A 144,179-nucleotide genomic window follows, 5' to 3' on the forward strand; every position below is an offset into this window, starting at 1 on the left:
TCGACTTTCTCGTGATGTTTCAGGCTGATTGATGAATGGTTAGCATCATTAGTTGAAAGAAGAAGGCGACAACACAGCTCTCAGTATTCTATAATCCTACTGAATTTGATATGATATTTAGGGCTAGTCTGTTACAACACTCTCTAGATTCTTCACCATGATAGGCATTTTTCGTCCACTGATGACTATTTGGATAATAACTAGTGGGCCGCAACAATTCAACCTGATAGCTCAACCAAGATGAGACTCTGTTGTCTTGGCAGACATTCTCTGGGTATCCGTTGAGATATTACGATCCTCTGCCATCTTCCAACCCCACACATCTATGTACACACGCCAAGCATCCAGATTGTAGATGATGAGGTGCTGTACATGTAATGGTGGGGGCCAGATGATAGGAGAAAAACTGTGGAACGCAGGAAATGACAAATAGCAACCCCTATCTCTTCTTCTATCTCTTTTATTTACCGAGTCTTGGTTGCGATGTGCCATATTCACCAACTAGTACTGGACTTCTTCACTCCTGCTGTCTACATCTCTTTACTTGGTCGCAGCAATTACCACTATGCGCCGATTATTACAGTTATCGCTTTTCTCATACTCGTAGGATAGCTTTTATATTTCGACAATTTGGTTGACTTCTAACAGAGGGCGAACCCATGATGCGATGATAACGAGGCTTGTTGCTCATGTGACCCATATTTGGACAAAAACCATTAGTCGACTACGGTCTTAAAATACATTCACTGTGTTAGGCCTAGTTTACAGCCATAGTGTGGATAACGCTGTGGTCGATAGGCAAAACTAGTGCGTTCCTAAATGTATAAAACAGGGGACGTAGTATTAAGTAGTGAGAATTCACGTGAGAGCAAGCCTACGCATGACATGGGCGAAGAAAGCTACTACCGGAAAATCGGCGTATAGAGAGAAGGAGCTGGTATGATGAGCACTGCCTCACGGATCGTCAAATGTACAAATTGTTAGTAGTAGGTTTCAGTCCATCTCACCGTAAACTGTTACGCCGAATATATTGATATCAGCAAATAATGAAATATGCATTATCTGGAATATAAGCAGTAAAGAAGACTTAGGATCACTGATATTGTTCATGAGCTAAGTGGCCAAGCAAGTCCTATAAATTTTCCTGCTATCCATAATATTCATTAATGAATTATATAGCATTCCTTTTTTTGATTGTGCGGCTTAGAGGAATTCTCGTGTGAGCTGTATTGGATTCAGCGTGTACACACATCTTGTTCTTCCTCTAATTCTTGTAGATGTTATGGTCAATGAAAGATAAGACAGCCAGCCAATACTTAGAAATCAAACAGATAAAGTTCATTAGACTAGTTTTCTGAGCAACACAAAGTATTTGATATAATGAGAACAGTGACTAGCAACAAGTTTTTAATTCTCACTATCTTGCTATGGAACATCGTAAGTATAGCAAACCTATGAGCTAAACTTTCACAAGTGTACAAGCAAACAGAGTTAACAACAGACACATAAAGATAGAAGATTATTTCGTGTTATCTATATTCCAGTTGTATCAAAGAGAACACCTGATTAGCGCATGAATCAGCGACAAGACTGCGCTAACATCATTTTGATTTATTATTATTATAAATAAATCTGGAGAACAAAAGAATGACTCAAAGGGAAGGACAAAACAAATATTATATGAAATTGACATGTCCTGTGCTTTTCGCAAAAGTGAGTCGAGTCTGGTGATGAAGTTATGATGCGTCGTGTGTGTGTATGTAGAGTAAAACCATCATAGAATAGAATACAACAACTTAGTACTATAGCATAACGACGTTTTTCTAGTAACCATACTCCAACTACAGAAAGCAACGACTTATATCCGACGATTAGGAACCATCATGCGGATTGCATGACTAGCATACTCATTAGATATTTCACCATCAATCAATACTTATATGAGATGAAGAGGGGAAGTGTTCATCATAGAATTCATCCATGTGAGAGGCTTAAAACGATACAAGGGAGAGAACATGTCTGCTGGACCTCATCTTATGTGAAAATGTGATTAATTTGGTCGCTGGCCGCGAACAGCTTCCAAGTAAAAAACGCTCAAGTGACCTAATAGAGAATTAGGTATCCTACTAAGAGAGAAAAAGGTGTTAGTATGGATCCCATTCATGATCGTATTTAGTCATCATTAGTCGAAAGAAATAACCACTGAATCACAAAGGAACAACTTTGTGTATCTAGCTCAAATCTAGATGAAACATCTAAGAAAGCATCAAGTACTCATGTCGAATATGATCGGAGTCTGTCACTATCTTAATCATCCCCCGATGACCTATTATCGCTCGGTCCGCTGGAACCGCGCGGGCAATTAATATGCCTCTCTAACTCCGTCTCTCATGAGTCGTTCTACACTAGCACATTGCCTTAGCGAAAGGCAAAATGATGGTATGTGTGTCTGTTGCTAGAAAAGAGTTTTCCATTTCTATAAGTCTAATACTGTCAAGCACAGGTGGCATAGTTTAATGCAGATCCGATTGACACACCTTATAATTAACTATTGACTAGTGCCCTCCCCATCGGAGATGGAATGTTAACTGAAAATTATTGTATTGGTAAGGTGTTGCATGGTTATCCTTTGACATAATTCTAATTCTGCATTCGCAACAACTTCATTGTTAAAATTTGTATATGCAATTGATGGATGATTCATCACAGAAAAGTTCAAGCATTCTAACACCATTTAGCGTCACAATATAAACAGTAAACGTTGATAGATTAGAGACTTTTCTGTGAGGTATACGGACCAAAAGATGATTCCTGATGATAATTTGCATTGAAGGGAGAAAGAGGACCATAAGGCTTATCGTTGGCAGGAGTTACAATTATTAAAACATCACCAGTAAATGAAAAGAAATATATATGAATGCCTGAAGAACAATAAAAGATTAAGATCACATAAATCGTTTCATCACGATCTATCAGAGGTACGCTATCTTAAAGTCCACGCTAGTGGCTTCATTTCGAAATGAAAACATTTAATTCTCTTGTTCAATGCATTGTACGAGGCCTCAGAAGAGAGTAGTGAATGAAGGCTCAGAGATCACGCCTGGGACGGTAGGGGAAAGTCCACGTAGTGTGAACATATACGTGCATCGACCGACAATACTCCCAGACTTTGTCAACGTTAACTATCCTAAATCGTCTATTCTATCAACAACACTGTACTTTCTACAGTCTGTTATGATCTAGGTGCTCTCTCTCAGATTGTTCTCTGGACACATCTCCTCCACATCACGTCACTCCCTATCTCGTCCCTATTTATGCTCAACACGTTGACCATTATCTTCATAAGATCCCCTCCATGGGGCGATCACTCTCATACTCATCCAATCATGATATTTACCTCTTGCCTGTGAATTGAGATGTCTTTGTACTAAATTCTAATTGCGAGCCTATCCATATGGGAGGTAGGCTCATGTTTCGAATTTGGTTCTAGTGCATACCAAATGTGAGTCTCAGTCCTAGAGATCCAGGAAAATGCCTGATCCGCTGTCCAAATAGTGATTGAGTTTACATGGATTAAATATCGTAGTGATAAAGTTAGTATCTACGATAATCTTGTGATTTCCAATCTAGATATACACACAACATTAATATGAAGAATTTAATTGTCTCTCATCACTACTAATGGTAATATAAGTGCTACCAGACTTGTTTCATTATAATGATGTTAATTGGTACATGTATATGTAAGCAAGAATATAACAGATTAGCAAGTTACAACGTTTGCTTATGAGATATAGATAAAGATCGAATGAACTGGCTCAGTCTAAGAAGAAACTTAGAATCATACATTGACGAGGATGCAGGGAGAGTGTGCTCGCTGCTGGCATTCCACGACACATGATGGCATAGAAATGCATGGCAGTAAGATGTCCATAGAGAGCTGAGAAGCGATTGCGATTCAAGCGTTGGTTCCATCACAAAAATATCGAGGCAGGAATAGAAGTAAATGTGTATACCTATAGTAAGTAGTGAACTCTTTAATGTGAAGAGGCCTAGTGGATCTTATGCCAATTTAAAAGAGGCTTGTTCTGACTTTCCCACGTGGGAATTGTCGTTGTACCGATGGCGATTGGTCTAATTTGATTAGTCTTATAACATTTGACGAGTTTATCAGGTAAGACCAGCTTGAAATGATCAAGTGTTTGTCATAAAGCACTAGATTCTCTACTCACCTCAGCATCGTGTAATCGTACTTCTATGCAATCAGCGCGAATTCAGCGTTGACACCAAAGCAACACCCAGTCTGCATTACCAGCAGCACCGTCCCAGAATAGTGGGACCTGTCATATTCTGATCATCCTTGGCGCTTAGCAACTTAGCCGCGTTCATCATGTTTTCTATGACCACGATGGAAGTTTGGTTTGCACCATAATGCTGTCCACCCACAGGAAGCCACGATTGCTCTTGAATTATGCACTTCATGTCCCTGCAGTTTACTTGAGTGTCAGATGAAGTGAAGAAAAACCCTTTTTTCCTTTTCAGCAAATTGACCTCTAACTTGACGTACTAGGTTTTGTTCCAGAGCCGTAATTTAGAGTAATCAGCATGAAACCGCTCAGACTGAATACGTACTTAATGGCGTATAGTCCCTCCTCGGTTGTACTGACTGCACCTCCTCAGCATATTTTATCTAGTGACACTCCAGCATTGCGCATTTTTCTTCCGCTTCTTTGTTACCTCGAGTTCTCTTTCCTCTGTGGTCTTCTCATTTATTACAACTCAAACAGAGTGTTCCTGGTATTCCGGCCAAACTTTTCTTTGTCAAGGAAGATCCTTTAGAGCAACGGGGGTAGACACAGTCAAGAAATTAATAGTACCTTACAAACATTTCCCTACACATCACTGCAGTGATGAGACAGGGAGAAACCAACTTAGATTGTTAGCTCTGTGCGCTGTGAACAAATTTGTTACCTCACCACCGCATGCTCTTCTCTTACGTAACTCGCTGTAATATCCGCAGATCTTCAGTGGAAGGTAACTAGAATATCGGTCATTCACCAAAGCCAACGATTGTAGTCCGTTGTTCTACCTTCGTTGAAATAGTGTTATGCTATCTTCTCGAGAATGTGACATTTTTGTGCATCTCTCTCTAAAGGTTCACAGATACTCGTTCACGTGCGAGACGGAACATTGAAGGTTTGTTGTTATTTCATGTCCTATAAGAGGAAGAGCTCACTGCATCATCTGTAGAAGTGTCACTTACCTGATCTCTGATAAAAATCTCAATAAGGACACTACACTTCGTATCACACTTTTCGTGTCATTAAATTAGCAGAAGTTATGTGTCTTTCATTCTCATGTCCTACCCCCTATTTGCACGCAATAACAAGCGTTAATATCATCGAACAGTTTAAAAGGTTCTTAGGCTAAGAAGAGTGCCTGTAGGTGCACTAGGCTCACTGGGGAGGTCATGGTCATTCGGCCGCTGAGAAAGTTTGTGAACATTTCACTATATATATAACCTGTTTTGAAAAACACTACATTGACACCTTTCTATAGATGGAATTAGCTAATGAACCATTGCTCCTTCCTTTTACTTCGTCTCTCTGTTAGCATCTGTCTCTTGCTCATTCCTCTCTCTCTCCTCTCTCTCTTCTCTTCCTCCTCACTTTTCCCTCGACTCTTTGCCTCTCCTCTTCTCCTGCCTTCTCTTTCGCTCGTCTCTCTCTCTTGAGCTATTAGAGAAGAGTACAAGCCAGCGAGTATGTTAACTAGTTCGTGTCGTAGATCAAAGACATTTACCTTGCATGATCGATGGTGGATTTGTTCCAGGAGAGATCGCCCACTGCATCATAAGTACAATCAGTAGATATAGCTTAATATACACCAGCGCTTCTTAGTGAAGATCGGTTGCCTGGCATTTCGTTCTTAGACCTGCACCAAATGTGAACCAATCTCTATGTAGGAGGTGTAAGACCTAGTTATTCACAGGGCAAGTATAGTTGTCTCACTGCATTCCTTGGCCCATATGATGCCATAAGGCCGCTTATACAGTGCATATCTGTATTGGCTAGGTGAGACGTCTTTTCCCGGGGTGGATAGTACCCTACTGAGATACGAGATAATCCGATGACTGCAAAGTCTGGCTACCTATCACTGGTTTCCAGATTCAGGCCTTGGTATCCATCTTTTTTGATGTTCTTCGGTTTCTCCATCTGTCAAACTGGATGTCGCCACTCAGTGAGGCTGCCACATGACTCGCAGGCAGACTGGTTTAGAACGATATTATAACACAGCAAGGGATGCCAGGTCAGTGCGATGAGCACAGATTAATGTCCTCTATCAATTTCTGCAATCAAAGTAGCTAGATGCAGGAGGTAGACCGTGTATATACACGCCGGCAGTTCAAGTTCTTAGTCTCACCGCTACGATTGCTATCTTTCTTGTAAGTGCTGCGCTGTCATTAGTACTTTGGGCTTTAACGGGTAAATGAACTGACTGACAGCGAAACAACCTGGTAGGTAACGATGATTGGGTTCAGCTGGCGCAACGCTTTGGAGCAGGAGTCACGTTCAAAGCAGAGAGCCTGTGGTGACGAGGGCAAAGGTAGAAGCTACAGCTTTCAGGGTTGGAACATTGTAAACGACACCATTATAAATCACTTCAAACTCCACTCTACTTTATCAACTGAGGGACACATCACTCCTCTTTGAGACGGCCCCAACAGCCTTGAAAACACGTTCAAGGCTAGGAAGATAAGAAAGTGAACTTCAGACTAATTAGGGTGTGTTATAGATATAATTTTTTCTTAGAATCAGGAGCCGCAGGCCATACTACTAGTGTCTTGCTATCGGATGATTCAGATGTAATCTGAAAGTCGAGGGGATCATTACTGGGATAGAATTATCCACACACTAATACTGATCAATACCCTGGTTACCTTACACATAGAAAGAGCATAGAACTGTGGACACACAGAGGGGGGAAGGGCCATAGGGCCATGTGCGGGGCATGGCATCTCAGGAGTTCAGCAGCTCATAGGAAGCAGTTTAGTGAAGACATGCGAAATTAATACCCTCTATGTATTTGGTCTCCTAGAGGGTGACCCCTTTAATCTCGAATCTCTGAAAGTTTATGACTGTTAAGCACTTGAAATCTCGAGGAATATAAAATTAAATACTAATTATTAAAGTCAACTGGTTTGTAGGATAACTCCTATTACAGCTTAAAGTCCTGGGGATTAGATCTTACAACAGGTGTGTCCCTTTATTTTGGTTCGATGCTGTCCTTCTATTAATACGCTTTTGTTTGTGTGTAAAACACTCAAATTAAATTCTGACTAAATAGTGTAAGCCTTTTCATAAATTCGTATCCATTCTGCCTTTTAGTAATTATTAAAGTATAAGATAATTCAATGCAAAAATATCTTACAATCAAGTTCTGTAATGATTTACCAAAACAAATTGACAAGGAAAAAGCGGTGACTATAAGTTCCTGGTGCGGCCATAAGTCACTAATGAATGTATAGCCAAAGGTAAACAGAGGAAGTTACTGCTGTATCAGGTAGAAGACAAGCTCAGGGCTGCTATCTGTAGAGCAACGCCTAGTGTAAATTGAAAAGGTGGAGGCGGCAGGCAGTAGCGAAGAGGTTATGGCTTAGCCTGAGGCCACTGGCTGCGGATTCTACAGGTATTCAGGAGGAGGATATAAGTTGGCGTGGAGCAGAACTCCCTGGATGCTTCGCCAGCTGGCTCACTTCCTCGTGAGCGACTGGAGTTGTGTTAGCTATCCGACAAGGGGCTTGACCGATTAAACAGGCTTGGTGAATAATTCGTGTTCTCCATTTCCATTTTGTTTTGAGATCATGCTTAAATCAAACTTTACTGCAGGGATCAATTTCTACTGAGTTAAGTGATATTTTAAATCTCCCACTGCTGTTTTTTAAAGATGAGTCTTGATTAATAGAAAAGTCAGTGTTCTCATAAGCATAAATAAAATACACTTCTTCGATTTATATTCTTCGGCGGGTGTTACGTTTTATATTAAGCTTGGGCTGGGGTCCGTGCAGGTTGATGCGTGGGATTAGTAGGTTTTGAGTGAGCCTATAAAATGTCAAAATACCATCCTATTACAGGAAGCGGATTCTGCATGCATTTTGTTGTCGGAATCAATTTAATAGCTAGAGCTCAAATCAAACAGAGCAAGAACTAAACGTGTCTGGCCGCAGTTTCTATGGAGTCAGGCTGAGTATTACTTTGCTATGTTGGAGCTTGTCGAATTTTAGCAAGTAATGTGAAGAAGATGATTGAGATGGATCAGGATTATAGAAGAATAGCGCAGATCAGGGAGCTAGATAACTATCAGCGACTCAAAACATGCATGGCCAAGTCACAGATTGGGATATTCGACTATTTAACGCTCTTGCATGCAATGAACTTTTTGGTTAAGACAGATATCTTATACCATATCTTACGTACGTTTTCTAAGTACTTAAAATAGATTATGCAAATGTGAGCCCATTATCTCTTTCTTTTGAATTAGCAAGAAAAATTAGTTTTCTGCCTCCTTTCATGACTCATGTATCCTGTTGCCTAGATATTGTCCTTCCTCATCAACTCATGCAAACCTTGCTCAGTTTCCTTTTGGAATTTTAGATTATACCTGTATTTACACCTGTTTGTATAGATACATGTACACATTATAGGTTATACAGTTTATGTCTTGAGTGTCACATAAAGGCTCATGGTTTCAAGGCTTTGTTGCTAGACTTAAGACACTGTTGGAAGGTAATAGAAGCTCTAAGAAGTGCAGCCTGGCAGGAGAAATTCGGTCATAGAGGGCATGCCCGTGAAGGGAGACAATGTACCCCAGTTCCTCCCTGACCCTGCATCCTTGCATCATGAGGTCAATTGGAGTCTTCCACCATATGTCACTACCAGGGAATATTGTGCCTCTACAGGCACAAAGCAATAAGGTCGAGTGGCTATATACGGCTGGAACCATTTATCAAAATAAGTCTTTTCCCCCTTTAAGTCAATTTGCCTCCTGTATTTTGTCACATTTTTGGAAAGTTGACTAATCCAAGGTAAATTCATTTAAGTGAATTACTGAATAACTGAGGGGTCTATGCAAGGAGTATTCTCCTTTCAGTTAATATTCCTACTCAGATAGATTCATTTTTTTAAAAATCGATTACAAAGAGGGAAAATAAGAGGAGTCCTGAGAGGACAATCGGTGAAAACTTCTTGCAGCAAATATAAAACAATTTGTTTATGTATGTCTGGATCCTTATGGAGATGCAGCCCTGCCCTCCAGAGAACAACAGAAGAGATGCATTTGGCCAAAGAAGTAGAGGCAATATCTCATTTGAAAATATCTCAGTTTAAAAAAAATTGTTTTACTTTTAAAAATCATGTGTATGTGTCTATTCACATGAGTTTAAGTGCCCATGGAGGCTGAAAGAGGTACCAGAGACAGCCCTGGAGCCGGGTGGGTTCTTGGAACCAACCTTGAGCCCTCTACAGGATCCACACTAGCTCTTAGCCTCTGAGCCATCTCTCCAGCCCCCGTACCTTAGTTCTTGAAAGCTCGTGGACATCTAATACTGTAATCAAATTAAGCACTATTTAGATCGAAGGAGATTAAACCATCCAAACTTTAAAACTGTACTTACTTGTATCCAAGGTAGTGCATGTAAACATTCAGCCATCAGGAGTGCATTACTTTTCGTGTTTGATATTATGACTGGAAAAACCTATGTTGTCATGCACACACACAAAAATATTTAAAACTAAAAAAAAAAAAAACAACTTTAAACTTTTTGTTAAGTGGGGTAGGCAGGTGTTTCCGGTCCTGCCACCTGCGCTCATTCTTATCAAACACACAGAGGAACTAACTTCCCTCCGTGAGTGCTGCAGACACAAAAATCTCAGTCTGAAGTCAGTGTGCCAAGAGCATCTTCCATTTGCTTTTTGACACGTGCCTTCTTTAGAGGGCTCCGAACCCATCTTCTGCTCCGCAGAGCACAATACCAAAGACTAGATGATTTCTAATGAAAAGGGATTTCTTTCAGCTCAGGTTGTAGTCCAGGGTTAAAGACTGTGATGATGACCTTGTTAGCACAGTCTCGGGGTGATAGGGGTGACAGGGGATGATGCCATGATAGGGGTTTGTGTGAGAGGCAGTGATAGATAAAGATAGACATGATGATGGAACAACAACTTCACCTGGAGACCCGTCTCCCCCATTCCTCATTCAGTCACTGTGAGGAAAGTGAATCCCCCTTACAGACCTACTCACCCTTCTCAGGAGCCTACCACCTCCATATCTTCACACTAGGTAATGAAGCCTTAACATGGGTTTAGGTAGGTACAAGCCACAGTCAAACCACAGAGGGTTTCTTGAGGAACTCTATGTCCTTTCAGAATCCCTCACCCCATACCATAATTCTTCCTTGGTTGTTTCCAAGTCTCCTGAGTGGTTTTAGAGAGCACGAAGACTCCCAGGGGGCGAGGCTGCCCCTGTCCCATTCATCGAGAGCTAGAGTGAGGTACTAGGCATGGCCTGGTTCTTGGTCACCAGTCCACATCTTTCCTGGTAATATCCTCTGTAGACCCTCTGGTTTCTCTAGACACCTTATACCTCTCAGTCTTGTCTGGGGCCCCTCTTTCATGGGCCTTTGAGGAAGGCTTTGGAGAGGTGCCTCCTGCTGGAGAGCATCATAGCCCTTCTCCTCTCCTGCAGCTCTGTGGTGGGTGCCTCTTTGAGGCTTCCCCTCCGGGACCTTCCTGGAGGTCAAGGCCCCAGCCTCCCTCCATTGCTGTTTCATTCCTGTGGCTTACCTAAGGATGCATGTCTCTGCTCCAGCTCCTGCTGGACTCGTGACTTGGGAACAACCCCTCCTGCTCAGCTCCTGCAGAACTACCCTCTTCTGTCTCTCACTCGCCTTCCTTGCCTACAGTACAGTGCTTGTTTCCAACCCTCCTGAAAGGTGGGAAACCATGACACTCACCCACAGACCCTCTTACTACCCAGATCTGCTGTTTATGTCCCATATCCTTTACATAGCCACGGAAAAGATGAGTTTAATTTTTTTAAATAAAAATTACATGTTTTAAAATTTAATAAAAAGATTAATTTAAAACTAATTTTGCTATGAAAGCATATGACGTCTTTAAAACAAAAGTGCCAATATTAATACTAAAATAAAGGCAACCACGGCCTGTGTTCTTTGTTTTGGGAAAGTCAACTGAGACCACATAGAATAACCGTATCATCGAAGCACCTTTCAGCACTATGTGGCAGATTTAAATGTCTGTTTTCCAACTGAGAGTTCTGTTTCTCTTGATGCATAATTTTTATTTCAGCCAATTTTGAAAACCTGGAAATGTGTATTCAAAAAAAAATCTCTCTGACGCTATTGCTGTCTGATGCCTGCTTGATAAGGTGCCTTTCAAATCCTGCACCCACTTCTTTCATGTGTCACACACAGCACAAGAAAGAATAGAGTAGGAACAAAAGCAAGGAGTGTGCGCTGTCTATGTAATTATCAACCTTTCCAATTATTTTTGGCCAAATCAATAATTCATGAAAATTACCATTTGTCAAGACCTTAGTTAAAACCCATCCCTTGAGGAATGTGGTCCCCGGGAGAAATGATAGAACAAAGGAAATCCCAGAGACATGGTGAAATATCCTCCACCTGGTCTCCAGCTAAACCAAGCCCCGACTCCATGCAGCTGAGGCCCCAGTATGTTAAGAAAGCATCCATCCTCCCAGGTGCCCTGCAAAGCACTGGTTCAGATTTCTTGACGCATGTTCTTCGCAACAATGGATATTACTGGGTAAGGTACAGGTAAGGGGGGCCTGTGGTCCAAAAGGCTTAGACTACAGAGGTAGTAAACAACACTTAGTGGGGGCCCTTTCTGCAAAGTCATCTCAGAGATGATGATATGCTAATGTGTATCACAAATATTCCAGAAAGGATACCATTTCCCAGATGTATTTCTATCAAAGATTGATTGATTGTCTTATGGAAGGATTCCCAGGATCATGGTCACATTTGGGGACACACTGGCCTCATCTAATATCGCAAACAACAAGAGAAGAACTGATTATCCAAAAAGAGACTCTTGCTAGGAGCAAGTTCCGGTGCCAGTCATGATGGCCAGCCCTCCCTGACCACCACCCCGTTGTCTCTCACACTTTCCTTCCTTTCTTTCCAGTCACAGAACTAAGAACACTTCTGACAACTAAGCTCTAAGTAAACCTTTTATTTCCTATGATTTTCAGTCTGGAGCAACTACCTGCTTACCTCCATTGCAAATGTCTACAGAGCCCTCCCTAAATTCCCAGCGACTCACACTTCACTGGGGTCCACTTTCCAGACCTCATAGCTTAATATCAAATCTGGTTTTAGTCATCATCTCATCTTGAGATTGAAAATAATTTCGCCTACAGCATGAGATTAAGAAGAACTGTGTATGATTTAGACAGTGGTGGAAATAGTGAAATGTCATTTTAGATTCCTGTGCCCTGAGTGACAGCTTGTAGCCCCAGCCATGGGCTAGAGTCTGAGAGTGACTTTACTCAGATATTTCCTTGGCCATTGTCTGCTGTCCAATTATTCCACTTCCCTGTCCCCTTCGCATGTCCCCAAGTCAGGGGACATGCAGGCCCAGCTGCAAATACAGATGCTAAAACCGACTAGCAAATACGCCAGGCTAACTATGAAAGGTTTGGTTCTGCTGTAGTGCATGCGGAGCTTTGGACTTCTTGTTCCTCACCTGCTGTGTCTCCTCTATCACAAAACTTTACTTATTCTTCTTTGTAGGCTAGCTTAGATTTTTTATCCTTCTGTTTTACTCTTTGGTAACATTTTCATTACGTGACTTCATGGCCGGCACCAAAGGAACACTTAATAATGTGCAGTTGACTTTCAACTTTTCCAATTTACCCAGCACCCATATGCTTTTACGGTTTTTCTTTGTTATCTCTGAGTCTAAGAACAAGAAACCAGGCACTTAAGTTGGAGGTCTGAAGATTTTGGACCTGAAATTTTTGTGTCCTTGTTTTCGTTTTTTGTTTTGTTTTGTTTTGTTTTGTTTTGAACTATACATATATCTGATGTTTTGAGACCAAGTAGCTTTAGGTTCCGAAAAGGGCTGGGTCAGACTCCTAGTCTCCTAATAATGTTGGGACTAAAGTCAGTTCAGAGTGAAATAGCTTCTATTCATGAATAAGAGACGTTTCAGAACCTGCACTGGGGAGATGTGCATATACAAGCCAAAGCAGGTGGATTTGCTGCATGAGAATAATCAACTGAATCGCAAAAGCACAGAGTTTTGTTTATAGCAAACCATCAAACAAAACCTAGTGTGTTAAGCCCCTCACAGAGTCAACAATCTGTTATTTTAGTGGTGAATTTTCTCCTTTTGTTTGTCCTAGGCTCTCTAGAGTTAGGTGACCTGGCCACTATTCAAGTTAGATCAGCAGCCTAGGGGGAGGAGAGCAGGTCCAGACGGACAGGTGAGAGTAGGTATATCCTGACTGGCCTCAGCTGGTGAACATAAGCAGCTCCAGCTGGGGTCATTGATTAGACCATCACAGGGATATCTGGTGCAATTAAGGGAGACATGATGCTCTAACAGCCCAGCGACTGTTGAAAACAATACCATCACCAACTCCAGAGTGCATCAGCACGTGTAGTTAGTTACATGCTCCCAGGCAGAGATGAAACCAGTGCCTCAGACCAAGTTTTCTGGTCTCTTGCTCACCTCTGCTTATCATAAAGGAAAACTGGGCCTCAGCAGCTCAGGCTGTATCCTTCTAATATGGAAAGACTCGGGAAATGGCGGGTCTTTCTTCAGCCCTTTTTTTGACATACTTGTATCATTTACACCAACCCACCCTAGACAGGAAAAAGAACTATCATGCCTACAGCCCAGGAGTGAGGCCAGCTTTATTTGAGGTTTGGAAGAAGTGTTTGCCCTGGAGAAAGTCTGGGTGCTGCTGTAAGAAGATGCTCACCGGAAGCCTTGTAGTAGCTTCTCCATGCAAATAGTGGGAAAGACCTTCCCATGTGTTTCACATGGGCCAAGGCAAAACTGATCTGGGAAAGTACTAGAACCCATGTGACCTGGCTTGATCTCACTGCACAAACTAGATCAGTAGGACACTGCTACTCAAAGCATGCTACTCCATCTGAGAGGAAACTCTCATTGCAATTCACAAATCTTAAGTGGGTTCTACTATGATTTGAAGTTTTATCAACTCCAGAGTTCATGGGCTAGAAAAACACTCCCCCCTAAAGTCATGTGCTAATGACACTTCAAGGTAGAGCCTTTGGTAGGTGACTACATCATAAGGACATTGACTGAATGGATGGTTATCAAGGGAGTAGGTTGGTTATCAAAGACAGAGCACATTATAAAAGACAGTTTGGCAGTTTCTCATGAGCTCTTCACCAAATGATTCCTTGTCCAGCCTAGCCTAGGGATTTGACAGAGACTCTTCACCAGTGAATAAGACTTTCACGAAAGGGTTCCTCCCTTGGACCTCCCAGTCTCTGGGACTTTGGGCAACCAAAACTTCTCTTACATATTACCCAGACTCAGGTATTCAGTTAGAGCAAGAGAACAGAGCATCCATGTGAATAAATGAACATAAATTTGTTCACAGCCCACACAGCCCAACAATGCCTAAAGTTGGGTTTCCCCTGGCTTCTCATACTGCAGGTGAGGAGGGAAATTTTGTAAGGTCCTCAGTAATTTCTTGACTGTAGTCTTCCCGTTTGCTCTAAAGGATGATTTCTGGAAATCAAGTCCTAATGCAAGTTTTTAAAGGTAGAAATGACAGAGGCAGAACTCTTGGGTGAAAGAACCCAGAAAAAAAGGAATGCAGCTTCATCACTCTATGCTTAGGAGTGAGGTGTAAACCAGAGGGAGAGAAAAGAGACGTCAGGACAAAGCAGGAGGCTGATAGAGAAAAATTTCTGCTTCTGGGAAACTTTCTGAAGTTTATAGGTCATAGAAATGTTTTCTTAAAGCGGAAAAAAAAACCCAGCAAATAAGAAAGGTTCTGGTTATGGATCATCATCGGTAGATATTTATTGACTGCCTTGGAGCCATTATGCTTACTGCTGTCACTCAAAATACAGTGCCCCCACCTGAATTCCTGTGAGACTTGCTTTGAAATCTATGACCTCTCCACCCTCCTTCCATTTCCAGTAAATAACTGGATGTCACATTTGTTGTCTGTAATAAGGATGACCACTCCATTGGCATACTCCCCTGTCTTGACGAGGTAAAAGGAAAAGCTCACTACAAAGGCAAAAGCAGCCATGTCTCCCATTGACACCTTCCTTCCCCAGGCCAATCAGGTAGTTTATTCCAACTGATACATGGACTCTTCACAACACAGTACTGCCCTTCTGGTCCCTTAGCTTTTCTTTCTCTCATTGAAACACCCCTGACCCCATCTTCCAGCTCTTCTCTTGATTCATTGGCTCATTCAGCACACCTCTCCAGGGCACATCCTTGCATCAAGTAATATGTTGATCTTCTAGGTGTGCCAGTGAGCAGTGATTATGATTTCCTAGAGGTAATTGTGGTAATGTATTGTGTCCTCCAATATACCATGTCTCCCAATAAAGTTTACCTGAGTATCAGAGGATAAAGCCAGCCACTATATTAACATAGAAGTCAGGTAATGGTAGCACATACCTTTAATCCTATCACTTGGCAGGCAAGGATTTGTCTGGATCTCTGTGAGTTCAAGGCCACAATGGAGAACAGAGCCAGGCATAGGGATACATGCTTTTAATCCAAGCACTAATCATAGAGGTCTGGAGGTCTGTACAGACAGATAGAAAGTGATAGAGCTGGGCAGGAAGAGGAAGTGATGTAGCTGGGCTGAGAGAGCAAATGAGAAAACAGAACAGAAAGACATATAATTGTGGGTATACAAGAGTAGGTCTCTTTGGAAGCTGCGGAGTTGGTGAGGTAAGGTTAGCTGTGGCTTTCCCTATTTCCCTGATCTCTCAGGTTTTCACCCCTATATCTGGCTCCGTGTTTTTTATTTAATAAGTTCGTTTAGAAATTCGTCTAGGGGCTGGAGAGATGGCTCAGAGGTTAAGAGCACTGACTGCTCTTCCAGAGGATCTGGGTTCAATACCCAGCACCCACATGGCAGCTCACAACTGTCTGTAACTACAGTTTCAGGGGACCTGACACCCTTGCACAGGCATATACACAGGCAAAAGATCAATGCACATAAAGATAAGTAATTTTTTAAAAAAACAACAAAACAAACAAACAAATCATCTACAGGTACTTATAGTAAGTAGGTGGCCAGAAGACAGAGGTGCCAGACCTCTGTGAAGCTATGGTTCCTTCTGAGATTCTGAACCAGGGGCTTTCATCAAGCCAGAGGCAATCTTGAAGATGACTTTTGAGTTGGATTCTGCAGGATAGATTAGAAGTGAACACCATATGCCCTGAGAAAACGAGAAAAAAAGACCATCCAGGACAGAATGTGGAACATACAATCTGGTAGTTTGTTGAGTAGTACAATGTTACATTCTGATGATCATGGGTATTTTGTCTTGTTAAGAGTGCAGGCTCATCAAACCCATGTTTCCCGACAGGTGGGACACAATCTCTTTGCACTGTCTCTTGTTCCTGCTTCAGAGCTTGACCAGAGCTCCTGAGCTCGCTGACTTCTATGTTGGTTGGTCCAGCAGGGTGTGCTGACCCCAGCTGTCCTAGATGGGGATATGGATGGAGGCAAACAAGGGGCGGCAGCGGAGAGCCGTAAGGATTTTTGCTTACCTATGCTTGCTTTCTGGGGAAGGGGAGGTTAAAAAAAAAAGTCTGCAGCAATGCTATCTGTGTTATCTGTTGTCTGTTTATTTACACACACACACACACACACACACACACACACACACACACACACACACACACACACTACTCCACACCACATACTTCTTTTTCTGATTCCTTCCCTAGGAGGTCAACTTGGGCCAGCTTTGTCCAAACACCAAGGTGTAGAGCTTTGCTATGCAACTGTTCCTTCTAGCTATGATCCCCTCTCTACTATGATCTTTCTGACTTTTGCAGATGTAAAGTTAGTTTCTCAGAGGCAACTACTCCAGGAGTCCTGTGATAGACTTGGGCACTGTCACTGCCGCTTCTATGTAAGCAAATCTTGTGTTGCTAAAGCATCCATGAATTATCTGTATTTGATTGTGGGTGTCTGACTCCTGTTGAGACCCTATAGGGATAGGGGTGTAGCTGGAGAGTTTTCTCTCCTCATCCCACCAAGCCCCGGCAGTCCCTTAGCCCGCTTATAAAATAAACATACAGACGCTTATATTATTTAAACTGCTTGGCCATTAGCTCAGGCCTATCATTGTCTAGCTCTTACTCTTATATTCAGCCCATTTCTATTCATCTATACTTTGCCACATGGCTCTTGGCTTACTGGTACCTTATATCGTCCTTGTCCTGGCGGCGGCTTCAGGCAGTCTCCTCCTTCCCTTCCTGTTCCCTTAATTCTCCTCTCTGTTAGTCCCGCCTATACTTCCTGTCTGGCTACTGGCCAATCAGTGTTTTATTTATTGACATATTTGCCATACAGAACACCCCACAGCATAGGGGCCTTCCTCCTCTGAAACAACATTGTCATCTAAGCTGCCACTTCAGTAGTGACAAGCTACGTGTGGGTACCGAGCATCTGAAATGTGGCTCCAATTAAGGTGTGTAAGAAGAGGAAAATACAGACTACCTCCAAAGACTTGGATTAAAATAAAAAGAAGAAGAAAGAAGGGTTGCTAGTTCATTTCCTGCTGTTCAAACAGTCCTACAAACTGGGCCAATAGATGTTTATTCATCTTACGATCCTGGATGCTGGGAAGTCTGGGGGTTTGGGGCCGCATCAGTAATACTCAGAGGGATACACAGGTATAAAATCACCTCATGGTGAGCTACAGGTGAACTTGGAGCCCAGCGCTTGCTTTCTAGATGAGAAAACAGATGTTCTGGTGACTGTGTGACTATTTGCTTTTAGAACAATTTTAAATGGCCTCTGTTTTTGTTGTCTTCCTTCTCCAAACCAGACTGAAAAGCACGGAGGAAAGTTTCAAAATATATTAAACCTTAAGTCAGTATTAAACTTCAAAGTGGTTTGTCAATATCCAATTTTCAGACATAATAGGAGATGGAAACTTGGCAGGGTGTGCTGCTCATCCTGGGCAAAGGCCAGCGTTTCCCGGCCCTAGGATCTAACCAGCTCTTCATTGGTTGTAGAATCAACTGTGCTTGGTAGTTTATGAACACAAGACTATACCCATCAGTGAGTTCTTAGCCAGCAGGCCAGACATGATCCACTTCTATCCAGGCAAACATACAATCGGTAGGACCCTGGGGAGACTGAAAGACAACTCCCTAACTTCTACTTCCTTGGTCAAATAGGGTACAGTCAGGAGGAGGAGAGAACATCTGAATGTCAAGACTGGGCAGCCAGGATTCCAAAGTGAGGTGTCTGCTAAGCCCGTTAGCATGCCAGTTGGGGGGTAGGGGTGGGGCAGGAAAATGTCGACCACACACAGGGATTGGGATAAAGTGACCAGGGCACAGCCTTTTTGAGGAGGCAGCCAGAAATAAGGAAGCAATAAAATTAGAACAAAAACGAAATATTTGGGGGCTGAAGAGATGGCTCAGCAGTTAAGAGCCCTGGCTGTTCTTCTAGAGGACCTGGGTGAGATTCCCAGCACCCATATCTAGGTTCACAACTGTTAAGTAACTCCAGTTCAAAGAGATCCACCACCAACCCAGCTGGCACCAGGCACCCAGGTAGTGCATAGACATACATGCAGGCTAAACAGCCATACACATAAAACAAAAATAAATGAATAAAATTGAAAAACAAAACCCCCACGAAGTGGCCTCAAAGAAAACAATCAAACTTCCAGCATCTGCAGATTCTACTGGCCACCTCCCCAGGAGCCAGCAAAGGGCAGATTTTGCCCCTTTGTGACCTGCTCTGGGGCCACAGGAAGGACATCTAGGGTCAGGGGAAATAACAGGAAGAGGAAACCACTGTTTATGAAAGGACTCTTAACCCCAGAACAGTTCAAATACATCCTCACATACATGCAAAGTATTCAACTTTACCAACAACTTGGGTATATGGGTTTGGAATCGGACCTACATTTTCTAAAATCTTAATTTCTACTTTTGATTTATTTATTGATCTACTTCCTAGGGGGTTCCTTTCTAGGTCCTGCATGACGTGACTCTTAATCCTTTTTAAGTAAGTCCAAGGGAAAAAGCAACAGAAGACTTGTCAAGAGCCCTCTCCGTGGATAGAGAGGTAGAAATCAAATCTATGCTCAAGAATTCTCTTTGCCCAGACAAATCGGGGTGTGGCCTGCCTTGGCCGCCAGGAACTCCTGAAAACAAAACTTCAGAAGTCTCTGGGATGAAAAGGAGGGAATGGGAAGGGTGGGTTGGAGAAGGGTAGGGATGCCGCCGATGCTGGGGCAAGAGAAAGCAAGAAACTGGGATCTGGGGAGTGTCAAGGCCCAGAAGGTCTAAGCTGAGCTGGAAAGGCTTAGGAACCCCTAATCCGGTGAGGGGCTGACAGGGTGAGCAATCAAGCACAGGCCCTAGCTGTCAGTCTGACAGCGGCCCAGAGACCTGGGGGTGGGTGGGGGGACTGTGGGGAAGGGGCGTCATCTCTGTCGCCACCACCCTCTCCAGTGTGTTGGGCTGTGCCTCGCCACCGCTTTTTTTTTCTTCTTCTTATTTCGGTCCCACCCCTCTGGCCCCTCTAGCCCGGCCCCTGCGCCTCTGCTCGGCACCCCGGCGCGGATCCCTGGGTTGGTCTGGCCTGGGCTGTTGACGTCACCACCAAGTTTGCTGTCCTTCGCGTCCCACGTGTGGCGGTAGCGGCCAAGGAGGCTGCGGGGAGCGTCTAGGAGCACAGTGGCAGCGACCGATGACAGGTCCCAAGCAGAGGGTCCACTCCAGGTGGCTCCCAGCTGGGGCCCCAGAGGAGTGGGTAGACTTCCGGAGCGCCCCAAGAGGCCAGAAGGCTCGAGTTCCACTCAGACAGAGGGACTAAGGGGGACCTTGCTCTGTGCTGAGACGATTTGAGCCAGGAGCGCGCTCCTGGGAGGGCCAGGACAGCAGAGCAGCCAGCGGCTGGGAAAAGGGTCACTCGCTTTGTCCGGAGCGCACACAGCTCTGCGGTCCGGGAGCCCCGCGTCCCCTCCACAGGGACCGAGCCAAGGATGCACGGTCGCTGAGCCCAGATCCGCACCGAGTGGCCGCTCAGAACCCTGCTGAGCCCAGCGCCTTCGCCACCACCGCCGCAGAGACTGCCTTGTCCGGCGACTCTTGGGGGCCCGGGGCGCCGAGCTCTGCCCACCTAGGCTCAGGACCGACTCGGGGCGCACTTCAGACCCGAGACGATGGTGTCTTAAGCACGGCCCCGAACCCCTTCCTGTCCCTTCGTCCGGAGCCCGGGATCCCGAGAAGGGCTCTCGGCTTCTGGTCCCTGCTCCAGCTCTGGCAGCCTCCCCGCGGGACAGCTCTCCCGCACGCAGGGGCGCTCGGGCGATGTGGCCGCAGGGCAGGGCGCGGGATGGCAGGGCTCCCTGCGCAGTCCCGGCCTAGCATGGCCCGCTCTTCGCCAGTCGCCTCCGGCTAGGATGGCCCCCTCGGGCCCCGCCGGCGCCCAGCCCAGCCCGGCTGAGCCACTGTCGCGCAGCATCTTCAGGAAGTTCTTGCTGATGCTCTGCTCGCTACTCACTTCCCTCTACGTCTTCTACTGCTTGGCTGAGCGCTGCCAGCCCGGGTCAGGCCCCGTCGCGGGGGTCCCGGGGCGCGGCGTCCCTGCAGGACCGAGGGAGCTGGCGGCGTGGCCCGCGGGGGCGCAAAGGAAGCGCCTCCTGCAGCTGCGGCAGCGGCGGAGGCGCGGGCGGCCCGGGCCAGGCGACAGCGGCGACCAGGACGAGCAGAGCCCCGGGCTGGCCGCGGCTCCAGGAGGCTCCGGGGCGGGAAGCAGCGTGGTGGAGGCCCAGTCGGGGACCCTGGCCCTTCTCTTGGACGAGGGCAGCAAGCAGCTGCCGCAGGCCATCATCATCGGCGTGAAGAAGGGCGGCACGAGGGCGCTGCTGGAGTTCCTGCGCGTGCACCCCGACGTGCGCGCCGTGGGCGCCGAGCCCCACTTCTTCGACCGCAGCTACCACAAGGGCCTCGCCTGGTACCGGTGAGCGCGGGGACCCCCACGGGTGTTTCTGAGCGCAGGCCGCGCAGAGGGCGAAACTTGGGAGGGGGTGGCAAAGGAGAAACAGTAGCTGTCCCCAACTAGGGCTTTCATTCTTCCCTTCTCCTCTTTTGGAGAGGGGCAGATTGAAAGAGGAAAGGAGGTTGTCTTGATTTTAATGCTAAGGACTCCCTTTCCCCCCAAACAGCCTGAAGTCACCCTTGTATTTAGATAAAGGAAAAGAAAAAGAGTTTCCTTTAAAATTAGAAACCTGTTCGTCATTATGAGGTTATCTCACCAAAGGAAGCTTGTTTCTATTCCTTTATCTTTGGGGTAATTCCCTGTGGTTAACACGGTATTTGCTCTGGCATTTATTTGCCTTGACCCTTTGCCAGATAGTTGTCCAAGGTGGTAAGTCATATAGAGACTTAGTAAAGGTGTCAAGTGCCGGGGAGTCCATGTAGTTTGGATAATCTATGTCCCAGCAAGTGCCAGCAGCCAGTCGCTGGATTTTAAAGGACATTTCCTTGGTAATACCATTGACCTGACAGAAACTTTTCTAAAGAGCTCTGAACAATTATCTTTACAAATAAGATAGCTAATTTTAAAAGGGAAAAGAGGTTTTTTTTTTTTTTTTTTTTTTTTTTTTTTTTTTTTTTTTTTTAAAGAAAGGAAAGAATCATGGAAAAAAACATGGAAGTAAATCTCACTTACAAGGTAAGCTTATTTGCCAGTGTCGAATTCAGATTACCTATAATATAAGAGTTAGCCAAACTCTAATAAATTCTAGCGTGGCCTGGATTTGGTTTGTGGAAAAAAAAAAAATACTGATTCCCACCCCCCTTCCAAGTTCAAGGAAAAATCATATGGTTAGAATTTTCCCATTTTATAAAGTTCAGCCTGTTCATAAAATATTCATTCTCATTATAACTGAAACAATATTAGAAAAGTTATGACACAATTGAGATACACCGAAGGAACCATTCATAAAACAGAGACGGACATGATGTGACGAGTGTATTCACGTGTAGGGTCAAGAACATGTTCAGATTGATTTCAGGAGCTGAATTTATAGTTTGGTCTTAAAAAAAATCTGATTCAAACATTAAACACTTCTAAAAACAGTAACTTTCCATTCATTGGAAAGAAAAACAATCAGCCTTCCCCGATACAGAATATATATCATTTAAAATCATCAGCCACTTAAAAACCTCCCCCTCCCCGTGTTTCCGTCATTTACGGTGTTCCCTCTGGGAAGCGCTTATAAACTGACCTGTTGAATCTGGACAACAGGTCCTTCTTCTCAACACAAAGGCGGTTCTGTGCTATTCCTCAAGGACACAAGAAAGAAGTGATTAAACACCCTAAAACTCTTATCTATAGCCGACCGAATTGAATTCGGCCTCGTACAGAGCTGGGAGGGACACATTTCAAACCATCAGTCAGAAACATCTAGGCCAGCCGTGGGCTCTGAGGAACTATTAAATATGGTGAAATATTTAGTGCTAACCCCCTTTATTTTCGTTTTGCTCTATAAACCTTATTTTCACAAGGTAGGATTGTTTCTTCTTATTCCAACATCGTCTATTTGAGGGCACAGTATACCTATAGACCTGGATCTGATTTTCTGTGAAACTTTCTGAAATCATGTAAAAGCAGGAAGGTTTCAGGGTAACTAGAAACACAACTACTTTTTTTTTTTAAGGCAGGGATAAAAATAAAAATAAAAAGTCATAAACTTGGAGGCCGCCCTGACCTTTGGAAACTGGATGCATGCTATGAAGGAAATCTCCTTGGGTTGTTTACCCCGGCAGAGGAGTTCTATAAAGCAATTTATGGTGGTTACAAAAATAACTGCACAGTAGACTTCATGGTTTGGTGAATTTAATTTTCCAAGTGTTGGAACAATGTCTTTGTTTTAACATTCACAGTGAGTTTTTTTTTTTTATTGAATGCATAAATTTAAGCTCACTGAATTATATGAAAAACTCCTTTAAAAAAAAAAAACCACCTGTGGAGCCTGGATTATGGGATTATTTAATGAAATTTCCCCCACACTTCTTTTTCATCTTGACTCTGAAACTGGGGTTTGATGTTTGTGAGAAAGACTGAAGACTTAACTCTCTCTGTGAGAAAACCCCACACAGAATGCCTTGAAGCTACTGTGTATTTGGAATACTTATATTTACCTAATATTCAAAACAAGGATCTGGGCAGACCTTCCTACATTGCCCCAAATTTGCAATAGTGAATTTCTACCACACATGTAAGACCACACACACACACACACACACACACACACACACACACAGAGAGAGAGAGAGAGAGAGAGAGAGAGAGAGAGAGAGAGAGAGAGAGAGAGAGAAACAAAAAACAAACTTTCTATTGAAAATTTGAAGAAAATTAGGGAAGAGAAAAATATGGGTAGTATTTTTAGATGCTTGTTGACATGAGGGAAATTAAAAAAAAAATGTCTAGCCTCTGCTTCTTTCTTCCCTCCCTCCACCCCACCCTCTTTTCCTTCCCCCACCCCCCTTTCTTCTTTCTTTTAACTGTTTGTCCCAACAACAGTTTGCTGTAGCACTGCCCCCTACTGTCCTCATAAAGGGAGAAAACGCTTGCTTTTAGGAAGTTTGAAAAAATCTTTTGGAGAAGGAGTTTGAGAGTTAGAAACTCCTGTTGCTGTCACTTCTATCTATTTCCACCACCGAGAAGAAAACACAATATGAGCTATGTTTCCAGAGTAGAGTATAAATCCTTCTCTGAAAAACTCTATAGTAAAATGAACATGAATGTGTTATTCAGCATCTAAACAGGATGTTCTTCTCACTGATTTAGAGTATTTGATGTCTCAACAAGTTTCCTGCCAATGTTGGTGTGTGTGTGGAGACTTGTTCCTAATCACTCAGGACACTCCGGTGGAGGTTTCTGGGTACGAAACTCCACCCTGTGGGCTTTGAAAATCATTCTTCATGACTTCGTTTGGCAGGACATGCTATCAAGACAACAAATACCTGTAGCTTTTGTGTCACGTGATAGCAGTCATGGGAAGTGAATAGTATCCATTTCCATTGCCTGAGTGGTGTGGTCACAAAGGAAAGTGGAAATAGTTTCACTCTCTCTTCAAAATGTGGAGAGCTTTACTAGAAGTCCAGAACAGTGGCCTTTGTTGTAGTTCAAGGGCAGGTGAGCTTTAACTGCATGAGAAGGGCCCTCTTCCTGCTTGTTTATTACCCCTGGAGAGGTAATCCACTTTTCCTACAGAGACAAAGGACATCTATTTGTAAACCATCTAAAGAAACTACACATGTTCATATTCATGCATGTATACACTCCTCCTTTAGTGTCTGTGGGGCATTGGTCCCATCCCCCTGTAAGCATCAAACTTCTCAGATGCTCAAGTCCCTCTTATGAAATGGTACAGTATTTGCACATAACTTAAAGCATCCTCCTCTGCACTTTAAATCATGTGTGCATTATTTATAATGCGTGATACAATGTAAATTTTATGTAAAGAGCTGCTACAGTATTGTCTAGGGAATAATAACAGAACAAAGTTAGGACATGTTCAACACAGATGTAATTTTTTTCTGCATGTTTTCATACGCAGTTGGCTGACTCTCTGGATGTACAACCTGTGAATACAGAGGGTCTGCCGTGCATCTGTCTCTCCTCTATCCATCCACATATCCACATAAACACATATGCTTGTACATGGCCCCTGTAACACTCCATAGCTTTATTTGGCCCATGATAGATAGCTTTCATTATGCTGTCTTTGGTGCTAGCATGTTCCACATGTTAACTCCCTTCATTAGCAAGTCTGGACCATTTCATCAGAGAAGAATATCACATTATAGCATACAGTAAAGATAAAATTCCTCAGCTTGGAGTTTTGGAATTAGTGTTCTCCTGACTTCATCAAAATGTGAAAATTTTAACCTTTCATGATCGTGGCCTTATTTTTCAAGGCCACTAGAGAGTCAACTTGAGCAGAGGAACTTCTGGCTTCTGGAAGAATTCTGCATTTTGTGGCAGCTGGGAGCAGCTGCAGAGTACCTCCAGGAACCATTCCCACCCTCTGCACAGCCATCCCCTTCTGCACAAAGAGTTTGAAATTTAAGCCAAAGGAGGTGCAGATCCTGGCCACCCATGCAAGGTCATATGGCCTGAAGTCCAGAAACTATGTCCTTGAGTAAGCAAAGAACAAGGGCTGAGGAGGACTCTGAGGCCAGAGGAACCATGCCTGTGGAGGAAAACGAAGCTATTTCTTCCATGGATATAGTTCCCAGGAGCTCTGAGTGACTGGATACGACCCACCTGCTGTCATTGTCTGAATTCTGGGTTCTACCCCTGGAGATGTCAATGGTAATTTAACCAACAGTGTGCGTGCGCATGCGTGTGCGTGCATGTGCGTGCGTGTGCGTGTGTATGTGTATGTGTATGTGTGTGGTATACATGTATATGTGTGTAGAAGTTGATATGTAAAGATGGGGAAGGGATAGAATTTGTATGAAGAACTTCAATAAATGGTTAGGGAATGACTTAGATGCGCCGGGTATAGAGGAGGCACTGATTATCCTGGAGATGAAATACCTTAAGTCTGCACTTCTTTGTGTATGCACCCTTTTATAATCTGAGGGGTGCAATGTGCTGACACACTTTGTATGAGAATGCAAAGACAGTCCCTGGGTGGAAATCCTCCACAGCATTGAGAGCTCCTGCCCCACCTTCCCTTAAAAGAAAACACTCTGGCCTAAATATTTGTCTCATATAAATAAACCGGTTGATTGGCCAGGGAAGAATAAGTGCCAAGTCTGTATTTTAGAGGGGTCATGGGAATAAAGTAAGCCTGTGCAATTAATGACAACAGGGCCTAACCTTACATAGACCAGATGTTCCCATCATGAAGAATGTTGGTCACAAAGCAAACAAACCTCCTTGATATAAACAACTATAAGAACTGGTCATCTCTCTATGGGACACATTTGAACAACTGTAAATTGTGGTCCCCATCAGTTCTATTGCTGGGTCCAGGCAGGAACCCTGTGTGAGTAGCTCTTTTCCTGAGGGGGAAACACCTTCCACCCCCACCTCATAGAGGTATGGCCAATAAAGAGAACTGGTTTTGCCAGGCACAGTACCCGACCTTGTAACCCCAGCGCTTTGGAGGCTGAACGGGGAAGACCACATGTTTGAAACTAGCCCGGCTCCCTAATGAGGCACTACATCAAAAAACCCCGGAGACAAAACTCAATAATCGAGTGTAGCTTCTTGGTCTGTGTTTCCCAATAGTATTAAACCATGAATGTCTGGGGATTTTGTTATCCTTAAGCAATGCGTTAAAATCGTGGAAGTAAAGTTTCTTACCAGATATGTGCCTTTCATGCATACACAAAGGAGCAAGACTGGACGGAAGCAACACTTGCCCTCTGCTCTTCTCCTTAATCAGATGTTCAACACTTCAGGTTGCGTGTTCATTTGATACAGTTTAAAAATCTCTGTGGGCTACATGCATACAACTACTAAGAAAACATATGTGAAGCCAAACTTTGCAAACTAAGCCGGTGCTCGGTTCTCTCCTAATTCCTGCTTCCAACGATACAACCCTTGAATAGTTGGCATTTCTCGGGTGCCTAACACACAAGATCGCCCTAGGGTCACTTGAGTTCTGTACTGCAGAACACAGTTTTAGCCGGTCTCGGGAGTTGTCAGATGATGGCAGATGGGTGGCAGGAAAGGGGGAGTGTTTATTAATAATGCAGTTAAGTACTTGCCATTAGGAATGCAAGAGAGATTCTTTGAAAGGGTATAAACAAAATTCCTTCTCGCCTGAGAGCAGCCTAGTTTGAATGTGATGTGTAGCGCCACCTAGTGATCAAATGAGCAGTCGGTAAATCTCCCTGCCAGAGCTCTAAGGGAAGGTTGTGATCAGGTTGTGTTTGTAGTCTTGTAGAAGAGAAAATTGAGGTGGGGAGGGGGGAGGAAGAGAAGGGGAGAGGGGAGAGAGGGAGGGGGAGGGGGCAAGAGAATAACGAACTATGTAACACTTATATAACAGGTACCATTCACCTAGGACAGCTGCTACATTTTGCCTCTTATAGGTAGGGACAGTTCCCTTATTTTCGGCAGGCAGTTTATTCTTTGGAGAGAAATAAAGGAGACTTGACTTGACAATAAACCTGAAAAGCAAGATACAAATGATTAGAGGATTTATATTAGAAATGTGTATGAGGAAGGAATGCCATATGCCCCAGATTACTTTTGTTAGTGCGTTTTTGCCTCTGTTTCTGAAAGCTGGCTTCAGATGAAAATGCTTCCAGATGACTTTATTCCAGAAGGCTTATTCCTTCCCCTGTGTGGTGCCGGCTCTGGAGGAGGGTCCTGTGGTTCTTAACAGAAAAAGAGGCATACAGAAGCCAGCTTAACCCTTGGAGTACCTGCCTTGTGCTCATCCAATGCAGGACAACGCGTGGGACAGCACAGGAGTCAGAGATGCGTTCCTGTGCCTAAGGGTAGGTGGAGTCAGGTTCAAACAGTGGAAGAGGGAGGCATAGGAACGTTATTACTGGAAAACCGGCAGAAGAGACTTTAACCAAGTATCTCAGTGGCTGAGGTCAACACGCCCTTTGGCTAAGTTCTTGTCCATTTACCTGATACTACTCACAGAACATAACTTTCATCTGTGGGGTATTTTCCCCTGCATCCAGAACCCCTGTAAACATGACACCCCAAGAAAACCCAAATTGAGCAGCACTCTACAGCACACTGGTTCAGCCTAGAACAGAAGAATAAGTGTTTTGGGAATACACTAGGCACGTGTGAATGATATGGGTAGTTGAGTGAGCGGCATTAGGTAGTAGCTTCTATGTACTTGAGGCTTCACTTACCAGTGGTCAACCACAGTCTGAAAATACTAATGCAGAATCCTGGAAACAAAGAAGTCATACATCTTAAATTTCGTGCCTCTCCCCAAAGAGCAGGATGAAATCTCTTGCTTCTCCACAAAGCATGTGAGTCACCCCTCTGTCCAGTGTATTCACATTGTATATAACTGTAGCTGAATGTTTTGGGGCCATTTGTTGCTGGAAGTTTTCCTGTGTCCCGCCAGGTCCACAGCCACTCAGACTCAAGTAAACACACAGAGGCTTATATTAATTAAAAACTGCTCAGCCATTAGCTCAGGCCTACCACTGACTATCTCTTACACTTTAAACTCAGCCCATTTCTGTTCATCTATATGTCGCCATGTGTTCTGTGGCTTTACCTGTGTGCCATTACATGCTGCTCCCTGGACGGTGGCCTGGCGTCTCCTCACTCAACCTTCCTCTTCCCAGGATTCTCCTTGTCTGCTTATCCCACCTATACTTCCTGCCTGGCTACTGGCCAATGAACATTTTATTAAGCCAGTGTACAAAAGCATTATCCCACAGCATATAATACCTACCTGTTACCCACTTAGCAGCCGTCTCCCTTCTCAGTACCTCTCACCAAGTATCCCTATGCTCCGATGATGCAACTAATCCTTATTTTACTTAATAATGAAAGAAGCACAGGAGAAGGTATGCTGGCCACTTGGACAAGATGAAGAAGGGGCACAAAGTGCTTCCCTTAAAGTGAAAAATCCAAACCTCAGTCAAGAAAGAGAATTTCTATTGAATGCGGACTTGTGGAGGTCTATGGCAGAAAGGAATCTTCTATCTGCAGAATTTTGAAGGAAAGAGAAAGCCAGACAAGTTTTGCTGGCATGCCCCAAACTGCCGAAGCTGTGGCCATAACACATAAGTGCTTAGTGGAGCGGTAAAGGCCATTACATTTGTGTGTGAGCACATATAAATGGTTTGCATTTAGTGCTGCGCTATGTCAGGCACTCTCTGGGGTTCTTGGAAGAATTCCAGGGTGAATAGAAGGAGGGGTTATTTTCTGAGGTTTGCATGCTTTGTTTCTTGTTTGGAGATGCCATCTCTTCATGTAGCCCAGGCTGGCTGCCTCAGTTTCCCACGTGCTGGGATTATAGGCGTGTGCTACCACACCCAGTCTAGTTGACCGAGATGAGTGTCTTGGTTTTCCATCAGTGTGTTATACTTGACCTGTACCTGTATAATGATACCCCGCGCCCCCCCACCCAGGTGGTAGTAAAGTTTATGTACTGAGAATTTCTTTGTGCTATTTTGTGTAATTTAAATACCTACAATTATCCTAAAACCCCACATGAAGACAGCAAAGAAATCAAGAAGAGCGCATGGGACAGCCGAGGCAGCTTGTACTCTGTACACATTCTGTGTGTCCCATGCTCCTTTACTTCGGAAGGCCCGAGTGGGCTGGTTGCTTCCCATCCTCACAGCACCTGTTGCTTCCAGGCAGGATGAGCCTCCCCTCCTTTCAGAGGAATGCTCTCTCCTGGCTCGCCCACAGAGACACTATCCTTCCCTTCTTTCTCTTCTAGATGGCAGGTGCAAAGTGAGCAGGGGTGAAAAGTCCCCACCCCGAAACTCCCTCTAGGGACAGAGGAGCCTTTACTCAAGTGACAGGCCTTGAGAAACAGAAAGAGCCAAACTAGGAGTCAGACAAATGAGACACAAGGCTTTTTAAAAATAGTTTTTTTTTTTTTTTAAAAAAGGTCTATTTATTTATGTGTATGGTGTTTGGCATGTGTATTATGTGTATGGCGTATGGGTGTTTTGCCTGCACGTACATCTGTGCACCCCGAGCATGCCTGGTGCCTGTAGACATTAGAAGAGGGTGTTGGATCCTCTGGAACTGGAGTGACACATGGTTGTGAATCGCCATGTGGGTGCTGGGAACCAAGCCCAATTTCTCTGCATGTGAACCAACAAGCGCTCTTACCTGCTGAGCCATCTCTCCAGATCCCCTATTATATTTTCCATTTTTAACTACACACGTAGGAAAAGTAGGTCTCAGAGCTGGGGGAGCAAGTTCTGGGGTACGGATGTGGGCTGTGGGGACAACATGGCTTGGGCTGTCCAGGCCAGCTTACATAGATCACACACTGACTGGGCTCAATGTCTCAGCTATGGTATAGATGCTCCCAGAACACCTGAAGCCATTGCTACATTCCAGATTGGACGAGGTGGAGAGAAGGTCCCATAGCAGAGGGCGGGAGAGCCAAGGATAGGGCGTCCTATAGCTGAGTGGCTTCTCTAGCCTCTCTTCTCTGCCAGCATCATCAGACTTGAAGTCCCTGTCTAGGTGGCATGCCATCAGTTTTGTGCTGTTTTTAACCACACAGTTGCCAATCTGGGCTTCTCATTTATCAGAGTGATGAAAATCTCCCTCCAAACATTTCCCCTTTGATATTTATAACAAGTGTAAAAATAACTTATTTATTTTTGTGTATCATATATATGTATTAAATAAGTAAACCTAAAACTATTTATAAATACTAAAAATTCCACATTCCCCCCCCCCTTTTTTTAAGGAAATCAAAGCCACACCAGCTCCCAGAGCCCCTAGGAAGCCGCAGCGCTTCAGTTCAACGGTTGATTGTTCTGTCTTTAGTGGATCTGTTTTAGGCACCTCTTGTGCCAGGGATGGATATAGATGCTTGTGCAAATAAAATCAATTTTTGTGATTTAATACCACTCTTTACTTTTGGCATTCTTTTCCACTTGCGTGGGGGAAAATGTGCCCTTTAAAACTTTTTTTTTTTTCAAAACAGCAAACAAAATATGTGAGCCTTGTAAGGTGTATTTGACAAAGCCCATTACTCCAGGTGTAAAGTGGGCGAAATCAATTGTGTTGCGCCCTCACTGTGTGCTGAATGAGATGGATGGTAGTCCAATTGACCTTATTAGGATCAATATTTTAGTTACGTCTTGATATTTCCTGCATTCTACATACAAAAAAACAAAAAACAAAAAACAAAAAAACCCAAAAAACCTGTAGGTTTGGAAAAGGAAAGTAACTCACCCAACATGATAGAGTTATGTGACTCAAGGCTGACCCACATCTAGCCCTCCAGCACGCTCTGCCTCCTGGGCACCCCAGGATGCTCCCTGACAGAAATGTCCATATGTATCTCCTGCCTAACTATTCAGTCATCAGGGTCCCAGAGATGCTGGCTACTGAAAGCAGCCCATGTAGTTTTGGTTCAATTTGATTCAGGGACCTATTAGTTATAAAACTGGGCAGAACTATTTGATTCTGATCAGGGACCATTAGTTAACTGGTCAACTAATCCTGTTGAGTATATTCATAATAGTGAGCCATCCAATTGGCTCTTTCTACATCCATTAAAACAATAACAATATTCACTAAACAACCTCTTAAGTGAGCTGAGCGTGGAGCTTCTGAGTCGCTACACACAGAAGCTAAAAGCTAAAACAAGGCAGGAATGTGATGGGAAGGGTTCTTGCACTCCTATGGTAGGACCCAGGTCAGGTGGTAGCTGTGCCCAGTGTCTGGAGTCACCAGATGGCCCCGAGGTCTCCTTTGCAGTATAAGGAGCCCCACCAGGCCTTCTCGTTCTATGGTACTGAGTCTCTGCTCACCTTTGGACTATTTTTTTTTTTATTCTTAAGATACGTTTAGTACCCCAAGTCAGAACACAGCCCACTGTTAACCCAGTACTCTTCCATCATTATTGCCTTCTGGTAATCATGAACATAGAGCCTGTCCACAGTGCCCAGGCCACAGGCACATATGCCCTAACCATTGACAACCGTGCCCCCTCTAAGTATGTGCGACGTGACAGAAACTCTGCTGGGCTGGGACCAGTTGAAGCAGAACCTTCCGTTGTCCCAGTACTGGTTAGTTAACGCCTTGACTTGGATTGAATCTGGTCACTCTTCATCTACCTGGTTTTAGATGCTTTCCTCAGCATTTTGACTCATGTTGGTTTTGGGCCCCTCTAGCCTGCCTGGCCCTTGGATCCTTGTAATTCATTTGTGTTTTATGGTGTTGCCTGCTTGTAAAAGATCAGCAGGAGAAACCTGAGTCCAACCAGGGAAGGCTTTGTTTTGTTTTGTTTTGTTTTTTTACCCTCTTGAGTATTCAGAATAGGAAGCAATCAATCAAATTATGGAAATAAAATTCCTTTGTCATATTCAGCATTCTTACTTGGGTTAGATTTCTTTTCTCACTAGGAAATACCAAAGTGGCCAGGATGAGTTTAATGATAAACTCAAAAATGTTGTGTTTGTTATTGTCATAAATTCTTCCAGATTCTCATTCTCAGTAAGTTTAAGTATTTAATAAAGAGATCCAGATTAAGCCTAGTTCTCTCTCTCTCTCTCTCTCTCTCTCTCTCTCTCTCTCTCTCTCTCTCTCTCTCTCTTCCTCTCTCTCTCTCTCTCTCTCTCTCACACACACACACACACACACACACACACACACGAGAGAGAGAGAGAGAGAGAGAGAGACAGAGAGAGAGAGAGAGAGAGAGAGAGAGAGCTCACAGCAGAACTTGCTTAACTGAAGCCATGTTTGCCCTGACTTCGGGTTTTGAAAAGTTCTGGGAGAGGGAGAGAAATGGTCCCAAAATACTGTGATTTCATGTCACAAACAATGATTTTAAGTAAACAAAAACTCATGCTTATTTTTTCTTTCTTTTCGAAAACTTTCCTGCTGGACTGTCATTATTCTCTCAGTTTCTTTCATCATCAAATGTGGGTTAGCTTCTTTTTTCTCTCTTTAAGAAATAACGTTGGTTTGTTTTTCTTCCTAATGGGGCCTTGCTCTTTCTTCTTGGTGTAGGAGGTCTTGGGATTGCAACAGTATCTGTTTAAAAGGCTTTTCCTGAAGCCAGAGGTTCCCTTAGAATGCCCTGGGAGGGTTTAATGATGGAAAGAAAACAAATTGGATCTGGTTTATATTTGTATGGGGGGAGGTCATAGGGACCTAAGGCTTGCGATGAAAATTCTTGGGATTTTCAGGTGTGTTTGCCCCATGGCAATGGGTGGCAGTAAGAAAGTTAGAGTTGAAGGAATTATTTCTATGCTCCTGCTGGCCTTCGCGGGAAAAGAAGCAGGCTCATGATTTCCATGTCTTTTGACAGGTCAGAAGAACATAGGAATACTCATGCCTGAGTACCCTGGGAGAGAATGTACCTCTTGGAAATCCATGGGCAAATTGAAACTGATCAGCATGTGTGTAGCCACCCCATCTGAGGAAGCTGATGCTGCCTCACAGACTGATCTGTACTGAGGACCGGAGTTAGATAAAGGAAATGTGGTGGGTGATGTGGCACGTGACTCTCAGGAGTGTATAATAAAACCAAACTTCAAAAAAAAAAAAATGGAGGTCTACAGCTATAACGGAATATAACTGAGCAAGTTAGAGTGGGTCCCACGTGCCAGGGAGAGCTGTATCACTTGGACATTTTGTCATTTGCTACCTAAGGCAGTTCATGCAAAATCTTCGGGTGTAAAATCTGACTGTTACAGTCCACGGTGACTTAAAATAAAATTGGAAAACACCAGCTAGCACAATGGGAAGTGTAGCTGAAGGGAGACAGGCAAGAGTGTCCAGGGCCTGGGGGTTGGTACACCATTTTACAATAAAAAAAAAAATAATGATCCCCCTGTCCCTACAACCAGGTCAAGACCCAGAAGTTTGCTTTGTTTTGTTTTACGGGTAAGAGCCCGACAGCTCACACTTCTGGCCACATGGACCATGCAGTGTGGCCCCTGGACGCCTCTCCCTGTCATTAGCTCCTTAACTGTCACTGACAACCTGACACTGCCCGTAGCTGTGGCTTGCAGACTTCGGAGTTAAGGTGATGTCTTTATATGACTGTGGCTCTTCCTTTTGCCCTTACCTCTTGCTACTCTCTGCAGAGCGCCGACCAGGGACATTTGGGGGACGTGTGACCGACGCACAAGGCAGGCCATTAAGCCCTGTCCCCATCCCAATCTGAAGCCAATGCTGTGGCAGCGGTTGCTCCAGCATCCTGCCTTGCGACAGCATGACTGTAGCCCAGGGGAACTGGAGCTGTGAAGAATGGCTCCAGATGAGGCCATTTTGTAGAAATGCAATTATTGGCCCGGCTACAAACATTCTGTCTTGGAAGGGACACGCAAACACCAAAGTAGCTGCCACTTGTTTCTTTATTTTTTAAAGCTCAATCGTCCATTTTGATGTTTCCTAGGCTTTGAACTTGAGCATGTTTGGTTTCCAGCTCTTCTCTGGTCACACCCACTTCTTCCTTCTGCCTTTTGTGTATTTGTGCACCAGTAAGCAGGAACACAGTGAAGGAAGTCTGGCTCATTACCACCAGACCTATGATCTGAGCAACAATCTCCAAGTGTGGATGAGTTTGCCATTCTGTCTGTGTGGTGAAAAGGTCTCAAGTTGGAAATGAAGGCTGGGCAAAGATTTTTCTAGGATCAGCAGGTGATACATTTAAAGAGTTTGGGCTTTATTTTAGACCTGCTCTATCTAACAGGAAAGTAGACATGTCATCCAAACATCCCTAACACAAAGAAATGAGAACCCTTAGGGAGATAGAAATAATAATTATACTGTTTGGTTAGCACACATTGTATATATTGGATTATCACATTATATTTTATAAATAGGCACAATTGCTACATCATTAAAATCATTTTTTAAAGCAATGTCATGGAAACTATCTCTGCAAGTCAAGCATTCTATCCAGTACACCATTTAAATGGCATGGATAAAGAGGAAAGAGAATTTTAACAATATTATAATTAAAAACAGTATGTGTACAATATAGTGCAGTATATAATCACAATAAAACTGACTAATAAGCTAGCTTGCATGCGTTTCACACCGATGCACAGCTCAGTTCTTCCTGGCTGCCCTTTCAAAGGTCCATAATCCCAGGAAACTGACTACTATCATGGTTCCATGCAGCTCTCGGGTAGGATCCTGTGAAAAGGAATGGACTGGCTGGCGGAGGTCTGGCATTGCACACTGCCTCTGGTTTGACTTTGGAAACCCAGTCCTCCTTGCTGGCATGTGGATTCATAGTCACTTAGATGGCTATTGAGGGGTTGGGAGGATGGTGAAGGACTGAGGGTGGGCTAAAGTAATCCAGTGGGTAAGGCTGGTGGGGAAGGGTTTGCTCCATCCTTTGTCTGCAGGGATTATAAATCTTCGAGGGATGCTACCGGTGATGAAGGAATGGACAGACCCCGCAGAACAGTTGAGTATTTTATCGTGAGTTTATTGTATTTAGTAGTAACGGCAGTGGCTTCAATGAGGGCAGAAGGAGGAAGAACCCCTCTCTAAAAACACTGGAAAAGGAAGTGCTGCCGCCTGGCAGGGTGCATGAGTGTGTCAGAGCCACTCAGGCACCATGGCCTTGAGATACCGGTTCTCAACCTTCCTAATGCTGCGACCCTTTAATACAGTTCCTCACGTTGCTACTGTTATGAATTGTAACATAAATATCTGATATGTGACCCCTGTGAAAGGGTCAGTCAGCCTGTGGGGTTGTGACCCACAGGTTGAGAAACTGGCGCCTTAGCAGGGTATGGCATGCCAATCATGAATCCACTGAGTGTGGGGCAGAACTAAGCAGGGGATGGAATGAGCTCATGGCTTGATCTGACAGGAATAGGTTCTGCAGTTCATGTTGAGCACGCAAACACATTTAGGAGGAACTGTACACGTGTCTATGATTCAATTTTGAGTGACATTTAAAAAATTGAATTGATAGATGGGTTTCTTTAGAAATTGAATAGAAGAATAGTGAAATATGTGTCAGTAAAATATCAGAATGTATATTTAGAATTGAGTCCATGGGTATGTGCGTGTTTATTGTAAAATTCTTTCGTAACGGCTGTATTTAAAAATTTCATAAAATGTTGGTATGCTGTGAAGGATGGTCCCAAGTTCAATGTTGTGGAAGATTTTTCTTTTGGAAGGCTGAGAACATTTGCCTTGTCAGTGAGGAAGTCTTTAGTGATTTTGAGACCCTCTGGGTTCTGTGGTGTGCAGACACCAGAAGACAGCAAATGGTTGATGAGTGAGTGAGAATTCCTCAGAGGAGGCAAAATTCCAGGACTCTATCATGTGTGCATCTGACCTTCCTTATCCTCCCTTCTGTCCTGGACTTGAATGGACCAGTGGGTCTTCACAATTGCTTTGTGACCATTCTGCCTAGTCATTCACAGAAACAAATCTTCCTGAGAGGAAGATGGGGTTTCAACTGTGTGCGCGTGCGTGCTTGCGTGCGTGCGTGCGTGCGTGTGTGTGTGTGTGTGTGTGTGTGTGTGTGTGTGTTCTCACGTGCCTGTGGAGGCCAGAAGAAGGTGTTGGATCTCCTAGAGCTAGAGCTGCAGGTAATGAGCCATCTGGATAAGTTCTGGGAACCGCACTTGGGTTCTGTGGACCAGCAGTAAGTGCTCTGAACTGCTGAACCATCAGTTATGGAGTGGATGCAAATGGCTTGCAGTGTTAATTGTAGAACACGCATGACATTCAATATGCTTGTTCTGTTTTCTTGAACATTTTGGGCATTGGGTGGCGGCTGATTCTGAAAGTGGCAACTCATCAGCCTCTTCTAAATTCCACACGTGTGAGAACCAAAACCAACTTTGAACACCTGCCTGAAAGTCCCATGAACCAATGAAGAAATTTAACCTTACCCTGCCCCCGCCCAACACTGGGATACTTACATGTATTCTTATGGGTTCTCAATTCCTCACTGCAAACATCAAATCACAGTCAACATTCGCACACTTTCAGATGTGATTCTGAATCTTTCTTCTCTGGACATTTGGTGTAGATGAGAACACACTAAAAACGAAATAAAATTAAAAATGCTCCAACATGAGAAAATCAAGTCAACTCATTCCTGGTCATCTGAGTCACAGATTATCTGCTTGTGGCCCTAAAATTCACAGTTACAATGTTTGATTGCTCATTTAATTGATAGTGGTTTTATTTTTTCAACTCATAGACTTTGGCCGAGAAGGAAACTGGAAATTTCTAGATGAGCCTAAATTAGAACAAGCAGAGTTGTAGGTAGTTCAGCAACTATCCCTGTGGTGTCTATTTAAGTTTAACTTTAGACTATTGCAAATCATTTATTTACCACGACTGTCCTTCTGGTCTACTCACGGATCCACCAGGGCTCTGTAGCAAGTGAATCATGAAGGGGGATTTTCAGAGGGAATGAGGGAGATGGGCTAAGGGGCAAGGTTGGAAGATCCAGAAAGCCGGAGGAGGAAGAAGCAGAATCCTCTTGGCTCAAGCTCAAAGGGGCTCCCAAGTCTTTACTCCTCTGACACCCTGACAGAAGTAAAATCAGCCTTTGTGCGACCCTCTGCAGAGGAGGGAGGGCATTGTAATGGTTTCACTGTGCAAGCAGAAACTCCACTGAACAGGAAAAGGCAGACAGCAGAGGGGAGCGGGCATCCCAGGTGAGGTACGTTCAGGGCCAGCATAGCATTTGCTCTGGGGGGACAAAGTGGCCACCAGGAAGGAAATCAAGGTTTAAAAAGCAGTGTTTTGGGCTAGAGACACAGCTTAGCCCCTGAGGAGCTTGCTGTGGGAGCGGCAAGTGGAGCTTGGATCCCTAGGGCCTACATAAATATTAAAGGAGCATGGTGGCCCACCTCCAATTGCAGCCGTTGGAGATAGAGACAGGATCCCCATAGCAATCTGGCTAAGCAGACCAGCTAGCTGTATTGTGAGCTTGGCATTGAACTACCGGGAAACTCTTCCTCAATGAATAAGGTAGAGAGCAACCAAGGAAGACTCCTGATGTTAACCTCAGGCCAACATGCACATACATGCATGTACACCGTAGCACATATGTGCATCCTACATGTGAGAGCATGCATGCATATACAACACACACACACACACACACACACACACACACACACACACACACAATGCAATTTAAAAATTTTGGAACAGCAGAGAAACAGGAGCCCATGAAAGCGCTTTTGCAAGCTTGTTGACTTAGCCTACTCCACCCTGGCTATGCCTTACTAATGGGATACACAAGCCAGGCTTCAAAACTTTGGACAAATCATCACCCTTCAAAGTAGGAAATTCAAAAACATAAATTAACAGCTGGATATTTAAGCAACTCCAGGGTAGTGATGTAGACATCTGACTTTCATATAGAACTACTATCAGAATTCCAGGGGACAGACTGGCTCCGTCTGGAAGCTCAGGTAAAGCCGTTTTCTCAGCACACGGGAAGCCCCATTTTCTCCTCCCTAAGGCCTCCAGGAGTCTGAACTGTTGAACTCATATTTGAGTGATGATGTCCCGTGCTTCTCCAGGGTAGTTTCTCTTCCCTAATATCCATCAGGGAAAAAAGGAAGTGGTTAGTTGGACAAACTCTTTCCCAGGGAAGCCCTTTTATATTTGTTTGTTTAAGTCAAAGAAGTTTTCAAATGAGGGGAAGGCATCACGCTGTTCTCAGGTAACACTCCTAGAAAATGGATGAGTCTGTGGGCTGTATTTTATTGGCAGGGAAATGCCAAGACAGCAGTCCAAGAAAATAGGTGTCTCCCTAACCAGAAGCAAGTAACTTAAACGGTGCAACAGAAAGGATGGTAAAAAGGAGGGATGCTTCATGCTCTTACAGATTTTTGAGATCTAACTATGGTGAAATGTAAAATGCATTAAACTTTTAATATAAATTAGAAACACATCCACCCGAGATACGTGACTGAATGTATGTTTTATAATACTCAATTTCTATTGGAAAATGATGGAGTTTCACTAAAGCTCAGCCCTCTGGGAATCGAGCTTATTAATTCAAACCTTACCAAAAAAAAAAAAAAAAAAAAAAGCCTTATTAAGAAAAAAGCAGACTATCACTAAATTCCATTACTGGGATTAGAACTGACCTCAGGATCATTTAGCCCAGTTATCTAATTAACATTTTTAAAAACATTTCTGAAGCGATTATGATTACAGTCATCAGACAACATATTTTAAACTGTTGTTGTTTACTTTATTTGTGTGAGTGTTTTGCCTGCATGTATGTCTGTCCACCATATGTGTGCAGGGCCCACAGATGCCAGAAGATGGCATTGGATCTCCTGGTACTGGAGTTGTAAGATGCTGAGTGGGTGCTGGGAACTGAAGCCAGGTGCTCTGAAGAATATTTAAGCACTCTTTCTTGACTGCGATTCATCCAGATAATATCCTAAGATACATCCTCACGCACTGGCATAGCATGACTTGTCTGGGGAGTAAACTCCATCATTGCTCCAGCATTGCTGTCCCTGGGGTGGGTGGTTTTGTTTGATGCAGTCATGTGGACAACTTCAGGAGTGTTATTTTGTTAGCTCATACTCAAGTTTGTTTATTTATTAGGAACATTGTGTCATTCATTACATTTGACTTTTTCCCCAGTGAGATTAATATATTTTTGAATCCATTGGAGCACAATGTGAATTTTATATTTTCTTATGCATAAATTCATACACACACACACACACACACACACACACACACACACACACAAAACCCAAACACTAGAAGAATGTAGAAAACTACTCCACTGAGCATAGCCAGACAGGGACAACAGCTGCCCACACCTGCTGCATGGCTGAGCCCACTTTAGAGCATTCCTATGCCAGCGCTTCACAAGCTGCAAACCTGCCAGAGTCTGCTTCCTGGAGAAGACCATAGAGCAGTGGTTCTCAACCCATGGGTTGTGACCCCTTTGGGGCTTGACCGACCCTTTCACAGGGGTCACCTAAGACCATCAGAAAGCACAAATGTTTGCATTATGATTCATAAAAACAGCAAATTACAGTTATGAAGTAGCAACAAAAATAATTTTATGGTGGTAGGATCACCACAACGTGAGGAACTGTATTAAGGCATCGAAGCATGAGGAAGGTTGAGAACCACTTTCTCAGAGACTTTCCAGCAGTGAAGTGAAGTGCTGTGTTGGTTGTAGTATCACAGAAGGATTGACTGTTTACCATTTGTAAAACATTGCGACCATTGTTGCTGGTTTTCTTTTTCATTGGTCCAAGTTTATGTGGCATGGATTGACATTCCCACATGAATGCAGAGCTGATTGCCTTTGCTCATCCATTACAGAAAACCTGGAAACAAACAAAATTCAAAAGCACAGTCCTTGCAATCAGTTTGATACATACCTTGTCAGTCATTACCTATGTATCACTTGTGTGCACCAGGGTATTTCTTACGCTGCTGTTATCATTTGGGAGCATAGACACATATTCTCTAACTATAATGTTAAGTATTTTATAAAAGTTTCAGTGACATTGAAGTCCCCTTAAGAGTATATTATGATTTACTGGCTTTGCCTCCAGGGCATTTTCAAGCTTGAGGTTCTTATAAACAGTACTCTTGATGGGATCCTCGTTTGTCATGCTGTCTCTCACGTCCAACAGGAGTTGTTGAGAATGAATTTTCCAGGAAGAGAATCGTGGGTCAAAGGCTAAGAACATTCAAAACATAGGGCTAAATAGATTTCCAACAGGCTATGTGAATTCACACGATGAGCCGGCTCTTGCAAGTGGAAATGTGACCGAGCAAGAAAGATGCAAAATTTCATGTTAGTGGAATGTTTGATTTCTTTACAAAAAAGATTCAGTGCTGATATCTGGATAGTTGCGAATGTGCAGCTGTGTGACTGGCTCAAAAGTGTCCGGCTTATCTAACAGTGTGATGTCTTTCTTGGTGTTTAGAGGGTGAGTTGTTAAAAGTTGCATGGGTACCACTGAGAGCGGACAATCAACATCTATTTTTGACTCAGGAAAACATTCAAATTCAAGCAACTGCCACCCTGCTTCCTATTGCATGGCCTTTGTCTTTTCTCTTACTCAGGTAAGAGGGCCCATCCAGGGCTGGAGAGATGGCTCAGCAGTTAAGAGCACTGGCTACTCTTCCAGAGGATCCAGGTTCGATTCCCAGCACCGACACGGAACCTAACCTCTGTCTGTAACTCCACTTCCAGGGAATTCTGGCTTTCTCCAGCACTGCATGCTTGTGGTGCATAGACATGCACACAGACAAAACCACTGCACACATGAAATAATATTTTTTAAAAAGAGAGTCACACTAGGAATGTGAATAACATTTTACACTTCCACTCATCAGCTAAGACCTGTGATACATACAGACGGGGGCAGAGGGCAAGAGGCCCAGCCTTCAGAAAGGGCTGAAGAAATAAATCAGAGCCCACAGCAGAAGGCTGGGCTTGTAAATGGACTTTAAAGACTTTTTTTTTGTTGTTGTTTTGTTTTGTTTTTTGAGACAGGGTTTCTCTGTGTAGCTTTACGCATTTTCCAGAACTCGCTTTGGAGACCAGGCTGGCCTCGAACTCACAGAGATCCACCTGTCTCTGCCCCCGCTCCCTGCGTGCTGGGATTAAAGGGTACACCACCACCGCCCGCAGCCCGCAACTTTAAAGACTTACAAAAATGAAACTAAGAGTTTCAGAGATTCTGCTCTCTGGGTTACTGTAAGTCACCCGAGCCAGCCACTCTGTTGTTCAATGTTTAACGACATTCCCGTATTTCACTTCCACATACATAACTGTACTGGACTCTCCGGGACCAAATCACCACTGCTCAGTCACAGTTACTTTGGTAGGAAGACATCTCAGAAGAAACAACAGCAGAGTAAATGGTGTGAGCATTTTTTAAGCCTCTTGACGAATTCTGCAAAGCTGTCCTTTGGGAAACTTGAGTCAGATTCTCACTGGTCTTGTGAGAGAATGCACAGTTGATAGGGTTCTAGATTGACTGACAGCCTTTCGTCAACACCTTTGTCCATGTACCCACATGTGTGTCTGAAGTGAGGTTTCTCTGAATGCCTTTGGGTATATAGACAATCCCAGCCCTCTGGTCTGACTGTACAGTAATCCAACAATCAATACCCACTCGGGAGAAAGAACATTTTGAACTGTGCCTTTGCATTTGTTTCCGGACTGGGGCACACAGGACAACTGCTTGTCGCCCATGCTGGTTGGCGGTAACCAGCCACAGCCTGCCATTTCCTGCTGTCATGTGGGGTAGCAGCCAAGACTCTGGAGTGGTTTGGGGGCTTGTTTCATGTTTTCATAGCTTGTCCTGTGGACAGTATGCTCATCGGTGTGTCTGTTAGTTACTCAGCACTCTTACTACAAAATGGGTAACTCAGCTGAGGCTGCCATGGGCATCTTGTTTTGAGGGTACATTAGGCCAAGCTGGGAATGCCTAGTGGGTGAGCTACATTAAAACACATTAGGTTTATATTTTCAACTTATGAATGGCCCCTCAGATCATCTGAATATATATATATAGTTTATACATACATATAAACATGCTTTCTTATATGCCAAAATCTATTTTCAGTGCCTGGCCTCCTTAGGCTGAGCCATGACAGGAACATGCCTGAGCACCATGCAAACGGCAGTCAAATCCATTGTGAGAGTAAAGAACTTTACAGTAAGATCTAGGCCTGGCTTTATCATAAATTAGTGAGATCACACGAGGTGACAGTCCTGGAAGTTTTTCGTAAGAATGTCTAACCCAGTCCTTCCTATCCATTCCCTCTAAGCCAGAAGTTGTCCCATTCTGTGCATTCTGTGATGAGTGAATATGACATAGAAAGTGGGTGGTATCATTATAGAGCTGAGTAAACTCTGCCACTCATACTTCCTCTTCCCACAAGGACTGTACTGGTTAAATTTGTCCACTTGAAACAAGCCAAGGTTGTCTCAATGGAGAAAATGTCCCCATCACATTGGCCTTTAGGCAAGTCTGTGGTGCATTTCCTTGATTAATGTTTTACACGGGAAGAGACAGCCCACTGTGGCAGGTGCCAACCCTGGGAAGGTGGTCCTGAGCTGTGCAAAAAGGCAGGCTGAGAAAGCCATGAAGAGGAAACCAGTAAGCAGCTCTCCTTCAGGGCCTCTGTTTCAGTTCCTGCCTCCAGGTTCCTGCCTTGAGTTCCTGTCTTGGCTTTTCCTTGTAATGGGCTGTAGCCTGGAAGCCAAACAAATTCTTTTCTCTCCACCTTGGTTTTGGTCAGTGTTTTACTACAATGGCAGAGGCAAACTCAGACCAGGGTCCTTAACGTTTCTGTTTTCTGCTTTTTCTCTAGACCTAAAGTCTGTGTAGGATAGAAGCATCCAGGAAGGTAGCCCTTCAGTGAGGTAGCTAGGAAGGAACCACATGGGTACAGCTGGGGACTGGGACATGACAGCCCCTTGGAGGACTGGGAATGTAGTCCAGGACAGTTAGAATCGGTATTGATGGAAACTTTAGCTCCATCCATCAACAGCATGGTAGGTAGGTCATCTTACCAAACAAATACCTGCTTTGCCATCAGCACCAAACAAGAAAATTGTGACTAATTATACCACTCAATTTACTGGCAAAACAAAATAAAATAAAATAAAACAAAATGCAAATTTTATGATAATGCTATTTGCTTTTGGAGCAATGAACTAAATCTTGAGATATCTCTTGATCACCTGAGGGAGGAGTACAAATTAAGATGGAATGCCCCAGGTTCCATTTGAAAGGTTGTTTTGGGTCACAATTGGAAGAGATGGAAAGAAGATCTTTGTTTGGATGAGAAATGAAAGAGATGCAGACTCTGGAGCCTAGTCACCCTTTCTTCTTCCTCAGAAAATGACCCTGCTCTTACCTGGCTTGCACATCTCACCAACAAAGCCCTACCAATTTGGAAAAATGTGAAATCAAAATAGAGGCTTAGAACTTCATTATCTTTTACCTCAAACAACCTTATGCAACTTAAAAAAAAAAAAAGCTTTTAAAGGCAAGTTTTATCCTGCCTTAGTGTGGAGTGCAGTTTACAGAGGAATCAGAAAGTGGTAGCATGTGTGATGCTAAGTGAAATGTATAGATCTGCATAGTGAATATCAGAATGAGAGGCGAACCTTCAGAATGAGACAGTATTTGGGGGAAAGCCTTCTAATGAGACAGTATTTGAGGGGGAAGCCTCTGTAATGAGACAGTATTGGGGAGAAAGCCTCCTGAATGAGACAGTACTTTTAAAAATGTGTAAGAATGGGCCGGGCGGTGGTGGCGCACGCCTTTAATCCCAGCACTCGGGAGGCAGAGGCAGGCGGATCTTTGTGAGTTCGAGGCCAGCCTGGGCTACCAAGTGAGTTCCAGGAAAGGCGCAAAGCTACACAGAGAAACCCTGTCTCAAAAAAAAAAAAAAAAAAAATGTGTAAGAATTACATCAACGGTGAGACATTGCAAAGAAACTCCACTTAAGATAACTGCACACGGAGGAGGAAGTGCAGAGAGAATTGATGTGACTGGAGTGGATATTTTGTCTATGAAGAGTGTTTCAAGTTAAAACCAGAAAGAAAAAAAATAGAACCTCATTATGGACGTCAGTTTTAAAAATGTATGTGATTTTTCTATGGAAATGGCAACATTTTTGAGCAGGGTCATGGCATGGGCATTTAAATGTTTAGGGAAGTTGATGTCGCTAAGTAGGGGTAGGCTAAGCCAGTGGAGGGGATTCTGGATGTGCTTCTGATGAACAGTGGGGATCAAACTCCACCAAGAAGTCTGTCCATCTATTTGAGTTGGTAGAGCAAAATCACTATAACTTGAATTACTTAAATGACAAATTGCTTCCTATTGACAATGCCGGGGAGCCCCAGGTCAGAACACCACTAGATACTACACCTAAAAGAGAAACTTTCCCTGTTTGTACATTGCTATGTTCTTGATGAATTTCCCCATAGTAGAGGGGACAGAGAAAAGGAAACAAACACTCATATTCTTTAGAGGGTGTTGATTCCACTGTGTTCCATGACCTCGTCTACATCCAATACTTTCAGAAACCCAGTGCCAATCCCATCACACTTGAGACTAGGGTTTTCACTCAGGAATTTTAGAGGAATTAAAACATTAAATCCATAGTTACGGGGTCCATGTAGGCTAGAAGTATGAGAGGTAGACACTCCTCCAACCAGAGGACTGCAACCCTTTTAGCTAAAGACATTGAAGGCCTGGGTGAAACTGAAGAGGAAGAGTTATCCTATTCTGGCATTTGCAGAATTGGGGAGAATGAAAAGACTTTAGTGTGGTGTGGTGAAAGTGAGGGAAAATGAGTAGTGGTTCTAGATAGGCAGAGGGGATGGGAGATGCGAGATGGTGAGTTCTGCTTGGAGCCTTCCAGACACAGGCATAGACTACAACTGTAGTCTCCTCAGAGTCCTCTGCTTATAGATAAGAGAAGCCATGGTTGGGGCTGTCTGCTTGTAGAGAAGAGAAGTCATGTTGCAGCGGTCTGCTTGGACAGAAGAGAAGCCATGGTTGGAGCAAGTTCCAAGAGGGGAACCAGAGGCCTTGGGAAAGACCTCAGGGGTATCATGGGGCCATGGAAAGATATTTTAAATGAATGGTGTCACGAGATAGGGGCTGTAGGCTGCAGAGAACCAAGAATACTAAAGACAGAATGGGGTTGGCAGCTGGGATGGCAGGGCGAACAATCTCATGGATGGTTAATATTTGATAATTAAACTGTAGCGGAGTTGGGTGTAATATTTTTTCACATCCTTGCACTCCAAGGCTATGTATAAGAGAAAAATCCCTTTCTGCCCTTTGGGGTTAGGTTATAAATCACACAATCACATGGTACACAAAGATGGTCTGTTCTCTCCAGCATAGGCAACTGTTAACTTACTCTTTTCACACTTCCGGCATCCCTAACAGGATTCCTACTCCTTGAATCTGTGTTTCGCTCATTTATTTTATTTTATTTTATGTGGTTTTGACACAGCACACTTGCATGGAAGAATCCTAGAAGTCAGTTGTTGACTTTCCATGTCTTTAATCCTGTGCAGTAAGAACTTGGGTCTGAAGATGGGGCAGATCAAATGACCCTAGCAAACTGAACACATCCAGAATCCTTCCTCCAGAGAGCCCACTTCTGTGAACAGAAGCCAGACTGGTGTGGAATTAAGGAATGCTACAGGACAATTGGTGGCTTGGAACAAATCAGCTTCCTTCATAGGACTTGGTTTTGACCTCTCAAAAAGGGACTTGCCTCAAAACTTTCTGAAAATACTTAGGTATATTGAAAGAAATGTCCCTAAGTGATACCTAGAGGCTAAGATACATAGTAAGAGAAAAATATCTAGAGGCATTTTGTCATTCAGAAAAAAAATATTTCCTATAACATCTCTTCTCCCTTCTCTCCCTGTTGAATTTTTCTAAAACAAAACAAACAAAATTTTATTATGAAAATCTGCAATACAGAGCAAAGCTTAAAGACTTTTGTATGAAGACCCACCTACCTCTTGCCTGGATTCTGTTGGTAGTCTTTACCCAGCCACTGTGCCAATCCCTGTCCAGCTCTGTTTCCCATCTGGTGCATATTCTTTCTTTGCCTCCCAATACAGGCACTGCCATTCCCCTCAGACACCACAGGTCTGCAAGAAGGGTAGGTGGAGTTGAGTGAGCCATGGATGCAGGGCAGGAGTAGCAAATGGGTAGCTCACAGGGCCTTGGATGAGCTCTGAGTAAGTTCTTCTCACCAGGTAAAGAATAGAGCCTTTGCTGAAAGACTCACCAGCTAAAGGATGCACAAACTTCAATTAGACAGGTAGGAGCTAAAGAGAGAAAAGAAACTGTAGCCTCAGATAAGTGACGTTGGTCCAACAGACCCAGCAGGGACTATATTCAGTTCCCTACTGTCATCTTGGAGTAGTTGGTGGATAGTTTTCTTCTAGGGTTCCCCTCAGAGCTGCATCTCACCAGAGAATGGGCCTTGTTGCTTCTCAACAGGTGACACTCCGATGGCCTCTCAGCCTCTAATTCTCATGGCTACCTTCCCTCCCAGCCTTTGATTCTTTCTATGGCTCTAGTTGCCACGGATGTGAGCTTAAATGGACCTTGATAACATGTGTGGATTCCCTAGGCTGGTGTGGCTGAGAGGCATGTGTGTGCTGCATGCATCTCCTGCCTTTGCAATACTCAGAACTCACTGTCCCATGTCTGTGCCTCAGTTTCTTCTGCAAAGGCTTTTAATATGACTAAACTTTGCCTTTGCTTTAATTAGAATTGTTGTGTTTTTTTTAAAACAAGGTGTTCAGAAACCCAAATCTCTGTAAGTGTGTGAGAAAACACACAGTATCATCATTTCAATTATGTTCAAAGAAAGGTCAGGAGGTCTTTACCAAGTCATTAATAAGGCTACATTATCTTCAGTATCAATGATGTGTCAGAAGCCATGGTCTGATGTTCTATTCATTTTAGTACAAAAAAAAAAAAAAAAAAGAGAACTGAGTTTCAGAGTTCTTGGCCTGAGCAGGACACAGCCAGCCACTCGGGAAAGACACTGAAATACCACAGTGGGGAGACTTTAAAGTAATCTGAGCACAGCTGGCTGCACTCCACCTCGATCCCATGCTTGTTCCATGACTTGGCATCCCTGGCTGTGGCTGGAGTTTCTCAAGGGTAGTGAGAACATCTGAATGTCAGCGGTTTGAGAATGCTGTCACCTTAGAGCCACAGAGGATCTCAGGAGGTTGAAATGACTGTTCACTGACCTGCTAACTTCCCTCTTCTGGGTGGTGCTGATCTCCAGGAAGGATTAAGAGTGTCTCTCAGAATAAAGCTTCCAGCCTACACATGTAGGACACGGCTCCTGGGAGCAGGAAGGTGGGCGGAGGCAGGAATGGCCAGAGACCCATTTGAGGTGGAGATGATTAGAGAACGTGGCTACGGGGAGGTGACAGCTCCGAAGAGGATGCAGCCTTGAGGTTCTTCAGCTGTGCTGCTTGGCTCTGTCTTATTCTATTATTATCCACTCCCTTGTGCATGCACTAAATTCACATCAGCACTTGCCTCTCAGGCTTGCTTTCCTACATCAAAGTCTCAGCTATTGATGACTGTGAAACACCAACCTCTTAAGATCAGTATTGGTTGCATGGAGAGATCAAAAAAGGAGGGCTGACAGAGCATGGCCTCAGAGCATCAGTAGGCGAGAGTCAGCTGATTTACCCAGGTTTGAGGCACCATCTGGCTATTGTGCACATGCAATGTGCCACGTGTGTCTGCCATGTCTCAGAGAGGCATGTGGATGCTGAACATCACCTTTCTCCATGAGATGTGGCACTGCCATAGTCTTGGCCATTTGCTTTAGTGGTACTTCATTTGCCTTGACGGTGCTTCCAGCATGAGATGGACTAAACTGAGGAGAGATGCTCTCCTTTCCTTTCTCCCACTGAGGACAAATGTGAAAATGCTGGGTAAAACACTACAGCTGCCCCAACACAAATCAATTCCTGCAGCCCAAGTTCAGGAGGGGAATTCTTCCGGGAGAGTAGGTGTGGTGATGATGCTGTGGGAGCCGAGGGAGGGTAAATCACAGAAGGGCTTCAGGGATGGGCCTGGGGGTTCTCGGATTGACACGAGTTTGTGTTTGACCTGAGAGAGAGAAAACTGTGACCTCTATAAAAGCCAGCTGCCTTGACAAGCTCCATGCCTAACTTCATCGATTAGGAAACACCACATTTCTGGGTTGAGAAAAAGTTTTGAGGAAGCCGACTTTTTCTCTAAGCTTTTAGATTAAACAAAACAAATGGAGTCTAAGGAGTTGGAAACTGAAGTTCTGAACCGTGTGTTTCCATGCAGCTTGGGTTTATGATACCTGTGAAGTGTGGAAGCCACAATTTAAGACACAAATCTAAGAATTTATCTCAGGATCACTGATGCCCTTAGTGTCTTTGGTATAAGAAAAACACAAACTGTTCTGGTGATTTTCACAACTCAATTCTCAGGAGACTTCCTGTGCTGCCCACCGCAATCTAGGATGAAGATTATCCCATAGTGAGGAACTTCAATTACATGAGGAAAAAAACCCATAATGAGGGAAGCCAATGGATCCAGCAGATCTGGGCAGACCTCAGAAACCCACAGAAACTCAGGATAAAGACACACTCATGCCTGCTTCACACTGGACAAATAACATGCAAAGCTCCTAATGCAAAAATAAGAAGACAGCATAAATCAGATTTGGGAAAGAACCAAATCAAATGTGAATAAAATTTACAGGACATTGGGGCTGGAGAGATGGTTCAGTGGTTAAGGTCACATACAAAAGACCTGTTTTTGCTTCCCAGCACCTACATTGGGCATCTCATAATTGCCCATGTCTACAGCTTCAGGGGGTCTATCAGCCTCTTCTGGTTCCTGTGAGCACCTGTAATCACTTACACATACCTGTACATACTCATGCCTATACACATAACTTCTTTAAAATATGGGACACTGACATTTAAAAACACAATGTAGAGGACAACTTGAAGATTAAAATCACAGATAATCTAGTAAGAATGAAAAGGAAATGATCCATTTTCTACAAGAGCTGAGCAGCTAAAGGCTATTTATACTAGAAAGGTTGGAGAAATTTACTTAAGACACATAGAAGTGGGAGCTAGAGCAGGCAGATTTGGAGACAGAGAATAGATCACCTAGGTCTGAGGTATATTGGATAAGACTCCAGGAGATGGACTGTGAAGATCATTTGATAAACAGACCTGTGCTGAGCAGCTACCTCATGCCATGCTATGTAAGGAAGAGTGTATGCAGAAGAGCCAAGGCAATGATCAAGGAGCCAGGAGGTTGTAAAAGGCAGAGACCACCAGACAAATACAAAGTAAAACGTTTGTCATCCACACAACCCTGCACCTATTAAAGCGGCACATGGATGAAATATTTACTGATAATAAACCACAAAGAACTGTGTTTTAAACAGTTCTTTGATAGACGTAATTTTACCATTTATTAAAGATGGAAGCAAAGTTGTCCACTAATGAGGTGGATGTGTGTGCTTGCTTTACATGAAGATGTGCATCTTGTCTGAATGCTTGATCCTGCAGGATGTGCAGCATCTTCAATGTTTTTCATATCTGATCGATGCTTCTGTCTTATGATAGTCAGTGCTGAGAAAGCTGCAGTGAAGTCGTGTGACACAGTTTGTGAATTCCACTGTTTGTGAGTTTATGCTTGATCCTTGCTTGTTCACAAACCTGTTGTGAATGCTTTGTGACCCACCATATTCACTTATGAGATCCCATATGAGGCTGGGACCCACCGTTTAAGGTGCTTGGTTCCACACTGCTAGTGAAAGTGTACATTACTAAGAAAAGGTAAAGGGAAGCTACATATCTAAAGATGCCATTGGCTTACAGAATGAGGCATTCCTGAGGACTGACGAAATGTGGGGAAGAAAGATTGCTAAAACTAATGTAGGCTTTTCTTTAGGCACTTCAGATTTTTGGTGCAGGGCATGAATCCAAGTGGTTTATTGTGTAATAGTAGGTTGGTCCAGGCATTGAACCGTAATTAATAATGAAAAACTATGTACTTGGCACCAATACACACAGGTACGGTTCTGTGATATTTAAGACACACTCTTACTGCTGGTTGATAATATCTTAAAAAATGTAAAGTGCAGGAGGCTGAGCCAGGAGAATCTCTGGATGCCAATGTAGTAACACAGTGAGAACCCTTGAGAGAGAGAGAGAGAGACAGAGAGACACAGAGAGAGAGAGACAGACAGAGAGAGAGAGACAGAGACAGACAGACAGACAGACAGACAGACAGACACAGACACAGAGAGCAAGCAAGTGAGCACAGGAGGAATAAGAAAGGGCAGCGGTGCTGTTTAGGCACACTTCCATACACAGGAAGGGAGGAGTAGCCTTTAGTCCAGTACTGGGGCTCTGTGACCCTAGGGCAGGCCTTAGTGCTTTGCTGGGTTTTTCTCTCCTCTGGATTCCATCCCTTTAGTGGTTCCTAGAATCAGTGAGTGTCAGAACGAAAGAACCTGCCGGATCTCCAACCCACTGAACTGCTGGGGAGAGGAAAGCAACTGGATGCTGTCTTTCCAATGCATGCCCTGGTCAGCAATTTGCAGCAGTGCAGTTTCTGGATGCGGCCAGTATATTCTCAGTTTGCCCTTATTGCTACTCCTAGTTTGTCTACAGAAACCTGACTCTGCTTCCCCTAATCTCAGCTAAGGAGGATCTCTGTGTGTGAGTCTTTCAGTGAGATAAACTCGGTCCCAACACACATGGGGACCCTTCCTGAAAGAGCAAAGACCTCTCCTCCCTCTGCAGGTTCTAATCCCCCCACTTCCCTTGCACTCAAACCTCAGCATCCTTCAGTACCATGGGCAGCCTGAAAGACGTGTTTGCATCCTTTCCAGGGGTTTTGGTGATGTTGATTAAACTGGCACTTCCTCCTCTCTCAGGGGCTGTCTGTGAATCCATGAAGAATCTGTATGGGGGTTTCAGGTACCTTCTCTCTTCTGCCAACTGTACTATACAGGATACTAGGTAGATGTATTTTTCCACTTTGCATGGTACCTCTGGGAATCTGTGCAATCCTAGATAGGGTCCCTTTAGGTCTCTTTTGATTCCTTTACCCCAAGAGTGAGAGGCTTTGGTTGTTTAAGCGTTGCGTGCACCTGATACATGGAGACTTTTGTAAAAAGAAGCTGGGGCCTTCCAGGCATAGGAAGTTAGGGGAAAAATCATCCTTTTATAAACTCAAATACTATGCTGTCATAGGTAAATATAGGATGGTTTATGGTCACAGGGCACATGGATCAGCTTCATAAAAGCAGACCTCTGGAGCTCAGCTGGATGCCTAGATATTTGACTCTTTGGATGGGGTTTGGCCTGGTGGAAATGCCTGCCAGTGATTTCCATCAATGTAGAAAAACAGAACTTACAGCCCATAAATTCTCTGCCTGGCCAGACATGGGGATGGGCTGGGGGTGGTAGGACCTGGGGGTGGGGGGAAGGGCCGAAGACAGAGCGTGGAGGATGTTAAAGGCTGGCCATCAGGATAATGTTTCCTCAGTTTTTGAATCTGTCTTTCACGCTGGACATTTTTATAGGGTCATTCAATCCCAGGATGTAATGGTGATCAGAGCCAGGAGGGAGGGGGCCGCAGTGTCAGGAACTGGATAGGGTTACATCCCCTCTGTGCTCTGTCCCTCCTGTGTGTGCCCCGGCAGCCACGTTGGTGACAGGATGCGAAATGTTTGCAGAATGGACTGGGGTGTCTGTCTGCAGGAGACACGTTTGTCCCTGCTCCTCATGGCTTGTCCTGGCTACGGCTGTGTCTGACTCATCTCCTGGCATGAGGTGAGAGCTTAATAAAATCTCCCAGACTGCCCAAGCTGCTTTTGACTAGAGACAGAGCTGAAGTTACTGCCCAAACATTCCTCCACACACAGGGTGGTAATCATGATGGGATGGGAGAAAATAAGGGTGGAATCCTATCTGCTATTTCTTCAGTTTAGGGATTGGAAAGGATCTGAATATCGATCCTTGCCTGGGGCTTTGCTGTCTGGAAAAGACATTTGCAGCCTCATTCTGTCCCTAGCTAGGGGCTAAGCTCTCTGGCCTACCAGGAATGTCTGCCTTTAGTGATACCCAGTCCAGACAAACCATACCCTCATACTACTGTGCACACATCCTTTCCAAACCTCATGTCTGGGATGCTGGCATTGCCTAAATTCGCAATCTTCACTTTTTGATGGCAGTGTGGCAGTGAGCTGCCTGCATTTAGGGTGGGCTTTTTTGTTTGTTTGTTTGTTTGTTTTTTTAATCTCCCACTGGAATTCCCCTGTGTTTCCAGCCTTGTGGGATATTGATGCCAGGTAACCAAAGCATTTAGGAATGGTCCAGGCCTTGCTATATCTCAGAGGGAAGGATTTTAAAGGAAATCAGTAGCAAAGGGTGAGGAAAATCCAGTCTAGCATTCCTTCCCAAGATGAGAGAGCTGAGAGTGGTGGATAGAAGTACACAGCACCCTCAACATGCTCAGCCCTCGTCCTAGGACAGCGGCTGGTTGTTGATTAGAATCACCTGGAAGCTTATAAACATTGTGGACTCAGTTTCATCCCCAGAGACTTGTATCTTATTGGTCTTAGGTGGGCCCTAATGCAGATTTAAAGGCTCTGGGGTGATTCTGTGGTATTAGGAAGAATGGGGCCTCCTGCCTGCAATGTGTGGTGAGCAGAGTGGGAGGTGTGGACCATTTCCTCTCTGGTCACTCAGTGTGATTTTCATGCTAGCACTCCCCAGGAACCAGGTACTTTAAAGTTTTGTATGCACTTTACTCTACTGGAACTGAAGTTTAAATTTTTTTCTTTTGTTATTTGTTCTTTTTTTTTTTCTTCAAGGTAGCAACTCCTTATGTAGCTCTAGGTGACCTCAAACTTAAGATGAGCCCCTGTCCCTGCCTCCTGACTCTGCTGTGATTACAGCTGTGCACCATCTGAAGTTTGAATTTCACCAACTTTCATGTGTGTAAACTTGAGGATTTTTCACTTTAATTTTCCCACATTTGGTTTCCTTTTAAAAGAAAGTGTTTTAGAAGGTTTCCCCGAAGGGCTAAGTACTTTTTACTTTAAAGCCAGATTTTGTGTTGGGCACCCGTTTTATGTGTACTTCATGTAAAATAACATTCTAATATGTAATAATTATGGATGGCTCTTATCCATGTTTCCTAACATTGCTTCATCTTGAAGGAAATGCACTCACTTCATCAGGGCATAACCAGTAAGCTAGTTGGATGGAGGAGAGTCCGGCAATGCAACCTGAAGTCTGGATACATGTTCTGACAGACACATTTGGTGTCCACGTTGACCTCCCCAAGAGTGGGATGGCATCATGACACTTAAGGGAATGTTGTTCTTAGAAATACATGTGGAAACGTTCAGGGGTAGCTCTCAACATGTTCTCTTACGGGTCAGCAAGAGGGCGTGTTCATGATCATACATTGGTCACGTGACTGGTGAAGGGTGGGCTTCTAATGTGATTTTTCTACAATTTGGAAATTTCCTAAAGAAAAATACATGCATGCAAAGAATTATCAACAAAAATGCTGGTGGGTAACTCGTACAAATCAAGCAACAGGAGCCAGAGAAACAGCTCAGCAGCTACCAGCCCTTTCTGCTCTTCCAGAGGACCCAGGTTCTCTTCCCAGTATCTCACAACTGCCTATAACTCCTCCAGGGGAGCCAATGCCCTCTTATGGACTTTTAAGGCCTGGTGCACTCATATGTGCTTACAGACAGACATACATATGCAAAATGGAAAATGAAAAAAAAATCCTCTAAAAATAACATAAATAAAAATCCCTAAATTAAATGAATTGTTTAAAAAATAAAACCACTATTAGTAATTGTGAGGCTTAAACCAGAAAAATAGCCTCGTAAATGTATTTATTTTCATGTTACCTTTCAACCTCTTCAGTCACTTTAATTTAGTATGTCCTTTGTGCTCACTGTTGTCAGCAGCATTGAACCTAATCACCCAAAACTCATTGCTTGAATTTGACAAAGTAAAAAATTCTTTAAAGACAATAATGTGGCTGAATAACTAAAAATTTTAAATATACAATGAAAATAGTTATATGTTCATAACTTATAAAACTATAGATTATAAATTTTACATATGTGTAACATCTAGTAAACTCTAAATTTTTTTGAATGTCACTTATAGTTACAAATATATACACACATATGTATATATATATTATATACATATAAAGAGTGATGTTTGGACACTTACATGTGTGACTTTCCCAGTGACTTAGGGGAAATATCATCCTATAATATAAAGTGCCTTGTGTCAGATTTACCCCGAGTGACTTTGTCCAAACAAGGACGTAGGAGTTGAAGCATTCCTAGCATCCAGTGCTGGGATGGAATCCTTCTGCACCTTAAGTAGATGCTCTACCAGGGCAGTCACAGTCCCAGCAGGACTAAGAGGGGTTGCTGCTCATTTGCCCTAAGTTCCCTTGGTCAGCTCTGGGCTGGTGTTACTCTGGAGTTCTGCTCTGTTAGTGTTTGATTGCCTGACACCTTTGTTATCATTCACCTATAACAGCCACCCCCACTGCATGCTGGGTCTTCAGGACAGTATTATGGATCCCTTAAAATGTACAAGTGACCTACTGGGCTTCTACCACCTTCCTTCATCTATGCCCTGTCATCAAGGAGCACAGTTACCCAGGCAACACTTCCTGACTCTGTTGTTATTATTATATGTTGTTGTTATTATTTACCATTACCATTTTCTTTTCTACATGGACCATGATTTCCATTAACTCTGAATATATTTTTTGGTAATCTTAATTCTTCTAATGCTATCTTTAATTTTTTAAAGTTAAAAATATAATCCTTTCATGTTTATGGTATGGAGAGAAAGTATCTATTCACCCTCTGTAAAATAAACCAGTTGTCCAGCTTTGATATGCATGACACTTAGTTCATGCAATCTCATTACCTTTTGCTGCAAAATTAACACCCATATTTAACATTAATTAGATACACATGTGTACCAGGCTCTGGGCTGATTTTTATTCATTAATTTACATAGTTGTTATCATTACCCCATGAGATAAGTGCCATTATGGGTCCTTGTACAGAAGGAGTAGAATGACGTCAAGAGGCTTTGTAATACCTACCGTGGTAAACAGCTCCTCAGACCTACAGTTGAATCTGGACATACAACAGTGTTATTAACCAAGTGTCTTAGTTAGGGTTTCCAGTGCTGTGAAGAAACACCATGACCATGACAACTCTTATAAAGGAAAACATTTCATTGGGGCTGGCTTACAGTTCAGAGGTTTAGAGTATTATCATCATGGTGGGAAGCGTGGTGGCATGCAGGTAGATATCATGCTGGAGAAGGAGCCAAGAGTTCTACTCTGGATCATCAGGCATCAGGAAGAGAGTGAGAGAGAGACTGGGCCTTGCTTGAGCATCTGAAACCTCGAAGCCCACCCCAGTGACGTGCCTCCTCCAACAAGGCCACACCTCCTAACAGTGCCACTCTCTATGAGCCTATGGGGGCTGTTTTCACTCAAACCACTACACCAAGTTCAAACCTGAAGCTACCATATTACACCACTGGACATTTTATTATTACTTTTCAATAATGTGTGTTTTTTTTTTCCTCAAGAGCTATTTTTGACACTGACATTTTCTAAACAATTTTATGTTAATTATTTATATTTATTTAGGCTTTGAATGGTCAATTTTTTTATTCTCTGATCTCTGCATTCTCTGCTTCTTAAAATAATAGACAATGTGTGAAGGATACTAGCTTCATAGACAACTTCTCACCACGAGAAGCGGGATTTATTGGCTCAGACAGCTGCAGACATAGTTTTTAGAGGAATAAACTAGTCTGTTAGTCTAGTCACAGGGAAATTCTTTGCTGTTACCACTGACCTGACTCTGCTTTGAACTGCTTAAGCAGCAAGGCATATTTTTTTTTTTTATCATTTAATTAAGATTCCTTGTATGACCAATTGCTTTTAAAAATCTTTTTTTTCCAAATAAAATAACTATAAAACACGAATATAGGAGCCAGGCATTTTCCCTTACACCTGCATTTCAGATATGGTGTGAAGGCCTTAATCATTTGTGAGTATTCATTTATTTATTTTGGTTTTTTTGGTAGGAGGTTGGACAATTTGTAGGCGTCTCTCCCTCTTTTTAAGATACCAGAATGTCTGCCAGTCATGTGTTTGTCCCTTCTCAGTTAACTCAGTGCTTGGTGAGTGTTTTCTGTCTGTGACCTTGAGATCTCACAACAGCTGCTCACCTCATGGGGCTGCCCGTAGCATCCTCTACTCTTTCTGCCTCTCTGCTTTCTGTCTTCAAAGCTTCCTCGGTGGTATTTAAGATTTCGTGGTTTGTTGGGTTTTGCCGTTGTTGTTTTTAACTTTTCTGTTTCAGTTTCTCTTCCCGAGGCCCCCTTACCCATTTCATTTCTGCCTTCCTCCCCAACGGCTACCTCCAAGCCCATCCTTGTGCAGCCCCGGTTCATCTCTCTGCTTCCGGAAGGAGCATGGTTGGTTCTGTGAAAGCCTGGGCAGCATCGCTGGAGCCTCTCCTCGGGACCTGTCTGCTGCGTTTTCCCTTCTAATTTAGGGTCTCTTCCCTCCCCTCACTCTTGTGGCCTCTCTTCCTCCAGCTGTTGTGGGGTGTTATCTATCGACCTCTGCTCAACATTACATTCTGCCTTTTAATTCCTTCGGAAAGAGGAGTGCATGATTTGCCTCACACAACAGGAGGTCCTGCTAATGAAAAACTCATTCTAATTAAGTGATTCTGAGCTGCCAGGAGGCTCTGGGCACATCCACCCACAGGAGAGGGAGCCTGGGTGGCATCCCAGCACCTCTGTTCACAGCTTCCGGTAGAAGGCTTCCTGTCTGACGCTCCTGTCTGACAGCGCCCGTCTGGAGATTTCTTCTGTTGGCGTTTGTCTCCTTTTGGATGAGCTCGCTTTGGGGGTTTGCCTTCCTGCTTTGCTCGCTCTGCTGTGACCCGCTCTTTCAAGGAGATATTTTTCTGCTCAGAGTGGTCTCTGGTGACTGCCTGCATTGCTGTACCTTGAGTTTTCTGAGTTCTCGAAGTTCTCCTATTTATTAACCCCACTGAACCCGGGGAGATTCAAGTTCTTCTGGTTAGTTAGTCCACGCTTCTCCATGCTGCCATTTCTCCCAGTTGCCAAACAGAATCTGTGTGAGTGAAATGGGTAATGTTGACATACCCCCTTTATTTTATTTTATTTATTTATTTTTGGTTTTTCCAAACAGGGTTTCTCTGTGTAGCTTTGCGCCTTTCCTGGAACTCACATACCCCCTTTAAACAAGGGTGGCTAAGGTTCCGTTCCACCCGTGTCTTGTTTCCACTGTGTGAACCCTGTTGTAGGTTAGCACAGCAAACATTTTGGAAAGGCTTTCTGGAATGAGATGGAGGCTGTACCCGGGCAGACAGTTACCTAGCTGAGAGATATGGGGTTCAGTTTGGGTACAGGGAGACACATGTGCTTTGTATCAGCAGGAATGCAGACCATGAACTGGGATGTGATGCCCCAGAACAGTCCAGAGACAAGGATGGAAGGCCGTGAGGATGACTGGGGGACAACTGGGTATTTCAGGTGTGAATGCTGGCGAATTCTTTGCCAGTCAGCTGGGTGCCTCTGAATGATTTCAGTAATGCCACACTTGTGTGTCTGGGATGGGCCTAGGCACCCTGGGATACAGGATGGACTCCAGTAGGGGATGGTGTGTGAGGCCATCTCTAGTTTGAGATAACAAGGCATAAGGGGTTGCAGGTGGAGGGGACGTTAGAGGCGGGTGGGAGAGGTGACAGAGATGGTCTCTGTTAGAAACTCAGGGATGGCTCTTATCCTTGCCAAGCAAGTTTGGAAAACTTTCCTGTTTGAAAAAAAAAAAAATCAAACCTTGGCCTTATGTCTCTTTCAAGGAGAAAGTTTGAGCATCTTGTTGCCCTGGCAGGTCATGGACTGGGCAGCTTCCCTGGGGAGGTACAGGGTAATCTGCCAAGCATCATTGTGTGTGTGTGTGGGGGGGGGGGCTCAGAGCTCAGAGCCTTTGATCTCCCAACAGCATCGCAGAGATACCAGCACGCACTGACACTGTGCAGGGCTTGGGACCGTCAGATCTCAGCTCTGATGATGACTGTATCTTGGTAAACTCTGTGACTTTTTTTATTCCCCTTGTGGGCACTTTTGGTTTTTATTTTTAATAAGCTTGATATATTATACATTGCTCATTTGCTACTAAAATTGAGACCAGTAGAGCAGTAACTAGTAATTACCTCCTAAGTGCTGCGAAGTTCCCTGCTGTCTCTCTGGAGTGTGTGGAAGGCTCCAAACAGCTCAAACAACTAGACTCTGACCTTGATCTTTGCAGCAAGCCTGGTAGAATTGCAGGATCTCTTCCCATTCAGTAGCACAGCCTGGTCACTCAGCTTTAAGGAAAATTGGCTGTGGGGATGTGTTAATGAAAGAGCCTGGAGATTCTTCTTCCCTTTGACTCTGTGCTATAATATTGGCGTTCTGTGCACCCTGAGGATGATAGGAGTGGTTCTGTTCACTTAGCATGGACCTGGCTTGCTTTGCAGATTCCTCCTTAGGTGTTGCTAGGAATATACTTAGGTCACCCATTGTTCGTACCTGAAGCTTGCGCCTTTAGGAGAGTCAAAGGAACAGTGTTCCTTCTGGATAACCCTTTGGGAAAGTTTAGTGAAAACATGCATATTTGTGTCAAGAGCCCAATTCCAGTTTTGAAAGGAAATACCCAAGAGGAGAAGGAGTGTAGAGAAGGGGTTAAGACTCAAGATCCACGGAGATTCATGCTTTCACAGCATATGAAAAATAGATACATAAATAGAAGTAAATAAACATGGGAGGGGATAGCAAAAGAAAAAAGTCAAGAGTTGAGAAACAGTTATATGAATAACAGATAACTAGCATTGTTCCATGTATGCAGAAGAAATTCTAGGAGCAGAAAGGAAGAAGTCAGTTCTGGGGCCTAGGGACACCTCAGAAGAATAGCTTTTCAAGCAAGGAGTGATGTGCACAGGCAATTTCTGAGGAGTCACTTTTAATGAAATTCTGGAGAGGTGGGGACTGGAGAGATGACTCAGCCATCCTCAGCACCCATATGTCTGCTCACAACCATGTGTAACTCAGCTCCAGGGGATCTGGCACTCTCTTCTGGCACCTATAGTTAGCATAGGCATATGTTGCACACATATGCATGCAGTCAAAACATCCATACACATAAAATAAAATGAAAAACAAAAATAAAAACCCAGAAATATCTTAGGATGTGTATTTAAGATCGTACAATTCTTCACAAAAGACGCAAGGCTAGAGACTACCTTAGTTTTTGTTTTCTGACTAAGAGATAATGCATGCTCACACCACCCAAGGCATCTTCTAGTTTCTTTAGGGGCCACTGACTGGAGTAGCCGTGTCACTGAGCATAGGAACTGTATTGTGCAGCTGAGGTAAGTCCTTTTCTTCAAGCAGCTTCTCTGACAGTCTGTCAGGGTGGTCTCCTTGGCCAGTCAACATCTGTCCAGGTGTCAGCATGACTTCCTGTATGTGAACTTACTACACACACTACTCACTGCTGGCTGGAGAAACTGTTCCAGCTCCATACTCAAAGAACCAAGTGGTGCTTTGGGTCCTGGGCTGTGAATATTACTGAGTATGACAAGTTTGCTCTGGGCCCTTCTGTGTGCCAGCAGGCAGAGGGGAAGAACGGAGGGGCCATTTACAAAGCCCAGGCTGGGAGGTGATACACATCTTTATTCTTATTCTTCTTGCTGTGCTCCACCTACACTGAAAAGGAGGTTGGAAGACCACATTTGCTGTTTTCCCAGAAGAAACCAGGAGTATGTGTAGGGTTGGTGGTGGGTGGAGGTATGGAGGCTACAGACCATTTCATCAACACTCCTAAAGATAACACTTCAATATTACTCAGTTTAGCTCAAGTGATCTCAAAGTTTAGAGCCAGTTATGAACTAAAATAAAATTGTAAATGCTCTACATGCCCTACCTTTCTAGCAGATTCAAAATATATGCCAGCAAGTTAGAGCTCTGAGAACAGACAACATGTTTACTTGAATTTAACCTTGTCACCAGGAGTTTTCTTTTTCAAGACCATCCATCAGCATCCTGTGGGCATTTAGGGGGAGGCTGGATCCAGGGGACAAGAAGTTTTATGATCATCAATAAGAAATGAACGGATAGTCTTGGGAGTAGCATGAAGAATTCAACTAAATAACTCAGTTGCAGACTGTCAATGAAATCTAGGACTATGATAGACTTGGCATCAAATTGCAAGTGTTTTGTTAATATGAACATTATCCAAATTTTAAAGAAATTTAGTGGAGCCTAGCATGGGCTTTCACAACTGCCACTCGAGTTGTTGGAGACAGGGAGATCAGGAATCCAAGGTCATCCTTAGCTTCATAGCAAATTCGGGGCCAGCCTAGGCTGCATGGACACCCATTTCAGAGAAATAAGAGGGGAGGAAAGTAGAGTAGGAAGAGGAGAAGGAAGAAGAACAGCAGGAGGAGGAGGAAGGAGGAAGAGAGAGGGAGAGAGAAGAAAGGAAGAAATACTGGATGTACATTATGGGATAAATCTCTGTCTTTCCACAATTCCTTTGTTGGCACCCCAGTCTCCATGGTGATCATGAGCAGAGGTGGAGCCTTTGGAAAGACATGAAGATTAGGTGAGGACATCAGGCTGGAGCTCTTGTGATGAGATTAGTGTTTGCATTGACCCAGAAGGAGACCAAAGTCCTCTCTACCTCTGTCACACAAGCTCATGAACATTTGAAAATCAAGAAATGACAAACCATTTGGGCACATTTTGACCCTGGGATTTCTAGGCCCCACAACTATGAGAATCACAGTGTTGTTTAAGTCACAGTCTCTATGGTATCTTGCTGCAGTAATCTAAACTCAAACAACTATATGATACTAAAATATAGAAAAAGTATGTTGCCACAAAGCCATTAGTGCTAATGGTGTGATCATTTTAATGCATTGAGTTAGGGCAGCGTGGATTTGGACTTTGTCTTTTAAGTTTGGAAACTTGGGCATTTATACCTACTAACATCACATCTGACACAAATGTGTTTGTTATTTCCCCACCAAAGCTTTAAGTTTTACTCTAGATTAGTATCAGGTTGAGAGTTCGATCTCATAAGAATGTCCCCATTTCAGACACTTCCCCCATAAGCCACAGCCTCCTCTTCTCCTAGAACATAAATTAGGGATTCTGTGAACCTCTTCTCAGATTAATAGGCAATAACAACTTGCAGAGTCTGGCAAACACTTGATTTACTGAGACTGGGCAAGATGAGAGATGTTTAGGGTGAGGCACGGGAGATGGAGATAGGAGCATCTGTACCTCCTTGGGCTACATCCCATTCCCTGTATCTTACCACGCTCACCAGCCCAGAATTTTCCTAACTCTGGCTTGAGGTTTCTATGGACACTTGTATATAAGTGAGATTCAGTAAATCATTGGCCCTTGGTGTTTAACTTGATCTCTAGCTTGATTTGCCCTCTTCAGAAGTTGATGGATGGAACCACAAGTTTCAGTCCTCAAAGCCTGGCTTGGACTTTCTGGCAGGAGTCCACATTCGGAAATGGTCCCCAGCCACTGGTCATTTCATTATCCTACAAAAGGCAATAATTTTTTTCTCTCCAGGGATTCTAAGGGTATGGAAGGCAAAAAACAGAGACCAATTGTGTGTGTGTGTGTGTGTGTGTGTGTGTGTGTGTGTGTGTGTGTGTGTGTGTGTGATTGGAGTTTTAAAGGTAAGACATACTGTTGAATGCTTGGGAGGAGATAAAGTTGAAGACTCCCCCTTTCCCCTAAGATGGATGAGGGTGAGGGGCAGGTCTCTATGAGAGAGACTTGGCATAGAACTGAAAAACCAGAAAGAAATTTGGTAATCATTAAGTCTAATGTAATTCTGTGAGAGGTTCCTAGGCAACCTGAAAAACATGAATTCCGTAAGTCTGCTCAATGTCACATTCCATATAATCTTGGAGCTTCACCCAGCTTATTAGTGCATTAAGAGATCTGAGGGATCTTAGACTAAAGACTAAACACACTTAATCTCGACTCTCCCCAAACTTATCTGTCTTCAGAATCCATCTTTCATGCTCCACATATTTCATTCATTCAACAAATATTTATTGAACACCTAATCTATAGAGCTGTAGGAGGAAAGGTTGGTGTTGTAGAGGACACACTTTGAAAGTGATGTCACCCCTCTTCCCTTTCTAGGTGAGGAGATTAAGGTTATGAATCACTGGGCTTCAGTAAAGGAAGGAGGTTGAAAAGAGACTCAAAGGAGGAGGGGTGAGTTCCATTGGGCGGTCAGGGCTTAAAGCTACTGGAAGATGAAGCTAGACGAGTGAGCTGGAGTTGAGCTGGTAAGTAAAGGAGTTGTCAAGGCAGCGCTTTTTTTCCCTCTGGGAGCTGATCTATGAAGGACAGGTCAAACATGCATGTGTCTTGTTAATGAGCAGAAGGGCTGCCTAGAATATTATGATGCTGGAGCAGGATGTTTGCTGGAAATGAAGTAATGTGCATACGTTTCCCATATTCAAGCAATGCCTATAGCTAGCAAGTAGTTGGAGATGAAGATCACATGTGAGTTTTTGAGCACTGTTTAGGATGCTCTGGACGCAGGATGCTCTGGGTATGTGGGCACAAGTAACAGAGGTTTCTACCATGACTTCTTGGGGAGAAACAATTCCATCTCAGTTTCTAGGGCCTACCAGCATCCAGACCTAATCTTAACTGCCTTCCTTCAGAGATCACATGGCTATAACAAGCTTGTAGAGTGTGAGAAAATATAACAACAAAAAAATCCCAAACCCTCTTCTATGCAAAAAGATGTTTATCTGCCAGGTATAAGGAGATCATGGCGGGACATGGGCTTCCAGGTGGAATGCAGAACCCAACAGAAGACAAAAGGCCAGAAACCCAAGCTTTTTCATTATCCTAAGCAAGTGCTGCTGCACATTGTTGGGAAGGTCTTCCTTGTAGAACAGTGTAGATGGCCTCATTCACTCTCCAGGTCTTTCTATCCAGGCTTTTTATTCCTTGACACTAACTGGTATCATTAAGATATCAATTTTATTTGGGGTATGTCTGCATTCGCCAAGTAATTATGTCTGGGTAAAGCTTGGCACTTACTCATGGGTGATCTTTGGTAGTCATCAGACACCAGCCTAGAGAGGAAGTGCCTGAGGAATGCTAATGCATCCTGGCTTGTCATTTGACAAACACACAGGCCATTTATTGCCAGGCTGATTATTTCAGTCCTTAGCAACACATACATCAGCCCCCTTCAGCCAAGATTGCCACATGCATTTGTCTTTTCATAAACAATTATCTGACAAGGGCACTGAGAATTGATGTTCTGGGGGTACTTGGCACAACGTGGGTCAGCCACAGGATGGAGCAAGCTGAACACCCCTGTTAGCATCATCATTTCATTAATCAGATTAGGACAATGACCCATTGAGTGAGTGCCGTGTTCTTAAACAATAACCAATCTGGGTACCTTTGTGTTATCTGAGGCTCGGCTGCATCCTTGTGTCAAGGATGCTGCTTTGCAGGTCCCCCTGGAAACCCTGAGTCCCTGCTCATGCCATCATCTTCCCATTTATAATAATTATGCTTGTTCCAAGGACCAGGGTGTGGGAGTTGCTTCATCTGTGTTATCACCATCTGGTCCTTATTGCTCACCTGAGTCACAACCTCCAGACATCACTTCCCCATAGCAACATGAGTCAACTGACTACACATAAAGGTTGGGCTGGTCCAGACAGTTCAGGGTAATGATTGAAAGAATAGGGGGCTTCAGTCATTGTTCCAAATAGAGGACCTTCAACTGGTGCCACACAGAAAAGGCAGTTTTGCTTTAATTTAGAAGGAGCATCTCAGACTTTTACCATTGGAGACTAGTTGGTGTTTCTCTCTTCCCATAACTTGTCCTGACGTGTCTTACCTGTTTTAGAATGGGGAACCCTCCGTCCACCATCATCTCAGCTTTATGTTGTCGTCCTTTTGATGTCACATAGACTTCTAGCACTGGGATTTGTAAATGATTTTGTTGCCTTTTCAGTGGGCACACATTTACATTTATGTTTTCTTAAGCAAATCTGAGTGAAGAAAATATTATTTGTGTATTTTCATTGTATAGATGGAATGCATCCTATTTTAAATATGCATGTGTGTGTGTTCCCTCCTTAAATTATTTTCATCTGATTCCACAAATGGTCATGATGATGGTGTTGGTGATAATTATGAAGGTGATGACAGAGATGTTGATGATGAGGGTGGTAATACTGGTGGAGTTAATGATGATGATTTACTTTATTTTAATTATGTGTATGTGTGTATGTCTGTGGATTTCTACATGTGAGTGCAAATGCCCACCTAGTCCAGAAGAGTGCATCAGATTCCCCAGAGCTGGACTTATAAACAGTTATAAGCTGCCTGATGTAGGTGCTAGGAACCAAATGCAGATCCTCTTCAAGAGAATTACACATTCTTAACCACTGAGTCATCTCTCCAGCCCCCAAGCTTTTGTTATTAAAATTTCCAAACATTCCTAGATTTCTTTGAGATTGTCTACATTGAAGCCTCATCTTCAGATAAGGATGGCGTGTCCTAGGAAAGTGTCTGTCCAGGCTGATCTCAGGGGTCCAAGCCACGTGACCCTTCATTTGTCTACTCTGGCTATGGCAGAAGGGAAAACAAACTTTTCTCTCTCTATTTTCATGCAGCACTGAGCACAGTACTCCTGGCAGTGGATTCTCCAACAGATATCAGCTGACCGTGAACTTTGGTTTCCACACTATGGGCCTAGAGATAGTGAAAGACCCCACAGGTCACAGGCTTAGTCCCACTAGATGGCTGCCTACTTCAGATGTTAGACTTAAGTGGGAGGCTGTCACCTACACTCCTGTCAAAAAGCTAGAGCAGTTTCTCCCCGGAATTCAATTATTTGCTCATGGAACATCAGCAAATCTTTGCTTATATTTACTCACTGCTGGAAAGGTTGTTACTAAAGATGTAAGACAAGAAGTGGGTCAAAATGCACAGCTTAAGGCACGTGGGAAGATACTGTCTCTAGCAGCACCCCTGGGTATCCTGGGTGCTCAGCTCTCTAGGAGCTCTCTGAAGTGATTCCTTTGGAGGTTCATGGATGCTTCTTTATAGGTAAGGGTGACTGATTCCGTTACCACCCATTAGTGAGCCACTGGATCTTTGTCCCATCTTGCCTCCCTAGTGTGCCAAGTGCCTAGAGGAGGATGAAAATTCTATCTAATGCTACCAGAGTTCTGCCCTGGTAGCCAGTTCCTATCTGCCATGGAGCACCAGCCATCAGTCATCTTGTGAGTGTTTCAAGAAGGCAAACTATGTCTTTCAACAACGAAGTACTGTAGGCTTGGTGGCTAGTATTATTGTTATTATTATTAGCATTTTTGTTGTTGTTGATGATGGTGGTGGTGGTAATGGTAATGGTGGTTGTGTGTGTGTGTGTGTGTGTGTGTGTGTGTGTGTGTGTTTGTGTGTGTTGCCACAGTGTGCATGTGGAGGTCTTAGGACAGTTCTTGGGATTCTATTTTCTCCTACCACAGGTTATGAGAATCAAAGGAACTCATGTCATTGGACTTGTATAACAAATACCTTTACTGTTGAGCCTCATTCTTGGTCCATACAATAGAAATTTATTCTGATATAATTCTCAGGGCAGGAAGTCTAGATCAAGGTGTTGGCAGGGTCAGTCTCTCCTGAATCTTCCATTTGGTATCTGCGCATGGCTTTTTATTCTTTTACCTTATGTAAGTATGCTACTGGTGACATTCCTGTATACAGACAGAGATTCTATTGGACTGGACCTCATTCTTATCTTTTCATTGTTCTGTTAACTCTCTATTAAAGTCCTATATCAAATATGGTGACATTGGGAGTTAGGGTTTCAATGCTTCCATTTTCTTAGGGACAAACCTGGACTCATGGCAAGTACCAGTGAAGTCAAGGCCTTCATTTCATCAGCAGAGTTTATTAAATGTACAGAAACCAGAGAAGTCAACACCATTCACAGGTGCAGAGAGTTTATGGCCAGGTGAACTTTCTGACCTCCATTTCCTTTCTCTGAGTAGCCAGTCAGGATTTGTGTGCACAGAGAGAATGCTATGTAAACAACCAACAGATGATCCTCTGGCCAAGACGTCCAAAGGTACAACCTCAAACGACATGGAAAACTGTCAAGAAAAAAGAAAGGGGTAGAATGCTATTAAAAAGGGAGTTCTCATGGGTCACAGGACTCTGGGAACTGACTGTTGCAGCACAGGATGAAACACCAGGAGAAACCCCACTCTCATCTGAGAAGCTGGACTCAAGGCCTATATTCTTAGGATGTGTATGGAAGGTAGAGATGATGATGAGTATGTAAACTGGTCCTTCCAGGCCCAACATGTTCTACCAAGAGCTGGTGAGACAGTGATGAATTACCCAGGATGAGGTTAGAATAATTTAATGAAAAGAGGTGGAAATGGGGTCTTTAATTTGTAACCTTTGGAGCTATTGATAAAATCCATTAGTAGGACATGGATTAAGAAGTCTAAAGCAAGATTACTTGGCGTCCCCTGCCAGGCAAGCATGCTGGCACATTGGACAGAATTAACATCTGAGACTTTTTCAAATTTTACAGCTGGGATTTCCCCCTTGGCCTGGCTTCTTAGCCCCTTGAACTGAGAAGATTGGAAATCTTTGGCATCCACTCAAAACTCATTCAAACCACAGGGTAGAACCTTCAAGGAGGCCTTTGGGGATACACAGGTCAGTCCGGAGCTTACATCATAGCTTTCAGTTTAAAAAAGTCTTTCATAGCAGCAGTAGGGAGAATCGTATCACAATGTATAAATGGATTTAGCAGGATTTACAAACCCACACGTGTTCCCTTCCTTGGTTGCGTTCAAACACTTGATGACCTGAGAATTCTTAGTTCAAGTGGAATTTCATACTTAAGGGAAAATGAACACATCCGATAAAAGTGGATTTCTCTGTTTAAATAAGAATGTCGGGCCCAGGATCCCTTTCTTCTGATTTGTCTCTTCTGAGCAGCCCTTGGGGGATAAGTGCTGAGACTGTCCGAGAGGATAGACTGAAGACTTTGTCTGTGGGAGTGTGACCTTCTACTGTGAAACTATCTCAGTGAGCCATAGAAATGCAGGAATGAAATTGACCCTTAAGTAGGAAGTCACATCTCTCAAGTTTGAAAAATGATACATGGTCTTCCAGAATAAAGACAGAGATGGAAGGAGGTAGGCTTCCCTCACTACAGGGAATTCTGAAACTCAGACTGCCTTCAGAGAGTTGCTGAAGAAATAAATATATTTTTATCAATTGAGCATATTTTTTTTTTCTTTTTAGAGGTGTGCCAAACCATAGGATGATACTAAAAAATGCAAGTTTTGGGGAACTGGGTTATTTGATGGTGAACATTTTGCAAGCATAACTGCTTTTAGTCATGCTACTCAACCCCCTCGGTCAACTAGACTCTATTGAATTCTCCTTCCCCATTCAACCTTGAATCCCCAATGGGAACTCAGAAAAGGGAGGTTCTCCTGCTCAGTAGTAAGCACTTAGGGACACAAAGCACTAGAACATTCAAGATTATCAACCAAGGACATTGTGATAAGTTATGACAGTAAAGTCATTTAAAAATAAAAAGTAATACCTTACTTTTTCATATGCAAAGACAATTTATACCTAGGGTAGATCCTGGTGAACTAGCTTTTCTTGGCACAAAGGCTATGACTCTCAGGCTATATTTTAAGTCTCAGACATGTTGAATGAAGAGTAGTTAGATTCGTTTACTAAGTTCAAACTGGGGAACAGTGGCCATAATCCCCGTATAGGCCTACAACGCCAAATTTGTAACCCTCTAGGTAATATAATTCTGCATAGTTGGTACTGACTTTAAAATCAAATGGACAGTTAAGCTTGTACAACTTTAGAATTCTCCCAAGAGTTCTTCAGACTTCTAGAAGTTCAATGAGAAATTGCCCATTGTCAATAAGTGAAAATCTCACTGACATGTTTGTTCTCCTGTAATACTAGAAGCTAAGATACCTTCTGTATCAAGGAAGGAATAAAGGAGGAATTCTCTACTCTGAGTGATTGACTTTGTAAAGAAATTACATGTGATCAAATTCCTATACAAGTTTACCTTTTTGGTCACAAGTCAACTAGTGGACTTCAGACCCCAACAAACTTGAAATAAGGATGGAAGGACAATTATTAGGTGTCATTAAAAGAAAAAGGTGTTCTTTGCAATGCCTCAAGCTGTGAAGTAAAAGTTTTGGAGGGGATGATAACTGCCAGGGGTCTTTAGTACCCAAGTGACCTTTAAGCCCTATTCTTTCTAGAATATAAGTGTAGAAGAACCCCAAGGGCTAGTTCAGTTAACTGTCTCCAAGATCTACCAACAGTTCTTCCCTACCAGATGTATGCATTCCAGCTTTCCCATCAGGACCTGGAATCTAATTATTTCATCTTGAGTTGGACAGAACTAGTTTTAAAGTGAATGATTGACTGAGCTTCAAATGTTCAGCCACATTCTCCCAGAGTCAGGAGCAAATGATTGCTTCTGGGTTCTTTTAAGCTCTATTTTCTGTGGTGCTTTCTTGTAGAGCGAGATATAACTGACATTCAACAAGAAAAACATGATAGATTTGTTCTGTGCACTTCCCCCGGGCCATTTTCCTTCCTGCACAGAGGTACTTCTGTCTCGGCACACCGTGGTGTTACATAGACAGTTAGTGGGAAAAGAAATCAACCCCCCAAATAAAACATCAGGGACTTTCTGAGCTGTGGCTGAAAGTCAGTTAGTAATAGAGTGATGTAAGTCAAATACAAAATGGATTTATCCTGAAAAATAAATAATTATGTGTAAACACCAGAAGTGTCTTATCCACCCAGGACCACTGTGATCATCATCCCTGGGCGGTTGCTGATTAAACCCACTTCTGTTGGATTGAAACACAGTGTGTCATTCCAAGTGTGGAATGGAACAGAAAGACTTTAGCCTTTTTGTTCATAGAAAGCATCTTTAAAACCTTGGCAGGGCAAAGCAGTCTGCTAGAATGCTTGTTGCATGAGTTTAAAAAAGTCAGTTAAATTCTCTGGTAATGATACCTAAGCCCAGATCACACAAATGTTGATGGCATTAAATGGACACTGGGGAAGTACAACATTCTTACGACTTTCAGAACTTCACAGTGACCTTTGACCTATGCACCACTGCCATAGGTCACATGGCCACTGCCATCTCACATCCTGCCCTGCCCTGCCTCCACTGACAAGCGTCTGGTAGATATTTTATAAGAGTTCTCAGCGAGGCATCAGTTGTCTTTAATACCGAGAGGAAAATTGAATGGAAGGATTCAATTACACATGTGAAGAATGAACCTTCTACCCAAGGTTTAGCCCCTGCTAGTCGGCTTGTTTTAAAACTGAATTATAGGTGCAATCCATTTGCTGGAGACACGAGCATTAATTTCTCTCAGCCCATTCAGGATTGGGAGGGCAAGGTAGGAGGGAACAGAGAGAAAATAAGATAATAAGAGATTCGTGTTGATTTATTCACCTTTGTGCTATGTAATGGGGGCAGGCGGAAACTGCCCAGGGGGTGGGGATGGGGGGGAGATGAAGGAACTGTGGAAGGATAGATTGCAGGGCCTGCCAGACTCCAAGTCAGACTGTTGGCCTTCGATGATATAGGATGCTCCTGTGTCTCTAGCTGCTGTATAAAGATGCACATGCATAAAAATGTGACATGATGCAGCCAGGGTGAGTGAAGAACCCTGTGTCACTCAGGAAAGGGCGACATCCATCACCGCCGTGTTTGCTAGCTCATTCTGTCAGGAAAGGTAAACTGAGCCTGTGAAGAGTGGATCTGCAGCTGTGACTCCTGTGTGCTAGGTTCTGGTAATGAGAAAGAGATTGGCTCATGTCCCACTTGGGCAGACAGCTAGGTGCGGAGGCAGGATGATGATGCCACACAGAAGTCTGTGTATGTGAGCTGTCATAGTTCCAGGGAAGCTCCTGTCCCTTGAAGATTACAGCCAGATTGATGAGTGACAGGCTGAAAAGCTCTAGGCCAGAATTCTGTGTAGTCACCCTCATATGGTTAGGAAGCTCATTGTAAGGTCAGTACAAGGGGAAATATAGGAGTCCTGGTTAGATGATTGGAAAAGCTGGCTGAAGAGATACATGTGATTATATAAGAGGGCTGGGCGGATGGCTCAGTTGGTAAACTCCTTGTCTCGCAAGAATGAAGAGCTCTTATGTATTATGAAAAGAAAAAAGAGAGAATATGGATATAATAAGATAAAAAGGGAGATTATGGAATCTACTTTTAAAAAGGAACTACTTCTTTTAAATAAGATAAGTAATGAAATTTTTTTGGTCTGAGTTTATCAGATGTTACTGGACTGGACATTGTTAATTTATATAATGGAGTTTTTATCTGAATTTGTCAAATGTTAATGGACTAGACATCATTAATGTAATTTTTGGCTGTATATATTGTATATACTTATTGGATAGTTTTTCTTGTATTAGTTATAAGCTTTCTTTAATTTTTAGACAAAAAGAGAGGAAATGTGGTGGTATTGTGTTCCCCAAAATATTGTGTACCTTAATAAACTTATCATAATTCATAATACATAATCGAGGGTTTGATCCCTAGAATTCACCTAAGAAAGCCAGCATGCTGATCTGCACTTGCCATCCCACTAGTGGACCATGGGAAACAGGCAAGTTCCTGCAGAAAGCTGGCCAGCCAGCCTAGCCTACGTGGTGAGTTCCAAGCCAGGGAGTGACTCTGTCTCAAATTGGAAAAAAAAAAATTGGTGAATTATGCCAGAGGAGTGATACCTCAGGTTGTTCACTGGTCTTCATAGGAACACACATATGTGCCTAGATGGAACATACAGAGACATGTACAGACATGCACAAAGAGGAACACTCACAGTAAATGGGAGACTCAAGACTGTAATGCTAGATCGTACCAGCCAGGGCAGAACCATTCTCAGCAAGGGCCCTTGTCTGTGTGGCTTCAAGTGACCGTGACTGTGAAGATCCTTTTAGACTGTCCTGATTTCATGAATATAGGACAAGATGTCTCCCCTGTGTTAAAGCTAGCTCTCTGGGAGTCACCTCACCCTAAGGGTATGAGTGGGTCCAGATAGCTATGTTATTAGTAAAGTTGGAGTTTACTTTAGGGAATTTGAGTCTTAATTCCAAAGAACGTCTCCCCTTATGTGTGTAACCTCATGCATTTGTACAGAGATATGAGAAGGCTACCGTATCTTCTCTGGTATGCAGGAAGTAGGGAGGCGGAGGTAGTGGCTTCTGTTTTATGCAAAGGAAGATTTCTTTTAACAAAAAGAACAAAGGGAGATTTATTTTAACAAAAAGAACATATTCCATCCTATTTGTGCAAGAAAATCAAGTCCAATTAGTGAATTAAAAGCTAGTTGTGGGTGGGTGTGGTGGCTCACACTTATTTTAAAAGAAACTTTGAAACCTAAGTATCTTTGAAACCTAAGTATCTTTCAAGTTAAACAGCTGGGAGAATGACTGGGGGTAAGATGAAGAGTAAGGTCTCCTATGTAAACGATGGCAGTATCCCTGAACCCAAGTGAATGCTGAGAAATAGCCTTCATTTGTAGAGGAGCCACACACACACACACCTAGGAGTACAGATATACCACAGTTTAGCTAGCCATCTTTTACGGGTTTTAAATCTTACCCTTTCCATCTATCCATACTCATTAAGAACAATCTAATCTCTGATTTACAGATTGGCACCACTCACTAAAATATATTCCCAACTCCAGAAGCAAAGCTTGAACCATGTTCTAGGAACCTGTACATGCACACATCTGCTAAACGTTTGAGTCCCTAAACATTACAGCTGTGGTGAACCAAGCGACTTTAGCCTCCTGCTTCAGATTGCACGTGGCAGATTGTTCTAGGATCTCGGTGCAGGGGCTTGCTTTTCATATTTTCACACTCTTTCTCAGTGATCTCACCGTTAAAAATGTCTCCACGCACACAGCTGGAGTGCTCTCCAGTGTCTAGTGTCTTAGGGAGAAAATGCATGTGCTGCCTCAGCATCCTGCAGGCCTCTGTCACAACGCTAGGGGCTACTGATCAACGTCTATGAATCGAAAAGGTTGTGAATTGAATAGTCTTAATATTAAGACCAGAAACTCCATGTATTTGTTCTGGGAGCAATGGATCAGTATTAAATAACTCAAGTTTTGTAGTGGCTTTACAGATCAGCCTCCTGGATCAAGAAGTACTGACTGTGTGTTCTAAGGCTCTGCAGGTCAAAGGCACCGAAGAGGCAAATTCTGCCAGGTGTGTTTAACAGCAGTAACTGCTCTTGTAGTTACCCCAAGCACCTTCTTACTGTGTCTTCTCTGATCCTCCCAACAACACTGGAGGTAGTCATTAAATCCACCTGTAGAAAGAAAGATTCAGGTCAGCATAGCTGCTGAATGGAACGGTCAGCATTGGAACTCGATCCCTGAATTCTCCATCACCACCCTCCTCTCATGCTCTTCTGTCTACAGTGGTAAGGGGGAACCTTGAACCAGTCACTTTATCACCAAACAAGGTCCCTGGAACACGGGGGTGGAGCTTGAAAGACCTGGAGATTGCCATCCTGAACTGTAGTAAATGCCACTTTTGTTTCATTTGCAACCTGCAGACCCTGCCCAGAGCTCAAGGAAGTGGTTGCCATAGTGACAGCCATGGAAGTAACATCTTCTATCCTGGCCCATTCAGATTTCTCTTAGTTTTCGTTATTGTGATCTGAACTCTTTGCAAAGGATGTTGCCTCTCCTTACATCACACACACACACACACACACACACACACACACACACACACACAAACAAGGTTAATATAAAAATAACCACACTATGGCAACTCTTTATGTGTGTTGCTGATCTTGTCTTCCCTTCAAAGGTCTGGCAATTCTTCTAAAGCAGGATCTGTGTCTCAGACCTTTTCTTTCAGACAGAACTCAGTACAATGCTCTCTTGTTCCTCTGTTCCTCCAGGGAGCTGTGAGGACAGAAATGAGATCAAGTAAAATCACCTTCTGCAATATCTGGATTAGAGCAAGTCATAGACATGAGCATTACTTAGGAGCTTCGTTTCCATGAGGCATTTGAGGGCATTTATACACTTGGCATGTGAACAAGAAAGCTTTCTCAGGTGTTACTACGCATGCGTGGAATTCCTTGTTGTTTACTGAGTGCCTTCCTTGATTCCACCTCTCATACTCAGTTTTAGCCCTCCTGAGCACATGCTGTCAACCCCTAAAGGTGAAATGATGAGACTGGGGTCTAGAGAAGGTGTGATTATTTAATAATCAAGAAGTCAACAGGCTATGGTGGAAATGAAAGAGATAAAGCAGGAGGACTGTGAATTTGAAGTCAGCTTGGGCTGCACTTTGGGTCCAGGAGCAAGCTGAGTGGAAGATTTGCCTAGCATGTGTGAAGCCCTGGATTTGAGTCCTCAGAACTACAATAAAGGCTATTGCATGCACTGGATGTATTCTCTTGAATCCTTGGTGTGTGTGTGTGTGTGTGTGTGTGTGTGTGTGTGTGTGCGCATTTGTACATGCACACGCAAAAATGTGTTTATACAGATACAATGAAATACAAAGTAGCATGCTATATATAAACATATATATGCTATAATATGAAGCATAAAGGTTTTATATGTGCTGTATATAAAGAATACATGTCTGCTTTGACTCACTAAAATAAGAGGAATATATCGTATTATTTTCAGTGACACAGTGACATATATATGTTTATATTACCATTTATGTGCTTATATGCATATAAAAGCATCTACGAAGTGCTGTACTGATTACTGGTTTCATGTGTACTGGAACTACCCCACAGACTTCCTAAAATCTCAGCAGGTTCTGCCTGCTACACGTGGTCCTCAGATGCCTCTCCCTCCTTCTGCCCAGAAGTCTCTGGCTCAAACTTCCCTCTGCTGCCCTGTGGGGAATGGTTGCCTCCCAACCCCATCTTCGGTGTCCTGTCAAAGAGGTTGAAGAACTGTTTTTCTCACACACTCCTAAGCCCAGACCCCTTTTCTATCTTGGTATCCACTGTGTTCCCCTTTCTTTCAGCTCTTGGAGTCTCTTGGAAAATCGGTTTTCTCACCCCATTGCCTTGATCTCCCTGTTGCCAAGCACTCAGCTTGCCCCTGAAGTGCTGGGCTCCATTTCCCAGTGGCTGGCACTCCCCTTTCTTCTTTCTAATGTGCTTCTGACCCTTGTCAGCCTCAGGATGCTGTTCACCAATCTGAACTCCAAGGGCTCTCCCTGGTTATCTCCCTGCGCCGGTGCTAACTAGAATGCCTCTATCTGCATCCCCACGTGCTTCAGATAACAATCAGACCATTTGTAAAATGCAAGCAGAAATAAGCGTGTGTGGGGCCAGCACTCTGGAGGGCTTGGGCAATCTCTCCGTGTGCAGGGAACCCCTCATCCTCCTTTACAGCCCCCTCTGAAGCTTGAACACCAACTGCCAGAGAAATCGGTGACCAGAGGCATCGGGGCTCTCTCCCTGCGAGCAGGCTGCTTCAGCTCATCTGGCTGACAGAGCCTCCAAAGCAGCTTGATTTTTCGACTCTAATTACCAGCCTCTAATTCAAGGCTGGTCTTCTGATCATTCATCTTTTAAGTGTTCTGCTTCTGAATCCCATTTGGTTCCCTGTCCTCCCTCGCATCCCTACCTCCTCCCCTTGATGTGGCCAGAATAGTTAACTTGGACAATTAGTAAATGCTGAATCATTGAGTCAGTGAATGGGGCAAGTGTCTGTGTGAGGTATACAACTTCCTGAGTGGGTTTAATGGAAGCCTAAAGAGATTTTTCACAGATTCATGGGTTTTCAAAGGAGAAATTTGCATATTAATAAGAAGCTGTTCAGACTGATTCGCTTAATGTGTTTGGAGTAAGTATAATTAAATGTCAAGGGAGATATATCATGAAGTAATGAAGCTGAAGGCAATTCATCAAAAACAAGGTCTGGGGAGAGACATTTCAAATAATAAACAGTTCTCTAACCTTCCTTTTTAAGGTGATTTGCTTAGTCTGGCCCAAGATTTACATGTTTTTTGAGACTCGTTCAAACAAAGATGCTGGGAACAGGGTGGGGGTGGGGAAGAGGAGTGGACATTTTTTTCTCTGTTCAAGTTTCTAACACGCAAGGAGCTCTTCCCTGACTGCAACACTTTTAAAGGGGATAAACCCGACTCAGTTTTGTTTTCCCAGATATTGGGATGGAGCTAGAATCAGTGCCCCTCACACCTTCCCACAAATACAACAGTCATTTACAACCCCTGCTCCGATGAGAGGGGAGGTGATATGCCAGGATGGCTGGTCACCCAGAGATTGCTCTGCAAGAAAAAGTGTTCTCCATCACACCCTAAGTCCTGGATGTTGAAGAGTGAGCTCTTTACCCATGAGTTTGTCTAAAGAACCAGCAGCTCCTGGAACGAACTCAATCCACGGCTGACACTGAGCTCACTTTGTGTTTTATTCTCCAATCATTGGATGGAATTAATCAAGAAGCCAGGCACTCGCACAAGATAAATCCTCTTGGATTCTGGATGATTTGGGGATGACCCTGAGGATGGTCATCTCAACTGGCCAGGTGGAAACTGAGAAGCGTCTTGACTCTGCTTCTCAGAATGTGAAATCCATTGAGTTCATTCCCAGAAGGAGAGGAACAAGCAGGCCTCTCACTTGCCCACCCAAATGAGGTCTCAGAGCTGGGGTTAGCGAGGAGTTGAGTTGACGCTATGAAACCACTGACGGGTCCAGGGAAAATGCCTGCCTTGTGCTGGTTGTCCCGCCCAAAGTGAAAGCCATGCAAACAAATGGAATAATTGAGTGGCTCACACTGGTTCTGACGGCATATTTTTACCAACTCTGGCTGGGGGAGGGGAGATTAGGCAGAGAAAACCCATGATTTAGGAACATAATTTAATTTAAATTTTGTGGGATGGCAGGTCTCTCTGATTTCTACAATAGAAGCTACCTTAAGAAGCACTGAGATCAGCCTGCTTTACCCCACATCCCAGCAGGTTGTCTGAACAGCATTATAAAAACTACTGTGACCCATTGCCCTTCTCAGAAATCTGTTCTAAATTCGAGTTCTACCACTTTTCCTTACTGTTGAGGCAACTCTGGACAGATTGACTCGTCTGTTTTGTTGTCTGGAAAGATAACAATGACCTTCTTGTTTGACGTTTGCCACAGTTAGAGGCTACAGTATATACAAGCTACATTGTTTTGGAGAATTTTGTCCTCAACCCATGACTTCTTGAAGTCATCAGCTTTGGACTTGATATCTATAGACATCCTTTACCGAAGGCTGTGGCTAGAGACAATGAGCCCTGGAGTTTCTTCTCCACTTTATTTAAAGCTAAATGTCAGAAGTAGATTTCAGCTGGGACTGTGTAAGTCTGAGCATGAGGGTCTTTGTGGGATTTCATGTTGCATCTATCCAGAGTGAGAGAAGGTAGGTGTGTCTTTTTTTTTGAAAACAAGCTCTTGGTCCTACCCTCTGTCCTGATGGCTGATTTTCTGCCCTCGGTGCACATGTAGAGATGACTGACTGATAAATTGGTAGATGAGAGGAGTGGATTCAAATGTCTGTACTACTACAACTCCTTCTCAAAAGCGTATCTACTGTCAGCTCGATACAGTAGACCATCAATGCAGACAAGATGAGGATGGCTCTCTAGCACCCACCTGCTTAGACAGCCTCTTACCTCCTGAGTGACTCTCAAACAGTTCCAAGGAGCCGCTACAATTTAGTTCAGCCTCACTGAAAAGCAGATGTTGCTGGATTGCATTTTCCTCTAGCTATGTTGGATGAGTTTGAGTAACTCTTCTTATGAACAACTTTAGTTTCTTCCTGAAACCCTCAAAAAATAATATGGCATTAAGGTCAAAGGTAGTTAAGAATAGAATGTTGTAGCCAGGCAGTGGTGGTGCATGCTTTTAATCCCAGCACGGCAGAGGCAGGCAGATTTTTTTATGAGTTTGAGGCTAGCCTGGTATACAGAGCAAGTTCCAGGACAGCCAAGGCTACACAGAAAAACTCTGTCTTGAAAAAAAAAAAAAAACAAGAAAAAAAAAAAGAATAGAATATTCTATTATGACCACACATAGTAAGAATATTCTATATCAGATTCTCTCAACTCCACTCTTTGGTGCATGAATGTTTGGCAATCTGGAAAACTGTAAACCTTAAACTTCCTATTTATATAGTCAAATGTGTGTTTCCATCTGGGAGCTGTTCCCTCCCAATCAGCAGACTGAGTATTCTCAGCTCCCACTGTTAATGGGAGTCTCTATCCCATAATCAGTTTGCTAAGACTGTTTATGTGCTGGGTGGGGACCAAACCCTATCTTTAACCCTGTGTTCCAGGACAGGCATATCATGTTCAAGAGCAAGAGATAAAGCTAGAAGGCAACTCCTTCCTTTCCTACCCTCAAAGTTCGGTGTGAAATGCTTCTGACCTGCTAAAAGTTGGCTCACGAAATATATTCCCTGGAGTGTTTTTTTGCACGGTGTCCATGGGAGTGGGAGGAAAGCAGGAGGTTTTTGTGATCAAGTACAAATGGGAACTGGACTCAGCAAATGTCAATGGAATTTTGCAGTGGTCTCTCAACGACTGTGTTTCCAGAGATCATCGTGCAGAGCCAAGCAGGCTGTGTGACCTCCAGCATTTCCCACACTGCAGTGGCTCGAGAGCATTTATCGAGAAAAGTCGCAGCGCAGTGTCCATAGGCTTGAAGTCTGGCCGAAGATGGACTTTGGCTATTGTTGTTTGTCTAATTCATGTAAATTCCTGTCTATAAAATGAGGTCTTCTTTAGGATGGGTGGTCCTTATTGTTAGAATTTGGTCTTAAGGAAATTATTTTAGGGCCCCATGAGCAAGCTTTTTTTTCTATCCTGAATGAAAAGGCTGCCAATTTCTCTCCTGAAAACGCAAGCCTAGAGAGTGAATTTTATATGATAGATTGACGTTATGATATGATTGATTTTGCCGTACCATGGGACAAGCAATTCATTCTCTGCCTAACAAATAGCAGGTGCTACTTGCTCAAGGAAACCACCTACATAGAAGTAAAATATCTTTTAGAGGGGCTGTCAAGAGTACTGTGTTATGGAATTCTATATACTTTATTGCTCTGGGTAACTCGTTATTCTCTCAGGATTACCATTTTTCTTTATTGGAGTGTGCAAGCCAATAGGAGTGTATAGGTGGGGCATCTATGATGGCTGTGGCTGTTTATACTGGATCCTGTACTTTGCAGCTTTCCTCCCAGGCCACCTCCATGATGAAGCCCTGTGTCGACCCTCTACCATGGCCCCCAGCCTGTTTCTTCCCATCACCACTCTTTTGTGCATGTCTTTGTGCTTGAAATGCCTCTTTCCTGTTTTCTGCTCTCAAACTCTCATTCATCCTTCAAAGCTAAACTCCACACCACTTCATTCATGATCTTGATTCCTGTTTTCCCAGCAGTTGGATTCAGCCCACCCCTCAACTCATTCTTTTACTATTTGGTTTTCTCTGAGAAACAAATCTCGTGATAGAGCAAGTACAAAATGTGGCTCAAAGAGAGGCATCTATAAAGGAGGAAGGTAAGATGGACAGGTCTGACCCGTTGCCACCCAGACAGTTCCTGCCAGCCCCATGTGCAATGCTCTGCAGTAAAGATGCCTCATCATAGATTAGCACTGGGCTCATCTTGGATGCCTCTACCTTGATCAACACCCACCTGGAGTCAAGCATTTGCTGAGATGACCTCAAGGGCTCCAATGGCAGGGGCCTGTCAACTGACCACATTTCACCCAGGAATACAGCAAGTGCTTTCTCAAAGGATGAGCAGAATGGGTGTATCACCGGGTCTTCCTTGCTGATTTTGTGGTCCACAGGTTTAGAATGTTAGATGAAGAAGGCATTTGGCTGCACTGCTGTCCGGGTGGCTCCTTGTTTTGCAGATGTGGAAACAGAGGCTTTGCTCTGGCACGCAAGCACCTTGCTTTGTAGGATCTGATCCACACTGAACTGAAGTTCAAATCAGAGTCCAGCAGCCGACCCAACCGTCTTAATCTCTACTCTGTTACCAGTAGCATGTATCAGTGTCCACTTTTCTAATTACCACAGAGGTGCTGCCTCTTCCAGGGAGACCAAGGCACATAGGTACTGGGTAAGAAAGTGAGAAAAACCATTAAAACCTGTGCTAGGTCACTGAGGTTCTATTAGATCCTAAAAGCAGTATTTATTGACAGGAACGATTTGGCTTTTGTCACCTGAAATCTTCACACATTTATAGATACTGAAAGGGAACTGGAACCCACGACCCAGCTCATCTGCAGCAAGTAGGTGGTGTTCTCTGAAGATGTTTTGGTAAAAGGAAGAAAATCGGTGAGCAGAATGGAAGGAAATCAAAAAGTTTGTCTCCCTCTCAGCTCTCAGCGAACAAACTTCGGGGCATTTCTGAAGTCCCTGTGTGTGTCCTGTGCTGGAGCCATCTTCTTGCTCGTGAGGGGAGGGAGCTGCCCCACAGGGGCCTGGCCCACTTGAGTGGCGACTGATAATGCTTTAATTACCAAGCCCAGAGCAGGTGATGTCTGGCTGCTGGTCCTCAGGGCTCTTGATTACTCAACTCCCCCTCTACAAGGAAACACTTTCCACATCAATAATTAAACAGAACAATTAAGGCAATTTAAAAAGTATAATTAGGCAGAATCAACTCTGTGTCCCCGGAGCATTCTCCCTCTTCATCATGTTTCATGCTCTCCCTCGCCTTTCTTTAAAGCATCATTTGGGGGATCTAGCAGGCCTCTGTTTTGAATCTTTAAAGCCCACAGGGACAGGGGGAAAGTCCATTTACAAGCATGAAGGCAAGGAACGGAAGATAAGGACAGACCCAGACCATCTGCTTTCTGTCCTTGACATGCTGTTTCTGACACACAGACAAACAACCTCTGTTCATGGGGTACAAGAAGGGATATGCGGGGTGTCTATGGTGCTGGTACCTGCAGTGGGTCAAGGGGTCTCTGGCCTAGGGTCCTCTGTCCCTGGGATGGTGCCAAATACAATGTGTGACTTCCTGAAGGAAGACCACAGGACAAAAATATATGAGTCCCTCCCACCCATTTCCCTGAATTTATCTGTACCCACTGCTAGAGAAAATCCGTTTTGTTTTTTGTTTTGTTTTTATCTCAAGCTGAAAAAAAGAAAAAATTAGTTGAGGGCTCTCTTAGCCTGTTTTTTTGCTGCTATCACAGAATACCAGAGGCTAGGTTTGTAAACAGAGAGCTTTATTTGGGTGGTTCTGGGGGCTCCAGATGCAATCAGCAAGCCCGGCTTTGCGGTAAGGCCTATACAGGTTGTTTCACAACGTGGCAGAGAAGCTGCCATGTGTGGAAGGAGCCAACCACATGGGTGACCTGGCTTTACAGCAACTCTTCTAGAAAGAACTCTCACTCCTATAAGACTCTATTGGACCAACATGGATGCAGTCCTAAGATTCAAGCCACCTTAACCACTCATTAGGCCCCACCTCTTACAGAAGCCACCACACCGGGGACCAAGCTGCCAGTGTGTGAATACCGGGCATAAACACTTCCAGTCTATAGCAGGATTCAACCCCAAATATGGAAAATATGAGAATTGATGATTCCTCCCAGCTCAGTGTAGTACTTTGAACTTTACAGTCTGTGTGTCTGGTCTTCTCTAAGATCCCAGAGTAAAGGCTGATCCAATGGTTAGCAACAAAGAAAAATGTACTGATGAAGCAAGGCCTGTCCCTGTCCACATGCCAAAGACCCCCCTAAGTCAGCATTCAGGGAAGGCTGTCCTGAGACATCACAATCAAACCGGGAGCCAAGAATGCGAAGCCTGTCCTAGGAAGGAAGGCGAGGAGCCATCAGGAACTCACACACCAGGACCCAAGGGACAGCAGGCTGCAGTGCAGTGACCAGGACAGATCTGAGATGACCCTGTGGAGACAGAAGGGCCAGGGCAAGTCAGCAGCATTCAGGCCTGCAGATGGCAAGGTCAAGGTCCACAACCCCACACCCTTCTTGGAGGTCACAATGGGGCCAGGCAAGCTCAGCACAGCCTTCTCAGCTCTAACATCCTTCATGGCCTGCCATTTCCTGCACCCACTCCCCGCTTCCTCCCCAAGGGATATTTATTTGACTTTCAACTTGACAAAGGAAATCACTGAGAAGAAAGTAGCATTTCTCTTTTCTTCATCCCTGGACAGATTTCCACAAGAACTCAAGGGGAAAATAAGACTGTTTAGCCCTAAATACTGGCAAATACAAATTCACCTCTGATGATCTTTGGGGTCAGCGGGGAGACACCTGATCAGACATAAGGCTGTGTCATTAAAAGGACAGGCTCAGTGGGAGGAGACAGAGTGAGAACGTCCCCCTCTTCCGTCCTCCTCTGATGTACAATTAAAGCATAAAATGAGTGAGAAAATATCCAATTTGTTTTCTCTAGAGTTCAAGCGGCAATTTGAAAGACTGAACATAGGGAAGAAATAATGAAAATGACCTGCAAGTCTCCTGGTTCTAAAAGGAAACATTTAATCAAAAGACCTAGAGGAAACAAATAAGCAGAAACCAGAACCCACCCCCACAGTGGTCTAGAGGGCAAACAGGCTGCTTCAAAGAAGAAACAGGAAGTTAGCAGTATATGCCTTCCCACAAATAATACATGAGAAAACACTGGCCTTAGAGAATGGTCTCAAGGAAGACACGTTGGTGACTTGGGGGTTTTTAAGCACCATCCCCAGTGTCGGAGAGACAAATCAGTGGGTAGAGTGCTTTCGGGGGCAGACATGAGGACCCCGTGTCCAGACCTCAGTCATGTAAAAGCCAGGGATGGTGGTGCACTCCAGTAACACCAGCACAGCGTGTTGGGGAGAAAGAGGCATTCCTGTGCTTGCTGTCAGGCAGTCTAGACAGATCTAGGAGCTCCAGTGAGAGACGGTCTCCAAAGGCAAGGTAGAAAGTGCTCGAGGAAGAGACCCAATCTGGACCTCTGGCTTCCATGCATGTGTGCATACACAGAGTATCTCAAATGATCGTGGTGAAGACAGTTAAAATACTCCAGTGAAGAGGAACCCTCATCCTTGAGGGATGGGCGCAGATCTTGGAATTTGGTCTTTGCTTGCCGGTGACCATGTCTTCTGATGGCTCAGGGTCTTTACTTCTGTCTTTGAAGACTTAGAGATCTGACGTCGTCCTTTGTGGACGGCTCTTACAATGATTCCCTGTGTCGGTTGGGTTTCTTGTCTGTGTGTCCCCTTCTCGTTCTTCGTTTTCTCTGTTCTTAAGCCCAACGGTTATGTAGGAGTCCCAGTGTGCAGCCCTTGTCCAGCCTTTGTTCTCTCTTAGTTAACTGATCCTGTTTCCTTCTTGAGGAATAAACTACACGAACAAAATTATTTTATGGCTTCCTACTATTTCACCACGGTCCACAGAACCACAGGGACAGATGGCTCGGTGCTTTATTTATAGAAAGGAAATAATGTAAGAAGAATATGGGTTTGGCTTCATTTGGTCTTTTGAAAGGCTCTTGATCCTTGGGTGCTGGACTCGGGCTCTAGTTCCTTCTGCCTTTTGTGAATGTCCTAGTTGGTATGACTGCTCCTCTTTGGCTGTTCTCCCTACTTCTGATTCTTTCATTTTTAATCTAAAAGCTTTTAAAATAAGCACACACAACACTAGGTTTCATTGAGACGTTTCTCAAGCAAAGTTTATTTTTGTTGATTTTCCTTTTCCATCCCCCTATTCCCCGGACCACTCCCCACTCTCCTCCCACCCTCCCATCATCCTTTCTGATTCATGTGTGTGTGTGTGTGTGTGTGTGTGCTGTGTGCGTGCGTGTGCGTGTGTCCCATAGCCTCCCTTCCCAGCACTTCTCTTTCCGTTCCATTGTCTCCTTCCTGTCCTGTGACTTCGACCTGCCCTCACTCCCACTGATGTGCATATGGTTAGACATGATGCTGATCTATGTACATGAGAGAGAATATGTTATTCTCGTCTTTCTCAGTCATCTTCATCTAATGCAATACTTTACAAATGCATCCATTTTCCCTGTACATTTCATACTTTTACAGCTGAATACAATTTCATTATTACCCATCCTTCTGTTGATGGACATCTAGACTGGTTCCATTTCCTGGCTGCTGTGAACAGAGTGGCAGTGAATATGGATGCATGAGCAGGTATCTTTGTGAGAGTCCTTATGCTGGGGAGTGGTATAGCTGGGTAGTATGGGAATTCGATTTTTAATTTTTTGAGGAACTGTCACACTCATTTCCATAACTGTCAGCCCACAGTACTGCTAGCCGTGAGTAAGGGCTTCCCTCTCCCCACATCCTCGCCAGCATTTATTGTCATCTATTTATTTGGTGAGAGCCTTTCTGGCCAGAGTCTGCCCCTGGTTCTTATTGTGGTCATTTCTGTTTTATTTCTGACCCCTTTCACTTCTCAGATATGATGAAGTTATTGGTTTTCTTCCAGGCACTGCCCATTTGATGGACAAGCTCCAAATCAGTGGGTCAACTGACCATGGCTCTAAACTTCTGAAATCACAAAGCTTTCTTCTCATATGTGCATTGCCCCAGATATTTTATCCCATTGCTGGGATGCTAACTAACATACTTTATCTTACCACTACATATTTGCTCAATTTTTCAATGTGTTTATGTCACATGTTCTCAGCTGACAAGAGATGCCATTCCTCATGTGATCAGAGTTCCACTTCCTTTTCTGTGGCTGTGCTAAACATCATAACAGAAAGCAACTTAGGGGAAGGAAAGTGTTTATATAGTTTCACTTCCAGGTCCCACACAGTCCATCACTGGGGGCAGTCAGGGCAGAAGCTCAAGTAAGAACTGAACCTGAAACCATGGAGGAACACCGCTGACCAGATCCTTCTCTGACTCTCTTAGCTAGCTTTCTCACATAGTCCAGACCCACCTGCCTAGGGTTGGTGCTACCCACAATGGGCTGGGCCTTTCTGCATTAACAGCTAATCAAGAAAATCTCTCACAGATACAGACACAGGCTGATCTGACCAAGACAATTCTACAGAGGTATTCCTTTTCTGAGTACTCTAGATTGTGTTAAATTGAGAGTAAAAACTAACCAAGGGCACCTGGTGTCCATCAACTAATCTTGTGTCATCTGTCCATTAAAGTAAAACGTAAATAGACATTGTTCAATATAGTGTGTCTTGAAATAGGCACCAAGACCCGATATGGAGTTTTGTTTTATTCTTTCCTTCAGTGTGTGGTAAAGACTCATTGATTTCCTGGATGACCCATGGTGTTCTGTTTTGACAATCGTATAATATCTAAGGTACATGTTAAATGTCATATTTGCCTCAATGAGGTAAAGTAAATCAATAATCCACTTGCCCAGCATTTTGAAGGAAAACTACATCAAATTAAAACTAACCCAAAATAGCAATTTCTAAGTGGGTAACAAAGTCAGCACCTTAGTAGTAATATACACAAACCATCAGCCTTTTAGAGATTAGATGCTCTTATCAATATTACTTATATGCAAACGTACAAAAGAACCAATAAGTATAAACAAATGGTTATGAACAATGTTTTCTCTTGTCTTGCCTGGTGGTGTCTATTTTATATCTTGTCCTATTTTATTATAGTCTCAAATTTTTTTCTTTTTGAGATAGGATTTTACTCACAGAGATCCACCCTGCCTCTGCCTTATCAGTACAGGGATTAAAAGTATGCATCACCATGTCCAGCATATCTAGTCTTTTGTGAAATGGTTGGTTGCAATGTTTTAAAGCAGCTATTCTCATCCAATAGGCAATTTTAACTTCTGAGGACCTTTGGCCATGTCTGGAGACATTTCTGGATCTTGTCACACTTTGGAGGAGGACTAGGAAAGGGAGGGTGCTACTAATATCCATCCATAGGGTAGATGCAAACATCTGCTCAAGCCCCACAATGCACAGGACAGCCCTACAACAAGAAGTCATCCATGCTGTAATGCCAGCTGTGTTGAAGTAGAGAAATGGATCAGAATGGTGGCATGCACAAATCATAAAACACTTCTCCTGATTACCAAGAAGCACGGAACCTTGCCTATAATGGCATGCCAAGGTTCTTCCAAGAGCAGTATTAGTCTTTATAAGGACTTTACCAACTGAACTTGGTTTTCCACATCACAGAACTTGATGCACGGTATTTCAAAGTTATAACAGTGCTTGAGACTTGGGTCTTCCAGGCCATCCAGGGTATTTTGAGGTTAAAACATTAGTGACTGCTTCCCTGGGTGCTCATGAAAGCTGATTCATCACTCGGGTGATTAGCAGTGTTGGTCAGAACTAATGAGCTTCGGGTGCCAGTGGCTGGTATTTGAGCTTAGTGGGGCATTGAGACTCCAGCACACTCAACTTCTTTCTGACCTGCCTGGACCTCTGTTGCTTCAAAACCCAGCAGTGAGGAAACTGCTGAAACGGCTGTTTAGTTCCCATCAGGCTAATTACTTCTTTTCCCAAGATGAAGTCTATATTGGGAAAGGCTAGGGCATCAGAAAGCACAGAACATCCTGCTCACTGGGCCAGAGAAGTGCAGGCTGCTTTTGTATGCCTCAAAAGAAATGGGCTCTTAGAAAGAACGGGAAAGCAGACTACACAATGGAAGGACTTCTAAGGCCGTCTGTAGGTCAGGCCAGCCAAGAGGCAGGTTCTGAGTAAAATGGAGAGGCAGGAGTTGGGTTGGGGGCATGCCATGTGGAAAGAAAGGCCAAGAGTGGGTCACAGACAACGCTCCTTAGTGATAAAGATCTTGCAATGGGCGAATCTGCTTTGAGATGCAAGGTTTGAGATCATCACAATGGCATGTAGCAATGATGGGCTGGTTTTATGAGCAAGAGAGATTTTTTTTTTAAGCCAGGTGGACACATGTATATATGTGGCATCATCCATGATGTTGGCAATAGTCACTATAGGTTGGTTCTCCAGACTTGTACAGGTTAGGGAAAATTTCAGTCTGTAGTAACCTAGTGGGTAGGGTCATAGGTTTGTGATGCTGTTTGATTGGCTTAATGGCAGGCTTCTTAAGTAGAGTTTCTATTGCTGTGATGAAACCCCATGACAAAAAGTAAGTTGAGGAGGAAAGGGTTTATTTGGCTTACACTTCCACATTGTTGTTCATCACTAAAGGAAGTCAGGACAGAAACTCAAACAGGGCAGGAACTTGGAGGCAGGAGCTGATGGAGAGGCCATGGAGGGATGCTGCTTACTGGCTTGCTCCCCATGGCTTGCTCAGCATGCTTTCTTAGAGACTCCAGGCCACTAGCCCAGGGATGGCACCGCCCACCATGGGCTGGACCCTCCCCCACCAATTACTAATTAGGAAAATGCCTTACAGGCATGCTATCAATCTGGAGACATTTTCTTAATTGAGGTTCTCCTCTGAAGACTTAATGTGTGTCAAGTTGACAGAAAACTACCCAGCACAGCAGGCCAGCTACTTTACATTACTCAGCTCTGGTCTTCTAATATGTCAATGTGTGGTAGGGCTAGTAGAATCACTAGATTTGTTTCCCCCCAAACACACCACATATTTAAGAGGACTGGGAATGCTGGAGCTGTCCATAGTGAAGCTCATCTGATCTTACCTGTTTTCCTGCTGTGTCCCCATCCTACTGCCCCTAAAGCTCCCTGTGTTGTACACCAGAATATGGCCCTGAGACACTTTGTATGTGTACCCTCATTTTAAATGGCTTCCAGATGGTTAAAAGTATTTGTTCAAATTTAATGTAGGGCAACCAACCAAATCAGGTCAACCAATAATTTTCATTATACTTCTGTTCTTGGCAAGAGTTGAACAATAGCCATATCTTCTCTCAGACAGTTGGCATGAGCGAATGGGATAACTCTACATATTGGTACCTGGTGGTGTGTAGCATGGCTCATCTGTCTGAGTCATCTGAAAGGCCAGCATCAAGGCATTTACAGACCTTATGACAGCCTGCTGTTACTGTGGCTAAACTCACTGTCTTCATCTTCAGCACCCCACTGCTAGCACCACCACCACCACCATCGTCTTCACTATCTGAAACCCTGGTAACTTTTGTTTGGACAAGCTGGCTATTGTAACAGTTTCTCACCATGGCTTTTCCTGTTTGCAATAGGCATAGTCAGGAACTAACTGACTCTGCTCCCAGTTGGAGCCACTTGTATCTCTACCAAGGAGAACTGGAATAAAACAGTGATGCAGTGGCTCGTTGATGAATAGTTAGCCTATCAGTGTTGAGACAAGAGTAAAACCTGGCTACTCTAAAGCTTTTGACAAACAATATCAGTACTATGCTCCTTCAGACTCTTTTAAACCCAGGGTAGCCACATGGATTAGGACTTACTTTCTTATCTTATCTTACATATTTTTGGCATTTTGAAAAGAGTTAAGGGAAAAGAATGGATCAGCCAGAGGTAGAAGCAATTCTATTTCTCAGTGCTTACATTCTTTGGAGGTAGAGTGTTGGCCAGCAGTTGCAGTCTCTAGAGGCACCCATTGTTAGTAGTGCGGGATGCCTCTGCCCATATTTTGTTAAGCTCATATTAATAAAAACTCAGTATATCATTACCTATGGCTAAAACAATGCTTCCTAGTATCATCAAAAACCTCAGGTATGCAGCAGCTACTCATTAAGTAGATCTGCAGCATTTAGTTGATGCATGTTACCTTGGAATCTTAACTAGTCTGGCTCATGTGGTCACTGATGGGTCAACCAGATGACTTGAAGGAGTTTGGCTGCACTCGCTTACATGTCTGGGGCATCAACTGCTAAAGGATGATCTAAAGAGGCTTTGGTTGATGTAGCAGAGTTGACTCAACTTCACTTCATCTTTCATCCTCTAAGAAGCTAGTCTAGGCATGCCCTAACCGTGATGGCAGAGTACAGGAATTTGCAGGGAAATGGGTTAGAGCTGAAAAGTACGACATTCTTCTTCTTCTTCTTCTTCTTCTTCTTCTTCTTCTTCTTCTTCTTTTTTTTTGTGTGTGCAACTAAGCTAATTCTATTTCCTTACTATTGTGAATAGTATAGCAATAAACATGGAACTGCAACTATCTCTGTAGTAGAATTCAGAGCCTTACTCTTGGGGTGTACACCCAGGAGTGGTATAGCTGGGTCTATTTTTAATATTTTGAAGAAACTCCAAAGGGATTTCCATAATTGTTGTATTTATTTGCACCCCAACTAGCAGGTGCTCGGCTATTTCCACACCCTCTCCAACATTTGTTGTCATATTCCTTGATGATAGCCTTTGTAACTGGTGTAAGGTGGTATCTCTGATTTTAATTTGCAATTTGCTGATGACTAGAAGTGTTGAACACTTTTAAAATATTTGTTGTTCATTGGTAGTTCTTCATTTCATTAGCCTATGTGTTGACAGGTAGTTTTGTTTATTGTAGAAATGTCTATGCTACCAGAAGTAATCTACAGATTCAAGACAATCCCTAGGAAAGTTCCAAATACATTTGTCTTAGTTTGATTTTCTGTTGTTATGGTAAACACTATGACCAAAAGGCAACTTGGGAAGAGAAAGTTTATTTAGCTTATAAGTTATAGTTCATCATCAGGGGAGGGCAGCACAGGAGCTCAAGGGAAGGCCTGAAGCAGAGACCATACAGAGAAAACTGTTTACTAGCTTACTCAGTCTGCTTTTTATACAACCCAGGACTACCTGCCCAGAGGTGGCACTGTCCACAGTGGGCTAAGCCCTCCCACATCAATCATTAATTAAGAAAATGCCCACAGATATGTGTGGTGGTATTGTGTTCGCCAAAATATAAACTCTAATAAATTATCTGGTAAGAAAGACAGCATAGATACAAAGGCTAGAAAATGGGCACTCACACCTTTAATCCTAGCATTCCAAGATAGAAATCCTCGATCTCTGTGAGTTCAAGCACATGGAAACAGCAAGCATGGTGACAGCTTAATCCAGAAAGCAACTTAATCCAATGTGTAGAAAAAAAAGTATATAAGGTGAGCAAAACTAGAAGATTTGGCTGTTAAGCATCAGGCTTTTGAGCAGTATTCAGCTGAGACTCATTCCGGATGAGTACTCAGAGGCTCAGTCTGAGGAGACAAGACAGCGAGATCCGCAGTGAGATAGCTGTGCTTGCCTGTCTCTCTATCTACCAGCTGCCCCAACTCGGCTCGGTTTGAATTTTAATAAGAACTTTAGAGTTGTACGATTGCATAGCATTTACATTCAGTAGGTCTTTCCAGCATAGTATTCCTCACAGAACTAGAAAAAAAGATTCCAAGAATTCAAATAGAAAACAACAGGCCATGAATAGCCTAAGCAATTCTAAGAAGAAAGAACGATACTTGGAGATTTTACAATATCTGACCTCAAATTATACTACAAGACTATAGTGACAAAGACAATCTGGTACAAACAAACAAACAAAAAAACCAACCAACAGACAATAAGAACAACAGCAGGCTTACAGACCAATAGAAAAGAATAGAAGCCATAGAAGTGGGATAAACCTACACAGCTATGACCACCTAATTTCTGGTAAAGGTGTCAAAAGCACGCACTGAACAAAAGATGTGGAGTCAAGAAATAGTGTAGGCAAACCTAGGTACCCACCACAGAAAGATGAAATCCGATCCCCATCTCTCACCCTGCACAAAAATGAAGTCAAAGTGGATTGAAGACCTTAACTTAAATGCTGAAACATTGAAACTTCTAGAGACAAACTAAGGGGACACACACTAATATGTAACTATTTGCAAGAACTTTCTAAACAAGACTCCAACTGGACTACATCAAAATATATAGCTTTTTTTTTTTTAAATTCTACACAGCAAAGAAAGTCTCAGCAGAGAAAACAGATGGGTCACAGAATGAGGGGAAATCTCTGCCAGCTATACTTTAGACAGGGAGCTAATATCCAGAATGTACAAAGAGTTACACAAATTAAACGCCCAAGAAGTAACCTGGTATTATCTGTAGGTCTGTCTAAGTCATTGCAAATAGATGAAGCTCCATCTTTTTTATCACTGGAAATGCTCTTTTATATATATTTACTATAATGTGTTGATTTTTTTAAAGCCAATTTCTTAACTGTAGTCTTAGTAAGGATTAGTATTAGTTTCCTGTGTTAGGGAATGTAGTAGTACTGATGCTATTTTGGATGGTCTGCTACAAGAGGAAGATGAGTGTATTTGAACTTGTATTTCTTTAAATTATTCATCCCCCAGCAGGGAATGCTTTGTTCTCTTCCACCTCCATGTTTTCAAACACTTCCTTCAAAATCCTCCTTTCTCAGTTGACCCCAATGAGCCACGTGATAAAATGAATTTGCATATAAAGTAGCTGTGTGAAGGTCACTTGTGGTGCCTTTGGTATCAGCGCTCACTCTCTGCTCGCACAGCTTGGTTTGGTCAGCTTTCTCTAAAGCCCTTAGTCAGGATCAACATTCTCTGAATGCAAAAACCTGCTCAGTATGGTGGTTCTGCTACTGAAATGTGTTGATCCCAGTGCCTACGCCCTCTAGGTGGCAAGCTCTTTGAAGGCAAGAACATTGTAATCCAAGCAGCTCTACTTTCTAATAGGATATTTGGCCCAAGTAGACACTCCATGAATGTTTGCTAAATCAAAATCTTAGTTGAGAACAAACCTGCCATTGTTCAAACAGTAATAATTCAACACATATTGACCTTCTTAGTCATTCAGTATGTACCTGTTAGACATGTACAGCAAATTACATCATACATTCCCCAACTTACAATAGTCCTACTTAAGAGTTTCTGACTTTATGGTGATTGGAAAGAAAGACTTTTTCAGTAAAAAACTGTATTTTGAATTGGAGTTTTGGTATTTTTCCTGGTCTAGAGGTATTCATTTCATAAAGCACTCTGATGATGCTGGGCGGCATGAGCCCTGGACCACAGCTCCCAGCCATCCACAAGACTGAAATGCCTCTGATAAAGATGAGTGCTGAAATGAGAGGCAAATGGAAGACTCACACAGTGCACCAGGGAAAGCAAGAAAGCAACACACTTCACAGGACCCCAGCAATTTGATGAAGCCAGACAGAACTGTTCAGTGAACCAGCTTTCTTCCTCCTTGCTACTTAGAGAAAGAAAGTTTGTAGTCACGATAACCCGGGAAACAAAAGTTTGTGGCTGTTATGTTTGTGATTGCTGAAAACTGGAACCAAATCAAATGTCCTCTGACAGGTCAATAGACAGACATACTGCCCTGTATCTATTACAACAGAACACTACTCAGCTATAAAAAGGACTGAGCTATTCGTGTGTATGGCAGCTTGAAATGGATCTCCACCACATGGTGGCAGTGCAGTGGGAAATGAGCCAATCACAGAGAGCCATAGGCAGCGTGATCCCAGTTGTGTATCACTCTTAAAAGGACAAGCAACAGTGACGGAGACCAGATCTAGATAGATGGCTGCAGGGTGAGGGGAGAGTAGGGCTATAAAGCAATTCATGAGAGTGGAATGATGAGACAGTTTTATGTTCGATCACGGGTAGTTATGCAAACCTATACCATAGCATGCACACAGAGTTGAACCCTCCCCACAAAGTCGATTCTCTTCTGCATGAGTTTAATATAAAACAAAACTTTGCTTGGGGACATAAAAGAAAATTTGTATAGGTGAAAGCTGCTGCATTTCTCCAGATTGATGGACTTAGGATGGAGAGAATGGCATTGCTTTCTAAACCCATCACTGCGTTTTATGAAATCCTAGTGTCAGTGTCCAGGAAGAGAGGAAATGTATTTTATATAAATGTTTTTCCAATTCTCCAGTCCATGTGGAGGAGACCACACTCAATAGAGTATGTGCAAGAGTAAAATAAGTAGGAAAATTCGTGTGAGATGTGAGACTATGGAAATAATAACAACACTCTGCAGGGAACAGAGTAAACATACAATAGAAGAAATCTGACAGACTGAAAAGGATTAGAGAGAAATTTGGTATATGACTCCAATGGCACAGAGGAGCTGGGTAAACTAGTTGCCTGCTTAATTTAAAAATTAAAAAAAAAAAAAATATTTCAAATCTTTGTTCAGTCATGGAAAGAGGGCCAGAAAGATTGTAAGAGATGTGGAGGACTGTTGTGAAACACTTTTAGAAGTGGCATGGCCCATGTAATCAAGAACACACACCAGCTGTGTAGCTAGAGTTTTCCTGCCTTGCCCACAGTCAGGACAAATCTCTTGTCACCCACCAGTCCCACAGCTGCTCAGACCCAACCAAGTAAACACAGAGACTTATATTGCTTACAAACTGTATGACCGTGGCAGGCTTCCTGCTAACTGTTCTTTAGCTTAAATTAATCCATTTCCATAAATCTATACCTTGCCAAGTGGCTTGTCGCGTACCTGTATCTTCACATGCTGCTTGTCATGGTAGCAGCTGGCAGTGACTCCTTCTGCCTTCCTGTTCTTTCTTTTCTCCTCTCTGTTAGTCTCGCCTATACTTCCTGCCTAGCCACTGGCCAATCAGTGTTTTATTTATTGACCAATCAGAGCAACACATTTGCCATACAGAATATCCCACAGCACAGCTGTGGCTACCTGTGCAAGTGCACACACACACACACACACACACACACACACACACACACACACGAGGGGAGGCGGCAGGCATCAAGGGTTGGAGAGATAGCTTTTGAGATCACTAGTTTCTTGTAAACAGGATGGAGGTTTGGTTCCCAGCACCCACATGGTAGCCCACAACCATTTACAACTACCATCCCAGGGGTATCTGACACCCTCTTCTGGCCTTTGCAGGCAGTAGGCATGCACATAGATACACACACATGCAACAAAACAATCTTACATGTAAAATTTTTAAAAGAAAAATATTAAGCCATGGAAGTAGAAGGTAGTCTAATTGGGAGGTAGCAGGAGTCTTCAGAAGTGGGTGCATTATATGAGAGGGAAATCTGTATACTCATAATACATTGTTTGTATGTATAAAATCATCAAAAATTAAATAAAAATCAATAACGTTGAGAAATGTTTAAAAGGCCACTTGGGGAGCAGTTGTGTTCCCACGACCTCAGCACAGCACCTATGAGGCTTTGTTTCTGTGCCTAAGGAAGGGTCCAGGTCCAGTGCACAGATGCGAGGCATCTGCCACATCTCCGCTGTGGTGGAGACACCTAGCACATGTGAGCTGCTTCGTCTGCAGGGTCTGTTCCTGACAGCCCTCGGGTTTATTTGGCACCAAGGGTCCTGTCTGGCTGCCTCGTTTTTCTTCCTAATGACTTCCCCGGGTCCTCTGCACGTTCTCTGGGCCCACCCTTCACATTTCCAAGTCCCTGGACAAGGGTACCGCTGAAGGCTCACATACCATGTGTCTAAACATTTTAAAAGTTATAAATCAAGCTAATACACTGTTAGATGAAATGTCTCGCTTTGACAAATATTCCTTGGTAACAATAAAACAGAAAAATAAGCTTAAATCTATTGTTTTTGTATGTCTGAAAGTTGGCAAAACACCAAAGATGACTCAATTTAATTATTATTTCTCATTTGGGATTTTCTGTAGATGGGCCAGCAGTGTTTGGATGAGCTATAAAATAAAGATATACACAAATCATGACCTATGGCACTCACATAGTAAGATTTATTTTTCAGCCCTAAACTTTCAGTAAATACTAATTATGTTGCAATCAATATTCCTCATATTAATTTTATTCTATTGACAGTAATGGTCTCAATCACAGACTGAGAAATGTTTTCTGAAAAGATCCAGATAGTAAATAGTTTAGACCTGCATGCCATATGTCTTCTGTTCCTCTCCCTTTTTGTGTACTTACAGTTCAAAAGCTGAATAGACAGTGTGCAAGCAAATAGGTATGGATGTTTCCACAAAAGTTTGTGGATTAAAAAAAAAAAGCTAATTATCTGCATCCCCTGATTCCATGAAGGAATTCCTCAGAAGGAAACCCGTATCGGTTAAGCAATCACTTACCACTCTCTCCACTCAGCTCCTGGCACTGTGGGATGCTTCTTATTAGTGTTGCATATAGGTAGAACCAGAAAGTTAAAGAAAATAACATAAGTTTGGAGTATAGGATTGAGTTTGGTGATCACAGATATAAAGAATTTTGAGATGTGGAAATTGTAATATACTCTGATAAAAATTGTAAATTAAGATCAAATGTGAAACTTAAGAAATCAAGTTATTAATAGCTCAGTTGGGCATGTGCCAGATGATTGCATTAATCTCAGTAAAACTTTGAAAATGCAACTTCTTTAACGTTGACACATGCATTTAAAAAATGTGTAATTTAGTTTTTTTCAAGCCCTGTTTGGGTTAATGAGTTCTCAGAACCCGCTTGGGACACCTCCTACTTGTTCCTAGAGTCCATGTCATGAGTGCACGCACGCATGCACACACGCACGCATGCACGCACAGAGAGCATTACCAGGAGAAAGCTCTTTGGTGTTAGCGAACAGGAAGCCTTTGCTTAGTACTGAGTTAGTCCTTTCTCTTAGCTGACTTCTTCTCTTACTCAAATCCTTCCCCAAATTAGTGAAGCATGTTCATCTCCAGTGTTGGCACCAGTGCATCCCTTGTGTGCTCTTAGCATCCAGGGATTTTGTTTCAAAACATTAGAGAAAGAGATTTGGAGAAGCATTTTCCTGGAGCCTGGATGAGGTTTGCGATGAGAGTGTGCTCAGGTCTATGGGTTGCACTAGACTGCTTACTGGCGAGATGGCTGCTATAGTAAGTGTGTGCGTGTGAATGTGCAATTCATGGGCCTTTCTGCACTGTAGGGGTGAACACCAGAGCCCTCTGTCTGTGTCCCTTTCTATAAATGACCTTACCCCTTCCCAGTGGCAAGAGGCCTGTCACGCTGATGGACACTCACTCCTTGCTTTCCTGAAGTTTGATGGCAGCTTCATTTCAGGATGTTATTATGCTACAACTTTGCCCTGTCATGTTGTAGAGTGAGGCTTATGATGAATGTCTGGCATTATTTTTGGTATGGTTTCGGTATTACATTAGTATGGTTTTCTATTGCTGGGAAATCTCGAGACTCGCCCAGGATGCTGAAGATAAATTTGAAAAAGGACATCCAGAGCATCCGGGCCTCCAACCACTGCTGGCACTGAAGCTTCAAGCTCTTCTTCTGTCTCAAACTTAAAAGGCCTTTGATTTTGTTCCTACTCTGTGTTTAGGACCAAGAAACAGGAAGAAGGAAAACAAAATGCTGGGAGAGGAAGGGGAGGCATGACGGAACCAAAGCCCACCACTGCCAAAATGGAGCAAAGACTCCCTGCAGTCTCAGATTTACTCGGCCCCTGTCCTCACAGGTTTTGTTTTTTCCCTACAAGCTTTGCGTGTTGCTTGCCAAGTCAGGGAGCACAGTCTGCCTTATCTCCAGCTGTATACATGCACAGGCCGGATAATTCCAGGCTGCTGAGACAGCGCCTCGCTGACGCCCCTGCCCACAGTAACACAGCTCCCATAGAGGTTCTCAAACCCATCCTTCATGAAACTCCTGTCAGGAGCCAGGGTGAGCTCAGATGGGGACTTGATGAGGCTGCAGCTGAGGACCCAAGGGCTCACCTGCCCTTGGCCCATGGTCTTCACGCTTTCATTAAAAACTCTACTTCTCTCTTCTAAATAGTTGACTTAAGATGCGGTTAAAGCACTAGGTAAGCATAAGAAAGCAGCTTTTACCTTTACTGAGGCCCACGTTTAACAGAGTCTCCTGGTTCCAAGCCATTCAGGGAATGTCTCCTCTGTGGTTGGGCTGTGCTTTATTTATAGTTATCTTATGTTGTCATATGCTGGTGGCACATAACCACAAATTTTACTCTTCAGGAACCAGCACCAGGGTGGCCATGTGTACTCTGGGCACAGTACATTTTAGAATTAAGGCCAAATGAAGTAAGATAGAGTAGTGGACTGTGGGTTGAGAGACACAGGATCTCAGCCAGCCCTGTGTCATGGAAACTGAAGAACTGGGTGTTGACAGGAAGGCACTGGAGGGTTCAGGGGACTTCTCCCCCACCCCAGGTCTACAATGCCAGGGAGCTTCTCAGGGAACAGCAGTGAGGAATGTTCCCATCTTTGAACAATTTATCCACCACACCCTTATTTTTTATGGTCTATCTATAGTCTCTGAGGTCTATCTATAATCTCCTAGTTTGTTTCCCTGTCCGTCTGTTGGTCAGTCTGTCTGTCTGTTAGTTGTTCGTAAATATGCACACCCCTCAGGGCTTGTGAATTCTCAGCTTTGGTTCTAGAGACCATGTAATGTGGTGCTGTTTTATTTCTGCTACATGTGGCCTTTCTAACTACATTAAATGTGGTTTTGTAAGACTTTTATTCTGTTCTGATTTTAGATGTTCCTAATTTTTTTTTTTTTGAAACACACAGACTTCATTCAAGAAATACACAGACTCATTCAAGACCATTTCACTTTGCTTGTTCAGTCATTTGGCTAAAAGGAACATGCACGTTTCTTTCCACAGGGGCGGGTGTGAGTTTTCCTGAATCTTTGTACTTTTGCACTTTGAGATACTATATCAGATGAAATAAAGCTTAGTTCAGTATAAAGGTTTTTTTTTCTTTTAAACTTTTGCTACCAATGGTCACTTACACTAAATAAAGTCTAAGGCTACGTTCCCCACTCTCTCCCTCTGCGGTAGCCCAACTGTATTATGTTACTTACCTTTCTGTGTTCGTGCCTGTGAGACTCTTCCTTCCCAAGCCCTATCACCCCTGCTGGCGCTTGCCCATGTGGATCTGTGCTAGAGGTGGGTGCCAATGGCAAGGAGCAGGGTCTGCAGACAACATAGAGCAGTGTAAGGGACCTCTTAGTCCCAGAGAGAGCCTCAGCCCTCTGTGGAGGGGCCTAGGATAGCCCTAACCCCAGAGTGGTTTCTCGGGTTCTGATTGTCTACTGGACAAACAAGGGAGCATGTGATCCCACCTTGGAGCAGACTTGGAGACAACACAGTCAGATGTGGAAATGTCACCTTAAGCTTATGACTATATCAGTTCCCAGGTGAAGGAGACTTAAGTTCAGAGGGGACAGCAAAACCTGTGGGACACGGCTGTAGCTTTAGACCATTTGTTTACAACCTTCCTAATGCTGCAACCTCATGTTGTGGTGACCCCCAACCATCAAATTACTCTGTTGCTATGCTACTTCATAACTGCAATTTTGCTATTGTTGTGAATCACAGTGTAAGTATCTGATACGTGACTTCCTGTGAGGGTCGTGACCCACAGATTGAGAACCAATGCTTTAGCTCATCAGTGAATGATGTGATGAAGGGGGCTGACTGGGAGACTTTCAGCATCCACAGGCATGGCCACTCTACACTTGGGATCAAAGATACCTCTTGTCCTCCCCGTTCAAGGTGGCTCTTTAGTATTCAATGACCACAGATGTATTTTCTGCCTTTCCTAAGTTTCTCAATGAGCAATCAAGAATCCTTGACTTTCTGTACTCCTCTGGGGTTTCATTGTTGAAATAAACCTTGGTACGTGTTGAGTCCTGGATCCTGGAATGGTCAGAATGGCTTCCATTTCCTCCTGCTCTTTTAACATTTTGAATCTTGGAAGGCATTGACTGTCCACAGCACCAGAAAGCATTCCAGCCGCTCAATCTAACATTTACTTCTCTCACTGATGGTACAGTTATTAGAATGGCCCATACAAGTTTGCTCAGTGTGGGAGCTGGTTTGTAGCATCAGTCTCCTTCTCCCTCAGAAGCCAACTCAAACATCAGCAGAAGGGAGTTTCTTTTCCAGCTTCACAAGTCACGTTTTGAGTGGGGTCTCACATCACAACGGCAGGAAAAGAAATATTAGCATGAGTGAGCCGTGGCCCCAGGGACAGCAAGCTGACAGCTCCCGACTCAGTGTGGTTTCCTCCCTTCTCAGACACACACGGTTAGAGTTCTCCAGGGACTACCTGCCGACATTGGCCATCCAGAGAGAAAGTCCTTCCTGGCGCACGGCACGCTGTAGCTGGAGGCTTGCAGAGACAGACCGAGTGTATGCACATGCAAATTGGCAAGATTTATCGATCCCTCAAGGTAAATCGTCCTTGTGCTGCAACCCAGGATTTCCCTTGCAGCCATGCTTCCCTTGAAGAAGAGAGCTTTTGGAAAACAGGGTAACAGGCTACTTCCTGCTTCAAGATTCAGGGACAGGCAATCTACATGCCAAGATGAATGGGGCAAGGAATACATTTAACAGTTAAACGTTTAGTCACAATGTCCAAGATGGCCAGTGATGCTGAGAGGAGGAGTCACACTGATGCTGCCCGGGTATTTGGAAGGGTTGAAAGAACATGCACTCTAACATGAGAAAGACCTAGAATTTTATTCTGTTCCTATTTAATCACAACTGTCGCTGGGGCAAACCATGCTACCCTTCTGTCTTCTGAAACTAAAATTCAATTCTCAGTAGCTTCTCTGGTAGTTGGTGAGACCAGAGGAATTATTTGTGCGCCTCAGTCTGTGGTAAATGCTTCCCAAGTGTCTATTGTCTACTCTTCTTACCACATTCTTCCCAAGGCCAGGGCTTGAACTCCTGACTCCCTTGGATCTATTACTTTTAAGAAAGCTTGGTCTCTGAACTTCATCTTGTAACCATGTCATCCTATTTCAAGGAAGTAAGGGGTAGATGCTGGTCTCCTTTGTCACGAACTTGCTTTTATCAAATGCAATCAGATGCTCAGCTCCAGATAGCCTGGTCTTTCTGTTGCCACTCTTCAGAGAATTAGACACATTGGCGTCCCAAACCATACACAGAATCAATCGTGTTTTGCAGATGAGGAAATGGAGGCCCAAAGTACCACAGTGACTTGCATAAGGTCACACAGCTTATTAATAGCAGAAAGTGCCTGACATCTGTATTATTTCTCTCAGTTCTGAGTTTCCTAGGAAGCTGGAGACTTTCTGCCAGACTTCACAGGGCTGTGAAACAGCCATATTTCAGAATGACACCAATGCTGTGTCTCCTTCTGGGTTATTGGGAAGAAATAACCACTTTTTGCAAGTATTCTGATTCCACTAAACAGAAAACTACACATGTGTTTCTATTTTGTGGTGGGGACAGGAATACTCCCACCCCAAACAACTTACTAGTTTGTAGAGTATTCATCATTTTCTCCCCTTACACCTTTGTCATCCTTTCTGGGAATACCTCTGCCATCCCTATGTAAATCACCCACGGCATCCTCATCTTCCTGCTCTACACATGACTCTTATTCTCCTCTCCACTGTCATTCCCACCATCAACACCAAGTTCCACACACATGGATTACATTGGGAGAACTTTCTAAAGCGCTCAGTCACCTACGTTCTTTTCTAACTGCACATGCTTCCAGTCATTTCCATGTCTGATTATGTACTCCTCTGCCAGCCTCTAGACACATGACTCCCCAATTCCTGTAGGCAGCCAAGTCCTTCACCTCATCTGTCTTCAGTCCAGAGTCCAGGCCTTTCTGCATCTTCCATGGTCTGAGTCACTCTCTCGTGTTCTCATTTTCTCCAGCAGTTGTCCAAGTTCTTGTTTTAGGTTCCATGTTTGTGGATTCCTTTTCTCAGCCACTTTAATTGATGGCTTCTTATCGGATGTAGCAGGAATCTTAAATGGTCTTATTAATAAAAACAAACCCAGAACCAGGTATTGGGGTGAATGCTGGAAGATCAGAGAAGCAGAACAAGCCACATCCACCTCACCTTGCGAATTCCTCAGATGATCCTGTTTTCTCAGACTGGAAGCCTCTGAGTCCTTAACCAAATGGATCTCAGCTGAACTGCTTCTTGAAAGCCTGAATGCTTAACCAGCTCTATCTAGTTCCTGGTCCTCCTCACGCCTTATATACCTTTCTGCTTTCTGCCATCACTTCCTGGGATTAAAGGCTCACTTCCTGGGATTAAAGGCTCACTTCCTGGGATTAAAGGCGTGAGTCACCATGTCTGGCTGTTTCCAGTGTGGCTTTAAACTCACAGAGATCCAGATGGATCTCTGCTTCCCAAGTGAGAGGATTAAAGGTGTGTGTGCCACCATTTTCTGGCCTCTATATCTAGTGGCTGTTCTGTTCTCTGACCCCAGATAAGTTTATTAGTGTACACAATATGTTGGGGAACACAATATCACCACAATCGGATGCATTATAATAAAGTCAAAAGCGCAGAGGAGAGCACCAATGACTGTCTGGGTTAGCACTTCTCAAAGTTCCTAATGCTCTGGCTCTTTTTGTGGCACCTCATGTTGTGGCAACGCCCAGTCAAAAAAATTATTTTTGTTGCTACTTCATAACTATAATTTTATGACTGTTATGAATTGTAATGTAAACATTTGATATGCAGGATATCTGATATGTGACCCCCAAAGGGATTGTAGTGCACAGGTTGAGAACTGCTGTATTAGGTGATATTAATTATTGTATTAGTGTATATTTTTATTATATTATTGTTAATTCATATGTATATGAGGAGATCCTAGGCCCATTAAATCTCTCTTACAGAGCTGCAACAATAAAATGAGAATGTTATTTCCAAAACATCTTGCAAGCATCACTTATAAAGTTGTATTCAGATAATTTTCTCCCTTCAGGCCAGATTCTTGAGCGTCTTCTCTATGGCGATGCCCACCACTTTGCCCCAGCTGTGGGAATAGGCATCCATGTGTAGGACAGATGTTATGCAGTTCCTGTTCTTCTGGTTTATCTGGGGAGAGGAAAGTGGTCCTGCGTGGCCTAGGTAGCTGAGTCTACTCCTTTCCCTCTGTCATCTACATTTCCACAAATTGGAGATGTGCCTGTTTTGGCAAATGTGATTTTTGTTTTGTTTGGGTTTTACGAAATATGTGGGTTTTTTTTGGAGCCTTATGGGAAACTGGCCATTTATTTTTTATGAGCATAGTAAAATATTTATCCAACTTTAACTTAAATACATAAAGACACACAAATCGGAAGATACAGCTCCACTGCCAATTTCCACCAAGTGGATATACTGTGTGAGGAGTGTCCAGACAGGTGTGCTCCATCACTTTGAAAAGCTTTTCTTTTTCCTTCCCCACATGGATTCCCCTATGGGCAACAACTGTTTCGACAACTAGTCAGTTCAGGAATTTCTTGTTTGTTTTGTTTTGTGTTTTATAGGTGTGTGTGTATGCGTGTGCGCGCATGTGTGTACATGTAAGCAGTCATGGGGGAGGCACATTCATGCATGTGGACACCAGAGGCTGCTGTCAGGTATCTTCTGTTGTCTCCAATCGCTTCTCCACCTCATTATTATTATTATTATTATTATTATTATTATTACTATTATTATTATTTGAGACAGAGTCTCTCACTGAACTTGAAGTTCACCGATTTGGCCAACCAGGCTAGCCATCGAGCCCCAAGGATCCGTTTGTGCCTGCCAGCCCCAGTGCCAGGATTATACAGACACACAGTGCTGTGTCTGACTTTTTATATATGTTCTGGGAATCTGAGCTCAGCTTGTCATGCCTATAAAGCAAGCACTTTACCACCTGAGCCTTCTTCCCAGCTCCGATCATCAAGTTTTCATGGAGGAAGTCACATTAGCTCCTTTTCTGTTGCTGTGATAAAACGCCATGGCCAAGGCAATTTATAGAAAAGGGGGGGGGGCATAATTCTGAGTTGACAGATCCATAGGGATAGGTAGGAGTCCATCACCACCATCACAGAGAGGAAGCATGGCCACAAGCACCATGCATGGTGGCAGGAACAGCTGAGAGCTCACATCTCAAACCGTCAGGAAACAGAGAGACCAAACTTGAAATGGAGCAGGTCTTTAAACTCTCAAAACCCACCTTCATGACATACTTCCTCCACCAAGCCACACCTCCAACCTCTGCCCCCCCAAGTAGGAACACCAGCTGAGGACTAAGTATTCAAATGCCAGAGACTCTGATGTCGTACCATTCAAACCACCACAACAGTCATACAGCAGATGCATTGCAGGACTAGCTGTATGGACTGGCTGTGTTTATTAGCGTTGTTTGTGAAACTCGTCAACAAGCAGGTGTGTCTGGCGGAAGTGAAGTCATCCATCCTGACCGCCCTGTGTTCTGAGGCCCTGTGTTGGATATATATATTTACTTTTGGGTTTTGATGAGCATTTGGGACCCTTGAATTTGGGACCATCATTGTTATGTGACCATGGATGAACAGCTGTGCAAAATCACCAGGCACAAAATTGCTGGGGACACATGCTCAGCTTTAGTAAATGGTGCCAACCAGCTCTAGAATCACTGTGTCAGCTTGCTCTCCGCCAGCAAGATGCCAGTTATTGCTCATCCTCACACACACTTGGAAACCTCATCACTTCTATTCCAGTTGTCTGAGTGGATGAGTCATGTTACAGTATGGATACAGGATTTTAATTTCCACTTCCCTAATCCAATGACTTCTCAGAAATTAATTGAACATTTGGATATTGTGTTTTGTATAAAATGGTTACTCAAGGTTTTTGCTCATTTTTCTTTCAATCTGTTTATTTTTCTTTAACTTATTGACTTCTTTATATTTTACAGATATAGCTTTTGACAGATCCACATTGTGTAAACATTTTCTTTCATTCTGAGGTTTGCCTCTTTACCCACTTGATGGTATCATTTGATGAATGAACATTTTTGCTTTTTATTTATTTCAACTTATCATTTTATTACATTTATTTCTTCAATTCATTCTAAACATTTTCCCTCCATCTGAATCATGAAACTGCTCTTATAAATTTCTGTCCTGCATATATCTATAAGCAATATGGAATTGAATTTTATGTAAAATAAGAGGTTGATTGATTAAATGAAATTATTAAAAACAAATTAGAATGGAATATTTATCCATCCATTTGTCCATTCATCCATCCATCCATTCATCCATCCATCCATCCATCCATCCATGCATCCATCCATCCATCCATCCATTTATTTATTCATTTAAAGCTACTTCCAGAGATGGCTGGTAGCAATTATACAGGGAAGGTAGGGGTTGAGAAGACAGTGTGAGGGCCTTGGGAATCCAGGAGTGTGGTACTATTGTGTTCCCCAAAATATTGTGCACACTAATAAACTTACCTGGGGTCAGAGAACAGAACAACCACTAGATACAGAGGCCAGAAAATGGTGGCACTCACACCTTTAATCCTAACATTCCAAAGGCAGAGATCCATCTGGATTTCTGTAAATTCAAAGCCACACTGGAAACAGTCAGGCATGGTGACTCACACCTTTAATCCCAGGAAGTGAGGGCAGAAAGCAGAAAGGTATATAAGGCGTGAAAACCAGGAGCTAGCCTGGTTAAGCTTTTAGGCTTTTAGCAGCAGTTCAGCTGAGATCCATTCAGGTGAGGACTTAGAGGCTTCCAGTTTGAGGAAATAAGATCAGCTGAGAAGTTGGCAAGGTGAGGTGGCTGTGGCTGGTTCTGTCTCTCTGATCTTTCAGCATTCACCCCAATACCTGGCTCCGGATTTGTTTTTATTAATAAGATCTTTTAAGATTCGTGTTACACAGGAGAAAGGGCCCAAATTGGTAAGAATGACTGAACACATGGGTCCCTTTTGTACCACCTTGTGTATATTAGATGCATACCGAATGTAGTTGCTGAGTGGCATGGATGACTCTTTTTAAATGGTTCTCATGGTAACTGAGGTATCTGTATGCAGACCACGGTGAAGCATTGGTCACCTAATCCAAGGGAGCATCCTGCTCAGACTATCTATGAGGCCCAACCACAAAAGTGGCTGTGTCCCCTGCTCAGTGTGGAGAGGGAAAGCTTTCCAGGTCATTCTAGTATTCCTGCCATCAACTACTGTCTTGACCCCTGGCTTTGGTAGAAAAGAACAATCGACTTAGCCTGCCTGCCATGGTGCCTGCTTGGTTCCAACGTTCCCTACTCTGTAGACAGCTACAGGCACAATCCTAGTCCCATAGAGATTACCCAGTAGCAGACCAGCTCCTAAGTGAGGGTGGAGTGATCTCTGAAGCAGATCCAAGCTCTAATGAACAACAGTTCTTTCTGGTATGATGGCTCCTTGTGGAGATAACTAAATCCGCTTACAGAATGTACTCACCTCTCCAACACAACCAGTCCACTTCTGTCTCTCCACAGATGGTGACCAGCTCATGACCTCCAATGTCTGTGCCAATGCTGGATACCCCAGGGCCATGGCAGAGAAGGCATTTCTGGTTTTATCTGGAGTCCTATTATCTGGACTGAGGGAATCATGGCACTGGTCATCACCCCCTTCAGAGTAATACTTGGTATGATCTCTGCAACAGCCACACTGGCAGTCCTCTGTAGGCCAGATTCCTGAGGCATTAGGCTTGGCTTTTCTGTTGAGATGAATAAGCTGAGCTTAGGCAAGTTAAGTCACAGCTTGTCTCCCCCAGCCCTGTCAGCCCTTAGACTGGATAAGCCACAAAACCCATTTTCTGATTTCAGATCGGCTTGACAAACTGTCAAAAATTATTTTATTTCCCTTTGTTCTAGCAAGATGGAAACAAAACCACAGCCCCTTTGAGTACTTAGCCCCTGCATTTAGTTATCTTTAAGCTGAAAGATGTAATCTAGCTAGATCCATCCTTCAAAGCCTGTGTTCCTTCTTGAGTGCTTAAAAAAGCTTACTGTGAACTCTGCTTAGCATGAAGTTTACTGTCTCTGTGCCCTCAGGTCCAGGAGTGTTAACTACATATGCACAGTGCAGTCAGTCTCCAGAAAGCTTGATCACTTTGAACTGCTGTCCATGATGTAGGAATTTTCTACTCCCACTCTGAGCAGTCGGGTTTTCCCATCCTATGAGCGACAAGAGCTGATGTGGCTAACTGTCTTGGGAAGTCCTGTTTGGGCTGTCTCTTTTCAAGCACCTATTTGGGATAGGCTTTTGAAAACATGGATCATTTTCTGAGGTTCAGTGGCATTTGTTTTGGCCAAGCAGTCTGCAGCTTCAGTCTCTGAGAAAGGCTCCCAGGGGTCTCTGCTCCTAGAAACAAGCCAGCTAGGAACTCCTGCGAGTAGTTTGTTCTCTCTTTAAGATTTGGGTTCTGGTTTTGGTTTGTGGTTTTTTTTTTTTGTTTGTTTGTTTTTTGTTGTTGTTATTGTTGTTTTGTTTTGTTTTTTGGTGGGGGAGCAGGGAAAGGTAGCTGTTTGGTCCCCGGGACTCCGATGGGTAGGGCCTAGGGGCTAGAGACCTGATCTGCTGGTCCAGAGATGGGGGCTTACCTGTTCTCAGCCAGTGTAGGGTAAGAACCAAGGAGGCTATATAGCAGGGGGACTCTAGGATGACTGTGGCTTATAATAAGTTTTGGTTTTACTCAATTACTGGGCAAGCCTCAATGAAACATTTCACTATTAAGATAAGAATTTATACTGTATCAAGATGATAATAGAAAATACATAAATAAATAAAAATGAAAAAAAAGATTCAGGGCAAAATGTGAAGTAAAGTAGTTATAACTCAAAGACTAGACAAGGAGGCAGGGATCTGCTTCTGTGTCCTCAAGTCACCCCACATCCCTTTCCCTTCCAGAGTATTTGGTGTTTTCTTAGAGACCAACACTTTTCCATAGGTTTCATCAAATGTCTTTCACTGGGAAATTCCACCATCTCAGGACAGATTTCCCAGCTTGTCATCTACAAGGGCATCCTAAGTCCGGAAGCAGCTTAGGCTAGCTGATTCCACAAGGAACCTGGCATGCACAGATGAGGAAGGGCAATGAGGGGCATCTCAGTTTTGTGGTGTGTACTTCAGGCTGTGCTCACTTATACCCAGCCCTTGAGGTATATTTAAGAGATGGTTCATATGGTGTATCATTTCATAAAACTAATTGAAAAATTCTTTTAAAATTAAAAATAAGAGTTGAATACCCTATGTCCAACATACAACTAGCACTCTCTCTCACAGAAGAAGAGAATCACTTGATTAAAATTGCCAAAGTAACAAATATAAGGAGGAAGGCTCCATCGTATAAGCCAAGGCATGGTTAGCACTAGACACCACAAAGGCTGAGCAATGTGTGCTAGAAATAACCCACAGGGGAGCATGAATACTTGCAAAGTAATTGAGAGGACGTCGCCAATTGGCCTTAAGACAATTCAGTTGGCATGGTTAGTGAGTAGATGGGGCAGGGTAGAGGTGGAGGAAGCTCACAAATGAACTGGGCCATCGTGAGGAGTTCTTGAAGGAGATGCGAGGTACAAGAGATTCACGGGACGTGTTTTCACGTTTTACGTTTGACGTTTTTCAAGTCGTGTATACATAGCAAACAGTGTGGTGGGTGGGGAAGGTAGTAAGATAACAGCAAAGAGAAGCACCCGGCACAAAGCAGATCCTTTTAGTACAAATGCAAAACAGAATTTTGAGAGCAAAACAACGGTTAGAATTAAAACCAAAATATAGTCACCATGGATGGTACTTGCTTCAAATGGGAACTCAGAACTCTTCCGTTTCACTGATAGGTATTGACAGGCAATGACTAGAATGCTGGTGCTTAAGAAAGTTGATCAAGTCCCCACTTAAAAAATAAAGTGCCTTTATGAACTGGAAAGACAGATTTGGGGGGGAAAGCATGTAGTTAAACCCATCGAAAGGGGCAACAAATCACAGCTTAAAAAACAAAGGGAGCAATTTTTTAAAAAGCTAAAATGCAAATGAGTGAATTAGAAAGGGGTGGGATCCTAGCCAAGAGTAATAAAGAAAGGCAGAATACACAAACTATGGGAGAATGGAGATAGAGCTGCGAGTACTCATTAGATGGTTTCTAGAAAAATTTAATTGTCCCAAATCTACAGAAGACAAGATTAGAGCAAGCCAGTGCCCATCCAGGAAAGAGAAAACACCCAGAGATCACACGCTCCTTCCTGACCCCTACACATGCATTATCAGCCCTGGATGGAAGTGATTCCCATCAAATGCCAAAGGAATAGAAAAGAAACTAAGATGTTTAGAACAGGACAACCAGGACTTTTCAAACCATTACATACAAGATGGAACCCTGAGGAGTTGTGAAGACAAGCACTTTGTGTTATATAAAGTCATTTTCTCTGTACTCAGGAGGCCTACCCTGCCCTACAAAGAGCACCAGTGTGTGTGTGGGGTGAAATCCAGGCTAATACCAGACCCACCATGCTGCCTTTGTTTCCCCGACAATGCCCTGTACCTGTGCATGCAGCTGCAGCATTAATGTGCTCTCAGGTGCCTGCTCTGGGGTCCTTGTCACTGTGCTTTTCTTTTGGGGGCCTCCATTGCACAGGACCTTTGATAATGTACCAGCCAGTTTGATTCTGTGACTAATGGGCAGGCAGTCTACATGACACAGATATGCTGATTCGGGTTCTGGAGAGACAGAAGGGGACTCTGGGAGATTCCACTGTGCTGTTTGGGATGGCATGTGATTTAAAAGTGATGGATTGTTTGTTCCTGAAATTTCTGTGCATTATTTTGGGGGCTGTTGTTGGAGACAAGTAGCCAAATCTAGGGTGAAGTCAAATCACTGAGAAGGGGGGACAATTGTGCATTTTGATATTATACTTAGGAGGGCCTGGAGAGATGGCTAAGTGGTTCAGAGTACTTGCTGCTCTTTTAGAGGACCAGAGTTCAGCTTCCTATCACTTCCATCCTCAGGAGGCTCACAGTCATCTTTAATTCCAGTTCCAGGAGCTCCAACTACCACTTCCGGTCACAAGAAGTACCAGCACTCATTTATACAAACCCACACAGAGACATGTAATTTAAAAAAAAAATAAAATACATCCTTAAAGAAAGGATTCCTTTGTTAATGAGGAGATCCTTTTTGAGAAAAATTATTGGCTTTTGTATAAAGGACAAAACTACTCTCCAACACTTGGGACAGGCGTGAACCGGGTGGCATGGGGTGTTTTAATGCCACTTGATAGCACTATTATAATAGTGATTATGACTTTGTAATTCACCTACAGAAAGCACTGATGTTGAGTAGTGTAGATGGATGACAGTAGCTAACAGAGTCCTTATTCTGTGTTGGGAGCATTTCAGAGCTCTTGGGGTGTATTAATTGCCACAAAAACTGTATGACAGGGGCAATATGATTGTTCTGAGGTCCATACTCAAGGAATGCAACTGCCAACAGGGTTTCCGGAAGTTAGGGAGCTGGAACTGCAACCAGCCAGGGAAGTCAGAACCCTGATTGGGTGCTTCTTCAGTTCTTGGGGTCCAAAAGGGACTTGGCTTCTTTACTCTCCCCAGACTCAACAATTTCTGCTTTCTGCAGGGACCTGATGCCCAAAACCCTGGAGGGACAGATCACCATGGAGAAGACGCCCAGCTACTTCGTGACCCGGGAGGCACCCGCGCGCATCTCGGCCATGTCCAAGGACACCAAGCTCATCGTGGTGGTGCGCGACCCGGTGACCAGGGCCATCTCGGACTACACGCAGACGCTGTCCAAGCGCCCGGACATCCCCAGCTTCGAGAGCCTGACGTTCCGCAATCGCAGCGCGGGCCTCATCGACACGTCCTGGAGCGCCATCCAGATCGGCCTGTATGCCAAGCACCTGGAACCCTGGCTGCGCCACTTCCCGCTGGGCCAGATGCTCTTCGTGAGCGGGGAGCGGCTGGTGAGCGACCCGGCCGGGGAGCTGCGCCGCGTGCAGGATTTCCTGGGCCTCAAGCGCATCATCACCGACAAGCACTTCTACTTCAACCAGACCAAGGGCTTCCCGTGCCTCAAGAAGGCGGAGGGCAGCGGCAAGCCGCACTGCCTGGGCAAGACCAAGGGTCGCGCGCACCCCGCCATCGCGCGCGAGGTGCTGCGGCAGCTGCGTGACTTTTACCGGCCCTTCAACCGCAAGTTCTACCAGATGACTGGCCGCGACTTCGGCTGGGATGGATAGCAGATATAATTTAAAAAGAAAAAAATATCAAAATATAATATATTTTTTTACCAGTCGGTAGAGGAAAGACATTTTAATATTTGTGTATTAAGTATGTGTTGCAGTAGTTTTTTTTTCTCCTGTCCCCATGGATAACCAGCATCAAACTTGCGCATGGCAGAAAAGGAGATTTCATGTATCTAAGCCCCTCCCATCTTCAGTTTGTTTATGTTCTGAACACTCATTCGCAAAGGATAAGCACCGGTCCCACTAAACCTTTTAAGAAAATCCCCAGGGCAAACCTCCCTTCTGTTAGGTACAGAAACCTGACGGAATTGAGACCTGGCTTTCCATTTCGCTCTCTTTCTCTTGTACCACTTTTTCTCATAAGTCATTTCTCAGTTAATGATACTCTGTGTATGCACAGGGCAGTTTTCAATTGTAGCTTTGATCCTTACACTACTGCTGCAAGTTTGTGGTGCATTTATAGAGACCATCATTTTCTATTTTAGAGGTAAGGGAAACAGTCTCAGGGAGGTTGAATGACGTATCTTAAAGCCAGCCGGATGGTGGATCCTATCTGCCACTTTTTCTCTATTTTATGACTGGGGTAGGGGGTGGGGCTTAGACACCTGGGGCTTTAGAAGCTCTGGGGTGACCCCAAAAGGGCAGAGAGGGTTTGTTACTGCCATCTGAGTTCCAGGCTGCCCTATGGAACACACAGCCTCATTACATAGCCGTATTCATGGAAGTCACTGAGATGGGGACACAAGCTCTCTGGGGAGCCCCTCTTGCCTCTTGGCTGATCAAAGCATGCTGAGCCAAGGAAATCTGACCCATGGGTGGTCATCTGAGTGCCAGAGAAATCACCGAATTCTCCTATTGAGGGAAGATGGGCAGAAACAGCGAGGAGTGTAGCAGAGTGCCACTCTCCTTGTTTTTGAAAGAAAATCTCCCTTCCTTTGTAGTACCTCATCTCCGACCATGGTTAAGAAGCCTTTCCGTCTCCCCCAGTTTTCACAGACCTGCCACTCAGTCACTTTACCCGCCTCCGCATTTCCTGCTCGCATGAGTTAGAACCTAATGCTCATTCATGATTGGAAAACATTCTAAGAAACACAGTTGCGGACGCAACCCCACCCCTTCTTGCCCATCCCCTGTCTAAATGGCTCAAATGAATCAATAGTGTGTTGAGAGGACTCCTTGCTCTCTGAGTGGGTATTAACGAGATTAGCATTAATGGGAATTAAATTGCTTTAGCGAGGGGCACATATGCACTGAACATATAAAGCATTCATAATTACTCCGTCAGCAACATTCTACCACAGGTTTAAGACCAAGAAGAAAATGCTTGCTGTTCCATCAATATTTTATCTACTAAAATTTAAAGGGCCGGATACTCTAGTCTACTAAAGTAATAGTTTGCTTTTCTCTGCTGTCAATCAAGAGAAGCTAAGTTGTTTTTCAATATGCTGGGTGACTGTTAAGTTTGTCATAGGTGCCCCATCAGGGGTGTCCGTGTCTCTTCAGAAAACGAATATGGGCTTGAAAGGAAGTGAGAACGTTCTTTTAACTTTCTACGTGTTTTGTCATCTTCAGGTTCATTTGTTAATGTCCCGTTTATGGATGTAAGCCCCAAACTCAGGTCACTTTTTCCGCTTGGTCTCCTTCACTTCGGTGCCCTCAGCCTTCAGCGGCACAGTCTGTTTTCAGTGGACGTGCGTCCTCACCAGCAGCCACGAGAGACTCATGTTAAGCTCTGCTCATCTTTGAATTTGTTACGTTTGTGCTTCTGAATCTTTTGTATTCCTCTCCCTGCCTGCCATTATGCAAAAGCGGCTTGCACAAAACCAGAATTGTATCTAACAGCTGCACTCAGTAACCTTCCTCTTTTCCCAGGGAAGGGATAATAAAAGAACAAAATCCAAGTGCAAAGGATCTCTGGCTTGTAGCTGTTTTTGTTTGGATAATTTAACATAGGAATCAATGAAAAAGAGTCTTCCAGGCAAACTTTCAAACTTGTGAGTGTCCCTAAAGGTGTCTGAAGTTTTGAATCTTGGGCTAATGGATGATGAACAAGCTGGGGTTCTCTCAGTTTCACTGAAGACATGGGGCAGAATGCTTCTGCCTTCAGTGGAGAGCGCACTCCTGCTGTGAATGGAATTGGCTCTCATTTATGCTGTCCATTTAGCTACACCAAACAATAGGCTTTGATCTCAGGTGGAACAGGAGGGCCCTCCTTCCTTAAGCTGTCTTCTGTGAAGCCATGCTCACCACCCTGTGCTTTTCTTTGGGCTCGGACATTATCAGGGACGGCAGCTTCAGGATGACCCCTTAGCTTCTGGACCATGGGTACAGCATCTGAGAGTATCACTCAGCACCTGAGATCCATTGATTTTATTCCAGTATCTGGGCATCAATAGGCTTCTAGAAAATAGATGTTTATTATTTTACAAGGATTAATCACACTCGAATTTTCTTATGTTTGTAGCATCTTCAACCATAAAATAAACTTCAGTGACTGTGTGGCTCAAATCTCCAGCTTGCATTCCATTGGAGGGCTTAAAAACACAGACACACCAGTAAAGGCCCACCCCCACCCCCCACCCCCATTTTACAGCTGCAAATGGGAGGGCTTTCTCCTAGCATCCTCGTCTGTTCTGCCAGCTGAGCCATACCAAACCTGTCACCCACAAATGGGTCTGTAAAATAGTCATGCTTTATAGTCACAGAGCAGGCTACCCTGTCAGCAGTTGAGAACCATTACTGCTCTTCCCGAGGAACCGAGCTCAGTTCTTAGCACTCACATTGGAAAATTACAACTGCCCATGAATCCAGTCCTGGTGATCCAATGACTTCTTCTAGCCTCTAGAAGCACTACAAGTGCACATGCATGCACACGCTCACACGCGTGCGCGTACAACACACACACACACACACACACACACACACACATACACACACATGCACGCATACTTGAAAAATTTTTTACAAAATACGGTAACCTACCATCTCATGTAAACAGCAGCTTTCCACTCTCATTCACATTGCCTTACAGGTGGAGGAAGTTAAGATTTAAGAGTGTGGTCCTTAATAAAAGATAACTTTCCATCCCACGGAAATGTCGAGACGCCCTTTTTGGTGTCCCCAGAGATAAGAGCTCCTGATCTCTTAAAAGCCAATGCCTCGACTGCTACCAAATATTCTGTACTACCCAGATGAACCTCCAAGACAAAACAATAGTGTCGATCAAGATGTCAATCATGCTGAAGTTCCTGGCTTAAAATGAAATCAATCAGTCGTAAGGCCGGTGTGTATCTACGAATAAAAGGTACACTTGTATTGACACTTGGCTTAATATCCTCTCAGCCACCATTCCATTGGAACTTGTAGTGAGGACATCCACATTTGATGTCCTTTGCCAAGAGAAGTACTAAAGAGAAAAATATCAGGCTTTTCTAGTTACAGTTTCAGGAGCAGCTCCTAATGGATGGATAAGGATATTTCTATGAAGCAGGATCAGTAAACTTCAGGTGGGAAAATAATGACCCAACAAAATAGGCACTCTCAAGGTCAAATATTGTAGTTTCAATTAGAGACCATAATACCATGATAGTATTTCTTGTCATATGACCAAACAGTGTGACTAGAGAGAAGTAAATACCTCCATTTCTCCTGAATGACTCAACTCAGATGGATGTGATACAGTTACCAATGTCTTCAGGCTGCTAAAGAGAGCAAAGATGAGGAAATTCCTGTTGCTCCAAAGCACAGAAACCCTTGTGTTTTCTTCTTATAGAATGAGGGGAAAGCAGCCATGGCTCTAAACCTAGGGCAAGTGTCACTGATACTCAGTCCCATACAAACCCCTCTGTAGAAATTCACTCAAATTCTGCAGCATCAAAGAAAACAAGGACTTCGCCATTCTGAACCTCCAGCCCCCTTTGGAAACATCAGCTTTACTGCATTATCCCTGGCCCTTGAAACATTGTCATCAACATGCAGACACATGTGTGTGAAGTCTCAGTCCTGTGGGAGGAGAACATGAATAGGGAAATTATGGACCTGTTCCTTAGATAATGGAGGCCTGGGATGGCAGGCCTACTATTTAAGACCTGTCAAAAGATTCATCCGGGGAAATTAGGAGACCTTGCAACATCCAGAGTGAAGTGATAACATGGTGGAGTGTAACTGTACTAGTAAAAGCTGTATCCATCATGTGCTGTGCTGCACAGCTTGCTGATGCCTCTGTGTACAGTGGCAAGAATCTGCCATGCTGCAATCAAGCCCACATACTGTAGCTCATGTCTGCATGCCACAGTGTCTCTGTACCTTGGCATCTCTATATCTTGACCTGCATGAGACATGAAGTAGATAGCTGTTTTTGGCTCCATTATTGTGTGTTTAGAAGCCATTTTAAAACTATTTTAGGCTTTATGGAAATTCAAGAGCCCTGCATTAGTACGCCAAATGTAGCCTGAAATTTTCTCTGGGTCCCGCCAAGCCCCTGCAGTCCTGTGGCCCACTTATAAAATAATCACTCAGAAACTTGTATTAATTATAACTGCTTGGCCATTTGCTCAGGCTTATTACTGACTAGCTCTTACACTTAAATTAACCCATAATTCTTAATCTATGTTTAGCCACGTGCCTTGGTACCTTTTCCCAGTTCTGCCTTGTCATCATGCTTCCTCTGTGTCTGGCAGGCAACTCATGACTCAGCCCTCCTCTTCCCAAATTCTCCTCTCTGCTTGCCCTGCCTATACTTCTTGTCTGGCTACTGGCCAATCAGCATTTTATTTATCAACTAATCAGAGCAACACATGTTCACAGAATACAGAATGACATCCCACAGTACACTCCTGCCCACAACCAAATGACTTACAAAATCTTTTACAGAAACTATCTTGATTTCATTCCACTTCTCTTATATACTTCGTTCGGTCTTTTAATAACTCCTGTGTTGAAACTGTTCTGTCAAAGTTTGTGCATGCATTTGTTTTTCTCTTTTCTTTTCAACAAGACTCTCTGTTATCATTTCCCCCTTCAGGTAATGGTTTTGCTCCAATATCATACCTCACTTTTCATTCAAACTGCTCAGCCTTTATCTTGTACATTCGGGGCTTCCTTACCTCTCTAAGAATGTGAATCTTCTTTCACAGGTAAGTTCTCTCAAGGAAGAAATCCCCTTCCTGCCAACCTTCAGCTGGGTTGGTTTGAAGCTTCCTTCTGTTAATGCGAAATCCAAGAATTCCAAGCAGCCTTGGCCTTAACTGTATAGGGTCTGCCAAGAGCAGAGCTGGCCCCTCTGCATCTACACATACATCCTGATGCCTTTCAGAGTCCTTGTTCCCTGTCACTTGATGAGGTGGTTAATTAAAAGCTCAACATCAAGAGGATGATGGTTGCTTAGCCCTAGCTACATGCAGTGAGTGCTCAGAGAATTGGAAGTGTGTCTCTTCCATCAGCCTCATCTGGGTGTTGTGGATGTCCGGCCTTATCTGGGTTTTTCCCACCGAGGTTGCAAATCTCCACCACACAGTCACGGTACCCACTGTCAATTTCCCTCACCATGTCTTCAGTGTTTACCTCTCAGTGTCTTACCAAACAGCTCTCCCCCTGGTCCTTCCCACTGTGTCTATGACGTCCCTCTTAACCCCTCTGCTCTGGGCCCATTTTCTCCCATCTAACCTGCTTTGTCAGTTTTACTGCTCAGTCCTTTGTCTATGTTGCTGCCCTTGTGATGTTTTCTAGGAAGCTGAAGCTGCTCTGGGTCTGTGTGTCCCTGTCAGTCCATCATCTCCACCAGAGATATTGCTTCCCATGTGCTGTTCGAGTCTAGGGATGAGAATGATTGTGAGCAATGTTACTATATCCCTTAACTTATGTGGCGTTGCTTATCTGAGAATCATGTTTTTGATTCCACCTCTTTGGGTAAAGAAGTGTCACTCAGGTAGAGTTTCACGCTGTAGCCTAGAATGCCCTTAAACTTGCAGCAATCCACCCGTCTCAGCCTTGAAAGTCCTAGGATTTTGAGTATGCATGCCGTGCCTGTTCCTACATTTTTTTAATGATGTGCTTTAGACTCTTCCAGCACCTTCTACCCTAATGACGAAAGATTGTTCAGTGCCCTGTGAACAATCTTTTTAGTACATTTGGTTAGCCATTGATGGTAAAATCAACTCAGTATGTGGAGTCTCCATTTCTTATTTATGAATCTAAGCATCAATGATGACCAACACTACTGTCAGAGTCTTTTCCATCCCCAAGACATGGCTGGAGACATTGCATGTTCCTTTGTTTTTCAATAATTTTTAATCTTATATGTGTGGGTGTTTTGCCTATATGCATAAATGTGCATCATGTGTGTACCAAGGATGCCAGAAGAGGGCATGTGGGTGCTGAGAATCAAGCCAGGGTCCTGTATAAGAGCCGTCAGTGCTCTTGGTGGCTGAGCCATTGCTCTAGCTTCTGGGGCCATTTCTGAATGGGGCTGTCAGCCGTGCTACTTGGAGTCAATTTTAAAAAATGATCACCATTCAGTCTCTCACTTTCTTCCTCATAGACACTGGAGACTATGGCCAGAGATTGCAGTTATTCATGGATACCAGTGCCAGGCAGGCACTGCCGTGTACAGCTGTAATCACCAAACTTGTGAGATCAGAGCAGAAACAACCACAAATTCAAAGCCAGCCTAGACTACAAAATAAGAACCCATCTTAGTAGAAGCAACAAATCTACTCCTTCACCCCCAAAGTCACCAAATTATCTATGCCACATGGTCACCAAATCCTTCTTTCTTCTCCAAAGCAGTCACATTTGTCAGTGTAGGAGGAAATGCTCCTGCCTTTGAATTGTGCCACCGTGTGTCTCTTCCCTTGTTCCCGGATGTCCTGACAGTCCCCCAGCCCTGAGCTCTGGGGCCTTATCTTATATTTTTCTTTCCCTGCTTCTGGAATAGTTTTGCAAGAAAGACTCAGCAAGGAAGATCTTAATACTAGCTTTCAACGGAGGCTCTCCTGATCCATTCATTCAGTCCCTTTAATTTACAGGCTGCCTCCCAACTTGGATAGTAAAATATAGCAATAAGGAAACCCCCTCCTTCCTGTGTTAACTCTCGATGTTCTCCTGTCTTTGAACTGGTCCAGACAGGCTGCTTTGATGCCCTGTTTTCTGTAACTTCTCAAGCTCCCAATCTCCTGCCTCTTGTACCCTTCCTACTTTTGTAGAAGGAGGAGGCCAGAAGCAGCCACCTTTGCAGGCCTTTCTACAAAGCACCTGCAGCCATTCAGGAGTGGGGAACGGTGCTTCCTGCCTGTGAGCAGCCACTCACTCCTGTGCTTTCTGAATCTAGGGTTTGCTGATAGGCGGTGGGGAGAGCAGGAAGCCAGATCAGCCTGGGATTGTGGGGATTCATTCTGATTCTGGGGGCATTTTCCCAATTCCCTTTCATCTCCATCAAAAAAATTTAATGAACACACACACACACACGGCTTACTGTCTTAACCACTAAGTATATAATTCAGTATGCTATCTGTATTGACTAGGTTGTCTTAGAACCATCATTTCCATTCATTTCTAGTCTGAACCTATTACCCCAACCAGAAACTCCTTACTCATTACACATTAACTTCCCACTGTCTTTTCCTGGTGACCATATCCTACTCTAAGTCTCTATGAATGGCAACTCGAAACAAACACTTATGCAAGTAGAGTGTTGTGATAGGCAATGTTTTATAACTGGTTTATTTCCCTAGTACAACCATTTTAAGCTTTATTCACATTGTGACTCGTCTCAGGATTCCTTTGCTCTTTACGGAAGAATGATATTTCATAACACAAACACACAAAGAGAAACATACATACCACATCTTATTTGTTCATTCATCGACCAGCACACAGTAGGCCTGCTTCTACTCTTTGGCTATTATGAGTAAGGCTTCTGTGAACATGGTACACAGTTTCCTACTGGACAGTCTGAATTCAGTTTTTCTGAGCACACACTATGAGTGGAATTTGCTGGATCATGTGGTGACTCTAACTTTTTAAAGAACTTCCAAGTAGCTGCCCATGATATGATACTGTTTTGGGGTTCCTGTCAGCAACATGGGAAAAGTTCACTGGTGCATTGTCACTGATGTTTATTTTCTGGGTTTGCTTTTTGCCAACTGATGTTCTACTAGATTATAAAGAGAAAGAGCTACTTTGTTCCCCAGCCTTCTCCTTGCCTTTTTTTTTTTTTTTTTAACTCTCTTGGGTCCTTTCTAGTGGCACCTGAGCCTACTTCTCCTTCCCTGGGTTTTCCATGCCTTCCTTGCTCTTGGTCCTTAGTGTCTCTGTCGCTCTTTGCTTCCACAGCAGGAACCGGCTACTCTTCTCTCCTCCACTGTTGCCCTTGCCTTCTCCTGAATGTTCAATTCCTTGAAATGCTCCTATCTCTTGGTAAAGCTTGGGTGGCTTCACCTGGGTGGGTTCTGATTTGTCATCTTTTGTGGTCTGGAAACTGACTTGCTTGTTCTTTCTCATATAAACATCACACTGTAGTCCTACCCTTGCACCAAGCCTCCCATGAGAACATATTTGTCTCCTCTTGATGTGAGGTACTGCAAGGTCCTTATTTTCTTCAAGGAACCCTCCTACATGCTCCAATGCTGTAATGCACAATCTAGACTTTTTGTGTTTCAACCCTAACCCTATGAGTTCTGAAGCCCAATTCCTCTATGACCTATCCGATTTGTATGTCTGAAGTCACCCATGCAAATAAGTCCTTGTTTGCTATTCAGTCACAATTCTCTCCTTAACCGAGGACACACAACAGTGAGCCCGAGCTTACTTGGGATGGTCATGTAAATAAAAGCATATGCAGCTGGGTTTCATTGCTTCACTTCATAAAATTCAATTATCACTGTGGCAAAAGCCTCCCTAGGTGCTCACTGCTGTGAGGTAAGCAAGACGCTACAGGAACTAATTGAGGAGCACCTAGTGGTCAGAGACCAACCTTCCCAGGAAGCCTTAAATGGGCAGCTCTATCCAGAGAAGCTCTGCCACCTTCCGTAGGTTGTACAAACTCTGATGCAGCGGTCCTCTGTGCAGGAGAGATGTGTTCCCAGAGCCCAAGTGAACACCTGCAACTGGATAGCATCATGCCTTACACGCTGCATTTTCCTATACATACAATCAGACCCGTGATTAAGTTCAATTCATGAATTAGACACAGTAATATGTTCTTTAATATAATGGAGCAGTTATAGTAATCAATATATTACAGTTAAGTTACATGAATGTAATCTCAATATCTCTTCCCTCTCCCTCCCATTTACCTCTCCTCTTTGTGTCTCAAAATATCTCACTGTAGTTTTCAATGAAAGGAAGCACTTTGCAGCTTCTCGTTGGCACATCCAAGCTGCCGGCATCTCTACTGCTTTGGGGCTATCCTCGAGTAGCACAAGGGACACACATTCTGCCCCGACGGCAGTGATGTGCTAGTCCAGGGCCACTGTCACCTGAGTGGGCAGGTAGCTGATAGAGCCTAGCACTGGACAGGATGGAGAATTCATGGTTCCTCTCAAAGCACCCTGCCCTTCAAAATTTCTGAATTGCTTACTGGTGGGATTTTTCTAGTCAATATTTCCAGGTTGTGCTTAACAGGTAACCAAACCTCAGATCAAATTGTTGCTGCCTAATTGGCTCGGTTTGCGTTTCTCTGAGCAAGCTCCTACTTTGTTCCCGATGCCACCTGTGTTTCTGGTCCTCAGTCTTTGTATCTCTCCCTTTACTATAGGATCAGAATGGATGTTCAGACCTGTCTCTTTTAGGGCATTCTCTGGATCTACCACCAGACTTCCCTCCTGCTGTCTACGAAGGCAGGAAATGAGACTGCATGGTAGCCTGGTAGCTAAACCTTCTCAAACACTTAGATTACTCCTGAAGCCCTCTCTCTAGGGCTTCAAGACTTAGGGATCTCCACTCTAGTTCAGCTACAGACAAAGAGAGCTTAGTTATAAACAAATTGCTTCAATGCCTGTGACTCATTTTAGGACAAATACATTTTTCTTTTGATTTGAAGATACAGCACATAGGAGTTTAAGAGAACTCTTCACAGGACATCCCCCCCCTCCTTTGTTCTCAGAATTGATCTCTGATGTTTCAAGTACCCACTGACCATATTCTGAACATGTTAAGTAGAAAATTCCAGAAATAAGCACGCACAAGTCCTAAATTATATACCGTCCTCAAAGCAAAATGAAATCTTCTGCTGTCATTAATGGTCCATCCCCAGGTCTCCTGCCTTGGTCTAGTCTCAGGTCCTCTACCTTGGCTGTGTCCAGGAGGATTCGGGATTCATTACCGAGGCAGCACAGTCCCGCTAGAGCATTTACCTTTGTGTGCGCATGTCCATGCACCCTTTATTCATGCATGACACAGAGCCCATGCAGGAGTTGAAGGACAACTTGAGGAACTGGCTCTCTATTTCACCTTCTGCACCCTCTCACACCCTCAAAAATATGCAGATGACTGTTGAAGCTTCAGGCTCCATGAGATGTTCACCCACTCCCATTTGTCCCCCTCAAAGAAGACACATTCTCCACTCCAGCAAGACACTCTCCCTCCCCCTTGACTTCCTTCATCATCCCACCCTCCCTGATCATCAGATGAACTCCCCAGCTCCTCTCCCTCATTCTTATCATTTGTACCTTGCTGGTCACTGGACCGTGATTAAGATAGGTCTAGGGGGGTCTTCAGGGCAAATAAAAGATGGGCCACTGTGGTGGTCCACTGACTTAGTTAGGATTACTATTGCTAAGATGAAACACCATGACCAAAGCAAATTGGAAAGGGGCTAGTATTTCCACATCACAGGTCATTATCAAAGGAAGTCAGGACAGGAACTCAAACAGGGCTGGAACCTGGAGTCAGGAGCTAGTGAAGAAGCCATGGAGTGGATGCTGCTTAGTGGCTTGCTCTCCATGGCTTGTTCAGCCTGCTTTCTTATAGAACCCAGGACCATCAGTGCAGGGATGAACTGGGCCCTCCCTAATCAATCACGAATTAAGAAAATGCGCTACAGGCTTGCCTACAGCTTGATCTTATGGAAGCGTTATCTTAATTGAGGTCCCCTCCTCTCAGATAACTTTAGCTTGTGTCAAGTTGATGTAAAACTATCCAGCACAGACACCAACAGCCTCCATCTATACCGTGGATAGATTTCTATAGATTCTCTAGGAATGGTGATGATACATTTCATTAACTGGCAATGCCAGATAAAACTGATCCACAGAGTGCTGAACCCCTGCTGATTAAGGGAGTTAGATCCATCAATGGAGCCCACAAATCACTTGGCATTTTTTTCAGACCCTTCCAACTCCATATTTAAAATAGGTTTCTAGATGACTGTGCTCACAACACAGGACTTCTACAAGGGTTAATATACTCGAAGTGCTCATGTCCATGCTTCAGCTCTGTACATGTCCATCCCATTTTTCTCAGGTGCTGCCAGACCTCTTTGCAGAGAAGATGCAATCTGAGATAACAGCATTGCCTCTTGAGATTATCTCACCTTGAACTTAGCAGACTGCTCAAGCACATGCTGGCAGTTCCCAAATGCTAAAGCTTGCTCACAAATTGCCCTCATCTATGTGATACTATAACAAACTGATAGAGGCCATGCGGCTTATAAAGAAGAAAACATTATTCCTCACAGCTCTGAGACTGAAAGTGACAGATCAGGACACTGACAGATTGGTTACATAGTGAGGATAAGTTTGGGTTCAAAGCCAGGTATTGTCTTGTTTTTTCCACATTGAAGGTGGCGGTGGTGGTGGTGAAAGTGGACACTGAGAGGTCTGATTTATGATGGTATTAATCACTTAGCCATTATCTAAACACATCAAAAAGGCCCACCTCTGACTATATCACATCAGTGGCAGGATTTCAACATACAGATTGTAGGGGAAGGTAGAGCATAAATATCACACATATAACATATCCATGTTGGCGGAATCTGGTTTTATGTCTCTTTCTTTTCCAGAATCAAACCATGAACTCACCTAAGCTTCCCTGTTGTAAGTGGTCCAACAGACAACACAAGCCAAGGTTTTCTGGTGGAGTGACCTGTGTGTATAGGTACCCCACTTCCAAGTCATGAGGAGTTCCCATTGCAGCCTCCAGATAAGGGGCATTCATGATTGACACTGCCTTGTGATGGTGCATAAGTCACGAAATAATTTCCATACTGACTGCAACCAGGTATGAATGCCAAGTTCATCAATCAAGTCCCCTTTGTATCCTGGTGATGATAGATGTCAATTTTAGACTTAGATTGCTGGCATAGGTATGGTGTCCTGGTAGGCTTATAGTCTATGCCACAACACACTTCTGCAAAGCTTGATGAAGGCTGAGGCTAGGGCTTGGTGGTTAAAGTACTTGTCACACAAGTATCAAGTATGTGAGGACCTCAGTTGAGATACCCAGAACCCACATACATGCTGCTAGGAGGGGATGATGGCCTGCCTGTAATTCCAGTGCTGGAGAAGTGGAAGCAGGGAATACTCCTGGGCAAACTGGCTAGCTAGGCCAGTCATTTCTGTGAGCTTTGGGGTCAACGGGAAGACCCTACACCCACAACACGGTGGGAAGTCATTGAGGAAGATTTTCAAAGTCAATCTTGGGTTTCCATGCACACCCAGAGCGCAGTGCACAAGGGCGTGTGCGTACATGAACACACATGCAAACGCTCATGAACACCACACACGTTTGCAAGGAAAAAGAAAATAAACAATTAAGTAAATGAAAGCCTGAGAAGGGGTGACTCATACACTCGTGGGGATGCTGGTTTCATCTGAACAGCGCTAACAACTAAGTCTATCAAGCTGGGGTGCTGTTGAGCAGAATGGCCTGAAGCCATGGAATATTTCATACTTACAGTGGCCGTGTCTTCACATGAACGCCTTCAGCGGCATCACCACAAGGTGAAGATATTCGCTATGAAATAAGACACATGCTGTGGAAGGAAAGTTTACATGGGCTCTAGCTTTATAGACTGGACTACTGACATTTTACACATCCGTCTAATTGGTTGCAGCTTTGGTCTCCTAATCTTTTTATTGTTATAAGTTGTGACTTCCCAAATGTACATCTGAAATTCCCGAGGCTTTGGGTAAACATTAAGATTCATAAAAGTAAGTAAATTAACAGCTTCCCCTAATGTTTGGCTCAGTCAATCCAAGTGTGTGGTTCAGTTTACTTTCTTCTGAGATAGAGTCCAAGGAGCTGAAAGACCACACGGGGTAATGGCTGTTCACTTGGCGCCATTTGTTTTCTGTTTGCTGAAGTAGGAATATTTTGGTGTGTGCTACAGAAAGGAAGTTCTCTAGCTGAAGCCCCAAGTCTCTGGTCCTGTCTGATGATCATTCATATTTTATAAAAATCCTTTCAAGGCACCTAAAAAAGCCTTTCCGTGTCTGAGTCATCAAAAAAGTAGCTTTTATGCACTGCGAGTATAGGAATGTGTTGAGTCTCCCAAATGTCCCCTGCATGAAAGAACTCCTTGACTGCTTCCTCGGTGGAGATAAGATTTCTTCTGTTCCATGTTGGTTCTCAAATACTTTTGCAAGTTGATGGGTGGGAGGTTCACTCAAGACATGTTTCTTAAGAACTGTCTCAATTCTGTAGCTTTTCTCACTCCAAAGATTCAAGCTAGAAACTACTTAATAGCATTGAAATATGACTTCACCATAAGAAAACAACCAAGGAAATTATGGATGATGACACCAAATTAATAGTTCTCCTTTAAGTGAGAGACTCCCATTTCAAACGAATTTATTAAGTTGCATCACTATACCTTGTGTTCTCTTTCTATGTTATATGAAGTATATTTTTTTGATAAAAAAATTAAGGATATGGAACATGTCTTCAAATATATTTTATGTTGGTCATTTCCATTCTGGGGTTGTTTTAATTTAAAAATAAAATGTGCTTGTGTTTTCTATTTTATCTTGTAAAGGTCTTCCACACCACACAAGGACAATGACTATAAATTGTCTGATACTTGCTTGTAGAACACCATGCCTGAAGATCCCAACAGTACTGATGGTGTGAGCAGGATTTCAATGCTGATATGAGCCTTGTGCTCGTTACAATAAGCCTCATCAAAACTCTGCACTTAATATGGCCCTTTCTTTTAAGCAACAGTTACATCTAACAGTCTTCTAGTCTTCAAGAATCACAGAGGAAATATTTTTTGATCAAGTAAAAGTTAACTGGAATTTATTAATTAAACAGTTTTCTTATTTTAATCCTTTAGATTTCTAAAATGCTTCGTGTGTGTGTGTGTGTGTGTGTGTGAGAGAGAGAGAGAGAGAGAGAGAGAGAGAGAGAGAGAGAGAGAGAGAGAGAGAGAGAGTATGTGTGTGTGTATGTATACATGCTCATGTCTGTAGAGGCTACAGGTCAATACCAGGTGTCTTTTTTAGCTGCTTTCTATCTTCCTTTTTTTTTTCTCTTTTTTTCTATCTTCCTTTTTGAGATACAGTCTCTCATTGAACCTGAGCTTACTTATTTGGCCATAAAGATCCAGGTATTCCCCATCTCCATTTTCCTAGCCCAGGACTAGAGACTTTGTATGTGGGTGCTGGAAATCTGAACTCAGCTTCTTATGTTTGCAAAGCAGGGCTTTACTAACTGAATCATCCTCTAGCCCAGAGTTATAATACACTTTTAATATCTCTATTAACCTGTAACTGAACCAACCAAACAATTTTTAAGTGCATAGTCTGATATATTGCTAGATATGCAAATATCCACCAAATTATCACTGAAATCAAGATATAAGCATATCCCATATTTCAAGAAGTTTCATATTTACTCATATGGAATAAATAATACATTATTATAATACAATAATACAAGAATATTATTATATTAATCTTATAATATCATCATAGTAATCAATTTTTATGTATTTTGAAATTCTAGTGGGTTCATCCAGGATTTCTGTGTTTCTTTGGAAAATTGAGCTCTTTATCATCACAAAATAATCTTTATCCAAGATTTATTACCTGCTATTAATTATAAGCATCCAAGCCTTATTTTGGTTAATGTTAACTTGAGGAATCTTTTCTTTTGTCTTCCTATCTCCTACAGTTAAAATAATTTTGGGGGGCATCATATAATTAGATATGGATTGGTTTGGCAATCTCTGCATCTGATTTGAGGTATTTAGGCCATTTATATTTATTACAATCATTGATAGAGTTGAGGTTAAGTGTTTTCATCTTGACCCTTGTTTCTAGCTGACTCATCTGTTCTTTGTCTACTCCCATTTTTCTTTACTTTGGATTAATTGGTTATATTTTATGATTTAATTTATTATTATGTGGTAGCAGGGAATGTTCTGAAAAAAGGGGACAGCTTCATGCTCCTGTGTTGTGACAAAAACAGTACTCTTTCTTCCATTTAAGATCTGGCAGTACACTCTGCCTATGTGATGTGATGTAGATTAGCAAGCATATACAGAGACACTCTTAATTCTTTTCCCCACTGCTCTTATTTGTGCCACACAATACATATCCAAATCTGTCCTGAAATATCATCACATTAATGAACATAGATTTTGGAGTTTTGATTATTTGGGCCAATAAGCTTTATATTTCTTAGGGTTGTTCTAACAAAACTCTACAGATATGTTTAGTTTAGCCAACAAATTTATTCTTTCATAGCTTGGGAGCTGAAGAGATAGTGTGAGTAAGTTTGGAAACTTCAGTCAGGAAGGACCACATGAATCCTTAGCTCATGGCTGTGGAACTCTTTTTCCTGTCTCTGTCTTCACATGGCTATCTTCCTTCAGAAGATCTCTTACCCTCCAGCCTCCAAGTCTCACCATCTTTAGCAATTCCAGTTACTGAATTTAGGACATATCCTAGCCCAAAATAACCTCATCTGTCTTAGTCAGGGTAACTGCTGCTATGATGAAACACCATGATGAAAGTAATGTGTGTTATTCAGCTTACACTTCCACATCACTGTTCATCATTGAAGGAACTCAAACGAGTAGAAACCTGGAGGCAGGAGCTGATGCAGAGGCCATGAAGGGGTGCTGCTTACTGGCTTGCTCTTCCTGGTTTGCTTAACCTCCGTTCTTAAAGAACTCAGACTATCAACCCAGGAATCAATCACTAATAAAGAAAAGTCCTTACAGCCCCCACCTTATGGAGGTATTTTCTCAACTGTGGTTCCCCCCTCTCAAATGATTCTAGCTTCTGTCAAGCTGACATAAAACTAGCCAGCACATCATCTTAACTTGATTTCATCTACAAAGACCCCCATTTCCCAATAAACTTACATTTCCATGTGTAGAATTGGGATTATGACCTCTCTTGCAGGGGATACAGTTCAATCCACAGCAGTAATAGAGGACATGATGTATTTACTGAGACACACTGACTGGCCAGAGATAGTTATTACTGTCATTTGAAGTTTTTCTTTGTCTCATGCACTACTGCAGACAGTATTTCCACAGATTTATTACCTCACAGTCTCTCTACACTACATCCTTTCTGGTTCAAAGTTGGTCACTGCAGCGCTCAGAACTTGTCCATCACTGCCTGGCTCATTGGTGAGCTCACACTCTGATTCCTGCTCATGTGCGTCTATGGTCTTTCTTGTTGTTGGTTGTTTTTTTCACTCCTTTTTGGGGGTTTGGCCACCCAGCTCCCAAATAAATCACACATGGAGGCTTATTATTACTTATGAATACCTGGCTTTAGCTTGGTTTAGTTTCTAGGCAAATTTCCTTATCTTATATTCTCCCATCAGGTGTTTTAGACAGGCACAGTAACACAGCTTCACAGAGTTAAACAAATGCATCATAAACAAAAGTAACACACCCTAAAATATTCTGCTGCCTTCTTATTTCCAGATCTCCTCCCCACGGCACCATTTCCCTAAAGCCTGGGATAAGCTGATGAGAAGTTCCTAAAGTCTGGCATTGTCTTTCTTTTAGCGCGATCCACACCCACTTCTCACTCTCACCCACCTCTTGGCTCACTGATGAGGGAAAAGCATTCTCAAAATTGGAGCAGAACATCACAGAGCTAGGTCAGTGTTGCTCCAACCTTCAAAAGAAACAACCCATGCAGTGTTCCAAGTCTGTTGAAACACTTCCTTGGGTCCCCATCCATGACTTCCGTGCAGTCATATCGGATCACAGCTTCATAGGACAAATGAACAGAATTATTGCCGGTGCTGTGAGAATAGGATATGACATCATATAACTATAGATATGGTTCTTACAATTCATAAGCCAGCAAAATTAGTGTATGACTCAGGTCACTATTAAAACACTGAATTTGATTTCTGTTTCTATCACAAAATGTCCAAGACTGGCTACTTTCAATTGTTGTTGTTTTTTCTTAGCTTACCTTTTCAGAGGCAAAAGTTCAAGAGCAGCAGCCTCATCTATCTGACCTGTAGTAAGGACCTCTGGCCATATCACAGCATGGCCATACATTCCACAGCAGGAGCTGTGAGTGGGCTACATAGAAAGGACTTCCTGACAAGAGAGGAAGACGAAAGCAGGTGCCTGTTCTTGTAACCAAACCAGCCCCATGGAGAAAAGCATCAACACATCTCAACGTCCAAATGACCTTACAAGGAAGCAATCCACGAACCACCCATAGTGGACTGAGTGCTGAAGACATGACCCCTCCATGCATTGTGGCTATAGCTCAGCCAGTCAAAATAGCATTTATTGCCAAATTGCCAAATGCTTGTTGAAAAAAAAAAAATCTAGTCTTCTCAATTGTTCTTGGGCGTAGTGGGGCAGAAAGAGAAGGAGGTTCCTAGTCTCCTCGGGAGTGGCAGGATAAAGCATTCGGTCCCTGGTCAGCGTTGTTGTTAGCTGGCAATAGGTACCTGATTTATTGGGGCTGAGCTTCAGCACAAATTTTAGGTGGGGGTGAACTGTGTAAACTTGGCTAGTGTCAGCACAAAGCAATTGTGCCCCTGCAGGGTGCAGGGAGCCAAGCTTAACTGCTTTTATGTTTCATCCCACAGAAGACACTGAAGCATTCTCAATGTGCTGACACATCAGGTCTCTGTCCATCCCCTCTCCCCCCTCCACACACACACACACACACACACACACACACACACACACACTGCCCCAAGGATCCCCTCAACCTCGTGGTCTAGAGGCTCCTGAAGCTGGTCTAGCCCTGGGACCTGTGTCATCTCCCCACGACTCCCACCCAGAGGTCAGGAACTGAAAAGGATAAAACAGGCTGAGGGAAGGGAAAAGGAAGAGGGACTCGATTTCTAGATCCCATGCAAGAGCTGTGCCTCTCCCCAGGGGAGTTTAACTTTACTGCATTTCAGTTTCTGGGACCTGTCATGTACAGATGGATACTCAGATGCCACCCGGATTCTCCAAAGGCTCCAAAGGAGATGACGTCACATCTGACTGATTTCATTCTCATCTGGAAAGAGGAAAGAGTAGGAGCATCGTGTTCAGGTAACTGAAAAGATCAGGGAAAGGCCTATGCGAGGCTGTGACAATCAGGCCTGGTGTGCAACAGTTATGGCGCATCTTAGTGATAGTTAATAATTAACCACTTAGGGTGCTGAAGCAGCCTGCTGGAGAGGCTTGAGAGCTATCTCGGACCACTGCCGTGGCCTTTCTCGTGGAGGCTGGGCTTCCCTCTGCCTCTGCTCTGGACACGCTGCAAGCAGGAACTGGCAGACTCATTTAGCCCCACACTTCCCCTGTGGAGGCAGCGGGCCTGTCTGCGGGGTCTGCTGCACTGTGTGAATTGTTACAATCCTTACCAGCACAGCCTGACCCGGCCCCTCCCTGTGTTTCATGTTAACATTTACTTCACCTCAGAAAGACCTTCTTGGGAAATGTGGTTTAGAAAGTGTTGGAGGAATGTGTCACCGGGGACCTCTTTGGTTACAGAACTTGAGTGAAATAAGCAGGACAGGAAATACATCTGCTCCATATCCCTGGGCTGCCCCAGTGGGTACACAGCTCCCCACCGCCAGGGAAGCCTGCATCCCCCAGTTCCCTTTATCACAGCCATCTGTACTGATAAATCAGGTACCTCTTGCCAGTTAACACCATTGCTGACCAGGGATGGAATATTTGATCCAGCCACTCCTGAGGAGGCTTAGAAACCCCCTCTTTCTGCCCCATTATGCCCAAGAGCAATTGAGAAGACTAGATTTTTTTTTTCCTCAAGAATTTGGTAATTTGGCAATAAATGCTGTTTCTATGGGCTGAGCTATAGCCGCAGTGCATGGATGGGTCATGGCTCTCTAACACATAGCTGATTTGGAACTGATGGTGGTCACTGACACAATCCTTTGGTCTGTGTGCATCTCTGGCTTATATTCTAGCAAGGAAGGATTAGATGAGCACACATCTGTCTCCAATAGAGAAGGGGAACTGGGCAGGTGACTCACTCAGGGACCTTCCTGTCACAGAGTGGGCTGTGCTTTCTGTTGGAAAGTCCCAGTAGAAGGGTGGTATTCAACCTTGACTTCGGGATCAGAGAACGGATTTGCCAACAAGCAGTTTCAGGTAGGCTCCTGGATTTATGAAGTGTGCTGACATTTCGCCTCCTACTCTAGTCTCAGCAGACAGTCTCCCTCCTTCATGCCTCCAGGCATGCATTGTAGCTCTCCACAGGCCTGGAAGGGGGGAAATGGAATGGAGTTAAAGAATTTGGCAAATCACTGGTTCCTTCCCCTTTCTCCCTATGCTCCAAGTAGAAGATATTTGAAAATTATGGGGAGGAATAACCAGATAAATCAGCTGTCCCAGTTACTGTCATGAAAATTGTCTTGTTTAAATGCTGATTTAATACTGATTATATCCATAACATTTTTTTTTCACAAAAACTAAGAGATGCATTCGTTTGTTTTAAGTTTTCTAACAACTTAGAATTTTAAAGCCCGCAAAAGCAATTTGATCCTTTCTCATTCCCTGAGCTCAAATCTGAGAATTCAATGTGAGTAGCCAGGGGCATAAACAAAGGATCAGGACTGTCAATGAAATGCCAAATGCAATGCACCGAGTCCTCGCTAATTTTCTACATTTCAATTGAATGTAATCTGGGAATTCAAAGCAATTTTTGGCCTTGGCTGTCCCAGCTTCCTTGAGACTCAGACTCCCCAAGCATTCCCCAGTCCATTGCTCACATCCCCATTGCCTTGGACCCCTCCTATTCTGTCATCACTGAAAATACAGAGCAAGCCTGGATAGGCTCTCCCTGAGGAACCAGGAGTTTTCTGCTGCATGGCTGCAGCTGCAGGCTTGCACAGCTCATGCTGCCGTCTGGGCTCATGGCTGCTCTGGGGTGTCACCTGTTCAGAAGGTAGAGGTGACACAACTAACCTGGTGTTCCATTTCCACAGCAGCAAGTGGGCCGAGAGAGTAGAAGCACTCTGACCCAGGAGGGAAGATGCCCGTATGCTCCCGTTAACCGGTGCATCCTCAAATGCATCCCATCTGGTCTTCCCACACCCTGGAGGAGATGGGTTGACCTGGGCAGCGATGAGGAAGAAAAGGGCAAGATGGAGAGACCTGGAGGAATTCAAAAGAGCTTACAAGTTCTGGCAAGCCTCTGCAGAATGACTCTGATAGACAGATGACAAACTGAAAATTGAATGAAGACTGTATCTATGGCAAGCAGCAGGCGACACACTTCTGCAGGTTGGTCTCAGGGACTTAAAAAGTCCTGATTAATTTGGGATGTTAAGGGCCTTTGACCTTTCATTTGATAAAGACAGAGGTGAATGCTCAGTAAGGAGACACTGATAGGCATTTTTCAGACAATAGTCACTGGCTGCTTTTTTTTTTTTTTTTTTTTCTGGGTTAGATGCTATTCTAAGTTTACCTGTTGATTTCCCCAGATCCCTAACTATCTTTTGCGGCCGGTTCTTTAGAAACATCAGCTTATGAAAGAAGAAACCAAGTTGCACCATAGCCACATGTTGGCACAGGGTTACCGAGGTGGATGGGATGGGGCCTGACCTTAACCTGTCCAGGCTGGCTCCAGAGCTGTCTGTGGCTACCCTACCATTTCTGATATGTGGCAGGTACATAGTCACGGGGCACTTCAACGTTGAGGGCTTCAAAGTCGAGTGAATCCCGTTTGCAAAGTCCTTCTGAGTAGCTACCACATGCTAGGCAGTGCGGGCTGACTTTGTGTTTCTCTTTTGCAATGGCCACACTAAATCCATTCCACTTCTCTGCAGCCTAATTATTAGGAGAGGAGGTGTATGATGTAAACAGTAACATCCCTGTAGAGGCTGGCCTCTTACAGGGGAAAACAGGCAGTTTGACGACCAAACCCTATTACCTCTGCTCCCTCTTTTATACTATTGGATGCAGTTACTTAGTAGGGCTCACCTCCACGCACTAGCAGGTTGTCGAGCCAGAAGAACCTGTCTCCATGGCTGGCTCTGGAGATCTCATGTGTTCTTTTCATCAATGCCATATTAGTTGTCATCATTTAATACAAATGGTACCCTGAGCTGATGACATTGCAGTGTTTATTGGAATGACTACGAAAGGAGGTAGGATCTTGCTGCTTTTGTGTTTCTGGCTACATGCCATCACTTCAGGAATCTTCCAGAAGGCCTTGGGCAATCTCCCCTTTGTCCAAAACATTCATTATCCCTCTGTAGAGTGAGGCCCAGCTGCTCCATCTATCTCTTCAAGTCTCTCTGTCTTTGTCTGAATTCTTGTTTTAGTAATTTCCTCTGCTCGCTCCGGCTCCTCATCCATGCCTCCCTGACTCCAGTCATGTTCTGTGTGCTACCTGGAATGTTCCCCAGTGCTCCCCACCTCCTCATGGTGACCATGGCCCACTTCCTGTGCTGTCATTAGGCTTCACCCTGCTCCCCCATACCTCTGAGTTACCGATCCGAGTCCTCTCAACACTTCAAACTCTGTCCTTACTTATAAGCATGTTTTATATTCCTCTGTGGCGATTTGTTTGAACACAGGATGTAGAAATAGAGGCAAGATGAGTTAGTTCTGTGCTGAAGGACTTCAGAGTAGGAACACAGGGACCTGCTTGTTGCAGTCTCAAATGTTCCTCACACTCACACTCTCACACCACAGAAAGAGCGGACAGAAGGCCCCAACTCTTTGGTGTTTATCTTGCATTGATATTTTCCTAAAAAACGACCCACCTGGGTTTCGTTGTTGTTACTGTATTTATTATATGACTATCCTAATGGGAGGTGTTGGTCCCAGGTTATCTCAAAAGCCATTGGCCCTATCCTCTCATCCCTTATGCAAATGCATCGACCAAGCACCAATCAGTAAACAGTTCTCACACAAACCCGGCCTGGTAACAAGCCAGAGGTCGAGTTTTTCTTTCCAGGAATTTACGTTAGCCACAGCAACCTCATGGTTAGCCTCAGCTTGTCCATCGACACACCTGGGAAGAGGGGACCTCAAACTGAAAGCTTGTCTCCATCAGATTGGCCTGTGGACTTGTCTGTAGGGCATTTTATTGACTGCTCATTGATGTAGTCCATTGTGGGCAGTGCTATTTCAAGCCAAGTAGGCCCGAGACATACAAGAGGAGTAGCTGAGTCAGCAGTAAGCAGTGTCCTTCCATGACCTCTGTTCCCATGCCTGCGTCCAGGTTTCTAGCTTGTGTTCCTGTGCTAGCTTCCCTCAACGACGCTCTATAACCTACAGGGCAAATGAACTCTTTCCCCCCCAAAGTTGCTTTTAGTTAAAACATTTTATCACAAGAGCTGAAACCAAACTAGGAGAGCAACCCATATGGAAAATAACTGACTAGGGCTGGTTTTCTTTAAAGAGATTGAAATATCTTCTCTTGCCTGGCAAGTACCTCGGATCTGGTAACTTCTAACAGGGCCAGGCAGACAGCCCCTCCCTAACTCCATTTTTCTCAGTTTCATGACTCAACTATGGCCAAAAAAAGGCTCTTCTTACTTGTTTTGGCTTTAGGCTGGCATTCAAATTGTGCTAAGGCCCCAGCCCTTCATGCCCCGCCCTTTCACCTGCTCCTCCCCCCCACATCGTTTGTATAATTATCTCTTTTACTTTCCTGTTAGCTCCAAGAATACCATGGGGGAGTCATTCCTGGGACTACCTACCACCCAGATGTCTATCAGCAACAGCAGCCTGCGAGTCCACGGTGTGGTGGGGTTTCTCTGCCAATGAGGGGAGTCCAGTGGTTTATACCTCCTCAGCTTTGCACATGTCATATTCACTGATAAATATGATGAGCACAGATGAGCTGCCTGAGTGAGATCAATGACACCTTGGAAATTGGCAAGCACTATACGCACAGCTTGGTTTGTTGGGGGAGGGGTATTTCTCTATGCTTTAAAAACAGCTCTTTCACCAAATGTCACTGAAATGAATCAGTCGCTACTTTTTCTTTTCTTTTCCCCTTTCCTTCTTTTCTTTTCTGCATTTCTTTTTTCTAGATAAGGTTTCACTGTGCAACCCAGGCTGATCTAAAACTGACTGGATACATCCTTGATCCCATGATCTTCCTGATTCAGCCTCCTGATGACGTCTTACAGAACATCTACCCAGACCACCATTGTTCTGTTTCTTCTAATAGAGAAAATGTAGCTGTTTGACTCCATATGAAAAAGCTGAGGTTCCTTCCTGCTTGCTCTCAGGGAGAGACCATTCAGGGAGAGCCCCAGAAGTGACCTGGATGAGCACCTGCTTCGGACTCATTGCTGGCCTCCAGCATCATGTTTTCTTCTGACCTAAGAAGCAGATGAGCCTGGACAAGAGTTGGGGTAGAGAAGTCAATGGCCCGATTCACTTTCTTAAAAGGACAAAGGAAGTCAATAAACATTGAAAATAGGCCTAGTCCCGTCCCAGGGCTCGGCAGCTTCTAGTTCATTTCCACGTCGTGCTGGCTGTAATGAGAAGTGACAGTTGATGAAAGCTGCTATTCATGGTCATCTGAAACAGCTTTTCCTCCCAGATGAAATTCGGTGTGGCATGAGTCTAAACACACAGACCAGAGGCTGGGCAAAGCAATTCCCCAGCTCCCCAAGGGCTGGCAGAGGCGACTTTGTTTGTGAAGGGGGCTTCCTGCAGAGGCATCAAAGAGACTCAATGTAAACAATGGGGGTCTTTATACCCCTCCTCTGCTTGGGCCTGAGATGGTGGTCCTGGCCCCAGACTCTGTCCAGCTAAGGCCCTCCTCTTTGTTTATAATCAGCCACAGGCACTGGGGGTGACTTGGAGGTTTCATGGCTGCCCTTTTCCACTATAATAGACAAAGGCTAAATTTATGCTCATGCCTTGCAGGGAACTATTCCCCTGTAGGTATAATGTTGGGTGGGTGGCATGACACACGGATGGCTTCAGGTTTGAGATGGTCACTCTCAGTCCTCATCTAGAAGAAGAGTGATTGGGAGTTTACGCAAAAGGGACATCTGTACGGCGTTCAGAAACGGGCAGTGCTGGCAGCCTGTGCAGCTGATCATCGTGAGCTGGAGACCAACGCTTTTCTCCTCCTTCTCATCTGACACTGACATCAGGTCACAGACACATGGCTTCCATCAGAACAGAGCTGGTGGCTTGTCATCAGCCTTGGAGTTATGAGCTTAGTCACTTGGGTAGCCAGTAGCTCTCTTGGCACAATCACCTCCCAAAAAGCCAACACAAACTGCACGAGGGTGGCACTGGGCAGAAGGCCAAGAGAAGAATCCGAGGCTAAGGAAAATCTCCTTTCTTCTTATGGCTCCTGCCTTTATTTAGACTCTAAACAGTGGTTCTCAACCCTCCTAATGCCTCAACCCTTTAATATAGTTCCTCATGCTGTGGTGACCCCCAACCATAAGATTATCCTGCTGTTCCTTCGTAACTGTAATTTTGCTCCTGTTATGAACCCTGGTGTAAATATCTGAGATACAGGATATCTGATATGTGAACCTCAAGGGGGTCATGACCCACAGATTGAGAACCATTGATGATATGGTTTCCTTCTGACCCAGAAGCTGATCTACTGGAAATGTGCCTTTAGACACTTGGGAAAAGAGACAAAACCTAGTCTATACCAGGCTAGACGAAATGGCCACTGAGTCAGGAACGACAGAGCTAAGTGTCAAGCTCCCAACTGAACTTCTGAATTGCCCCCCACATCTCCGACACACACACACACACACACACCTCTTAGATTCCCCAGAAACCAATACTAAACTCAGCTATCTAAGCTATCTACATACTTCTGCAGGAATAGGAATCTATTTCCTGTGACTCATCTTAATTCCTCTGCTGTGATCCCATGCTACTGGATGGTAGAAAATAAGGTCCATATACACTCCTATGACATAAAGAACTCAGTACGTGCTTGACTGTGTGGATCTTACATTTCTCTGAACTCATTAGACCTTGTGCCTTGATTTCTTGATACATGTCTGTAGGCACACTTGGGAGCTTGTGTGATTGAGTGTATGCATTGTGGGCAGGGGGCCTGGTCCTAGATGTGTTTTGGTAAGTATGGGCACTAATTGAACTATTCTGGTTTCTATTATTTCTTCAATTCCTTGACCATTTTGCTCATACTGTCAATTTTCTTGTCCCAGCCAAAAGCCTCTTCAAGTATGACCCCTGTCCTCCTGTACTGGGGGTGGGTGAGGGTATGGAGTAATGACTCAGCCGTTTTCCTGTGTAACTCTTAAACCCATGGATTCTGAGCCCTTGGGTCTTGAATGACAGTCATTCTTGATTCTCCACCTTGCTCACTGTGCTGGTTATCAATGAACAGGCTTTTATCTTCCAGTCATCACTATCCAACTGCTGTGACTCTCCAGGGCCTAGTATATCATCCCACCTGAGAACCAGGGGATAGGGAATGGGCAATATGAATCAGTGGCTTCTCTCTCTCTTTTTCTGCAATCCCTTTTTTCTTCCCAGACTATGGAGCCTAGTGTGTTGTAGGATAACCCAGCTGTTCATCTTGTTCTTATTCTCATGTTTATGAAAATATTTACTAAGCCTATGCCGTGAAAGCTGTAAGGCTAAAGTATACAAGTTTTCTATTCCCTCAAACCTTTGCTCTAACCAGGACTTCAAAACCCACTTTTAAAAGTAAGGTGGGCATAGCTGTGAACATCTTGTAATCCTAGCACTCAGGAAGCCGAGGCAGGAGGGTTGCCATAAGTTTGAGGTCAGTCTGGGCTACACAGTGAGTGCCAGTCCAGGCAGGGTTGCATAGAAAAACCTTGCTAAAAAAAAAAAAAATTAGGTGCCAATGCATTCAAGACTACTTCCTACTTTCTCTTCTATCAGGCTCAGAGTAACTGGATTTATGTTGAGGTCTTTGATCCACTTGGACTTAAGTTTTGTGCACGATGACAGACATGGATCTATTTGCAGCCTTCTACATGTTGACATCCAGTTATGCCAGCACCATTTGTTGAAGATGCTTTCTTTTTTCCATTGTACAGTTTTGGCTTCTTTGTCGAAAATCATGTTCATAGTTATGCAGATTAATTTGGTTCCATTGGTTCACATGTCGGTTTTTATGCCAGTACCAAGCTGTTTTTTATTACTGTAGCTCTATCGTAGAGCTTGAAGTCAGGGATTGTGATGCCTCCAGAGGTTATTTATTATACAGGATTCTTTTGGCTCTCCTGGGTTTTTTGTTTTTCCATATGAAGTTAAGTATTGTTCTTTCCAAGTCTGTGAAGAATTGTGTTGGGATTTTGATGGGGATTGCACTGAATCTATAGATTGCTTTTGGTAAGATTGCCATTTTTACTATGTTAATCCTACCTATCCATGAGCATGGGAAATCTTTCCATTTTCTGACATCTTCTTCAATTTCTTTCTTCAGAGACTTAAAGTTCTTGTCATATAGGTCCCTTTGGTGGGAGGAAGGAGGACAGGGGAATCTGTGGCTGATATGTAAAATTAAATTAATTATAAAATAAAAATATTTTTTAAAAAACAAAAATACCAAGCTTTCTATTTGTAATATTGCATAGAAAATAAAATACAGATGAATTATTAAAAAAAAGAAAAAAAGGAAAATTCAATTTTGATGCAAAGCTGACCCAATTTTTCTTCCTTTCAGCATGGCTTGTTGAAATGTTTTCCTGTCCTAAGATATGAGTAGAATGTTCTTCCTGTGTGGGTCAAGGGAAGCATAAAAAGGGCAAAAGAAAAGTTGTTTTTTTTTTTTTTTTCACAGAGGGGGAAATCTGTGGCTTGTGTTTCAAAGTCCTTCAGAGGGTTATTCTGCTCACCTGGTGCTTTCGGTCAGATGGCAGCAAAAGATTTCCCCACATCTGCTAGCTGTCCTGAGACTATGACTCCAATAATGCCTTGGGAATATCTGGGGAAGCATCCTGACTTGTATTAGTTGTTGTCAGATAGTAAAGAGGGCCTGAAAGACCAGGATCCTGCCAAAGGCTTTCAATAGGAAACAGACAGGCTCTTTATTTCCCTGCGCTCTCATGTAGGAGAACATCCACAAAAAACACATTCTGCAGCCCCGTCCACAAAGGGTCTCCTTTATACGCGGCTGCTTAAAGCTGACTGGAAGCCAGCCTACACTGTAGTGACAACTTCCACTGTCCCAGATGGCAGGAATTTCAGGACATCACACCTGGGGGAGGGATTAGAAATGAGGGTGCTGGTGCCAGACCACCTTTTTCTCAGAACTCAGGAGTGAATAAGCAGAAAAGCATAGCATTTGCCCTTTATTTCAAACCCATACATACCCTATCTTAGTGTGACTGCTTTTCCTTGTAAGGACTTCCACCAAGTGTATGACGGCCAGCTGAAGGATTCACAGTCTAATCCAGCACCTGGCTGTGTGCAGGGTGTGTCCTCCATATGTGAATTTTGTTCTAGAACAGGTAAGGATGAGATATGTGTGTGGGGTGTACACAGCAGGTTAATGCCAGGAATATCACCTTTTCTGGTCCTCCCAGAGTGTCTCCAAGTCTACTTGGTGTTTGTCATCAGAAAGTCTGGGTTAAAATGAAATATTTGATTATAGCATCAATCTTAAAAGATCTTATTAATAAAATCAAACCTGAACCAGGTATTGGGGTGAATGCTGGAAGATCAGAGAGACAGAACAAGCCACAGCTTCCTCACCTTGCCACTTCCTCAGCTGATCCTGTTTCCTCAGACTGGAAGTTCTAGAGTTCTCATCCAGAATGAATCTCAGCTGAACTGTGCTGCTCAAAAGCCTAAAAGCTTAACCAGCCTAGTTCCTGGTTTTCATGCCTTATATATCTTTCTGCTTTTTGCCATCACTTCTTGGGATTAAAGGCATGAGTCACCATGCCTTGCTGTTTCTAGTATGGCCTTGAACTCACAGAGATCCAGACGGATTTCTGCCTCTGGAATGCTAGAATTAAAAGCATGAGTGCCACCATTTTTTAGCCTCTGTATCTAGTGGCTGTTCTGTTCTCTGACCCCAGATAAGTTTATTAGGGTCCACAATATTTTGGGGAACACAATACCACCACATTTGATTAACAAATTAAAATATAGTTCAGAAAAACCTAGAGACCATAAACTCATTGATGTTATTGTATGGAATGATTTCAGGAAAATACCTTCAATTATTATAAACTAGTCAACATGAGAGATAATCCTGAAGCCACAGAACTACTTATGTGAGATCTACAATTAGTTACGGCACCATCTGACTTCCATGGAAATTGCTTTTCCATTATAAATTTAACCAACTTTCCCAGCCGCAGGGCTACCAGGCCCAATGTAAGGGGATGTTCCTGGCTCAGCAAATGTCTTCATCTTTAATTGTATGTATGTGTACATGCATGTATGTCCCCACATGTGTGTGTGCTTGCCACAGTGCTTCTCTGGATGCCAGAGGTCAACTTTGTGGAGTCAGTTCCCAGTTCTCTCTGTCCACCTTTGATTGGGTTCAGAGGGTTAAACTCAGGTCTCCAGGCATGCACAGCAAGTGCCTTTACCTACCAAAGCCATCTTGCTGGCCCAACACAACTGCTTTGATAGGGGATTTTTACATAAGGAATAAGAACAAGTTTGTATGGTGAACTCCCGTTTGTGCATGATTTAGTCGGCTTGAAGCCCTAAGATCCTCGGTTCCAGGAGGAATACACCAATGGGGGGCACATAAACGGTGGAGGGACAGTTGATGGAGTACTTGGTCCCAGTGAGGACAACACCCACAGAGATGAGAAGATGATCAGGGAAAGCCAAAGATGGAGTCACAGGAAATGATGCTTTCTCGCAAACCCTGAGTTCTAAGACTCCTTAGAACAGGGTGAAGGAAGATGTGTTGGAAAGGACCTTAGCGTGCAGGGCAACTTGGAAAAATCTGTCTCTCCAGAGGGAGGGTGGCTGCTCCCAGAGCCTCACCTGGGGCAGAAACAGCCTGGATTTCATCGCTCCCACTGGCTCAGTCATCAGCAGGGAGCTGCCTGAAAGAGCATAGTCTTGGGGTCACTGCCTTCACAGTTGCTTTCACTAGGTTCACCCAGAGGTAAACTGAGTCATATACATGCGGGCCTTGCCAAAGTCAATGGAGGAGCCTGAGCATAGATGCCCGGTAGGGAATTAGAGCGCTTGTTCTTTGCTAGTGGCTGTTCAAATCCCTCTAACTGTGCTGGGTGAGTCTTCACTGCTGATGTCAGCCTCAAATGAGAGAGAACTCTGCGTTCTCTCTAGCAAGGAAGTCTTTAACACTCAGCTGTGTGGGAAGCAGTTCCTGGTTCCTATGCACACTTTCATTTATTAGCAGTCTGAGCACTGTGACAAGGGCTCGCTCTGCCTGTGCTGGACACAGAAGAAGCGCTAGAAAGCCACACACAACGGACATTGCCATCGCAACTGCTCTGTTTTCCACATGGACCACAGAAACCAGGACACTGATATCTGATCTCACAGTGAGAATATAATGAAGCCAGAGCTAGTGAGAATAAAAGAGTTTACAGGCTGTAACGTCCATTTGAGAAATGGCATCAATCCAGCCACACCCTCATTAGACGCAGGATGAATCAGAGATGCCAGCGATATTTGCTCCTAAAATGTAATTAATGATCTAGTAATGTAATAATTCTATTTGGGGGAAGGGAACGAAAGAAATCCTGATATCCATCAGTCATGGTGCCCAGGCACTTCTCCACAGGGCAAAAGAGGGTTCAGAAGAAAATGCTATAAATACAGTCAAATATTTTATCAAATGTGCAGGTTACTATAACCCTGCACATTTCAGGACCGAGCATCTGCCACAATCAAAAAGAAAATTACATGTTTTAAAGTAATAAGAACAGACATGCCCTCATGCACACAAAAAGCTTTGCTGGGAGCACAGAGTTCTGAATCAATAATGGATGATTCTCTCAGCAGAGCAAGCAATGGATTTTTTTGCATCATAAATAAATGAGCAACCTTTTATTTATCCAGCGAGATGTCCCTTAACACAGTCGGAACACCATTCTTATATCTTTGTGTTCATTTAAGGGCTACGCAGCTGCTTACTCGGTGCTCTGCAGACAGGGAAGAAGGTCCCTGCAATAGCAAAGTGCAAAGAGGTGTCAGTCACAGGTACAGTGAAGGCTTCGATTGCAGGATAGTTTCTGATAGTCCCCCCCAAACTCACATAAACAAAAATGGAGCATTGTGTTCCAGAAGACGGGCTTTATAGATTTATATTGAAAGTTGTTGACATTTTGTGGCAGTACAATATCATGATAAAAATATTTCTTCCTCTACTGTGCCAGGAGACTGGGACTTCTGCTGGACCTCACAGCGGGAGGTAATAACACACCTTGAGGTCACTTAAGACCTAAGGCTGCTCTCCTACTGTGCAGTTAGCCTGTTTGTTCAACCTGCCTTTAAGAGAACAATGTAACGACCAATCTTTCTTGCCGTGGATTTCCCATGTAATCAACCTTTACAAGTTAAGGTAATACACAGCTGTAATTTTAAGTTGTATACTCTTCCATGCCCTGGACCCAGAAAAATGAAGGTGTATCATTTGCAGAAAACATCAAATACAGAGGTTGAAAGCAATCTTCTAAAATGAGTATCTGCCATAAACGTTGAACATATTTATGGATAATGTTGGACACACTTGGTTGTTGTTTGATAAACAGTGATGTTTATAATATTGTTTGTTACCTGGGTCATTTGGGTTTGTTGGAGCTAGTGACTTAATCCCTTATAAAGAATCTCATTCCTTCCCCACATGATGTTTTCTGTGCTATTGCATAGAAGAAAGAGGGAGAGGGAGGAGGAGAGGAGAAAAAGAGATGCTTAGCCCTCAACTACCCAAACTTCCAGCCGTTGAAGGTGATGGCTGGGCTGACTCCTTTCTATTTTGCTGACCTATGGAGCTTTCAGAGGTCATAATCCGATTGCCGTCCACCCAAAGATTTTGTGTAGCTTGCCAGTCAGCAGCAGATATCAGGAACACAAACTAATCACCACAGTCATGAACTAGATTCTCAGCAAAAGTCTTGAAGGGTCAGCACCTACTGGAATTTCAGCAAAACCCTGTCTTTTTCAGCAATTTAAGACTATAGATAGTATTTTTTTAAATGTCTTCAATCCAATAAATATAACCTCTCCATTTGCCTTCCTGACTTCGGTCCTTCCTACTCCATGGGAGACACAGAGTCTGCAACTCTGCTTTACAGATTGTTGCCCTGTCTTTAGGAGTTTAACTAGTAGGTATAGTATATACTGGGTTGATTCAATTATTTAAATTAGACAGGATAGTCAAACAATTGTATGTCATGGCCAAGTAAGATCTACCCCAGGAATGCAATGTGTTTCAATATAAGAAAGCCAACTGACTTCAAATACCATATTGGTAGAGGGTAGGAAAGAACTCAATGATTGTCCTGACTAAGGCATCTTTAAAAAAGCAGTTGATGAAACCTATCCTCTGCTCAGGTTGAAAACAAAATGCACTTAAGGGAATGGAAGAACATTCCTATCTAATAGAGGATGTTGAGGAAAATCCCACCACATATGCAACCATGACAGGCTAGAAGCTTTGAGTCGGGAACAAGAGAGGGACACTTAATCTCAACATTACTACCCATGATTCTGAAGATTTGCTGAGGAAAATTAGGCATGAAAGTGAAAATAAAGGCATGCACTTTGGAAGGCAAAAGTAAAACCATCTCTGTTCTCAGGATGGCATATTCTTATAATCAGAAAACTCTGAGGTGATCTGCTTGAAAAGCAGAAGTATTGAGAGCATCCAAAAGTGTAAAGATACAATGTGAGCACACAAAAGCCAGCTGTGTTTCCACACCATGGTGATATTGTGTTCCCCCAAATATTGTGTACCCTAATAAACTTAGCTGGGGTCAGAGAACAGAACAGCCACTAGCTACAGAGGCCAGAAAATGGCGGCACACATGCCTTTAATCCTAGCATTCCAGAGGCAGAGATCCCTCTGGATCTCTGTGAGTTCAAGGCCACATTGGAAACAGCCAGGCATAGTAACAAGAGCCTTTAATCCCAGGAAGTGATGGCAGAAAGCAGAAAGATGTATAAGGCATGAAAATCAGGAACTAGGCTGGTTAAGCTTTTAGGCTTTTGAGCAGCACAGTTCAGCTGAGATTCATTCTAGATGAGAACTCAGAGGCTTCCAGTCTGAGGGAACAGGATCAGCTGAGGAACAGGCAAGGTGAGGAAGCTGTGGCTTGTTCTGCTTCTCTGATCTTCTAGCATTCACCCCAATACCTTGCTCCAGGTGTATTTTCATTAATAAGACCTTTTAAGATTTGTGCTATACCCACATGGACAGTGAACAGCCCAGAAGAACATGAAGAACATTCGGTTGTGATATCAGAACAACAGAATGGGACTATATTACAATTCGGGTAAAGGCTGAAGACTAAAACAGAAGACGGTGTAAACTACTGGACACAGCTTCCCTTCATCTAGGTTGTGAGCCTCATGGTTGTGCAGATGCCAAAACAGCTCAAAGGAATCTACAGACCCCATGCAATCCCTATAAAAATCCCATTGGCTTTTGTTTATTTCAGAAATGAAAAACAGAATCACACTAAACTCACCAAGGGATTCTGAAAATCCAAAACAGTCCTGGAGAAAATAAAATGGGAAGACTTATAGTTCCTTTTTTAAGAAACTTACTCAAAGCCACAGTCATTAAAACAGCATGGTATGGGCTGGAAAAAAGGGCTATGGTTGGAGTGCAGGGAGGAAGTCTCTGCAGCTGGTTGTCAAAAGCAGAGTGGAGTCTCGCAGCAGGGAAGAGCAGTATAGTCAACACATGGATAGCCACGCAAGGAGTGAAGGTGGAGGAGCCCAATGACACACAACAGATAGAGGTACTTGACAGTGGCTCACAGCCCCAGACTTAGGAGCTGAAACCACAAAACTGTTAGAAGAAAACCCCAGTGTAAAATGTCACGACCTTGGATTTAGCAACGATTCTTATAGTAGCCACCAACTGCACAGCAACCAAACAACAATCAATGAGGGGGGGATTTCATTAAAATTAGAGGCTTTGTGAATCAGAGGACACTACTAAAATGTTCCACATTACACCTCAGCTAAGAGTCTAATAGGTAGAGAACACAGAGTTCCTGGAAGCCACACAAAACCAAAATGCATAATGGCCAATGATATGCAAAGATATTTCTCCAATGACAGTATATGAACTACCAATACATGAATTAAAAGGTGTTCCATGTCATTAGTTATTCCAAAAATGAAAAGCGGCACAGTGGCTCTTCATGCCCACTAGGGCAGCTGCATGCCTTTTAAGAAAGCAAGAAAACGTAACTATTCTACACATTGGCTTAAAAAGTTGGGAGATGTAAAACTTACTTACATGGCTGCCGAGAATGTAAATATTTCTGTTGTGTGGAAGCTGGGGAATTCCTAAAATGAATATCAGATCATGATATGATTTGCCAGCTCCACCTTTCAATTTACCCTCCAAAGAATCAAAAGCAGATATTCATATGGATGCTGCACATGAATGATAGCAACACTGCTCACAAGAGTCAAAAGGTGGAAATGACCCAGAGGACCAGTAAGAGATGGGGGACTGCATAACAAAATGCAATGTGTCCTTACAAGGGCATATTGTACTGGCTCGAAAAGCAGCAAAAAGAATATGTACTACAATGTTAAATGGTCCTTACAAGGACTAAGTGAAAGAAATGAGACACAAAATCTTAAGCATCATACGACTGTAACTATATAAAATGTTCTTGAATAATACAGGACATGAGGATGACTGCTTACAGAATATTGAGTCTCCTTTGAGTGATGAAAGTTATTTGTCTGTAGGAAGAAGCAATAATCATACTGTATTGTAAATTCACCGAATACCCTGGATTGCTTGCTTTAGATGAGTAATTATGTTATGTGATTTTCACCTGAGCTGAAAAATTGAGTCTTAGTAATAAGAATGTCTGTATTAAACACGTCCACAGAGATTAGAATTAGAAACTCTATTTAGTGATTTAAATTACCCCTGAAGAGTCAGTTTGTATCTCAGAAGACAACAAATGAAGAT

The 144,179-nt window shown here is 43.6% G+C and overlaps 1 protein-coding gene across 1 annotated transcript; it reads left to right on the forward strand.

Annotated features, from left to right (window-relative positions):
• Positions 1 to 19,857: 19,857 nt before the first annotated feature.
• Positions 19,858 to 111,582, forward strand: Hs3st3a1 (heparan sulfate-glucosamine 3-sulfotransferase 3A1). The gene is made up of 2 exons (XM_028869341.2): positions 19,858 to 21,276; positions 109,044 to 111,582. The coding sequence occupies exons 1-2, from the start codon at positions 20,717 to 20,719 to the stop codon at positions 109,663 to 109,665; spliced, it is 1,182 nt and encodes a 393-aa protein (XP_028725174.1). The 5' UTR covers positions 19,858 to 20,716; the 3' UTR covers positions 109,666 to 111,582.
• The last annotated feature ends 32,597 nt before the right edge of the window (positions 111,583 to 144,179 follow it).

The sequence above is a fragment of the Peromyscus leucopus genome, chromosome 8b (genome assembly GCF_004664715.2).
Source record: "Peromyscus leucopus breed LL Stock chromosome 8b, UCI_PerLeu_2.1, whole genome shotgun sequence".
Lineage (NCBI taxonomy): Eukaryota > Metazoa > Chordata > Mammalia > Rodentia > Cricetidae > Peromyscus > Peromyscus leucopus.

Coding starts and splice junctions, on each gene's coding strand:
- Hs3st3a1 (XM_028869341.2), top strand. CDS start 20,717: ATGGCCCCCTCGGGCCCCGCCGGCGCCCAGCCCAGCCCGGCTGAGCCA. Junction 21,277..109,043: donor AAGGGCCTCGCCTGGTACCG/GTGAGCGCGGGG, acceptor TGCTTTCTGCAG/GGACCTGATGCCCAAAACCC.